The sequence below is a fragment of the Scardinius erythrophthalmus genome (assembly GCF_964197995.2).
Source record: "Scardinius erythrophthalmus genome assembly, chromosome: 14".
NCBI classification, from domain to species: domain Eukaryota; kingdom Metazoa; phylum Chordata; class Actinopteri; order Cypriniformes; family Leuciscidae; genus Scardinius; species Scardinius erythrophthalmus.
This window is the reverse complement of record NC_138234.1, coordinates 14,815,036-14,959,214: the sequence shown is the minus strand read 5'-3', so window position 1 is coordinate 14,959,214 and position 144,179 is coordinate 14,815,036. Positions and strand designations below refer to the sequence as shown.

At 37.0% G+C, this 144,179-nt stretch overlaps 4 protein-coding genes and 1 long non-coding RNA gene across 11 annotated transcripts; 3 read left to right on the top strand and 2 right to left on the bottom strand.

Moving 5' to 3' along the window:
• Window positions 1–8,628: 8,628 nt before the first annotated feature.
• LOC308702136 (uncharacterized protein) lies at window positions 8,629–15,006 on the bottom strand (the record flags this gene model as incomplete). Its single annotated transcript, XM_081384804.1, has 8 exons — window positions 14,983–15,006; window positions 14,788–14,910; window positions 11,488–11,628; window positions 11,231–11,383; window positions 9,406–9,552; window positions 9,171–9,305; window positions 8,938–9,066; window positions 8,629–8,651 (listed from the first exon to the last, which is right to left on the bottom strand). Exons 2-8 carry the CDS (start codon window positions 14,894–14,896, stop codon window positions 8,629–8,631), a joined length of 837 nt encoding a protein of 278 aa, XP_081240930.1. The 5' UTR covers window positions 14,897–14,910; window positions 14,983–15,006.
• A 9,963-nt stretch (window positions 15,007–24,969) lies between these two features.
• Window positions 24,970–88,201, bottom strand: LOC308702501 (uncharacterized protein). 2 transcript variants are annotated; one of them, XM_081385402.1, is made up of 37 exons: window positions 88,038–88,201; window positions 87,853–87,952; window positions 85,879–85,993; window positions 79,539–79,640; window positions 79,162–79,266; window positions 76,183–76,287; window positions 73,701–73,785; window positions 69,433–69,628; window positions 67,507–69,334; window positions 62,825–62,995; window positions 62,189–62,362; window positions 61,852–62,016; window positions 59,405–59,578; window positions 59,054–59,227; window positions 58,732–58,902; window positions 58,358–58,531; window positions 50,938–51,108; window positions 50,638–50,808; window positions 50,131–50,304; window positions 49,817–49,987; window positions 49,479–49,649; window positions 47,711–47,884; window positions 46,300–46,470; window positions 45,988–46,158; window positions 45,602–45,775; window positions 45,271–45,441; window positions 44,228–44,398; window positions 43,858–44,031; window positions 36,205–36,375; window positions 33,850–34,023; window positions 32,092–32,265; window positions 31,819–31,992; window positions 31,553–31,726; window positions 31,036–31,209; window positions 30,725–30,883; window positions 27,174–27,267; window positions 24,970–25,737 (listed from the first exon to the last, which is right to left on the bottom strand). In XM_081385402.1, exons 3-36 carry the CDS (start codon window positions 85,935–85,937, stop codon window positions 27,192–27,194), a joined length of 7,023 nt encoding a protein of 2,340 aa, XP_081241528.1. In that variant the 5' UTR covers window positions 85,938–85,993; window positions 87,853–87,952; window positions 88,038–88,201; the 3' UTR covers window positions 24,970–25,737; window positions 27,174–27,191. The 2 variants fall into 2 exon arrangements, with proteins under 2 accessions (XP_081241528.1, XP_081241527.1); XM_081385401.1 differs by having other exon boundaries at window positions 87,853–88,180.
• LOC308702533 lies at window positions 83,682–85,733 on the top strand. Its single transcript, XR_014031615.1, has 3 exons — window positions 83,682–84,025; window positions 84,080–84,523; window positions 84,668–85,733. It is a non-coding gene; the product is annotated as an uncharacterized lncRNA (long non-coding RNA).
• Window positions 88,202–102,832: 14,631 nt separating the features above from the next.
• On the top strand, window positions 102,833–120,224 carry LOC308702526 (uncharacterized protein). Of its 6 annotated transcripts, none has more exons than XM_081385450.1 (6): window positions 102,833–102,925; window positions 117,070–117,154; window positions 117,250–117,561; window positions 117,829–118,026; window positions 118,130–118,185; window positions 119,835–120,224. In XM_081385450.1, the coding sequence occupies exons 2-6, from the start codon at window positions 117,103–117,105 to the stop codon at window positions 119,883–119,885; spliced, it is 669 nt and encodes a 222-aa protein (XP_081241576.1). In that variant the 5' UTR covers window positions 102,833–102,925; window positions 117,070–117,102; the 3' UTR covers window positions 119,886–120,224. The 6 variants fall into 6 exon arrangements, with proteins under 6 accessions (XP_081241576.1, XP_081241581.1, XP_081241579.1 ...); XM_081385455.1 differs by having other exon boundaries at window positions 102,880–102,925; window positions 117,922–118,026; XM_081385453.1 differs by having other exon boundaries at window positions 102,880–102,925; window positions 117,838–118,026.
• A 1,770-nt stretch (window positions 120,225–121,994) lies between these two features.
• LOC308702517 (uncharacterized protein) lies at window positions 121,995–138,659 on the top strand. Its single transcript, XM_081385435.1, has 4 exons — window positions 121,995–122,231; window positions 122,754–123,062; window positions 123,750–124,064; window positions 137,539–138,659. The coding sequence occupies exons 1-4, from the start codon at window positions 122,183–122,185 to the stop codon at window positions 137,859–137,861; spliced, it is 996 nt and encodes a 331-aa protein (XP_081241561.1). The 5' UTR covers window positions 121,995–122,182; the 3' UTR covers window positions 137,862–138,659.
• Window positions 138,660–144,179: the final 5,520 nt, after the last annotated feature.

Genomic DNA, 144,179 nt, shown 5'->3' with positions numbered 1-144,179 from the left:
ACCATGTCACAAAGCTCGAATCATTTCAAATTGGTTTCTTGAACATGACAGTGAGTTCACTGTACTAAAATGACCCCCACAGTCACTAGATCTCAACCAAATATAGCATCTTTGGGATGTGGTGGAACGGGAGCTTCGTGCCCTAGATGTGTATCCCACAAATCTCCATCAACTGCAAGATGCTATCCAATCAATATGGGCCAACATTTCTAAAGAATGCTTTCAGCACCTTGTTGAATCAATGCCACGTAGAATTAAGGCAGTTCTGAAGGCGAAAGGGGGTCAAACACAGTATTAGTATGGTGTTCCTAATAATCCTTTAGGTGAGTGTATATATATATATATATAATATGTCAATAAAAAATACTTATTAGTAACATGAAAATGAAATAACATTCTTTGGGAGGGTTTGCCTTTTTTTTCTTTTTTTTTTTCTTGAAATCCTTTATTTGGTTGTTTGCTTGCATGTCATTGAGACATAGAACAATGATCTAGAAAAATACTTACAAAAAAGAAAAGGACAACTATTCACTGCGGCAGCTATAGTTGAAATTTGGACAAATGCTGCAGGCCCGAGAATTTACAATCCTTCCTAAAACACATGGCACTTTAGTTTACAAAGACGTGAAACTCACTGAGTGGTCAGGGGTGTTCACTGATATGCTCACACAAAAATCGCTGCAAAAGATGCTTTCCAACAGGTGTTATATCGTAGTTTTTGTCCAACTCCATTGACTTATATTGGATGTGCTGTGAGGTAAAACACCAGTTTTTTTAGGGAACTAAAGTTCCTGAGATATTTGTCTCCAAAGTTGTCCTTGCCTGTATTTGTTGCCTTATGTTAGTTACTGTAGCATGCTGCTTGGTAAGCATGCTATCCAAATGCCATTCTTCTAATGTGGCTCTTCAGCTAGCAGGTTGACCATAAGCTACATTTAGCATTTTAATATGGTTTGGAACAAAATCATTACATCAGTACAAAAACATCAACAAAGAACATAACATAACATAACGAGCCGTACCAGCGAGACACCACGGAGCTGCGTTGGTATGCTTTATCGCAGGGGTGTCAAACTCAGTTTCTGGAGGTCCACAGCCCTGCAGAGTTTAGCTTCAACCCTAATTAAACACACCTGACCAGCTGATCAAGTCCTTCATGTGTGAGTGTGTGAGTAGGGTTGGAATAAAACTCTGTAGGGCTGTGGCCCTCCAGGAACTGAGTTTGACACCAGGGGCCTGTTTCAGAAAGGAGGTTAAGTGAAAACTCTGAGTATGTTAACCCTGAAATGAGGGAAACTCTGAGTTTTCTGTTTCAGAATGGGAGGTATGTTAAACTTGACAAAGCAGAGTAAGTCAAGCCCGTTTCTGAAAGAGAGGTAACTTATTGCATGGTAACTTAATCTGTGAACCTAACCTGGTCGGGAGCAGGTTTTCTTCGGTAAACCCAGAGTTTCTATCGCTCTCCTCCCCTTTTTTAAAGGGGAAGCAGTGTTTAAACACCTCATTCATTCTTTCAGTAAATTTTTATTAATAAAATTAATATTTTATTAATAAATAAAATATTTTTTATTTTTACTGCAGTTTTTTTCTATTATTCTTTTTTTAATAAGATGAAGTCTATATAACTCCTTAACTGGCAACTGAAAATACAGTAGTAGATTAGAGTTACATAATGTAGTTCTAAACAAATTCTACAGAATTAAACTGTGGCATTTACTGGAAATCAATGAACTGTTCATCTGTGCTACAGAAGTTGATGGACCGTCATCCTGCTGTTCTTCCACACTCTAAGGGCGGAGAGAGATAAGAATACCCGTTTATACTTAGATTTAAACTTAGATTATCCACATCAAAATGTGAAATAATTTGAATGTGTAGATTGTTTGATGTGTAGACACATAATATTAACATTACCTCTGTAGGCCTCTCTGTGGTAGCAGAAACTATTTATCCTCATAGTCCTGTGAAGATGAGCATTTGGTCGAGTGCACTTTAAAACGCTATTTAATTTCTGGTGTATTGAGTAGGCGACTTACAACTGCCTGGGGTTCTGTTGGGACAGGAGGCTCCAAAAGACATCTGTTAGGACCAACAAAAAACCCAACCTCAAAGTAAAATAAATGGAAATATAAAAAAATAGCCTATCTAAAAATAGCACATATGTAAACCTTTTACATTTTATGAAGGCCCTTGGATCTTTGGGAGTGACTGGCTCTGAAGTCCCTCCTGGAATTCCCTCAGCCAAAAATGCTGCTGCACTGCTAGACACTGGATGCTATTTAGTTATTTAATATGTCAATTGTTTGTAAAGTCAGGTAGCCTTCACCCATGATATGCTCAAGCCTTACCTGATTGAATTATGTTTTTATATTTAATTTTCAGCTGCTGCCATGGTCTTTTAATGCCTGCAGGATTGCTCCACTTGAAAATTATTATTATTTTAAATTAAAATTAGGTTGAATAACATAGGCCTACTGTTCTTCCAGTTTCACCTCTGATATTATAACAGTTGGGTAAGTTACTCTAAAATAGTTATCAATGTAATTTTCAACAGTGTACTTAGATTAATGTAATAATTACTATTGTAGCGATCGGAGAAAATGACAGACTCACTTTATAGTCCCAAGGCTCTTTTATTAACGTGAGCACCTGTGTATCCGATGCTCTTGCCTCACATCACAACAGAACCGCGAAACCCAATCTTCCGGAACTTCCTCGTGAACAACCCCGCCCTGCATAACTGCGCAGGCTCGTTCATCAGAAGAACAGCCCTCGCCTTAAAGTCCCACAAAACCAGAACACATAACACATGAAATAAAAATACATGCATCAAGATTGCACCTGATATTGAACATAAACTGTCTTTAGACTTGCTACACTATCTTTAGAAATTATTGGTCTTATTACTATAAATCCCATCAACCTCAACCACTTGAACAATACAAGGAGATACAAGAAACTGCACTTTTAATGCTTTCAAATAAACAATATACAATTGCATGAACTATTCTTGAATTGACCAAAGTGTGTAGAGGGAGAAGGTTACATAAAAAATATACCTTTTAAAAATGTATGTTAAATCCACAATTGTTTTATACAGAATTGTTCTCTATAGTCTATGCAGTAGCCTATTAAATGTAATTACATCAGATTTTATTTTAAATTACAGAAGAATTAAGAGTTATCCCTTTAATTAAATCACAATATTTAGATTACTTGGTAATTAATTACACCCAACACTGTATAGTAATTCCTCTTTTTGTTTGGCGCTGTTGCCATGGTGACTCGTAATATCTGCGCTCCATTGACAATGGTTTTTTAGTTGTGGTGCATGCACTTAACTCCGAGTAGGTCAACTCAGAGTTGATTGAACTAACTCATTTCAGCTTTTCTGTAGGCCTAACCGAAAATTCAGAGTTTCTCATCTCAGGGTAAGTCAACTCAGATTTCAAGTTTTAACTCAGAGTTGGTTGAACCTCCTTATTGAAACAGGCCCCTGTGCTTTATCGGAACCATGATGTGATTGTCCATGCCAAATTTGGGAACAGCACCACCTACAGGTCATGAGTTCTGTAAAATGGCTATTGTTGCTGATAACTTTTGAACAGTTTGTCAGAAAATCATGTCTATCATCCTTGTGTCATGCCGAATTTTTGGATACAGACTTTCACAATATTGGATTTTGACATAAATTGTAGTCTCTTTTTTTTATTTGAATTTTTTTAAAAATGAACTATAGTTCCTAAGATATTTGTCTCAAGTTGACCTTGCCTGTATTTGTTGCCTATGTTAGTTAGCTTAGCATGCTACTTGGTAAGCATGCTATCCAAATGCCATTCTTCTAATGTGACTCTTCAGCTTTCAGGATGACCATAAGCTACATTTAGCATTTTTATATGGTTACACTCACACTGAAGGTAGTGGTGGGCAGATCGAGGCTTCGTGAAACAGTTGAAGCAAATGTGCCATATTGTGTCGAGGCTTCAAAACAATCCGACACCCCACTCAACGGTAAGCTAGCCTAGTGGTCACTTGCAGGTGTTGATCTGAAACAACCTTGACAACAAGCCATTAAAAAATGTGTTTTTTTATTGTATTTTTCTAATAGTGAAGCTTGTAACCTGTAGGCTCCTCACTGTGCATAATGTTATTTTGGTCATGAAAAATGAATATTAATAAAAGAAATCAAGACACAGTGTCTAACTTTTTTATAGATTCTCAACAATTGTTATAAATTAGCAAATTATCCAATGATCCTCTTGAGTTATCTTTTGTATAGTGTCCAGTTGGTGCCTGATGAAACTAAATTGCGTTTCTGTTTCTGATAAAGACTGCTCTAAAGCAGTCAATGGGTGATGGGATCAATGGGTTTTGGCGACTTTGCTCTCTTTTGACAGCGACATTTCTCAAATTAATAATATTTAATCTTTCTGAGGAGATCTGCTAGCTCAAAACCCATCACCCATTGATGTTCAAGTTTCTATACCTAAAGACAAAAACTGTCAGATACTAGGGTCAAAGATCCTGTCCCATATGTCCCTGAGGCGTCACACCCAGCCCCTCCCCATGCGCGTACATAGCCTACATATATCTTGTTTCACACATTGACACTAAACACGTGACACATTACTTTGCAATATGTTGAAGATCAATGGAAATCAAATTTTTCCAGTACAATCTAAAGACTGCATGTATTTATTTTTGCACTAGTCCCAGTGTATAACTAATGTGACCGATGAAGTGAAGAACACGGGCTGGATCTATGTATTCAGAGACTGAGGTGGAAAAAGTCTTAAGCAAAAAGAGGGAGTGTGAGGCCTTGTGTACAGGTGAATGGAAAAACATTAAAAAGGACGGTAACCCTCGCCCTGTCTTCATGGTCATTGTCAATCATGATAGTTTAGGGCCATCGACAAAGATGATAGACAACTAGTGGGTGCAGTTTGAGTGTAGATGGGACACGGCTGTAGGAGTGTATTGTTAAAATGTGTATTTTGAAGTGTTAATATATGCTTTATATTTTGCCAGTAAAGAGGACTTTTAACTCCATTATAAAGAGGTACATATAATACTGGAAACCTTAAATTATGCCCTCCCATTCATTTATTTTTTTAAAGAAAAAGGTTTTGGTGATCATTGCTTGACCAGCTAAAAAAAAAAAAAGACCAAAACCTCTCTAACCATCCAGAAGGCCAACCAACTTAGGATGGTTTTAGCAGTGTTTTCCCAGCAGAGCTTTTGTACTGTAAATACTGCAAAGTTGCCATTTGTATTTTTTTATGCATTATTGTTTTGGTCATCTCCGTTATTGAGTAATAATAGTTTAATTGAATTAGCAGTTTTATAGGAGTGAGACTGTGTTGATTTAGTCTGAAAAAGTACAAAAACATTTTGTGAGTAGGTTCATACAGTGAACCAGTTTCTGGACAGTGTTATGCTCGTCTCTTTTTCTGTTCTCTTCTTTCCTTCAGTGATTCTGTTTGTTAACAGGCTTATTAAAGCTGAGATGACTCCATATTTAATATACACAGACTTTGTGGCTCAGATAAGGTCCAGTTCTGGTTTATTTCTTTGCTCTTGGCTGACATGTGGCATTGCTATGGCCTGCTTGTGTCCCAGATCTGGCAAACATGAGCGATCCGCCCAAGTGCCATCATTCCACGCTGCATGTGGGCCAGGTTCGCATTCCACAAGTGCCAGATGTGGGCCGGATCTGGGCTGAAACAATGTCGCTATAAAGATATTTTATTTTAAACCCCTAGCTACTAATGTGACCTACCGTTTTATCCTTAATGATATTATTTATTTTCTATTACGAAATGCCCAAATCATCATCTCTTGTTGTTAATTTCTTTATTTTATATCCAAAAAAAATTTAATCACAAGCAAAATCTCCTTTATGTTTTCATCTTTTTCTTGTTGAATTTAACTCTTGTCACTTCCCTCATGCTTATAACAAAACTGCATTTTTATTATAATGAAATATTCAAGAAAATATTTAAGATATTCAACCTTGTAAGTTCTTTTTTTTCGTGTGTATAAAAATTCATATTATGTATGCAAACCCATGATATAATTGTTTGTTTTGTCATTATGAGTGTTTATTGTTAAAGATACAACCATGGTATCTTTCCCTGATCTTATAGAAGTTCTGCAATAAAAAAAAAAATGTTGTCGGTGCACCAGCGACAGGTGCACTAACACCTCATAACATCAGTAACTCAACAGCCCAAACAGAACTTTATTCAAACTACAATCATGTAGTTTATTCTGCCCTCGTAAAAGAGTTCCCCTTCTTCAACTAGGCAGACAGATAACTCCTTCCACAAGAAAGTTGAACTGAAGCATGGATTTATTAACACCACCACTTCAAATGCAAGTGGGACAGAGTAAAACTGAAATACAGAAAAGAGGGAAAAATAATTTTCTAAAGACAGTACATTAATAATTGTAAAAGTTTGCTTAAGGTATAACTGGACATAATATACACAAATAATAATCCAGATGCATGAAATATTGTACTGAATAGTCTCTCTTAATATAAATTTTATCCTAAAATTACTGGTACGAATTCCAAGCAAAAGATGAAAAACGTTGCTATTGAGTACTGTGTATTCCTCTGACTGTGCGAGCTGGTTGGTTGTCTCCTCTGGCCACCTTCTATTGAATTCCATTGGTTTGAAGCATCTTGTATGTATGTTTAACTGTGGGTAATGTATGTTTGATTATTTGGTTTTTCAATGTTAACTTGTTTTTATGTGGTACTGAGTCCTAATTATGTCAAGTGGTTTAGATTCTTGAAGTATTTGACAAGTATTTATGTATATTGTGTGTTTCTCATTGTTGTCTTTGTTGCAGGAGCTGGGGGTTTCTGGAGGGTGAAGGCGAAGCTGCCATTTGTGTGGTGTGTTCACACCTAGTGCTGTGTGTCTTCTGGCATTTAACCCTTCACGTGTGTGTGCGGGCATTTGTAGTGGATTATTTGGGCGGGTTTGTTTTCCAATTTGGCAGCTGGCCCGGACCTCCAGATACCTCTGCTCTTGATTGCTGAGTTTCTCTAAATCGCGTTTATTCAAAGTGTGTGTATGAGTAGATGCTAATTGATGGTGTTCATTTATTATAATGCCAATGTGAGTTTTTAACGTTGAAATATCTAGCTATTTATTATTCAACATTGACGAGCAAAATAAACTTTTCTATTTTTCTATATATGTCTCATGTCCTCACACCCACTCACTCAAAACGAACCGGCTATTTCCCTGGTTTTCTGGGGTGGCGTAGTCGATCATATATTGGCATTTCTGTTAAAAGTGTTGTAAACCTTTCTCAATTATCTTACTCTCACAACGCCAACGCTACATATGGATAGTAACCGCATGGCAACAGCTTCAGTGCGCAGCTGCAGCCTTTTTAACTTGAATTAAAATTATACATAACCTGATAGGCCTGCGTTTAGTTTAGCGAGGATGCTCTGCCATATGAATTCCCTCCTGTTGATGTCCTGGTAACTATTTAGATTCTGGAAACTCACAAACAGCGAGGATCAGTCTCTCTTCCAATGATTGTACAAGCCAATATAATCACAATGAACACATCCAAAATAAAATCTTTAACATATAACAACTGCAAAGCATCTAATTTGTAAACAAAATGATTTACGCACTAAATCCAGCATAAACTCCGGCACAATTTGCATGTTTTTAAACTCTCGAAACAGGCGTCACATCCCGAACCTCACAGCAATTGGCTGCCGACCGCGTTTTTCGCTTGAAAAAAGTCCCCTTTACTGGCAAAATATAAAGCATTTACTATTAACCCTTCAAAATACACTTTAACAATTAAATAAATTTAAAAAAAAATCCCAAAAAGTATAGCGGCCTCAGGCACATCCTAGACCTCGGCATCTGAATCACGCCCTCATGAGAGCCTATTAACAAAAATGCATTATTTAAAATATGAATACATGCAGTCAGATACAGATACATTAATAGACAAACTTAAGGTGGGGTATGTGATTCTCTTTTTTGACCATTTTTTTCAAAATCCTATTCCTAACCCACTTACAGCCACTGAGTTAGAAGCACTGAAATGAAAATTAAGCAATTTAATAATCTGTGGAACGAGCAGGACTTGAAAAATTCCAGCCAATCATTTCCAAGACCACCTAGAATCATTGGACAGTAAGTGCGTCAATCAAACGGTCGTCAGTCTAGCAGGATATTGGCCATCACGGATCCACTTGTCGGCACAAAAAGGGTGGATAACATTTACCAGGTGTCACTGCATGGATACAAATATTCAGCTTTAGTCAGTGCATTCAGTGGCATTCAATTTCAGAAACACAGCACAAAACTCAAAGCAAGAACCATTTTTACTTGTTACTAGTTGTGTTCTAAGCATTATAAATCTATATTTTGTAAAGCACAAACTTTGATAAATGTTTGTCTTAACTATTTTACCATTCTCATGTCAATCCAACGTAGAAACAAGCGCAGAAATTTAACATTAGTACGCTGCCAATAAGATCGTATGAATGATCATGTGTTGATAAATGTGGCAGCTGAAAACAATTGTCATTTGAAAATCACGGCCCTAAAATTCATGGTTTTAAAGCCTCATCTCTAGAGTTTACGCCACAGATAAAATGTAACCTGTTCAAGAAGAGGAAGTTATGTTGAAAGAGAAATTGGTCTTACTGCAAAAAAACATTTAACTTAATATGTATATTAAATACAGGTAAATAAAACTAAACATTTAACAACAAATACTTTAGCCTAGGTCATTTACCCATCATTTCACAAATCCTTTAAATTCAGTGGTATTCAAAACAAGAAAAATAAGAAGCTAATAATTATATATTGAACTAGGCTATATAACAAATTATGCTATGGTGGCATTCATAAAAAAATAAATAAATAAATAAATAAAATAATATACCACATTGTTGTCCACATCTAGTGCTGCAGCATTTCTCATCGTTCGGACAGTCACGGTCATAGGAACATGACTTGGTACACACTCCTGGTTTGATGATTTTGCTTGGACACACTCCTGGCTTTGGTTTATCTGTGTTTGCATAACATTATCAATGAATGCCTCACTTCATAACATTATCAATGAATGCCTCACTGCATTTAAAAGAAAACGCTGACCCACACACTAACTCATACCTATGTATGGAGCCCTACACTGACGTCCACATCCATTGCTGCAACATTTCTCAGTGTTCGGACAGTCACTGTCATCGACGCATGAATCCTTACACACACCTCCAAGGGTTTTGACTGGACACACTCCTGGCTTTGCTATAAAAAAATAAATAAAAAAAAAAGCCAGATCACTGATTGCTGAATGTCTCATTCAATGCATGTTCTACTGATGCCTGGGTCAGTTTTCCCCCATTACCTTTATATGGAGCTGTACACCGATGTCCACACCCAGTGCTGCAGCATTTCTCATCTTTCCGACAATCACTGTCATCGGAACACGCCTCAATACATGGTCTTACAACTCCAGGGTTTTTGTTGGGACACACTCCGGGCTTTGGTTTCGCTGTCATATCAGTGAAAGCTGAATTACACACTGCACATACATATGGGCTTCAGAGGCATAATAATTTGCATTCTCTCGCAATTTGTTGCGAGTTCGGGCAAACAGGGTTTCAGACAGCTCTATAACATTGAAGGGTTCCATTGACCTTCAACCCAATTTCTCAAAACGAGCCTTATAAATATCTCTGCGAAGTGACAGAGACAAGTCCGAAAGGACCGTCTTTTGCACTTTGTAGACGGTCCCTTCAAATCTCAGGTGCCTGCTCATAGAGATCAACTGATTATAAAGCTGGTATAAAGGAAATTAGTTTGCAGAACGTTTTTCTATGTTACTATTGGAACGAGGAGACATTTCAGTTAACGTTTAGCTCATGAGTTATTGATCTGGGAAGTTCGGATCTGTGTTTTTTTTTTTTTTTTTTTTTTTTTTTTAAACCACCATGTCCCTTTAGGGGCTCTGTATAAAGCTGATCCACAAACTATACAATATAAATACCTTTATATGGAGCCCTACACTGATGTCCACATCCATTGCTGCAGCATTTCTTATCATTAAGACAGTCACTGTCATGGGAACATGACTCGACACACACTCCTACCACTCCTAAGGTTTTATTTGGACACACTCCTGGTTTTAGTTTCTCTATCATGTGTATGCATAACAGCATATCACTAAATGATAATAATGAAAAAAAAAAAAAAAAAAAACCTGACCCACACACTAATATAGCTAATAATAGTGCTGTCAAATTAATGTTCTCTTTGAAAAGACAATTAACCAAAGACGGGCTCAAAAACGCGTTTAAAATAATAAAAAAAATAGCTGGTGTTTGATGTCACAGGCTACCTTGTAACCAATTACGTCAACGTGCCGGCAGGATAGCAAGAGGTAGACGACTGCGCGACTGGGTTAGGCCTATAGGTTGCCAGGTTGAGGTGACAAATGGATTAAAATTGTATGGTGTGTGTATTGTGTGAATATAATGCATTTAATACAAGATCTGGCAACTGGTCAACATTAGACAAACCTATTGGTCCTATTATTCATAAAGGAGTTTGGGCCATGCAAATTACGGGAGTTTCCCGGGAGAAATAATCCGGGAGGGGTCCGGGAGATGGGCCTAAAAAAAACCCGAGAGAAACCCGGGGAAAACGGGAGTGTTGACACGTATGACTAGGACAGCGCTACAACCAACCAGAGCGTTTTCCCAATAGCGGAGCTAGTTGATGATAGATTTAACTTCTGCTGCCGCTAGGGTGCGTGATTTCTTGGCTAGCTTTACCCTAAAGTTGGGTGAGAGGATCTGAGGCGGAGTGGTGTGAGCAAGAGCCATATGGAAATGTATGGCTCTGGTGTGAGCAAATGGAGGCGACTCAGGCGAGGCTAATTCGCATATTCATAGATAAGTATGTTGTCCGTTATTAATGGTAATCAAACAAAGCTAACAGAAATGACAATTATAGGTTTATATCATGATTGTTTAAAGCTCACCTAAATTGAAGTTATATTTTTGTAGCCCAATACATGTTCAACTGAATAATTTTCAATTATATTGTTGAATTGCTATCTATAATTAATGTTTAACCCTTTCATACGCAATTTTCTAAATATTCTATCTGACACCCCAGCGCGAGTTGAAAAAAAAAAAAAAAACCTGATCCACACACTACTATAATACCTTTATATGGAGCCGAACACTGATGTCCACATCCATTACTGCAGCATTTCTCATCGTTCGGACAGTCAATGTCATGGGAACACGACTCAACACACACTCCTGCCACTGCTACTTCAAGGGTTGCATTTGGACAAACTCCAGGCTTTGGTTTCCCTGTGATGCATTTAAATAAAAGCATCAGTGAATGTTGAATGACTTAATGCATTTTAATTAAAAAAAAAAAAAAGCTGATCCACACTATAATACAATATAATTACCTTTATATGGAGCTGTACAGTCATGTCCACATCCATTACTGCAGCATTTCTCATCCCCCGGACAGTCATCGTCACCGGAACAAAATTCAGCACAATGTCCTAGCATTCCGTCTTCCGTGCTTGGACACACTCCTGGCTTTACTGTTATTCAAACACATGACAGAAACCATAATTACTGAACGCTCAATGTCTCCTCCACCATCAAATTTTCTTTACCATGAAACAAATTCAGTCCGTCTCCTTCAAAGTTTCACATTTAATTTAATTTAATTTAATTTAATTTAATTTAATTTAATTTAATGTGTCACTTGCATTTTCTTGTGAAAATCAACAGCAAAATGTTTTTCAGTGTTTTTTTTTTTTTTGGAGGACCTCTGACATCCACTATTTATTGAAACTTGTTGAATGCAGGGAGAACACAAACAAATCAGTTCCACAATCAGATCGTTGCATTCGTGTCCTTTAGAGCAGTCTTTATCTGAAACATTCTCGTCGGGACGCAATTCATTTTCACCAGGCACCAACCGGCTAATACAGAAGATGATTCAAGAGGATCATCAGAAAGGCCGAGAGTGCTGAAATAGCTTTTTCCACTTGTAAGACGGGGGTTTTGCAATGTGTGTATCAAACTGAAGTACAACAGCCACACATTTATCTGTATCAAGTCAAATTAGTTTAGAAATCTACCATTTATCCCTGTTTATCCCTTATTGTTACAAAGTGCCATTACAACACAGAAACAGTGCATTAAATGCTAATATAAAACATGTACGGCGGATAATATTTTGTGGCATAATTATGTTGAACTGAGTTGCATTAAGCATTTTAATACACAAAAAAAGAAAATGGTAACATTTGTAGCAGAACAGACAGAACCCATTAAACTCATGCAATCAGACTTCTTTTTTTTTACAAAAGTGTCTTGTAAGGCAATACTTCAATAAATAATTAAGTTATAATTATTAATTATAATTATTAGTTATAATATTTATAATTATATAAAAATGACACTGTTTACCATACAGTTGACGCTGACTCACCAAACTGCAGAGGAGAGCCTTCAGTGTGAGACTGAGGACTCAAAATAATTACTTTGCATGTTAACCATATTAACATGCTAAACTAATACTGATGTAGCTTGTGGTCAACCTGATAGCTGAAGAGCCACATTAGAGAATAGCATTTGGGTAGCATGCTAAGCTAACTAACATAAGGCAACAAATACAGGCATGGTTAACTTTGGAGACAAATATCTCAGGAACTTTATTTCATATCAAAAATCCGTTCAAAGATCAAAGCCAATTTTGGACAAAATTAGCCTAAATTTGAAGGAGGAGTAATGAAAACGGTTATTAATTGACTTCAATATGGCGGACAGTCACATTTAGGGAAAATGACAAATGATATGTTGTCCGAATCGGCATAAGCCAGGAAACAAAACGACTAGTTTTAAGTTTGAAGCATTTTTGCAAGAAAAGTACATCTCTGGAACACCAGGTGGCACTGTGTTCAAGCTTCTCAGGTACTTTCAGGACATGCTGTCGATGATTCCTACCAAATTTTGTGAAGATGTTAAATTGTAAAAAAATTATAAATAAATAAAAAGGATATTGCAATTTATGTCAAAATTCAATATGGTAGACACGTGGTTCATTTTTTGACAACAGCAACATTTTTTTCAGTGTTTCTTTTGGAGGACCTCTGAAATCCACTATTGTAACTTGTTGAATGCAGGGAGAACACACAATCAAATCGTTGCATTCGTGTCCTTTAGAGCAGTCTTTATCTGAAACATCCTCGTCGGGAAGCAACTCAGTTTCACCAAGCACCAACCGGCCAATATACAGAAGATGATTCAAGAGGATCATTGGGGAGACCGGGAGTGCTGAAATAGCTTTTTCCACTTGTAGTTGGGGGCTTTGCAATGTGTTTATCAAACTGAAGTACAACAGCCACACATTTATCTGCATCAAGTCAAATTAGTTTAGAAATCTACCATTTATCCCGGTTTATCCCTTATTGTTAGTGCCATTACAACACAGAAACAAACACTACTAGTGCATTGTAATGATAATATAAAACATGGACGGCGATTCATATTTTGTGGCATAATTATGTTTAACAGTTACATTAAGCATTTTAATACACAAAAAAAGAAAATAGTAACACATTTTTAGCAAAACAGACAGAACTCATTAAACTCATGCAATCAGACATTTTTCTTTTACCAAAAGTGGCTTGTAAGGTAATACTTCAATAAATAAGTTATATTTACCTCCCATGCTTAATGGTGCATCATTGTTAAAGGGACAAAGTACAAAAGTACAAAACCACAATAGCTGCAAGCAGCGATTTCAGGGCCATGCCGCTGAAAAAACAGCAACAGCAATAAGCTAAACTCTGCAGGGCTGTGGCCCTCCATGACCTGAGTTTGACACCTCTGCGATAAAGCATACCAATTTTTGTTTAGATTGATCAAAGTTTGGCCGAGATACAGCCTCAGAACCAATTTTGGGTCGACATTGTTTAGTTTCTGACATCATAACTTTTGAACAAAGATGAAGGATAATAATAATAATAATAATAATAATCTGTTCAGTCATTTCTGTGCATCCCAGTCCAAAGATCATCTGAGGCAATTTTTGAAGCAATTAAAATCTGAGCAAAATCTGAAGTGGCAAAAAATCAGAATACTGTACTTTTCAAAATGACCACTACTGTAATTTGCGGAGTCTTAATATAATGTTGAATGTGAGAAGCATGCAAGCATTTAATTTTTCTAGATCAAAAGGTTCAAAAGTTATAACCATTTGAAAAGTTAATCTTTAAACTGGTGGTGGCACTATAGAGAAGATCCTAGAGACTCAAACGAAAGTGTTCCAAATACCATAATTTTCCTATGTTCCATTTATAGGCCTGCCTTGGACTCCGATTCGGGAGGAATAATAATAAAGTAAACTAACAATTATAGGGGCTATCCTACAAATAAAGTAGGCAGTGAGCATACATATCTGGTTACAACAGTGTAACCAAAATAATGGATCTGTTCACAAAAAAAATAAATAATAATAATCATCATCATTGTGTTTTTCCGTGTACAATGGGGAAAAAAAGCATGTCACACATAAGACTTAAACTTAACTATTTAGACCTATAGCATACAAAGTTTAACTATTACTGGACGTCTGTTACCGTATAGGCTAGGCCTACTTATAATGTTCTGAGATATGCCTAAAGTCATATTTTGTTTAGGTTGTTTACATATTTTCTTCACGCTGTAATGAAGTTAAAAGAGCTCACCCGTGAATCGATCTTCTGGGTTTCTTACACTCCAGCAAACAGAGGAACACAATAAAACAGCGACCAACGAGCAGTAAAGTCGAGCTGTCATCCTGAGGCCTGTGATCATGGACTCTGTCTCTGCTGGAAATGCACTGAATTAGGGTTTTAACGCGCTTTTATATACAACTTTGGAGTTTTAGGTGCGTCACCAACCTGTCTGTAGCTTTAGTGGTGTAATCTTAAAGACCCTGATTAACTCGTTCAGGTGTGTCTGAGTGCTACTTAAGGGCATGTAATAATAATTACCGTAATTAGGAGATTACAATAGGAGGCTTCGCCTTCGGTGTGTCACAACTGTTTTAAAACGTTTGCCACTAGTGGACGATCGATCACTATCTGTGCACCCTATGATCACACCCATTAACCAAAGTCTATATGTTTTTACATGATCTCGGATCAGTTTGATAAGTTCAGACATTTTATTAACACATTATAATAGGCCTAGGTTACAAATGAAGAGTAGTAGATTTGTCTCTGATTATACAACCACAAAAAAAAAAAAAAAACCTGCAAAACACACTGTACAAATTAATAAACTAACATCAATTCTACAAAACCTTTATGCTTCATTCTGAAGACTTTTCAGTTCTGTAACAGTATTGGGATGGTTTACACTGTTCTGATTGGTTGTCTCTGCTGTGGTGGGCGTGGCTGCTGTTGTGATGTCACGATCAGTCAGTCACTGATGAATCAGACATTCTCACATAAGGGCTCTAGGCGATGATGATGATGATGATGAGGAATTTTGTACAGAAAACATTTGTGAAATAATTGTATTAATTCTGTAGCCAATATCCACCCTAGAATATGCTATGAGAGTGTATCACACACACCAAAGTAGCCCTATATCAATTTCATTTATAAAATATATTTGCTACCCTGCTGACAAATCCAGTAGGCTATGGTGTTTTTTAGTCATTTTAGTTCTGCTGATGTTGTTTGTGGTTTTGGAAGCTGGGAGATCAGTTTATATCAGTTCCAAATAAGACCAGCATACAGGATGTTTTTTCTACTGAAACAGACACTGTCAAAATGCTCTAGGATGTTGCTTCTGAGGGAAATGAGAAGTGAGAAAATAAGGGGAGTGCATGTTTTGCACTCAAAACATGCAGCGTTGCAAGATCCCATGTTCATATTTTTAGAAGATTGCTTATTTATAATGACAACAGTAATTTTGGTGAAAACTATGCTAAGAGGTTTATAACATTACATTGTTTATTCAGCCAACATAAATGTTGTTTTCTTTGACTGTATCATGTAACTAGCCTATAGTCAGAGTGTGAAGCGTGTTCCCGTACACAGACGCACTCATGAACTGCATATGTTTATTCTTCCTGACTGAAGAGTTTCTTTCTAAACCTCAGATTATCTACTGATATTTTTCAGATCGTAGAGTGATTTCAGGATCTGTGACATCAGAACCACAGACTCTGGACTTTATCAACTAAGAACCATTATTGGAGATAAGGAGTTTATCAAGAGATTCAGTGTTACTGTTGATGGTGAGCATAATTACACGCTTTCTTCTGTCATCGTCATCAAAATAGCCTATACATAATTATTGTCATAACCCACAATGATATTTGAAGATTATTTATTAGAAATCTTGAAGATACATTTCAGATGCAGTTTTTTTTAACCTTATTCTTACATTTACAGTATATGTATCAAACAAAATAATTAAAATCCCCAAACATCATCCCTCCAGTGCATGAAAAACATCCAGGTCCACATTATATTTCCTCCCACACAAGGGGCAAAATGAACACACATATTATAGAACCGAAATAGTTTATTATTAAATAAACTTCTTCCAAGTGTCTTTCAATTAAAAATATAATAAAACAAAAGACTTTTTGGAGATATGAAGGATGCAATATTACTCTATAGGTACTCAAGATTAACAGGAGATTGAGTGAAAATGAGCATTTCACCCCCCCTTTAAATGCATAGTTAACTTTAATGAACTAAACCTAACAAAGATGAAGTAACACTACTCATAAGAAAAAACAATCAAAGGCACTCGAGTAATTAGTTTTTAGAAAAATATAAAAAGCCTTCATTCTTTCATGGCTTAGATTTTAAAAACAGGCGTCACGCAACGTCACACCTATGAGGTCAATAAGTCTTCATCAGGGTGTGAAGTAATGAAGTAAAGCTAGGTGGGTCAACTCAACCAGGTAATTTGTTTTCTGGTGAAAGAAATATATAAATGTAGAATAACGCCAAAATATGAAATATCATTAATGTATTTTTACTGAGCAACTTACAGCTTTGTAGAGAAGGGTCAAAATGATCATTTTCACCTGAGATTTGGAGAAAAATTACAGGGAGTATAGATGACTTCAGAAAGATGGCAGAATCATTATTTTATACACACAGGTAAGTCTATTAGTAAAATCTGTTGACTTTAGCAATCTTTGTTTCATTAAAGGTATATGCCAACAGCGACAGTTCAAAAATGGGGGGAACAAAACACTTATTTTGTTTTGCCCCAAGTTTGCATGCCCGTAACTCAAGAATTATTAAAAAATACCTTAATATCCTTTTATATTTAGATTTTTAACAAACATTTATTTTGGTATTTTTATTTTAAAGGCCCTCAATGGTTCAGTCCCAGAAATAAGGAGATCTAAACGTGGATCCATGAGTTCAATTACACATTTTTAGTGGTCAGAAATCAATTGTGGGTCTCTTTGCATTCAGTTGATAATTTTTACACCTAGGCCCTATTACATTTAATAGTTTGGCTTTCATCACTATTTATGTGTCTGTTTTTAGAAAAAAATGTTTAGAAAAAAAGGGAAAGTTTCTGAAATATGGTTGATTTGACACGGAATGACCAGGCCAATGTTTTAAGTCCTCTTTAATGCACCTTAATAATGGCACAATGTTTAGATGATATACATCTGTCAGGAAGGGTGTAATATGAATATAAGATCCTTTAGGAGAGAGAATAGATGGTGCTTAAGAACCTTGGCAAACAAGACCCATTGTATTCAGATTTTGTATATTTTGGTCATTTAGATTATTTCAAATCTGAATTCATTGTTATGAGAGAAGTGAGGGCTGTGAGTATAAGCTCTGATCTCAGTGTGTGATGAGACTGACTAACACTGACATTAAAGCAGACTTCTCACTGTTGATATATTCTCATCTCTGTGCTTCTCTAACATCTTCCAGCTAAGCCGACCACTCCACAAAGTCCTTCATCAACTGGAAGTGAGAATGCAGAGGGTAATGAAGCTGATATTCACATCAACAGCACAATTATGAGTGTGATTTTTTTTATACAACAGTTCAATAAACAAGTTAATATTGAGTTTTGCAATGTTTTAATATGGCAAATTGTTTTTCTTTTTTCTTTGCTGAAGAAAATATAGATAATAACAACACAGGTAAGCTCTTTACACTTTTTGACAAACACATTTAAGCCATAAACATGTTAAAGGAGACTTGTGCTGGTCAGACTAGTATCAGAGAGTCAGTGAACAGACTGTGTGCGTCTGAGACTAAGGTCAGACTGACAGATTGTCTCTCTTTATCTTTCCAGAATCTGAGCAGCAATCTCCCTCTCCTCCTCCAGTCTCAGTGTCTCTGATAGTGCCGATCTCTTCTGCTGTTGCTGGATCTCTGATGATTGTTGCTGCTGTTGGGATCTTCTGGATCTGCAAGAAACACAGAAAAACAGACCAACAGGGCAAACGTTTCACACTGCTGTTACATCTGAAGAAATAGTTACAGTTTTGCTGTTTTAACACGCCTGTCATTATTATTCAAACAGTTCAGACCCGTGATGAAGAGATCACTTATCCAATGTTCTACAAAAGAAATGCACAAAAAGCGGTAAGACAATTCATGTTACAGTTTACACTGTACAATCTGAGCATTCATTACATAATTGAGGGGGAGTTTATATAATGCACATTTTCCATATTTCTACATATGGTTGCAAATTCATGTAAATAAAAAGGTGAACAGGGAAATTAAAAGAAAATGTGATGAGTCTGTTCTAAACCCAGTGAGCTGCTTTACTGTCTACACAGACAGCTGCCTTATAAGGCAACATCCTAAAAGAAATGGACTTTTTGAAATGCCTTTTGAAATATAATATTTAGCTGTAGCTATCATGACATTATCTACAATTTTACAGCATTCTGGTAGATCCTTTTATTCACAAATTTAACCCTTTCACAGTTATGTTTAAAATATTCTAGATCATCCCCCCAGACCCGTGAGTTTTTTAAGGTGACCGTTATTTTACAATGTTCCCGTTATTACCTGTTTCCATGGCGACGCTTCATGGTTGTCGTGACACACCGCAACCACAACAGTTCTGTATGACAGATGTATTGCTTTTATTTCCTTTTTCCTTTTTTATTCGAAATATTCAGAAACTTGCTAACCATGTCGTCAATCTGATATTCCGATTCTCAAATACGTGTAGGGCCGAAGTCAGAGTGTTTTGTCATTTAAAATCATTTAATGATCTTGATCTACAACACGACATGGGCACCGCCATCTTAGTTTGGACCACAGTTGCGCCTATCTGTCCGATTTACAACACGTAAATTCATTAGTTTCTCCCGAAATGCATGACAGTTAGTTGACGGTGAACTGTATAGTTACCTAAACAATGTGTATCTGATATGAATAAAACCGTTATATTTGAAAATAGCCTTTTAGATTAAATCGTATGTTAATGGATTATCATTGCCGCTTCCATAGAGACCAGTGTGTATTGTACTTACTATAAATGTATTGTTTTTTTTCTAGTGCTTATGTGTATTTAAATGTCTGGAACCTAATGGAAAATGATGTGGTTGAAAACACTGTATAGTTGTGATGTATGACAGCGCTGAGCGTGTCCGTCTCTGGCTCAGCTCCAGCCAAAGCACGAAAGCACAGTTTGAATCTGGCAGTTATGCGACGTCACTGTAGGCTTGTCATAATTCCTGTCTTGTGTTCCCCTTGTCTTGTGTGGACTTTTAGCATTAGGCTATGTCCTATGCCATGTTTTGTAGTCCTTTGTAGTTTTTCTAAATTTCCTGTTTGCTGATTTGCATCGAAAAGGAGAAGAAAAATAGATTAGGAGGAAATGGTTGGGGAGACCCAGGGAGTAGGATGTGTTCTGCAAAGAAAGAAATGTTTGTTTTGTTTCTGTTTTATATAATTGTAAATATATCTATTAAAGTACTGATATTTCGGTCTTTAACTCCTCCCCGAACATTCCGCTGCCCTGTATCTTGCTCTCTCATTGGCTGTAGATCATTGCCAATGTAGTTTTCAGTCAGAACACATTCACACAGCAGGATTGTGAATCGCCAACAGGATCAGATATTTAGCATGCCAAATATGGGCGTCAGCGTCTTGTCAGTGATTGTCTCAGATCGCGTCTTTGATAATTCACACTGTGTGATTGTCACTCGCATGAACGAGCACCGATTTGCCTATGATTTCAGGCATTTGTCGGTGATCTCCCAAAACCTATCGGCGAGTGAAAATCGGGCTTAAAATCGGTCAGTTTGAACTCGTCATTACTTGTGAGCATCACCAAGCCACAGCTGTGGTTGGTCTGGCTGTGTGTCACTCAGAAAACAACAGGCCAATCAGAAGAGAGGCTCATGAATATTAATAAGACAGGCCAAAATCGACATGTTCTTAGCAGAGCTCCTGAAAAAGGAGCTGTAAAAATATATTAAAATGGTTTTTGGTACTTATATCGCAAATATAAATTCTTAAGGACATCAAAACCTAAAATAAAACTCCATAAAGGTGTACAATATGGGACCTTTAACACTGAAAAGTAAAATAAATATGCATATTCTTATCTGTTCCGCGAGAGTAAGTGTACAGCAGAACTAGTGTAGCCTCTATAGCCTATGTATAGATGTTTTTAAAACTGAAAACTCCAAAAAGCAATGATATTGTCAGACATCCATGAGTGCATGTTCACAGAGGAAAACAATACTGAGATTATATCACATCATTCAGTGTGAGAAACACTGACTCATAACCCGTAATATCTAGCGATTAATTTGCAGCAAATTTCTGTCATTTATTCACTTTGAGCTCTAGAAAGTTTTTGCATCTGAAACATCAGGTTTGTTTTTCTCCTTTGACCTTTTGTGTTTGTGTTTCTTACAGAATTCTGAAATGACGGAGGTGGTTTGCACATGTTGAATCACAGATCAATAATCAAACTCTGTGATTCTGTTTCTTAACAAATTATATTGCTCATTGTATTGGCATTTGTGTTTTACACTGTTTTACTCTTTCAAATAAAATAAAATTTACTTTTTTTGAATTAAATGATGCTTTTTGATTCCTTTGGTGTTGAGAAGACATACACAAACGACCACATTTGGACTATAAATAACCCTTACACGGAGGTCCCACAGACGTCAACATTAGATGTGCGGTAGACGTCGAAAAAAGACGTTAAGAATTGGTGGTGTTGCATTAGAAATAGTGTCAGAAATTAAATTCTTGGGATAACTATTGATAGTAAATTAAGATGGAAAGTTCACATCAGATACATACAAGGTAAAGTATCTAAAAGTATTTCTTTAATTAATAAAGTTAAATGTCTTGGAATATAATGCACTAAAGCCTATTGTATTGTTCACTGGTTTTGCCCTATTTAACTTATTGTAACTTATTGTATAGAAATTTGCGGCAGTAATTATAAAAGTTCACTACATACCCTCTTCTTACTACTCTGCAAGGAACCAAAACAAACTAGCAAAGAGATTCGTGAACCGAAGTTTTATTGCTTTCTAATTCAAAACAGGGTGATTAAACACTGTCTGTCATGTGACGTGCTATAGGCCTAGACCTTCAATCAGTTAATCATATTCATATCAGGTTTAAAGTACAGCAATTAGTTCCAAAGTGGTATTTGTAGTAGAAACACAGTAAAAACAACACTTACCACGTTTTTACCACAGTAACATTAGTTTTACTGTGATAGGTATGGTAAAAGGACAGTAACCATAAAACTGACCATGCTTTTACCTCAGTATTGATAGTTTTAAAGTGATATTTGTTGTAAATGCATATTAACCACAACACTTACCATGCTTTTAATGCATAATAATGTAAAATCCAATATTTGCAAGGTAAATCGGTACTTTTTCCTTTAAATAATCCTATATTATACATAATGATATTTTCTTTTCTCTTTTTTCAGCTGAAAAGACCAAAAGGGCCTTTCGGACTCAGTCAGCCCATTATTGTTTGAGGAGAAGTAAACGGAGGAGACGGACAGCTGCAAAGGCAAATGGCATGGTATAAATTCGCAATGGTATGTATGTGTTGGTTTTAACCCTAAATCACCTGAAGACTAGATGAACTAATCATTTCTCTTTCCGGTAGTGACAGCATAGTCTCTATGGGACTGACAGGAAGAACGAAAGACACAGAGGACCCGGACGAGCCGAACCCGAACTCCCGAAGACTCAAACTAATCATTTCTGTTCAAGGGGGTAGTCCAGCATCCGGAAAGTGTACCTTCTACGGGGGCATCCATTGGCTAACAAGCCATATGCTGTTAGCATTCCATTGACTCCCATTCATTTGGGCATCACTTTGACAGCGAATAACTTTACATCTGAGTTGCTTCTGCTCCTAGATCATGGACAGCTCCTACTCACAGGCATGGCCGTAACCAGGGTTTGAAAATTAGTGAGGTCCGGGGTGAGGTGCAGGGCCGGATTAAGAATTCGGAGGCCCCTGGGCACAATGTTTTGTAGGCCCCCCTTAGGCAGGCCAAATGTATAGTTTGTCGAAGGATATTTGAATTTTGCATTAACAGTTTTAGTTTACTGACTTAAAAGTAACTTTGTTATACTATGCTGGAGTAAATTTCATAAATGATCGTTCTTTCCCATAGGATTTTGTAAAACTATGATGGGTGGACCTCTGTCCCTCTAGGGGGGTTCGGGGGCATGCTCCCCCGTAAGAAAATTTTGTACATTTTAAGGCTAAATGCATCAATCTGGTGCTCTTTGAGAGCTTAAAATTAAGAGCTTCAACGGGCTTCAACCCATGAACTGTGCAAAAAGAAAAAACATTGACTTGTACCTGGACATTAAAGGGGGCTCAAACTTATTTTTTAGTTATGATATAGAGTTTGTCTACATTACATTATCACTGGTGTTTTAGTATGCCAAACAATTAGTGATATATATATATATATATATATATATATATATATATATATATATATATATATATATATATATATATATATATATAATATGTATATATATATATATATACTGTATAAGAATATGACACATAGGCCTACTGATGATGAATAAAGTATAAGGCTATTAAATAGCAGTTCCAAAATAGTTTTTGTAAATACAAATAAGTTGGTATGTCAGACCACAATCATTTAGAAATATAGTGCAAAAACACAGTGAAAATAAGTGGCATTTTTGGGTTAAGGAAACAACAGTAACCATGGTAAATACACAATACTAACATGAGCTGTTAATGAACATGACCACTGATCCTGATGAATAGAATGAAAATTGAATGAACATAAACCTGCATGTAAATCATTCCAAACATGAAGTAAGTTGCGGAATTTATTGGCACTTTTTGGTAATTTCATGACTTACAAATTGACATCAACTACGATGTTGTTGCATCATGCTTGTAGTTTCTTTTGCGCTTTATTTATAATAAAGTGACATAAAGCGCTCTGCCGCATTTGCGCGTGTAATTGAAGAGGACGCGCAACGAGACTGACGGGACAGGAAAGTACGTTTTGTTTAGGTGAGAGACTTTTTATTTCGTAACAAGTTACAAATAACGTTAGAATAATGATACAGATCTGTATTATGCTATTGTTTTTGATAGTGTTGTAGCCTACATTTCTTACAGATAATCATGATCATTGCGTTTGTCTTACCGAATTTGGTATCTTCCTGTCAGCAATTACAGTTTGTCTAAGCTTCTTCTTTTTATTAATGCCACGAAAAACATTAAAAAAAAACAAAAAAATAATAATAATGAGAAAAAAAAAAAAAGCTTGTGTTTTGGAAAAGAAAATTAATATATCACTAGCCCTAACATTCAACTTTCCACTTTATTAACGTCCTAAAGTGTCACAATAAATGGGAAAAACGAGTCCAAAAGACGTATAATAGGTGGATCTGGCAACACAGAGGCTGCACATGCTCACAGGTAGTGTCTGCAAGATTTGGAAGGCGATTCAGATTTCTCTTGGCACAGCTACTAGAAAATTACAACTGTCAGACGGGTTGCTCATGTCACATCTACATCGTCAAACTCAGTTTGAGTCTGCGCAGTATGATCAGCCATCAGGAAGTGAGTGCTTCTAATTGACTTCACTTGTCTCCGTTGAAGTCTATGGGGTCGCTGTGTCCATTTCTTTTACTGTCTATGGTTTATTCTTGTGTTGAGCAATGATGCTCATTAAATATGCCCTTGTATCCGAGCTGCAACAATCACATCGAGTTATCTGATATAGGCGGGCCAGAGGCGAGCTAAACAGATGACGACAGCGCTGTGACGTCAAAGTCATAAGTACACATTGCAAGATGGCTATGGATGAACACCAGTTGTTTGAAACGGCTTTGGCCGCTACAATGAACGAGTTAAGACTTGGCTTTTTATCTAAAAGAGGAACAAAAGATGGCGCTTGAATCCTTCCTTTGCAAGAAGGACGTTTTTGCTGTTTTGCCAACCGGATATGGCAAGAGTCTAATCTACCAGTTAGCTCCCCTGGTACCTAAGCGTATGGGGTTTATTGTTGTGATTGGTCGTAGTGTTATCCAATTGCGTGCAGTGAGATTTTCAAATGCATGCTTGGTGCCGCCCCTCGAGCTGGCCGATTTTCATTAGTCGATCCCAGACCATTAATCCTTCAGATTTAGGTCTGGATTTCCAGGCTAGTTTTTTTCTGTATTTTTTATCAAATAAATGCAAACTTGATGAGCATATATATATATATATATATATATATATATATATATATATGCCCCTTTTTTACATTTGATCCCCTGCCCCTGAGCAACTAGCTGCACGTCCCTGGTCAAATGTGTGTTTTTCAACGGTTCCGCACCAACCAAAAAAAACAAAAAAAACAAAAACAAATTCTCTGTGTAATCTTTTTTTCTCCCTCTTTTTTAATTCAGCTTTCAGAAAAAAAAAAATCCATACAAAGACATTAAACATCAAACAGAAGTAAAAAGGAATGGAGGAAACAGGGAATTATTAAATGTATACAGTAACAGGACTGTTTTAAGCAACACAGCTGTATTTACAAAAAAAGACTGCTTATTCCATAAGCAGTATCAAAAATTTTCAGAAACTGCAGATACATTTTACATTCTGTTAGAAGGGTGATGTAGTTTGAGATGCAGCATTATATCAATATAAAAAAATTATATGAGATTTTATATCCTTATGCTAATGTGTTTATGACTATTAATGTTTATTTCTCAGATAGTTGTCAAGAACTTCAGCGGTGCACAAATACATGACACATGATTCAGTCAGTTCAAACTCGTACTGAAGCTGTCAAATAAATCAAAACCAAGTACAACTGACCTGAGATCAAATTTCTCTTTGCTCACATTTGACATTTTTTGCTTCATATTAAATAAATGATTAAATTATGTACAAAACCCAAAGGGCTGATTGTGAGTAAAACAGTTTTAGTCAAAGACAAATAAGGATGGCAGAGAAGATAAAAGCAGAAATCCTTTAAAAATCTATTTTTAAACAAATGTTCATCTAGGATATGGATGAGCTGTTGACTGGGACGCGGGATTAAATAATGCAAAAAGTATAAAAAGCAATTTGGTATAAACTATGGACTCAGAATTTTTTTTCCTCTGACTACTGACTCTCTTCTCTTCACTGCTGCACCTATGAATAAAACAAAATCATCATTTATATCAACAATAACCATTCAACATCACTCCTGCTGCACATGCATTTATAATATTGCTTCATTTAATTCAAAATAAAGTCTGAAGCTCTTATAACCTGTATGGATTATTACATTCATACATTAATGCATGTATGAATCCATTAAACTTAGTAATACCTGCAGTTTTGTGCAAATGTATGTATATAAGAATTATTTTATTTTTTTAATCTTAAAGCGTTAAAGGGACTGTAAGTAGGAATTTCTCCCATCTAGTGGTGAAATTATATTTTGCATTCAAACGAATAATGCTCTCCAGCGCCTCACTTTTTCAAATGCGCGTTGCATCTACGGTTGCTGTTATGTACCAAAAAGCTATGACCGGATGTCTTATAATAGCACTTCGAGTTTTTCTTCGGGTGAACAGGTTTGTTATTTAAAACAAACTGAAACTTGAAACAACGAAAAAAGAATGTTACAGTATGAATTACTGGCTGTGAAAAACATTAACTATGGTAATTAGTAGTAATGCCTTCTTTACTCGTTATATTTTTTGAAGTACGTGCATTGTTAGATATCATCATCATCAGAGCCTTCTCTAACGTTACTTTACTCAATAGCTGTTATTCATCAAAGAGCCTGTTTAACTTTTACTATAAATGTTCTTCTGTCTATATGATAAAGTACAAAACAAAGCAAAGAAAAAAAAAAACCTTGTAATTAAGACCGTAACATTGACTTACCTGTCGAGAAGAAAGCAGGAAACTTCAGCATCTCTTTTAAAAGCTTTCTCCTGCATTAGCTATCCCGACATTAACCCTTGTTTTTGTAATCTCCGGTGTCACGTTTCCTTTTATGGTCTATTTTGGACTATAAACGAGGACTCCTTATCCTGTGACTCATATGTATGTATGAATGAACGGTGTATAAATAACCGTACAGTGCAGCCTTTTAAACTTGCTGGGGCAGTGACAAGCGCCTCTCTCTGCTCCTCCGCTTCTGCTGACTTCAGTCACTTGACGCCTGGCTCTGAACAAAACGCGTTGTGGAAACGTGTTGGCCTAGTACTTTTTGTCCCTCTCTGCTATTATAGTTTTTAAAGATGGCGGAACTACACGGAAGCCTCCGTGGACCTACCCGTCCCATGTATATAAAGATAATAAATTCTTCATTTATGAGGATTAGTCTGATCATTGGCATAGGTATTTGTACATCATTGAGGGCATATTTATTAATAAAAATATTGATTTTAGATAATAAAATACCTAAAAAGTTACACACAGTCCCTTTAAAACTGTTATAAACACTGATTTGATTTTTTTGTGCTGATTTTCTCAGAGTTAATATTTCAATATTTAATAAACATTTTAGATTCTGGTTACAGACGTCACATCATCACACATATACACTACTATAGTAAGGCTCTTCTCCTCACCATTCATTTCAAAGGTTCCTATTTAAACAAGGATTTAAACCGTCCACCAGTCCGTTTTGAAGCAGCTCCCACTGAAGCCTCTTCACTGTCTATTCTGTAAGGAGGAATCAGAAGAGAAAATAAAGAATTGTAAATAAGTTATATTAATTAAATTGAAAAAAAAAAAAAACTAATTAAATGTAACATTAAACTAAGATGAAATTCACATTAGTTACTGACTTTTTGTTTGCACACACACATTTATAAAATATAAGATATAAATATATATATTTATTTATAGTTTTCTGTGCTTGAGTGCTGCATGGCTGCTTTTCATCGACTTTAGATCAGCTTTTAATACAATACGGCCAAATACACTTCTGCTGAAACTGGGTAACCTTGGACTGAGCAAGTCACTATGCAACTGGATATTGGACTGAACCGCTCTCAATGTGTGAAAGTAGGCGAGCACATTTCTAATACCATATCCATCAACACTGGTGCCCCTCAGGGTTGCGTGCTCAGTCCACTACTCTACACACTTTACACACATGACTGTTCTGCCTCCTTGCCCACCAATTACATCATTCAATTTGCTGACGACACAACCGTGCTCGGCCTCATAACAAACAATGAGACCGCATACAAGGAGGAGACTGAACTACTGGCAGAGTGGTGTAAAAAGCATAACCTGGTACTTAGCATCAAAAAGACGAAAGAAATCATTGTTGACTTTCGTAAATCAAACCACCCTGGTCACTCACCCCTTAACATTAATGGGGAGGCAGGTGAGAGGGTGAACAACTTAAAATTTCTGGGTCTCACTGTGTCGGAGGATCTGTCCTGGGGCAATAACATAACTTCAGCTGTAGGGAAGGCCTAACAGCTGGCTGTTTTACCTGAGGAAGCTGAAAAGAGCAAAACTCCCCAAGAGGCTCATGATACATTTTTACAACAGTGCAATTCAAAGTGTGCTGACTTATGGGCTGTCAGTGTGGTTTTCTAGCTGCACTATAGCTGAACAGCAGTTGATTCAGAGGGTGGTGAAAACTGTAGGCAAAATCATTGGGACTGTCCTCCCGGAGATCTCATCTGTGTACACCTCCCGCTGTATGCGTAGGACACACAGCATCATGAGAGACCAGTCCCATCCAGCACACTGCTTGTTCCGCCTGCTACCATCGGGCAGGAGGTACAGCTCTCTTCGAGCCAGAACCACCAGAATGGCCAACAGCCTCTACCCCCAGGCAGTTAGACTGCTGAATAAGCACCATTCCCTTCTCCACCCTCCACTCACTTAATCTACTCACTTAATATTATCCAATGACTGTGAACTGGACTTTGCATTGATGCAACACACACAATTATACAAATTTCCCTGGTTACTAGAGACTCTCCACCTCATATACCCTTTTTTATTGTTTGTTATATGTTTCTATGCCCTGTTTACAAAATGTGCTATTGTAGATCTCACTTAATCCATCTATTATGCATACTATTCAACAATTGCAATAACTGTGTACTGGACTTTGCATTGCTGCAGCACACACAACTATACACCAATATACACTAGTGAGTCCTTGCCTCGTATTTTTCTTGTTGTGAATTGCTTTGCCCTGTTTACAAATACGCTATTGTTGATCTCTTGCACTTCATGAAATTGCACTGTCTCTTGATGCTCTAATGTAATCTCGTTTTATCATTGCAATGACAATAAATAAAATATTATTGTGCTCTGCAGCGCCCCTTTTCACCTACAGTAACCAAACTTTATACAGTTATAGATCTCATAGGGACCGTGGATTGTTTTAAGCAAGCTCTCATTTTTTAACTGCTGCTCCAAAAGCCATAATAGAATTCACACCAACCTTTTTCAACATAATGATGTCAAGACAATAAGGATGCTAAATTGCGAGCAGATTTTTGATATCTCTAACATTTTGGCCATGGCGAGGCAACGTATTTGTGGAAGAAAAATGGAAACAGGAAGTGTGTTATAACTTCTGCAAACATTGACTGATTTTCATGAAACTTTAGCAGACTGTTTGTTGTAGGAGGGTGATACCATTGATGTGACTGTGAGTCAAAGTTATAGTGCCACCAACTGGCAGAAGGAAGTGTCACTATTTTTATTTTCACTTCAAACTTCGTCAGAATACTGTCAAGACACGGCAGATGTAGACCTGCAAAAGGATTCTTGATATCTTAAATACTGTTAAACGCATAAAACTTTAATGTTCTTTTAGGGTGTACATAAGGCACTTGGCATGCTTCAAATTGCATTAAAATTTTATATACATGTCATATAGTTGTCGGCCAGTAGACACAGGCCAAAACTTAGAAAAAGGTGTGGAGGAGGGGCAACTTTTGACGAAAGTCTACAGTCACCAAACTCGGTTCATATATTGTTCTCTTCAAGGTGGCTAACTTTCTTGTCCGTAAATGTGGATTTTTTTTTTAAATCAGGCTCTGTATTTTAATTACTTCTCGTGGGGAATTCTTACGATTAGCACCAATCTTTCCAAACATGATGCCAAGATATTGATGATGCAACACTGAGAACAGATATTGGATATCTCGAATGATGCTGCCATGGTGAGGAATTAAATTAATGACCAAAACGAGAAACAGGAAGAGTCTCATATCTCGACATAATCCTTTTCCATTCACCCAGTTTAAATGCATATTGCCAGTCGTGCACAGTCTTCCTAAAGCCTTCGTGGTGGCGGTGGCAACAGGGCTTAGACCCGTCATCGCTGCTTGCAGCTGTATTTTGTGTTGGACTAAGTAAATAAGTGAAAGTAAAGTAGGCTAACTATAAAGTAATATGACATGTTGCTTGTCGAAGTGAAAAAAAGGTTTTGAACTTCACTTTTTTCTGTCAAAACTCTGTCAATAAAGCTTAAAGGATTAGATCACTTTAAAATGAAAATTACCCCATGATTTACTCACTCTCAAGCCATACTAGGTGTTTATGACTTTCTTCTTTCTGATAAACACAGTCTGAGTAGTATAAGTATTAATAAACATCCTCATGCTTCCCAGCTTTATAATGATACTGCCATTGGGGCACACCATTTTGAAGCTAAAAAAAGTGCATCCATCCATCATTAACGGACTCCACATGTATCTGGGGGGTTAATAAAGGCCTTCTGAAGCGAGACGATGCTTTTGTGTAAGACAAATATCCATATTTAGCACAATATTAAGTAAAGAATCTAGCTTCCGCCAGCCAGCTTTCCTTTTTCAACTTACGAAAAAAAACGTAACTGACTTATGACGTTGGAGGTAGCATAAGCATTTTGAACTGCGAAAGGAGTAACACTTTCTTCGTAAGTTGAATATGGAAGGCGGTCTGGCGGAAGCTAGATATGTTACTTTATAACATTTTTAAAATAGATCATTTTCTCACAAAAAAACATGAATTTGCTTCGGAAGGCCTGTATTATCCTTTTTCCGTTTATTTTAAAGTGAACTAATGCTTTAATGAGAATTTCTTTTCCACATTTAGTTGTGAATGTATCAAAGGTAAATGAAGCTCTCTTTAATACCAAAAAGTGAAATTTACTCACCTCAGTGTACAGTTTGAGTTACGTATCACATCTCTGAGCTGCTTTGAGCCTCTTATAGTATTGTTTTTCAGATCAAGTTCATGTAAAAACTGCAGTGCTTTTTTGTTTGTCAAAGACTGAGTTAAAGAAGAAACATCGGTAATGCCACAGCTTTTTAGACTAGAAAGAGACAAACAAGAAGACAGAATCACAAAACAAATCATAATGAATAATTGTAAAAAAAAAAAAATAATAATAATAATAATAATAATAATATATAGTATGAAATTGGACCGATTTAAACTGTGATAAAGCATTATGATGTTACTGACCTCAATCTCTCCAGTTTACAGTGTGAATCCTTCAGTACATCACATAAGTGATTCACTCCTGTGTTTCTAATTTGATTCCCACTGAGATCCAGTTCTCTCAGGTGTGATGGGTTTAATTTCAGAGCTGAAGCAAGACTGATACACTGTTTCTCTGTAATACTGCATTCAAACAGACTGAAGGCAGAAAGTTAAATGCATCATGTTACATTATTTTTTGGACTTGTCACTTCTATCTCGTTTTACACCAAAAGTGTCAGATTTCAGCATATGAAACCATGCTATTTAGTTATTTTATAGCCACCAAGTTTCAAATGCTTTTAATGTTCTTTATACTGATACACATGCTGAACAATTAGCCAATAGCTAATTTGCTAACAGGATATTTCAATCCTTCTTTTACTGAGGAAATGCCACCAGAAGCGCAATAAATTATGTAATTTGAGTCTGTTGTCTTAAAATAAACTAAAGAGTAAACTTAAATCAAACAGTATCGCCTTAACAGTATAATGATACTAACTGTAGTTTCTCCAGCTTGCACTGTGTGTTCATCAGTAGATCACTGAGGTTTTTCACTCCAGAGTCTCCTAGTTCATTCTCACTAAGGTTCAGCTCTCTCAGGTGTGATGGGTTTGATTTCAGTGCTGAAGTCACAGCAGAACAACCTTCATCTGTCATTCTACAGCCTCTTAACCTACATTTAGAGAAACAAGAAAAAGCATCCGTTTCATTCTGTTTCATTTAAATAACAAAACTTTTTTCTTCTTCTATGTGAATGTCACTGACCTCAAACCCTCCAATCTACAGTGTGAATCCTTCAGTGCGTGACATAAGTGATTCACTCCTGTGTTTGTTATTTCATTGCTATTGAGGTCCAGCTCTTTAAGGTAAGATGGGTTTGATTTTAGAGCTGAAGTCAGACTGAGACACTGAGTCTCTGTGATACTGCATTCATACAGACTGAAGACAAAAAGAGAAAAGATAATAGTTCAGATCCATGTTAAGATCAAGTGTGAGTAAATACACACTGAATCTGCTCTACAGTATAATGTTACTAACTGTAGTTTCTCCAGCTTGCATTGTGGGTTCATCAGTAGATCACTGAGGTTTTTCACTCCAGAGTCTCCTAGTTTATTCCCGCTCAGGTCCAGTTCTCTCAGGTGTGATGGGTTTGATTTCAGAGCTGAAGTCACAGCAGAACAACCTTCATCTGTCATATCACAGCAGCTCAATCTAAAAGGAAACAGAGCAAAAGAGCATTAGAAAGAGAGCATAAAATAAGACAGAAGAAAACTATTCATTTAAAGTCACAAAAATTATTTTAGTTTAAAATCAAGTCAAATCACCTTTATTTCTATGGTGCTTTTTATAATAAAGATTGTGTCAAAACAGCTTACTGATAAACAAGAAAATAATAGAATCAATTATGGAATCTCAACTATGGAGACAATTCAGATTCTGCTTTAAAGCAGATCTAAAACACAATAGTGACATTATTTAGAGCACGATTCAATGCACTTATGTAACATTAATGTTTCAGGATGTGACTCAGAAGACAACATTATCGTCATCCAGCCTAATATCATATACATTAGATAACATTACGGAAAGTTAAATGAGGTTTAGTGATTGGTTTGTATTTATAGATGTAATTCTAGTGGAACAGATGTCAGACATTTTCAAACTCTGGTTACAGCCCTGGATCACAGTTGCGTTTTTTTTTTTATGGGTAAAATAAGCCATTTGCTCTAATTTTGAGTAAAATCTTGAATTTGTCATGATTCACCAATCTTGATAGAAACACAAAGAAGCTTTAATCTCAAACAATCTTGTGTAAAATGTGTTAAAACCTGCAAACAGAACTTTCAATAAGTGACTAAATTGATACCTTTCAATCTCATCCTTTCCAATCCACCTAATACCTGTCCACTTGAACCTATACCCACTTATCTCCTTCAAGCCATTTCTTCTTCAGTTGTACCCACACTCATTCACATCATCACACCTCTCTTCACACTGGTACCTTTCCCAAAGCATTTGAACAGACTCGGATATCACCACTTCCATTCATTGCTAAGACACTTGAACAAGTCGTGTTCAACCAAGTCTCTATCTTTATTACACAGAACAACCTCATGGACAACAACCAGTCTTTTTTCAAAGGTGGACACTCAACAGAGACTGCCCTGCTCTCGGTTACTGAGGCTCTGAGACTGGCAAGAGCAGCTTCCAAATGAGTATTCGTCTTACTGGATCTGTCTGCTGCTTTTGACACAGTTAACCACCAGTTCCTCCTGTCAACCCTCATGATGAAGGGCATCTCAGGAACCGCACTCCAATGGTTCAGGTCTTACGTCTCAGGTAGGTCTTTCAGGAGGGGTGAGGTGTAGTCGCAACATCTAGCTAGTGTGGTGCCTCAGGGCTCAGTACTTGGACCACTTCTCTTCTCCATCTACATATCATCACTAGAATCATTCAGAAACAAGGTTTTTCCTATCACTGCTATGCTGATGACACAAAACTCTGCCTCTCATTCCAACCAGATGATCTGACTGTAGCTGCTCGCACCTCGATCCGCCTGAGAGACATTTCTTGCTGGATGAAGGACCCCCAAGTCAAATAAGTAATAAATTAATGAATCTTTTTCCATTTTAAGGATAAAAACAAGAAATCAAATGATTTAAAAGTACAAGGACAGAATAGAGACATCATCTTTTTCCACCAGACCACAAAATATTATTGCAAACTCCTCATGAAATATTGAGTGTTTTTCTTTTTGAAAAATCATTTTAAATCTTGTATGTGAATGCTACTGACCTCAATCTCTCCAGTGTACAGTGTGAATCCTTAAGTGTGTCACATAAGTGTTTCACTCCTGTGTTTTTAATTTGATTCCCACTGAGGTCCACCCCTTTCAGGTGCGATGGGTTTGATTTCAGAGCTGAAGTCAGGATGAGACACTGTTTCTCTGTTATACTACAATTCCACAGACTGAAGACAAAAAGAGAAAGAAAATAGGTCAGACCACTTAAGGTTTTGGAAAATTAGTTTGTCATGTCTGACAGTAATTTGTCATTCTAAAGGTATTACAAAGGTATTCACTTTTCCACAAAAACTGATAGAGATCTTCACAAAGATGAAAGAGATGAACCATGAATTGCTAAAACTTTAATCACTATATGAATGCTAAAATGTGAAAAAGATGGAGTTATGTTGATAGAAACCTGACCAGTTAAATAGCACACCCATCTAACCAAGCTGTATTCATGCTACCGTAACTCTTCCACAGTTTTCACAGTCAAAAGAATGCGAATTGCTTCTGACAGTAGACAATATGTGCTTTTTTGACAATGTTTTGCTTATTACAATAATTTCTTGCTTTCCATCACCAAATGACGTCTGCTTTCCAGGAGAGCGGGAAGGAAGGAGTTGAATGGAAATATATGGAGTGCAGCACTTTAGGGAGTTTTGGATTGCATAAAAAAAGAAACAAACAAACACATGGCGAAGGAGGAGTAACACAGCAGAAGAGGCGATTGGGGTGATTTTTGATGAGACTCTTTGGCAAGTGGTGTGTGCATGTGTGCATATATGAAAAAAAAAGTCTCCTGAATGAAAACGGTGCAACCCAGCGTCACAAAAAACACGTACATTTGTATTATAGCTTAAGTTTAAAGCGTTAGATTCTTTCATTCATGATTTTTATTTTATTTTCTTCAAAATATAATCAGAAAATGTATTCCTGTATTTTGTCTATTTAATTTTTTTTTATTTTTTTTTACAAATTCACCACAAAAACTATGGAAAGCCAAGGCTGACTAAATAATAATAAATGAATACATAAATAAATATAAGAAGAAATGTAAAAAACAAAAATAAATGAGAATTTATACTTTTATTACCTAATTTATGTGTAATTGCATAATTAATTGATTTCCATATTTATTTATGCATATATGCATTTATTTATATATATTTTTTTTTACATTTATTTATTGCTAAATTGCTTCCTCTTTGTGCTAATGAAAGGGTGTGTAGCAAATAAATGTAGAAATAAATAAATATATACATACATAAGAGGAAATAAATAAAAGTGAATATAAATAAATGTTGAAAAAATACAATTATATTTATATTATATTATATATTATATAAATAAGGAAATAAAAGTATAAAGTGTAAATAAATACTCATTTATTTATTTACTTTTTAACATTTCTTCATATATTTATTGTTTGTATTTAGTTTTTATTATTGAGTCAGCTTTGGCTTTCCCTAAAATACTAATGGTCCATGACTGTAATTTATTGAAAGCCATTTGTTTTCGGAAAAAAAATTACACCTTGCACTACAAGATAGCACACTGTTAGAATGTTACAGTAAAAAAAAAAAAAAAAAAAAAAAAAACCTGTATTTGCACATAAACTAAATTTAACAGTAATGTATTTTACCAGCTGAAAGTTTTTTTTTGTTTGACTCAGTGTTTACAGTTCTAAGCCCGTCTATTGGTCCAATAAGGGTTTCCAATAATATGGGGAAGGTTTCTCTGCGTATTACTTGTCTTTCCTTTTCCGCAACACAACAAGATTAAATAAAATAAATTTTCTTACATGTATTGACTCGTTATTTCCATCCGACTCCATAAATGAAAAAGATTTAATGATGTCTGGGTATCATTAAAAGTGAACGAATATTTGATTATTCTTTTTTAACTCTTTAATTATATTTTACCGGCCTAGATCAGGAAGCTATATCACTTTGAGGTCCTTGAATCTCTCTCGCAAGGTCTCACGATACAATTTCGTCAGTTCGAGTCATCAAAACAGAGGTAATTGGTGAAATATCTGAGATTTGCCGCATTCACACGTACACAATCAAAGATACTTTAATAACCCCTTGGAATGCCTCCTCTTGAACTTAATTCAATCGTTTTACTTCAGTAGAGGTTTTGGCCACCATTAAAAGACGTTAGTCGATCAACTTCTTGTATAGTTACTTCTTGTACATACTTAACATTGTAACATAGTAACATACTTAACTTTTTCCTTTTTTAACCTGTAATTGAAAAACTAAAAATGAATGGTTGTTGTATTTTTAAAATGTTGCTTGGGGTCTAACTACTGTACCATTACTAGTAGTCATGTAACCTGTTAAATTATGTAAGATACTCACTTGAATGTGTTGAGTTGACAATGTTTATCCTGCAGCAGAGCAGCGATCTGATTCACTCTTGTGTCTCCTAGTTTATTTAAACTCAGATTCAGCTCTCTCAGGAGTAACGGGTTTTTACCCTCAATTTCTCTCACATACTGGCAGGCTTCATTTGCAGCAGGACCTAAAAACCTGCGGAAGGGAATTTAAAGCAGGATCCAATTCAGTGTGCATTGCATTACAAAACATGTTAAGATTGTTTGTAATAACACATTCTAGTTACTTTTAACAGTTTTACGTTAAATATAAAAATAAGTAATTTTTTGAAAACAGTCACAATTAAATCAAAGAAAATAAGCATTAAACTACAAAAAAGGAACCAGAGACGCCCCACAAAGCAAAGACACAAGTTCACTAGATCATGATTCTCAAAAATGGACAGTGAAATTAGTGTCTCAAGATCTTTCTAGCTTTTAAGCAGGAGATGAGAAATTTAGCATAGGGACTTGCTTGTGACAGCTAAGCATTCATAGTGACTTCACTAATTGATCTTTTGAAGCTGGCTCTTCCTATCGTTATGGAGCAAAATTCACCAAGCGCTGGATTGGTCATCCACTAATAGGGAACATGATCTGTGTTTAGTTTTACTTTACTGATGTCTGTGTTGATACAACAGTAATCCTATATGAAAGGAAGTTTACTATAGTAACCCTCATTCCCTGAAGGGGGGGGCAAAGACTTGGGAGACTTGGTCTCACTTGGGAGCCCCAATCACCTCTGAGTAGTAAAGAAAAGGCCAATGAGAATTGTCCAGTGGAATTTGCATGGCCTGCCACTCCTTCATACATACAGGCAGGCATTTAAGGTTTATGCTGAGGAGCCGAGACAGTGTCCTGGCATTCAGCGAGCAGTTCAAGGTTGTGAAGCACAAGGCTTAATCCCCAGAGATGTTCTCAGTGGTAATGAAGATCAGCTGTTTGCACAAAGATCTGTTTTGGGTTTCATCAAACACAACCACTACAAAAACTAAATTGCTGTGATTAATAGGATTACAATGAAACAAGTTCTACCAGCTGGTGAACCATCTCACAAACTCAAGTCTGAAGTCTACTTTGTATGCAAGGACATGGTTGAGGAGATAATCACTCCAGCAGAGATAGTAAAAGTTTTTCAGCCAGACTTTGTTTAAAGGAATAATGAGGAATTCCCGACCTTACAACACCTGAGGTTTTGGTAAAGTTAAACGGAGGCATTAAGCAATTACAAGATGAGCACTATCAGATGCCATTGCTCTTTAAGGGTGAAAGACCAGACTTGCCAAAAAACAAACCTTGTGCAGAACACTGACTCAAATCCCTAGCATCGTCTTTGCCCTGCAAGATTTCAGAATACTTCTCTGAATGAGCATCTACTGATTGGGCCTGATCTCACAAATACCCTTGTGTCATTTCAGAAAAGGACAGGTATTCATTAGGTGTGATGTGGAGAGTATGTTCCACCAGTTTTATATTTCCCTAAAGGATCGAGAAAACCTCAGGTTCCTATGGTAGGAAGTAGGTAACATGGAAGCCCCACTATCAGTTTATGAAAATAAAAAATTCCACTTTTTCAGAGCAGCTTCCTCGACTGGATTTGAGAACTTCAGGCTCAAATACCTTGGATCCACAAGGTGATGGTAAGTCTAATCAAGGCACAGTGAAGATCATACAACCTAATTTTGATGTTGACGATGGCTTGGCAAGTGTGAACAGAGGCAACCCAGCTTGTAAAGGAAGCCAGGGATCTCAGCAGTACTGGGAAGATTAGCACAAATTCATCACCAACAGCAAGAAGGTGATCACCACAATTCCAAAGGAGGAATGTACTGAAGGTGCGACTGACTTGATCTGTTATTTAGGTGAACCTAAAGTAAACCTAAGTGCTAGTTACTAGTAAAGGAAAATTACTAAAATCACTAAAAGTGAAAAGATCTGTCTACAATTGATTCCACTTTTGATCCTCTTGGATTTGTCACTCCATTCTATTTGAAAAAAATAAATAAATAAATAAACTACAAAGAATGTGTCACAATCAGATGCACTGTAAAAAAATTCTAACCCTCCCAAATCAAAAATTTCAAGTGACCAATAACATCTAAATTTTTCAATTGGCCCAAGTGAAATTCTGTAAATTATAAAATTAAATTTACAGCTTTTCACTTGGGCCAGTTGAAATTTACAGAATTTCACTGATGCCACTGTGTCAGGTTATGGAGTATGTCCATACCTCAGGACAGTGACCTGGGGCCTCATTTATAAACGTTGCGTACGCACAAAAGAAGGCGTACGCAGCTCTCTACGTAATAATTGGTATTTATAAAAAGCAAACTTGACGGGAAAATGTGCGGTCCTTCTCGCATACTCTGACCCAGGCGTACGCACAAAAACGGGTGAAATGAGAAATGGCGACACCGTCGGCAGATGAAGAAACATGTGAAAGTGTGTGAAACTGTAGACCGTTGTGTAAAAGAAATGTCAATTCTGCCTCTCATAAATAACACGAAGACTTCACAAAGCAAGTCTTACAATTAACAGCCACGAACACCCGTTTGATCGATCTGCAGTCTAAAACAAACAAAATCAAACGAAAATTACAGCAGAAATGCAAATTAACACATATTTGCAAAAAGAAAAGTGAAATATGTTCTGCAATAATATTGGCATGTTATGCAATTCATCCTCGTAGCTTGTCAGACGCAATCAAATGGATGGTAATAAAACGCTCCCGTATCCCTTTTCCTCCACCCGTGGCAGACACACTCTGGCGATGGAGCGCTAGACTCTTTTTTTTTTTGTCCGACGACTTTGATGTCCGACCATTTCTTTTTTATTTCGGCCACGGTCCGAGGTTGTGAGGCTGCAGCATTATCGGCGTCTGCAACCTTTTGCCACTCAAGTGCCTTTTTGGCATTAGTAATGCCCACACTGTGCCCTCCAAACAACATTTTACTTCTCTTTTCCACCTCGCCAACGATAATTTCTACTTCACATTGAGTGAAGTTATGTTTCTTGGTTTTCCTCTCTGTGTTTGCCATGATTTCGCAATCGATCACGCACATAGTTGCCCATAAATAGTCCGTGAAACGCCCAAAAGTTAATATTCATCGTCGATTAATATTAACTTTTGGGCGTTTCACGGACTATTTATGGGCAACTATGGGCGTGACATAAAGCCGCAAAAGCTGCGCTATATTTAGAATTGATTGTGATTTATTAAGGGAAAACTGCGTAGGATGTGCGTGCGCACGGTTTTATAAATCCGAATATTTCTGTGCGTTCGCACGTCCTATGTTTCATCCGTACGCCACTTCTGACGCAAATCCTACGCAAAGTTTTATAAATGAGGCCCCAGGTCTGGAGAAGTCTACTACAATCTTGTTATGGGTAAAGCTAGGGTTGCCCCAACAGAGGTAACTGCAATCCCCCACCTGGAGCTATCCGCTGCAGTGGTCAGTACAATAACTGGTGATTTACTCAAAATATTACTAGAATTAGATGCCATTCATGAATACTACTGGACAAACTCCAAGGTTTAGTTATATTAACAATGATGCAAGATGGTAACATGCATTTGTAGTCAATCGAATGCAGCAGATCAGAACAAGCACTGAACCTAGTCAATGGACATACTGTATGTTGCATTATATCAAAACCATGCTGACCATGCCTCTTGTAGGCTCACTGTAAAGGAACTCATGGGATCGAACTGATTTACTGGTCCAAGATTCTTATGGCAAAGAGAACCCTCCCTATGGAGGACTTTAAAGGCCTGTTCACACCGGGACGAATTTCGTGCGCGATATTCGGCGACGTCTAACGCCTCGTGACTAAACAAAGGGCGCCAATGTGAGTGTGCACACCGACGCGAAAAACGCCACGCGTAAAAGCGTCATTTTTTTAAAAAAGCCTCGGGTTAGTTTTTTGGTTTGACGCGCCGCGTCAAAAACTATCCAACCAATGAGATTGGCGCTTTTGCTTACGTGTCTGGAGCTTCTGAAGTTACAGTAAAACACAACTTGGGGGCGCTCAAACACAAAACGGTCTTGCCGAGCACACATACGTACGGCGAAGAAGATATACGCCAAGTACATAGACAGTATATAAACAGAAGTGTCTACACTGCCGGGAAGAAATAAGACGAGGAAGATGCAAGGCAAGGTGAATGTAGAGCTGCTGGTCTCGTTGGTGTCGGAACATAAAGAACTATATGACAAACGCGACAGCGACTACAAAACCGGGGTATTTCTGTTTTACATTAAGCACCATCTAATGTCAGTGAATGAATGTGCATGTTCACTCGGCTCATCGTCAGCGAAAATCGATTGGGTGTGAACACAAAAAACGCGTTGAAAAACGCTAGCGAATAACGTGCACCGATATTCGTCCCGGTGTGTACGGCCCTTAAAGGAGAACTCCGGTCAATTTTAACATTGAGCTCATTTTATTGTACATTTGGAGTGCTGTCAATACAGAGAACAACTACAAAAATCGGTGTTGCCTACACCGAGTTATTCTATTTTTAAAATTTGCACCCTGTTGACTTCAATAGGGCAAGTACTAAACCTGCTTTTAGCCTCTTAACATCCTTGATGTGTCATTACAAGTGCACAGAAAATGTGAGTGATTCCTTCTGAGTGAACACGAGTGGATCTGACTGCAGTAGATGTAAAAGATATGTATAAAAATTATGTTATTTCAGCCAGCGCAAATACCTGTTTACATCCTGTTTTTCGGTTGAAGTCCAAAGTAGTTGATTGCCGAGTTCACGCGCGTGATCATAGGTTACTAAACCTAAGCGCGTGAACTAGGCAATCGACTACTTTGGACTTCAACCGAAAAACAGGATGTAAACAGGTATTTGCGCTGGCTGAAATAACAATTTTTATACATATCTTTTACATCTACTGCAGTCAGATCCACTCGTGTTCACTCAGAAGGAATCACTCACATTTTCTGTGCACTTGTAATGACACATCAAGGATGTTAAGAGGCTAAAAGCAGGTTTAGTACTTGCCCTATTGAAGTCAACAGGGTGCAAATTTTAAAAATAGAATAACTCGGTGTAGGCAACACCGATTTTTGTCGTTGTTCTCTATTGACAGCACTCCAAATGTACAAAAAAATGAGCTCAATGTTAAAATTGACCGGAGTTCTCCTTTAAGAAAGGCGAGATTAATGATGGAGACCTCGAGCTCAAAAGGGTACAAGTTCTTACAACCAAGGCAAAGGAAGAGAGATCTCAGTTCGCCTGCCAAAGTTTTCGGAATGGAATAGGGCAGTGAAAGCCATAGCAAGACTCAAACGTTGTGCAAGAAAGTGCTGGTTAGGTAGAAATATCCAACTAATCCACAATGCCTTTAATCCGTACAGTCCAAGAAGAAGTGTTCAGTGATAAAATCAAGTCTCTGAGACAAGGGAAGTTAATTCTAATCAGTTCAACAAGCTGTACAAGTTAAGACAATTTATCAAGGACCATGGTATGGGAGGAAAATTAAGACAGGCAGAGCTTCACCCTCATGTCAAGCATCTGGCCATTCTTCCAAAAGGGTATCATGTATCTCATCTATCCCGTGAAAAGGTGCAAAATAAAGGTTGTGGCATGACCATCAATGAAATCCGCTCCAATGGTATTGGGATTTTGGGATGTAGTAGTGAAGTGTCATCTTTTATCTACAAATGCATTAAGTTAAGGAAGCTAAGGAAATCCAATCAGGAGCAGAGGACAGCTGACCTGCCACCAGAAAGGATGGAAGCTACCCTTCCACTTTCTTATACTGGTGTGGACTGCTTTGGACTGTTAAAATGTGTATGTATGAAGTAAAGGCGATCGTAAATAGTCAACCATTGACCTCAGAACACATCAATGATCTTGAGGGTCCAGAACCATTGATTCCAAATAATAAACAAGTCCACTATCAATGCACCACCTACTGGCGAGTTTGTAAGGGAGGATCTCTGTCTTAAGAAAAGATGGAAGAGAGTTCAGTTTCTGGCAAATGAGTTTTGGACCAGGTGGAGTAAGGCAGCTACCTAGAAAGACCCATACACAAAACAGTGTTACTACTTAAAGCTGATTGAAGAGTTACGTTTTATAAGAGTGTTTTAACTGCACATGCTTAACATGTACAAAATACTTACCCCTTGAATTTTAATAAGATTATGCTGAGTTACTTGAGTATTCCCTCAAAGCTTTCTGTCTATAATGTTTATTTCCACTAGATCAGTAGTTCTCAACCTTTTTTGGACCAGCGACCATTCATTATCCAGGACCCTTTGATTTGACTGAACAGTGGAAATATTATCATAGTTTCCCAGAAAGCAATTAAAGTCATCTGAAGTACCATTTAGCCTATATATCAGTGTACATCAGTCTTAACGAAATGCAACGGTTACAATGCAACAGCAATGGTAATTTTGTGGCTTATCACAAATAGCAGCCAATCAGCCAGGAGCAGCAAAAAAATGCAACGGTTACATGTTCGACATTCAAAATTTAATTAACAGCAGCCAAAAATGTAAAAGTTTTACCTTTTAAATAGAATATAGTTTAATTAATTTTAAAATTTGTCGCCAGAATGAATAGGAACATGATTTATTGAAAATATTTGAAAATATAAGTGGTTCTTAAGTCAATACTTTTTCCATTCCTCTGCTGCATGTATTAAAATATTTGTCGAGAATAACTTTAAGTTGTTTTGAGAAAGCCAGAACAGATAGTTTGAAGGAGTGATTCTAGCCACCAACGGATTGTTGTCAGCGTGAAACACATTTTTGAGCACGTGAATGCTGATTCTTGTCAGCGCTGGATTCTAGTCAGTGCTTGAGCGCTGGTCTATAACTGGAAAAATAATCGTTGCAAAAGAAAAGATACATATAGCTTACATGTCACATTAAACTGGCAGATTTTAGAATGTTGTAGGCAATTATTATAAAAAAAAAAAATAATATAATAAATGTATAATTGTGTGAAATGTATTATGAAAATTGGCTAGCAATTTCGACAAACAAATACCAAGAAATAGGTTGCATCAGTTTATCTTTCGACTACACTTGCAAAATCTGCGATGGGACTGAGCTCGAATAGCTTCAGCATCAGCGACTTTTTATTTTATGAAATCACTGTCAATCAAAAGGAGATGCAATCTTTCGACAGACCCACCAATCATCACGCAGAAGCCCGGAGTTCAGGCCAGCCCACTCCTCATTCACCTCCAGAGACGCAGAGCGTCCGTGGGCAGGACATAATCGCAGCATTTATCCAATGACCGTCTTGTTCAAAGCAGCCCCATTGAAGTCAATGGACGCTGGGCTTCAACAGGGAAATGCACTGTCACGCTACGTGATTGTAAGAGATGGAAATTGAGTCAGCCGACCGGCTATATGTAACTGATTGTGAACGAACTCGTCTTTGAGATGAACGTTTTCTAACGCATTTTTAGTCAATAAAATGTTTACACAATAGTACATATTTGACCATTAATTTTTTTAAATTATAGGGGAAGCCAAACTTCCCTTGCAGTCTTAAAGAAATCCCCACTGGTTGAAAAAAACCTCAGCCTTCACGTTGTGACAAAGGGCAACATAAAATAATTCACATGCATTTTTTTTTTTTTTGTATTATTTCATCATGTCCCACCTCAGTGTCTTCAGATGACAGTTTCGATCCTGTAGCAAATCATCGAGCTCCTTCACTCCTGATTGTCCAGGATCATTTCCTGTGAGATACAGCTCTATCAGGTGTGAAGGGTTTGATCTCAGAGCTGAAGCCAGAGCTTTATAACCTTCTTCTGTGATACTGCAGTATGAAAGTCTACAGCAAAGATTTTTGGGAAAAAACAAATCTATTATAAAATGAATATAGGTGAACGTGTTTTACATCGTAAAACCTTAAATTACACTATTTATTTTCTCTTCTGGTCAGAGAAGGTCTGGTCTGGTCAGTCATTTTACCTTTGGATAAAAGTGAACAATATTATTAAAACCAAACAATGGTTCATTAAACTCACCTGAGTCTCTCCAGTGTGCAGTTTGTATTTTCTAATGCGATCTGGAGTTTCTTCACTCCTGAATCCTGCAGATTATTGTTGCTCATGTCAAGCTCTTTCAGACTGGAGTTTGATCTCAGGACTGTAGCGAGAGATGAACAGCTTTCCTCTGTTAGACCACAATTACGCAGCCTAAAATGATGAACATGAGAGGGAGAAATTATACATACAATGTACTTTAAAATTGATTCTTGAACTAACTTTTAATGAATGTGAACTAAATAAAGCTAAGAAAATGCACCAGCGGATGTACTTCCTTAGGAACTATATAATTTTAGATTAGACAGACACATTCTTGTAATGTTTTATAAAAGTCTCCTCCAGAGTGTTCTGTCCTTTGGCCTTATCTGTGTGTGTGGTAACATGCATGTTAAGGACCAAAAGAGACTGCAGTGCATGATCAAGATGGCCAGTAAGATCATCGGACTTGACCAGGTGTCGGCAGCTCAGATGTATAATGATCTTAGCTTAAAAAAGACTGACCAAATCCTCAATGACCCCACTCACCCTCTCCATCATAAATTTATGAGAAGTAATAGGTCAACTGGTAGAATTTTACAACAGAGAATGAGAACAGAAAGGTGCAATAAATCAGTTGTACCAACAGTGATCAGATCGTATAATGATCAAGCACACCAGTAAACATATATAAAAATAAATAACAATGACAGTGTGGCGAGCACGACGAGAGTTGGAGAGAGCAGCACGAGGCTGGTGGCGTGATTACTGATGAGAGACATCTGTGTGACGCACCGGTCTCGTACTTCTACTGTCGTCGCTCCCCCTTTAGGCTTCCGCTCCTCCGTGAGAGATACGAGACCGGTGCGTCACGCAGGTGTTGCTCGTCATCAGTAATCACGCCACCGGCCTCGTGCCGCTCTCTCCAACCCTCGTCGTGCTCGCCACACTGTCATTGTTATTTCTTTTTATATATGTTTACTGGTTTGACTGTGGTGTCTATGTATAATAATAATAATAATAATAATAATGAAAAAAATACTCACTGGAGTGTGTTGAGTTTACAGTGTTTATCCAACAGTAGAGCAGCGATCTGATTCACTTGTGTGTCTCCTAGTTCATGTTCACTCAGATTCAGCTCTCTCAGGAGTAACGGGTTTTTACCCACAATTCCTCTCACATACTGACATGCTTCATCTGCATCAGGACCCAAAAACCTGGAGAAAGAGGAAATACATTTACATTACCTGCCATACATTTTATTTTCACAAACTTGTGAAAGGGCTGTTAATAAGCGCAAAGCTTTTATAAACATATTTGACAGTTTCAGCTAAAATTGGTTTAAGACAATTGAACAATATTTAAAAAAACACTCACCTCAGTGTCTTCAGGTGACAGTTTGGATCCTGTAGTAAATCATTGAGCTCCTTCACTCCTGATTGTCCAGGATCATTTCCTGTGAGATCCAGCTCTATCAGGTGTGAAGGGTTTGATCTCAGAGCTGAAGCCAGAACTTTATATCCTTCCTCTGTGATACTGCAGTATGAAAGTCTACAGAAAAAAGTTTTTAAATAACAAAATCTCTTATAATATTTATATTAGTGACCGTGTTTTATTTCGTAAAACCTTAAATACACTTTATTTTCTCTTCTGGTCAGAGAAGGTCTGATCTGGTGACAAAAACATGTCTTTTCATTTTCTTTAGTTTACTACAGTAATTTTAACTTTGAACACAAGAGAACAATATTATTAAGACCACTCACCTGAGTTTCTCCAGTGTGCAGTTTGTATTTTCTAATGCAATCTGGAGTTTCTTCACTCCTGAATCCCGCAGATTATTGTTGCTCATGTCAAGCTCTTTCAGACTGGAGTTTGATCTCAGGACTGTAGCGAGAGCTGAACAGCTTTCCTCTGTTAGACCACAATCACGCAGCCTAAAATGAACAACAGGAGGAGAATTTACAAACATAAAATACTTGATGCCACTATTAGGTGATTCCTGAGAACTGATCTGGGTCATCTGATTCATTTAAGATATTTAAATGTTTAATAAAAACAAAACTAAAAATACTCACTGAAGTAAGTTGAGTTGACAGTGTTTATCCTGCAGAAAAGCAGAGATCTGATTCACTCCTGTGTCTCCTAGTTCACGTTCACTCAGATTCAGCTCTCTCAGGAGTAACGGGTTTTTACCCACAATTCCTCTCACATACTGACAGGCTTCATCTGAAGCAGGACCCAAAAACCTGGAGACAGTGGAAATACATTGATATATTTTATTTTCACAAGCTTGTGAAACAGCTTGTAATCATTTTTAAACTTTTATAAGAGTATTTTTTTGACAGTTTATTTATATTTCATCTAAAACGGGCTTAAAGGTCCCGTATTATGCCCCTTTTCACAAGATGTAAAATGAGTCTCTGATGTCCCCAGAGTGTGTATGTGAAGTTTTAGCTCAAAATATCCAACACATAATTTTTTACAGAATGTTTAAATTGTCATTTTTTGGGGTTCAGAAAAACGCGCTGTTTTAGTGTGTGCCCTTTACATGCAAATAAGCTGCTGCTGCACGGCACAGGGGGCGAAGCCTCACGAGCTCGCGCTCAGTCTCTCATGACAATTTCATCTCACGGAAATGATGATAATATCAGAAACTCTCAGTAAGGTGTTCATTTCGAGTCGGACAATAATGCCTACAGAGTCAGAGTGCTGTAGATGGAACAGGTATAGTTTAGTAGTTTAATTACGGTTATAACGTATTTGTCATCTGCTTGTATGTATCCATTATTAATAGCCTACAAGTCTGCTGTTTCGGATCAGGTCCGAATGATGATCAAACATACTGATGAGTTTAATAAAGTTTTTTGTACATCACACAAAAGATGAAGCGTCAGTTTTACTTCAGAAAATCACCGTAAGAGCTGAGTAAACACATTAAGTTATAAGAAGTGCGCAAGTACATAAACGAATTTCGGTAGAGTTGAGGGAGCATTTTCTTTAAAAACAAAATAATTCCTGCCTCAGATTTCGGGAGTAAATAGAGAGAGAGCTATGTGGATTTATACATCCAGCCACACAACACCTACAACGAGGAGACATTCTCATCTATGGCTGTGAACTCGATTAGGGCGGGTCAAAACAAAGGTGATTTGACTCGGGATGAAAATAACAGCGTCTCGACGACATGGCGACAAACGTGTATTCCTTTTTTGTGTATTCCTGTGGGCGGAGGTTAGTCAAGAAACGGTTCTAGTGACGTCATTAAAGAAGGAAGTAGAGGGATGTAGTCCAAATCAACCGTTCACTGTAGGCGTCTTCTGTTAAATAAAATATCTCGCTTGGCATTGAACTTTGAGCTTTATAATTTTACAGATATTATTTATACTCTAACAACAACATTACACACTAACTAAAGCTTGAAACATGGGATCACGAAGAACGGGACCTTTAAGACTACTGAACATTATTTACTTCAATAACACTCACCTCAGTTTCTTCAGTTGACAGTTTGGATCCTGTAGTAAATCAATGAGCTCCTTCACTCCTGACTGTCCAGGATCATTTCCTGTGAGATCCAGCTCTATCAGGTGTGAAGGGTTTGATCTCAGAGCTGAAGCCAGGCCTTTATAACCTTCTTCTGTGATACTGCAGTTGGAAAGTCTATAGAAAAGAGGTTTTGAAAAGAGGTAAATCTATCATAAAAATAATATTAGTGAACACTGTTATAAAACCTCAAATTTCACTTAAAGGGATACTTCACCTCTGGGAAGATGAATGTGTATTTAAAATAGGTCATTTAAGTAGAAGAAATGTGGAGAAATTTTTGAATTTGGAGCTTTCTAGACTGAGAAAAGCCAGAAAATGTATTTTTGGCTTATGTGGATGAAAGACAACAACTCCCAGAATGCACTTGCTTCGCTGCCTTAGGAGGCCACGCCTACCGGTTAGAGAGCACAGTTGAAAACAACAAGGCTAGCCTAAGTAAGTGATGAGTTTGCCAGGGATTTAGAGACCCAAAATGTCCGGGATTCGGCTTTTGCGTTCTACAGTCGCCATTCATCATGTTTACTGTGGCGAGCAGGACGAGGCTGACGGCCGCGGGAGAACGGCGCGAGGCCGGTGGCTTCATTACTGAGACGCGCCGGGTCTCGCATCTCTCACGGAGGAGCGGGAATTTTCTTAGCAATGTTAAAACGCACATCAACCGATCACTTTTTTAGCGTTCATGTAAACACTACAGTCAGATTCACCGATCGGAATTAATTCAGTTAGATTGAAACGAGAGGTGAGCATGTAAACAATGAATGGCGACCGCAGAACGCAAAAGCCGAATCCCGGACATTTTTAACAGTCTCGCCCGCCGGACAAGTCAGGGAAAAGGAGGATGGTAACCCCTACTTACTCAGCTTTCTCCTATTATTCAGCTTTCTCCACAGAACAAGAGCATGCTAGCTTAGCTTCCAAAGAAAGACGGCTGATACTGTGTACATTCTGTGAGTGAGATCCCACCCTGTATGGGCGGGTTGAAAACATGCGGAACAACGCCATCTACTGGCTGTAGTCTTTAGCCTCTGGACAGAAAATCCTCCGATGACGCAAAATGACGATTTTTGCGTCATCGGAGGATTTTTTCCAGACAAAAAATACATAAATCTCTCGTCTCAGGGGGATATGAGGGGGGAAAGCATGGTAATTCGAAAATACTACAGGTTTTCTACTAATACAAAGCTTAATGCTAAATCCTGAAGTAACCCTTTAATTTACTCTCTCTTCTGTTGTTTACTCTCTCTTCTGATCAGAGACGTTCTGGTCTGGTGACAGGCGGGTTTCGTTACGTCACCCAGTTTCATTACGTCACTTTGTGTTGTTGCTGCCGCACGGTTTGAGTATGGAGCTCTGACAATTTGATTCTTAATCCTCGATTTCTTCTTTATACCAGTTTTATAAAGTAATGATTTTCTGCTTTTACAGCGGGTGAACATAGAGAGAACTGTGAGTTTGTATATGTACATTTCTGAAATATTTAGACAATAAGCTCCGATATCAGAAAACTCTAAATTGTAATATGGACTCATGCAATTTCTGTAAAGCTGCTTTGAAATGATGTGTATTGAGAAAAGCGCTATACAAATAAATGTGAATTGAACAGAATAATTTCTTTTCATTTTCCTTAGTGCACAGTTCTACAGTTATTTTAAATTTGAACAAAAGAGAACAATATTACTAAAATTAAACAATGGTTCATTAAACTCACATGAGTTTCTCCAGTGTGCAGTTTGTATTTTCTAATCCTTTCTGGAGTTTCTTCACTCCTGAATCCTGCAGATTATTGTTACTCATGTCAAGCTCTTTCAGACTGGAGTTTGATCTCAGGACTGTAGCGAGAGCTGAACAGCTTTCCTCTGTTAGACCACAAATACGCAGCCTAAAATGATGAACATGAGAAGGAGAACTTACAAACACAAAGTACTTGATACCAATATTCAGTGATGACTAAAGAATATTGTGTTTTGGTCACTTGAGTTATTTAAGATACTTTAAATGTATAATAATAATAATAATAATAATAATAATAATGAACAAAACACTCACTGGAGTGTGTTGAGTTTACAGTGTTTATCCAACAGTAGAGCAGCGATCTGATTCACTCCTGTGTCTCCTAGTTCATGTTCACTCAGATTCAGCTCTCTCAGGAGTAACGGGTTTTTACCCACAATTCCTCTCACATACTGACAGGCTTCATCTGCATCAGGACCCATAAACCTGGAGAGAGAATAAGTACATTAACATTACCTGCTATACGACTTTTTTTCACAAGTTTGTCAAAGACTTATTGGCAATTTTCAACTTCAGTTTCAACTAAAAATGTTTTAAAACCATTGAACTTTAATTTTAAGAAAACTCACCTCAGTGTCTTCAGTTGACAGTTCTGATCCTGTAGTAAATCAATGAGCTCCTTCACTCCTGATTGTCCAGGATCATTTCCTGTGAGATCCAGCTCTATCAGGTGTGAAGGGTTTGATCTCAGAGCTGAAGCCAGATCTTTATATCCTTCTTCTGTGATACTGCAGTATGAAAGTCTAGAAAAAGGATTTTAAAAAATATATAAAAAAATGATCCAATTAATATAAATTAAAATTGGTTTTAAATTGTAAAGATGTCAAATGCATTTTAATATTTATAATGTTAACAAAAGAGGATTTTATGGTATTAAAATCAAACAATTGTTTCTCTTCTGTTCAGAGGGGTGGTGGTGACGGGGTGTTGACAGAAACATGTATTTTCATTTTTTGTTTTGTTTACTACAGTCATTCTAACTTTGAACAAAAGAGAACAATATTATTCTCAAACAATAATATTGTTTGATAATATTTTGATAATATTATTATCAAACAATGGTTCATTGAACTCACCTGAGTTTCTCCAGTGTGCAGTTTGTATTTTCTAATCCGCCCTCGAGTTTCTTCACTCCTGAATCCTGCAGATTATTGTTGCTCATGTCAAGCTCTTTCAGACTGGAGTTTGATCTCAGGACTGTAGCGAGAGCTGAACAGCTTTCCTCTGTTAGACCACAATTACGCAGCCTAAAATGATGAACATGAGGGAGAAACTGTAAACACAATGCGCTTGTTGCCAATATTAAGTGATAACAGAGGGTTAATATATGTTGGTCACTTAAGTAATGTAAAATAAGAAATGAACAAAATAGTCACATCAGTTTGTTGAGTTTACAGTGTTTATCCTGAAGTAGAGCAGAGATCTGATTCACTTGTGAGTCTCCTAGTTTATGGTCGCTCAGATTCAGCTCTCTCAGGAATAATGGGTTTTTACCCTCAATTCCAATCACATACTGACAGGCTTCATCTGCAGCAGGACCCAAAAACCTGGAGAAAGAGGAAATACATTGACATTACAGATGGTGGACAACCAGAATGCCTATTACCGCCGCGCCAGCCGCCGCGGCGAAATTACCGCGGCGAAAATAAACCAGCCGCATTTCAAAGTCGTTCCCGAAATGACCGCCAGGTGGCGCAAAGGGACATTGTGCAAAACAGCAGCAATTGCCGTATTTTTTAAAATGTAAGTGGGTTAAATATAAAACCCTAAGCCTAATAGGCATATTTTTCATATATATAAATAGGCCTATTAGGCTACAACAGAATAGAACCAAAGATAGAATCAATTTTAGAACTGAAAAAATAGAATCAAAAGTTAAAAAATAGAGACGATATTAGGAGCAATGACGCTGAATATTTTTACTATTCTATTGAGGAATTAGATAAATGAAGAGCTCTCGTGAGCGATACAATTGCATAGTAATTTATAGTGATTTCAAAAGCAGTCCTTAAAAAAAAATACATGGAGTAGTGTGGCATAATTTTTGAGAGATTACGCGGAACGCGTTTTAGTTAAGATCCTGGTTTCAATGCCCATATAGGCTAGGCTACTGCTTTAAAAAATGTCACAACGCGTTTTGAGATTGTTTTGAATTAAACATTGAAGTTTAAAATGTAGTGTTTTGGCACAACAGGCCGAGTGGCGTTACGCATTGTTCAAAAATCAGGTTTTATTCTGGCATGTTGAATTGGCGTTAGAATTTTTTTTTTAGATTTATTAGATTTAGATTTTAGATTTCATTAGATTTATTTTTCTCATAACAGCTAAAATAACTTAATATATGCCTTGTCTTAATATGACCTACTTAATATAGGCAATAGGCATATAATAGCCTATATAATAAATTAGCAAAACTTGGCCACTAAATATTTAATTTTCAATTATTTTAATTATCACAAAGTTTTAATTTTATTAAATTGAACAAGCGCAACAATCAGCATTTAATCAAATATTCTAAAAGATGTATTATTAATAATAATGTTATTTCAACATAATATTTCGTTTTTTCGACATATGTGTGCGTGCAACAAGCAAGATGTGCATTTGTAAATCCGGTGATGCGTGCATTGATTTTTATCAATAAACCAGTGTTTTCTGACAGTGTCGACTGCAAAGATCAAGTTGACGATCGTCATATTTGTAGTGAACGCACCTAGAGAGAAATGCACATAAAGACATAATCAGAGAGTAGCCTTTTTCTTTTCGTTTTGAATTTTTTCGTTTGAAGACATTTCAAGCTTTGTGTATTTGATGTATTTATCATGTCTGTGTGAGGCATACGCTGAGTTTCGTTAAGTTAGGAGGATGAGATGCGCTCCAGCTGACGTGCAATGCAAGTGACCGCGCGGGCACCTCCATGATTAGTGTCTGTTATATTTGCTTCTCTTACTTATTAAATCCAGGCAATTATTTGATGAAAAATTGATTAAAATTAAGATACAATTTATAGAAAACGAAATTCACTTTAAAGAAAGGTTTTCTACTAAACGAAACTTAATGAAGTGGTCAAAATCATGTCTGACCCACTCCATATCCATCTCTCGATATAATGCATCCTATCTTACTCGTGCTGTTCACTTTTCATATTCAACATAGATGGAAAAAAATAACATTATAATATTTTAACAAATATGCTACTAAATGAGATTATTTAATGGCTACAACAGTATAGTAGGCCTAGACTCTATTTGTACAAATTGCTGCACATTAATTTAATTAAATGAAACCTTGTAACGAATTCACACTGTAGGGTAGACTGTGTACAGTTGAGACACCTTAAATAACTTGCGTTCGCAGCAAGCACAAGTTGTTATTTTTGCTGTGCACTTGCATATTAGTGTCAGCTGGGAAGGAAATATAGAGACCAGACCTCTTGGAACTTTAATTGAATACATTGCGTTGGTAAAGCATACTGAAATTACATCCCTACAAATTTATTAGGCCCTACTGAAAATAAATGTATCGAATTTAAGCAAAGTAGCCTAAATGTTAAGACTGTAAGCCCTTTGCTTTTTTACGTAGCCTATAAAGGACTCTTATAGCCGACTTTGTGTTAATTTAATTTGTAGAGGATTTTTTTAACTCAAACACTGAAATAAATTAAACTAAATTATTGTAATTTTTTTGGCACACCACGACGAGTGGCGCTATGCATTGTTCTAAAGCCAGGTTTTATTCTGGCATGTTGAATAGTGTTCGACAAACGCGGCGGCGCGTTCATTTGAATGAAGAGCGCTTCTCGCTCGTGTGAGCGAACACACACTGGAACGTTAGGCCATGTCACAACGTGTGAATCGTGGCCGAGTGGTTGAACTTACGTTACGATCATTTAGATGACACGGGTTCGAATCCCGAACTAACTTGGACTACTGATATTTTTATATTAGCCTATTAATGCATTTTATAGTCTATTGTTGATGCAGAGAGATTTGTCTAGTTCTAAAACATAGTTTTTTTTTGCTTATAGCCTATTTACAAAATAAAATCACCATGCATTTCCATTTTACACTAAGGAACAAATAGTATACAATGACTTTACTTCTGTAGCCTATAATAATTCCAATCGTAATTTCAAAAGCAGTTCTGTTAAAAAAATTATATATATATATATATATATATATATATATATATATATATATATATATATATATATATATATATATATATATATATATATATATAGTTCTGTTAAAAAAATTATATATATATATATATATATATATATATATATATATATATATATATATATATATATATATATATATATATATATATATAATTTTTTTAACAGAACTGCTTTTGAAATTACGATTGGAATTATTATAGGCTACAGAAGTAAAGTCATAACGTAAGTTCAACCACTCGGCCACGATTCACACGTTGCGACATGGCCTAACGTTCCAGTGTGTGTTCGCTATATATATATATATTTAAACGACAAACAATAAAATCAGAACCAGTATTCTGTTGCGTTCATGGTTCCCTAATCCATCCACGGCTTTTCAAAATGTCACAAAGCGATTGTTTTGAATGAAATATTGAAATTTATATTTAACCCTCTGGGGTCTGGGCTGTTTTTGGGGCCCTTGAGATGTTCTGACATGCCCTGACATTTGTGCTTTTTTCAGTTGCTTATAAACATATTAATGGCAAAGGTGTAAATTCACTCTATAAAGCACAAACAGGGCTACCATAATATGTGAGCCATGTGTATGTACATGTTTTCATTTTTGAGAGAATAATGTTTATGCGTGGTTATTGAAAAAAATAAAAAATAAAAATTCTGAAATAAGGCCACAAAACACATAGTAAATATGTGTCAATAAGACTTTTGACAAATGGATGTCCTCGCCTAGTGTTTTTTCTTCAAAATTATGTGAAAATAGTCTTGCTTTATCGTTCACATAAAACCATACATTGATTTAAATTGATGTAAAACAGGTTTTGCTTGGAAAGCCAATATGCGAGGGGGAGGAGTAGTTTACACCTTAGATTACAGTGTCCCACCCACTTTGCATAATGATGAGCCATTCACTCAGGTGTGAAACTGACTGAGCCACAATACAAGAACAACAGATATATTTAGAAGACTTATATTGACCATTTAAGATTTTGCTTACATCTATCTTGTAAATATGTTTTGCTATTTTATTAAAAAGGTTACAATTACAACAATAATTACAATTTCAACAATATTTCAAGTGTACTCTTTCTTTGTAAAAAAAAAAAAAGATTATAGGCCTACATTTTATCTATGTATTCATATTTCAGTCGATTTTTACTCATCTCAGTAGCAATTCAGTTTGCTAAAACATCATCATTCATTCACACACGCGATTTAAATTTAACTTCTGGCAAAGATGAAGTTGACGATAGGCTATTGACTCGCGATCTTCGCAGTAGGCTAGTGTTTTGGATGGTTTGTTTAGAACCAGCTTTCTGTAAATATATTTCACATTTTTTAGACATGTGAGGCGAGTATAGGCTACGGTCTGGTTCATGATGATCTCCAGTTCAAGCACCTTATGTTGTGATTGCTAGCCTATATTTACTTTAAATCCAGGAAATTTGTTAATGAAAAAATTATTAAAATTAAGATACAATTGATACAAAACGAAATTCGTTTTAAAGAAAGGATTTGTACTTTCTGTTTTGAGGTCTCTGTGAAAGTTTGAAAGTCTTTTAGTGCTTTTTTTAGAGCGCTCGCGTCCATAATGGAGAACTGTCACGTAATATTGTTTTTTCCTCATAAATGCGAACACGAAAAATAAAAGACAAAAGACTTTTAAATAAAACTTACTCTGAAATTGTGTTCTCGGCGGAATTCGCTCTTCAAAATGCTGTCGTTCGTCCTCTGAGGAAAAGGTGCATTCTTCCTCGCTGTCCAGAATCATCTGAAGGGAGTCTTTATTACTGGAGAAGCCTGTCATACTCAAAACGCGATGAACTATCAGTCTGAAGTCTGATGAACAAACTGTGTTTTTATGGCATTGATCGGGGGGCGTATGCGATGCATACTAGATCAGGTAAACTATTTACATGTGAATCGCGCCGGGGGCGGGGCGGCTGCAGCTCATTTAGAGATAATGAAGGGAGAAGGAAAAACGGTACCTCTCCTTGCTTTCAAAGGGATTACATGAGTTAAAAACATTTGTTTTTTATATAAATTACTTCATTTAAAAGAGGAGATTTCAAGCTTCATAAAGACATATCTCACGTGCCTGTGTGAGAAGTATTCGCTGAGTTATGATTCATTTTCGGACGCGTTTCAGAATGGACTACACGGACAGAGAGAAGGCAGAACTCGCTTCGTGATTATTTTTCTTTATTTGGCAAAAAGCACAACATTTTGTTTTTATTGTGAGTATACACAAAAATAATACACATTTAACAGAATCGATTGATGTATGAAACTTGTTTTATAAAATCAAAGTCAAAAGAGTATTTGGGGTCTCAATTCAACTCATAAGGAAAAAAGCGAGCAGATCACGCCGGCGTGATCTCCGACCTCTGAGGGTTAAGTGTTTTGGCACACCACGACGAGTGGCAAACTCTTTGTTTTGCAAACTCAGCTAGCCTGTGGGGGGTTTGGAGAAGGCAATAGTTTTATCTGCTTTAAATGCTTTATTGTGGGGGTGCAGGACAGAGGTGTTAATGTTCAGTCTTTCATATGGAGAGTGTCGGAGCCAGCCTGATGAGCAGGCATAGGCAAAATTATTTTAAGGATTAATCTCAAAATCTCCAAAAGTCCATAGCCTATGTACAGTAGGCCCTATAACTTATTAAATTATATATTGTAGTTTTATTGATTGTATTTAAAGGTTTTCCACACACAATTTCAATTTAGCAGATACAGAGCTCTTTAATTCGCGACCCACCTCGTTTTACAAGGTGAATTCAGCAAGGCATGTAGTATCTTTGAAGGAACAAAAGCTATTTGTTACAGTTTTTTTCTTTCGTGATTTGTGTGGATGACACACAGCGACATATACAGTATTATCAGCTGTATGGTGTTTTTTTTTACGCTGAAATGCTTAATTTCGAGAAAGAACCGCCGCGCGCAGTGAGGGAGACCAAACTTACTAAAAAAATATCCAGCGCGAGAGAGGCAAAGAAAAACGCCTGTTCTTAATTTATGTTGCTTTTAACTTTTTTCGTTTTGTACCGTTTTAATTTTTTAATTTAACTGCAATTTCTTTGACAATAGAAATTTAAAATGTTGCAAGAATAAGATTCTGTGTTTCTTATTTTGCATCACAAAGGGAATAAACTCTATCGATGCAACCCTGTTTAAATAAATAAACTGTCCCGACACTTTATTCATACCTTGAAATGTGCGATGGGTTTTCAAACTTAATTAATTTTCTTTTTCTTTTACATTTTCATTGTTTATTTTTTACTTGAAAGCAATACTGTATTGAAAGTATTTTTCTGATTTGTTCGATCTATTTTGAAAAATGTCTTCCGTTGCTATGGCCGGGTATCACTGTCACTCATCTCAATCTCGTGAATGATTCACACACACAAAAAAAATAATTTAGCAGATTAAAGACGAGCTTCATCATCTTCATTTTCTGGTGCAATCGGCTGACAGTCTTCCTTCATGCAGATGTGTCGTCTTTGCAGCGGCTCAACTGGAATGTAGCAAATTCATGTTGTAATGTACAATTGATAATTAAACAAGATGATTGACTTTAATAAACAGATGCATATTTAAGCATCAAGAACGGAAAAACAAACACTGTCGGCTACACTGAGATTCGATCTCAGATCGTTTGAAGCTCTGCGAGGCTGTTGTTAATGCATTGACCACAGAGCTATCGTCTGAGTAGCCTAGGTCTACTATTTTCTCATTTTTGTTCAAATAATGAAAAAAGTTTTTTTTTTTTTGTTTTTTTTTACAATATCTTGCGCCATGTTTTTTTTTTTAATTTTTTTTTAAATAAACAGATAGGAAACTTACCTTTTAAAATGCCGCAGTTGCTGCTGTTTTGCCCTGTCACTTGCGCCACCCGGTATAGTAGGCTAGTCATTTCGCGAACGACTTTGAAATTCGACTGGTTTATTTTTGCTGCGGCAGTAATAGGCATTGTGGTTGATTATTTATTAAAGAATTCAATTTATAATCATAACAACATGTAAGCCTATTTAATTCTGAATATAACAAAGAATGCTTAAACCGACTAACATCGGTTAGTAACTGCAAGTCCTGAAAATGTTTTAATTTTACGGTAAATTATTTTAATTTATTTCACTGTTATGTTTCAGTTAATAAATCTACAAACACATTAAAATAACACGAAGTAAATGACAAGTAACCTATTGACATAGCCTTTCTAAATTATAGAAAAACTGGGCACACAATGTTAACGTGTGTCTACTTTGTTTAAATTTAATGAATTTGAATTCGTTTAACCACAATATTTATCTTGAATTTATCTGTGACCTCAACTCAGATTACTGCCGCGGCAGATTACGTCATAAAGAGAATAAACTGACATTTTTCAAAGTCTGTGATTACAGCGCCACTCAGCGGTAAAAGGCAGCAAATACACATCCCAATTTTGCCGCCGTAAAAGTCTCATTCTGGTTGTCCACCATCTGTATATGCCATAAAAAATGTGTTCATACGCTTGTGAAAGGGGTTGTAATAAATGCAAATCTTTTCTAACCATCTTTGACGGTTTCAGCTAAAATTGGTTTATGACAATTGAACATTGTTTTAAAAACACTCACCTCAGTGTCTTCAGTTGACAGTTTGGATCCTGTAGTAAATCATTGAGCTCCTTCAATCCTGATTGTCCAGGATCATTTCCTGTGAGATCCAGCTCCATCAGGTGTGAAGGGTTTGATCTCAGAGCTGAAGCCAGAGTTTTATATCCTTCTTCAGTAATACTGCAGTTTGAAAGTCTACAAAGAATAAAACCAAGAATTTAAATTAACATTGTGGTCCAAATTCATTCTGCACAATTACAAAATATTATACTATCAATCTATTGAATACTGTAATAAAGTTCAAGACTCAGAGAAGGAGCTGTCTCATAGGCGACTGCTGCATAAGCATAGCTCACATTCATTGTTCAATTTAGCTGATGGTGAGGTGTACTCACTTCAATATCTTCAGCTCACACACAGGATTCTTCAGTCCCTCACAGATCTCTTTGACTCCTGAGTCCAGCAGACGGCTATTGTTCAGGTTCACCTCTTTCAGGATGGTTTTGGAGGAGAGAACAGTAGCTAGAACTGAACAGTTTTTCTCTGTCAGCACACAATTATTCAGCCTAAATACAAAACCAGTAATAAATAATAATATTTATTATACAGCACATATTCAACACACATCAGACCAACAAGTATTCATATCTGCTCACAAATGTGACTGACAGTCATTTATAATTGAATAAGTGGAACATGTAACTCATGTTCACTCACTTCATTTTCTCCAGTTTGCTATGAGGGTCCATCAAAAGAGCAGATAGTTTCTTCCCATCTAGGTCTCCTAGTTTATCTTCACTCAGATCCAGTTCTGTCAGAAGTAATGGACTTTTACCCAGAACTTTTGTGAGATAGTCACACGCTTCCTGAGCAGCAGGGCTTTTTAGAAACCTACAGGAAGTGTATAAGATCATTTGTATTTTAAAATATTTTTCTCAAAAATTCAGTTGTGTTCCAGTTCATGTCATTCACATATTCCATACTAGTCCATTTGACCCCTCTATCTATTTTCATACAGCTGATTTTCACATGACTAATTCAGTTTTAAATATTTCAAGGTTTTATCACCTGATGGTCTTTAATTTATAGCGCTCATCCTGTAGTAAATCATTGAGCTCCTTCACTCCTGATTGTCCAGGATCATTTCCTGTGAGATCCAGCTCTATCAGGTGTGAAGGGTTTGATTTCAGAGCTGAAGCCAGAGCTTTATAACCTTCTTCTGTGATACTGCAGTCTGAAAGTCTAAAAAAAAAAAAAAAAAAAAAAAAAAATATATATATATATATAACATGTTCTATGCTGAAAAAAAGCTGCACTACGGGACTTTGACCTTTTCACATTACCAGGGTTCTCAAAAGCAAAAGCCGTCATTATTGGGTAAAGTTCAATAGTGGTGAATGGAACAAAAACAAATGTATTTTTTGTGTTTTCATTTGCCCCCAAAATAGCAACAGAGGCTTACCAATTTAAATCAATCAGCAGCTATATGACTAATTCAATTTCTAAGTAGCTATTGTTAAAACAAGACGCAAACACTCCAGCAACCTCAGTATGCACACAAAATATATACAGTCTGAGACGTAACCACGCACAAACGAATAACTTCAAATTGAAATTCAAATGTATCATTATTATAGGATTACTTAGGTAAGGCAAGAGGACAGTTTAGATCTGACATACTTGTTGACATACTTACATCCTCACTCAATAACTGATTTTTGTTATTTTTTTATACAAAAAAAATCCATAGTGCACCTTTAACCCCCTGGGGTCGGCTATCGCGTCGGCGCGATAGGCTCATTTTTTTCCATATGAGTGCAAAAAAAAAAAAAATGAAAAAAAAAAATTAATTTTTATCTTATATGCTTGTGTTATACATCAATCGATCCTGTTTAGTGTGTATTTTTTTTGTGTGTGCTCATAATAAAAACAAAGTGTTGTGCTTTTCGCTAAATAAAGAAAAATAAACATGATGCGAGTTCTGCCTACTCACCGTCAGTGAAGTCAATTCTGAAACGCGTCCGAAAATGAACTGTAACTCAGCGAATACTCAGTCAAACAGGCATACAAACACACAGGCATGAAGCTTGAATTCTCTTCTTTTAAATGAAGTAATTTTTATAAAAAACAAATATTCACAGTTTATATAATATGTATGTAAAGAGAGAGATGTCAGTCGTTCTCATCTCAGCTAATTAAGTTTTAATGTGACTCCGCCTACGGAGACCGCGCTATTCAAACGCAAATGTGAGGCGATCCATACAAACCTGTGAAACGCCCACATCCGCTGGATAAGGCCAGTGAAACACTGGATGCGTGGCGTAAGAGTCTCAGCTGCGTGGCGTGTCCGTTTTTATTTCGGCTCCCATGTTAACAGTTTAGAGTTTGCACACTGCCTGTGGAAGACACGCGTCTCAGGCGCGGCACGAGCCGCGTGGAAAACGCGTGCATTCTAGAAATAGAACCAACGCCTATTTTTCACGCGACATGCAAGCGTCTTGGAAGCGTTTCCATGCAAAATTGAATAGGAAAATCTGTTTATTTGTCATTTTGACACGAATACATATTAATAAATGTCCTTTTGATGTTTAAAAGTGTCTAGGTTTTGACATAAATGCAAATATAAATGTAATTTTACAAAATATGATCAATTTTCAAATACTGCTGTATTGAATGAACAGCTTTTAGCAAACTCTATTGCTATACTGAGATGAGGAATATATACTGTATGTGTTTTGTCAAAAATAAAGTCATCAACTAACTAATGAATCCTTTACTTTGAAATACGTATGATAAAATGTATACTTTAGTTCTGAAAGACGTTGACTAGTTTTGAAAAGATTATAAAGTATGTATGTGCATGCATATATATATGTGTGTGTATATATGAAGAGTTCAGATGCAAAAGCCTCTAAATGCCATCTGAAATTTTCTCCTAGAATGATCATTTTTATGAAGCTTGTATATTTAAGTTAGCTATAGGTGACACACCTGAATGAATGGCTCATTAAGTATGCAGGGACGTAGTCTCACCAGGTGTGAACTACTAAATATGCATGATGCTGTTGGAGCGTTTACGCCCCATCCGCATATTGGCTTTCCAAACTAAAAGTGTTTCACAAAACTAAAATCAATGTATCGTTTTATGTGAATGATTAGGCAGTATGATTTTCACATCATTTTGAAGAAAAAAATCTAGGCGATGACATCCATTAGTCAAAAGTCTTATTGCCACATATTTAGTATGTGTTTTGTGGCCTTATTTCAGAAACTTTAATTTTTAGTTTTTTTCGATAACCATGCATAAACATTATTCTCTCAAAAATGAAAACATGTACATACATGTGGCTCACATATTATGGAAGTCCTGTTTGTGCTATATAGAGTGAATTTACACCTTTGCCATTGATATGTTTATAAGCAACTGAAAAAAGCACAAATGTCAGGGCATGTCAGAACATCTCAAGGACCCCAAAAACACCCCAGACCCCAGAGGGTTAAAGTCAAATACTCACATCAGATTGTTAAGTGTACAGTGTTTATCCTGCAGTAGAGGAACAAGCTGTTTCATGTTCCCTATATTACGTCCAGTCAGATTCAGCTCTCTCAGGAATAGCGGGTTTTTACCCACAACTCTATTCACATACTGACAGGCTTCATCTGCAGCAGGACCCAAAAACCTGCAGAAGAGAAGATGAAGCAGAACTCAATTTAGTTCTTAGCCAAACTTGGTGAAAACAGCATTTGATTCTGAAACTGTTAAGGTGATTGTCTTTATTATTTACTTTAATGCAACAGTGAAATAACATGTCTATAAATAATTCACCTGCATATTATTTAACCATATCTCACCTCAGTGTCTTCAGTTGGCAGTTTGGATCCTGTAGTAAATCATTTAGCAGCTTTACTCCTGATTGTCCAGGATCATTTCCTGTGAGATCCAGCTCTATCAGGTGTGAAGGGTTTGATCTCAGAGCTGAAGCCATAGCTTTATACCCTTCTTCACTGATACTACAGTTTGAAAGTCTACAACAGAAATGAAACATTCAACGGATTAATCAGCTATTCTTGGAATTACATCAATATTATTTTTAATGTGGAATATATTTTGTTCTTTGTACAATAAATTGCAAAATAAACTCAAAAAGTGAACACAAAAGGCACAGAGACAACTCACCAGAGAAACTCCAGTTTACAGTCACTTATAGGGTTTCAAGTATGTAAAACTCTACAGGTGTGAAAGTCTTATCGGACTTTCAACCTTAAAATTGTTGAATAACAAGAAAGTGAAAGTACTGAAATGCCCTAATTAAATCCACACTTAAAACCCAATGAAATGCTGTTGGACCTGGAATGTACTTTTAATGCAGGAATTAAAGCCTACAATTTTCATTGAGCTGAAGCAGGTTCTGTGGCAGATTAACCAACTCCAAGTTAACAGATGGATCTGCATTTTGACTCAACACTAGGGATTGTCACATAACTTACTTCAGTATCTCCAATTTGCAATTGACACTCTTCAGTCCATTGCAGAGCAGATTCACTCCTGAATCCTGCAGCTTATTATGGCTTATGTTCAGCTCTTTCAGATTTGTATCTGATCCAAGAACTACAGACAGAGCTGGACAGCTTTTGTCTGTTAAGTGACAATCATTTAGCCTACAAGGGAAAATAAATCATATCACAGAACTAGATACATGTTATGTATTTAATAAATACAAAGATTACATTTATACCAATTATTTTAATATGAACAGTAAATGTGATGCGATCAGGGAAAATCCTGGGATGTCGAGCTGGTATGTTTTCAGTAAGGTCTAAAAATAGATCGAATGTCAGTTTTTTGTCAAAATTATTCTATAACATCCTGTCTATCATCTCTGAATATATCTTAGCAAAATTCACTAGTTTAGTGCAGAAAAAAAGTGATTTATAGTGGCAAGCTGAAAAGACTGTGTCTTCTCTTTAAGAACATACACGGCGGAGGTTAACCCTCGTGTTATGTTGGAATTCTGTGCACTCCCCTTATGGTCCGGGTCAAATTGACCCGCATTGGATTCAATACAATTCCTCAAAAATCACACTATGAAAAACAACAAAGATTCAGGTTCAAACTGTAAACTTTTAATATCAGCATTTGTCAAATATTCCAAAAAATATATATCTGAAGATATGATTTAATGAAAATGTTTTTTAACAATTTTTTAAAACTATTTAAAATTTGAATATACGTTATATTTATATATATTTGCATATACATTTTTTCAACTTTTTTTTTTTTTTTTTTTTGCTTAGAACATCATAACTGAACAATTAATCAATTAATCTGAGCTCATTTTTCCTGCTATCTATGTCGAAGTCTCAAGATATTTCAGATATCTTGAATATATAAATGAGAGCTTATTTTACTATTTGTGTCTGTCAAAGATTTTCATTTGTAATTTGCAATTAATTCTGAACACCATGGTTTAGCTTTTTCAAGTGTGTTTGGTTTGGGTTAGAGCACTTTTAGATACACTTACACTTTAGAACTGGAGTTAATGCCCTGACATACATAAAATAAATGTTTTTATTTTGTGTCTGTACAGTTGCTTTTGAATAGCTGCCTATGATGGACATCACAGACGTAATAGTAATTTTGTTTGTATTTGTCAAAAAAAACCCACCAGTATGTTGAAACTTTGCATGCATGTTCATGATGATAAATGAGAAAAAGTCACAAAATATCAAGAAAAAAAAATGTTTAATATTATTTCAGGTGGCTGGAAAAAATAAATGATAGGTAATTTTTACCATCTGTGGCTGACAAAATATTTTTCTGCATTGAAATAAGTGTGGAAAACCTATTTTTTTAGCTTCATAATGTAGTAAAAAAAATAAAATAACAAAATATAACCAAGAAATGTTATTATTTTGGGTCCGTACATTTGCCTTAGAGCGATAAAATATGCGGGTCAAATTGACCCGCGAACATCACGAAAGGAACATTTATTTTGTTTGTATATGTCAAAAAACACCAGCATGTTGAAACTTTGCATGCATGTTCATGATGATAAATGAGAAAAAGTCACAAAATATCAAGAAAAAAATAAAAGGTTTAATGTTATTTCAGGTAGCTTGAAAAAATAAATGATAGGTAATTTTTACCATCTGTGGCTGACAAAATATTTTTCTGCATTGAAATAAGTGTGGAAAACAAATTTTTTTAGCTTCATAAGGTAGTAAAAAAATAAAATAACAAAATATAACCAAGAAATGTTATTATTTTGGGTCCGTACAGTTGCCTTAGAGCGTTAAAATATGCGGGTCAAATTGACCCGCGAACATCACGAAAGGAACAGTAATTTTGTTTGTATATGTCAAAAAACACCAGCATGTTGAAACTTTGCATGCATGTTCATGATGATAAATGAGAAAAAGTCACAAAATATCAAGAAAAAAAACATAGGTTAACCAGTATTTCCAACAACTAGAAAATCTAAACGGGTCAAATTGACCCGCAACATAACACAAGGGTTAAAAAAAAAAAAAATATATATATATATATATATATATATATATATATATATATATATATATATTCGCCCATAGCTCTCCTTCTCTTAACACTACAAAGACAGTTCACCTATTAAAATAAACCACATAACATAATAAAGATACTGTATATCAATGTGCATTTTGTGTAAACTACACCGGCACGCAAGTTTTTATTTATTTTATCCAACATTATCGTGAGATGCGGAGCACAAGAGAACAACAGAGTCTGAAGAAGATGCTCGCTTGAAAGATCTTGCTCGCCTCTCAATCGTCCAATTTCAAAATGGTTTACACAGGATGAATTTTGAGTTTGTAAGCTTTCAAATGATAACTAATCTATGATGATTACTACAATTTGTGATATATTGTGAAGAGCGCCAATCGTCCAGCTAGCAGGACGTGACAGTTAATTATACCTGTTTTTTTACAAAATTCCGTTCCTGAAAATCATAGTGATCAGCCGACTTCATATAACCATAACTTTTGTTACAGACAAACGATGAAAGAAATAAAAAAAACAGATTTAGAAAGGGCTTGGAGCCAGCTTTAATATGGTAACGTGTCAAATATCAAAACCTGTAAAATGTAAAATTTCACCATGTGGTGGGTTTTCCCAGATCGCATCACAAATATTCAGTAGTGTGAGCTGCAATAACTTAACTTTTCAACATTTTTTTTTTTACATTTTAGTGTCACGACCACCAGCTGGAGTGCCCTGGATATCAACCAGAGCCCACCCTAGTCCATTGCTATTCTATAATGAACTGTCTAATTGTTTTCAGCTATTGCTCATTACCTTAAGCCCAGCCTATATAAACCACAGAATCCTTCCAGGGCACTGACACATGTGCTCCGTAAAGTCCTACAATGCACTGTGAAAACCAAAGAGTGTTGATGCTCACTATGTTCCCCTAACATATGTTCTGGTTCCTATGGTGGGTAGTCCAGTGCTCGTAGCACTTTCCAGTCCAGTGGTCCCAAGATCAGAGCCTCCAGTCGTCATGGCTGACACCCCAGAGCCTCCAGCTGTCATGCCCACAACGCCAAAGCCTTCAGCTGTCATGGCCTCCACGAAATAACCTTCAGCCATCATGACTGGCGTGCCAGAGTCTTCAGCTATCATGGACGCCATGCCAGAGTCTCCAGTCATCATGGATGCCACACCAGAGTTTCCAGCCATCATGAACATTGCACCTGAAGCTACCAAGTCAGTCCCTAGGTGTTTGAGACCAGCTCCCTCTTTGGTGGACACACTGCTGATGTCTGTAACTGAGCAACTGACATCTCTGTGGTGGCATCTAAGCTACCAAGTCAGTCCCTAGGTGTTTGAGACCAGCTCCCTCTTTGGTGGACACACTGCTGATGTCTGTAACTGAGCAACTGACATCTCTGTGGTGGCATCTAGTCTAGAAGTCCCAGACGTTCTTCCACCATCAATTGTACTCCCTGGTTACAGTGATGGCCATCCTGTATATCTGTGCTGCATACATTTCTCCAGAGGCTGCAGCACCTGATCTAGTGTTGCCTGAGGCGGCAGTGTCTGCTCATGAACTCTCTGTTTTCCCTGATACAACCACAGCGGTCGCTTCAGTCTTGTCTGCCCTGTTGTGTTGGTCTTCTGCTTCTCCTTGGGGTCTCCAGTCATGTCTGCCTGACTGTGGTGTTCATCTGCTCTGCCATGGTGGTCTTCAGCTCCAGTGAGATTATATTCTCTCTCATCAGCTACAACCTGGCCACCTGCCCAGCCTGCTCCGCCCTGACCACTTGCCGAGCTGGCTCTGCCCTGGTCATCTACTCTGCCTGCTCCGCCCTGGCTCCCCGATCTGCCTCAGTCTCCAGTACTGCTTCCACTCCACAGTCTTGGCCCTCTGTCCAACCTCCTGTTCTGCCTCCGCTCCACCTCCCTTCAGGATTTTTGCTTATTTAAAACCTGTGTATCTACTTACTTTTTGTGAAGACTTGTATGTATTTACTCTGAACATTACACTCTTCTGGTTTCCTGTTCCATGGTTGTGACTATTTGCCTGCTTTCTGGATTAGCCTGTTTGCCTGAGTTTCCTGTTATTAAATGCTGCATTTGGACCCCTAACATTATGTCTCAGAGCAATTTGTAACAATTAGAATTCTACTGATTCAGTGACACATTTCCTAGATAAAAAGACACTAGCATTCTTGAATAAAATTTAAGGTTGAAAAGTGCTGCTCTATTATCATGATGAGTGTCTTAATGTGGAGAATTAATGTTTTGAGCATTTGAGTTTAAGTAAGAGTATATGTCCTTCATAGCAGAAGGAACAATAAGTTTTATGATAACATTATGTGCTTCTTCCGCAGCTAACTGTGAAGCTTGTTTTGCTCTAAACAGAAATATCTACATAAAACATACATGTAAATATAATACAATATTAGGATTACACTACTTCTAATGGACTGCATTATTTAAACAAAAAGATAAATAAAATATGTAATAATTTAACCATAAAGGAGTTATACACTTATTGGTATGGTTATATCACTATAGATTAGAGGTTTCAAGACACACTTAAGATCAAAGACAAAAAAAAAGAAAGAAAAAAGAAAAATTTAAATAATGCATTTGAAAAAAAAACATGAAAAAAAATGAAATTACTTACAGAGCTCTTTTGGAGGTTTTGATCAGTGCTGATAATCTAATGAGACACTCATCTGATTTCTTGAATTTCTGAAGATCAAACTCCTCCATCTCCTCCTCTGATGTCAACAACACAAAGGCCAAAGCAGACCACTGGGCAGGTGAAAGGTCAGCAGATGAGAGACTTCCTTCTCTAAGGTGAGTCTGAATCTCTTTCACCAGACTTTGATCATTCAGTTCATTTAGACAGTAGAACAGATTGATGGATCTCTCTGGAGATAGATTATCCTCTAATTTCTGCTTAATGTACTGAACTACTGCTTTTTTGCTCTGGTCAATGCCATTTTCCTTTTTCAACAGACCTCGTAAGAGTAGTCGATTGGACTGGAGTGACAGACCGAGAAGGAAGCGAAGGAAAAGGTCCAGGTGTCCATTATCACTCTTGAGTGCCTTGTCCACTGCAGTCTTGAGCAAATCAATCATGGTTTCATTTTTGTTTTCCTGTTCTGGAGACTCATGAACAAACACACTTTTATTGTTGGTGTCTAGAAACAGATGTGCATAAAGAGCTGCAATAAACTCTTGAATGCTCAAGTGAACAAAGCAGTACATGGTACCAAAAATGATCCCTTTTTCCTCCTTAAAGATCTGGGTACACATTCCTGAGTACACTGATGCCCTATAGATGTCAATACCACAAGCTTCTAGGTCTGAATCATAGAAGATCAGGTTGTTTCTTTCCAGCTCATGAAATGCTAGTTTTCCAAGTGAAAGGATGGCATCTTTATCCCAGGAAACATCTGGTGTGTATTCTCCATCATACTTTCGTCTGCTCTGCTGGATCTGAAAGCGGAGAAAGTGTGTGTACATCTGTGTCAGTGTCTTGGGAGTGTCTTCAGTATTTGATTGCTGCAGTGTTTTGGAGGCACCATCAACCTGATTGTTTTTCATTTCATTTATTTTCTCCTCAAAAATATTCTGGAGAACAGTGGCTGATATCCAGCAGAAGACTGGGATATGGCACATGATAAAGAGACTCTTTGATTTTTTTATGTGATCAATGATTTCTTTGGCCTGATTCTTATCTGTGAATCTTTTATTGAAATACTCTTCCTTTTGTGCATCATTGAATCCTCTGACTTCTGTCACCCGGTCGATACATTCAGGAAGAATCTTACTGGCAGCTGCTGGTCTGGTGGTGATCCAGATGAGAGCAGAAGGAAGCAGATTTCCCTTGATGAGGTTTGTCAGAAGAACATCCAGAGAGGTTGGTGACGATACATCACGCCACGTCTCATTACCCTCAAAGTTAAGAGGAAGGCGACATTCATCCAATCCATCAAGGATGAACAGGACTTTGAATTTATTCCTTCTTGTAAGGTTCAGTCTTTTTGTCTCTGGGAAAAACTGACTTATAAGCTCTGTCAAGCTTCGTGTTTCTTTCTCCTTTAAGTTTAACTCTCTGAATGGAAGAGGAAATATGCAGTTGATATCTAGATTTTCTTTTCCTTCAGCCCAGTCCAGAATAAACTTTTGCACAGAGATGGATTTTCCGATACCAGCAACACCCTTTGTCATTACAGTTCTGATCTCCTTGTCTTGTTTGGGTGCTTCAAACAATTTTTTGCATTCAACCTGTATCTCTTGTGATTCTTGATGCCTGGAAGCAGCTTCAATCTGTCTTACCTCATGTTCAGTATTGATCTGTTCACTACAACCCTGAGTGATATAAAGATCTGTGTATATGCTGTTTAGAAGAGTGGAGTCACCATGCTTTGCAATTCCTTCAAACACACATTGATACTTCTTCTTTAGGCTATATTTTAGTGGATGAATGAATACCAGCTCATCTAAACACCAGAAAAAAAAATACTTATATATTTTTATCTGAATTTTTTCCAGTACATTTTATAAATGAAAATATGAAAGATGGTTATAAGTCTCTTACCTTCTAGAGCATCAGCAGCTTCATCTTGCTTCATCTCTTTCAGGAAGTAGAGTGCCAGATCAAGAGCTGCTTCCTTGATACTCCATCTATCCTCATTATAGTCCTTCACTAAGTATTGTGTCTTTTCCTTTTGTAAAATTTTCTCAAACTTTTTCAGTTCATTTTGTAGAAATGTTATTATTTTGCCCTCAAGTTCCTACAAAGCAAGAAAAAGGAGAAGCAATTAGTCAGTGGAGACATCGGTAGCGCTCTTTGTTTCCTGCTTTCTATTTTCTACTTTTATTATAATTATATAATAATTATACAATATAATTATAATTATAATAATAACTATTGACTATAAGGAAGCTTTTTATTTGTTTTGCTCCTTACTGCACTTAAGTGGCAAATTGTCCCGCAGTAGTTTCGATTTCAGTCATTTGTGTGTTATAGGCTTTTGGTGTGGTAATCGTTAAGGCGTTCACAGCTGTAAAAGTTGATAAGCTGTATATTTATTTGGTATCCATTCCACTCCAGTGGAAACCCTCATGTTCAGCCTCCTTATGTGAAGACCAACTCAGCTAAGGACCTGAGAGTTTACATGCGCAAGTCCACCTAGTAAGGACACAGACAAGGCACTAAAGAGTCTCTCTTTTCCATTTCTGCTCTCATATATTTCCACCCTTTCTTTTCCCACATTTAAAATGTGCTTACAGTACATTAATGTTGTCTCTCAACAACACAAGCAGAAGGCAACTTAATCATGATAACCTGCAAACTATCAGCACCTCTTAAAGTGCACCTGTCTCTATTCGTTAGGATCTCTGGAATTGTCAGTCAGCTGTCAATAAAGCTCAAGTTCATTCCGGCCTTTGCTACTCAGTCAACTCTTAGTATCTTAGACTTGACTGAAACCTGGATTCATCCAGAGGATAAAGCAACCTCTGCTACTCTCTCTAACAACTTTTCCTTCTCTTACAACCCCAGTCAGTTTGGGAAGGGTTGGGAGTACCAGTAATTTATTTTCTAATAACGTCTAGGTTACGTATGTAACCCCTATAACCTGTTACGTACAAAGTGATCTGACGAATTGAGATCTTGCCGGAGAGAGCAATGAACTTCAAGTGTAACTAAATGAGCCAATGTGCAAGATTTGAATTGCATACTTCACCATGCAGCGCGGGTATAAATACGGAAGCGCGTGCAACGTTTCTGACGTAACGTTCGATGTTACGTCAGAAGGAATCTAAAGAATGGCAGCCTGTATGGCACCCCACTATTGCTGCCCCTTCCAGCGCTCCGTGTAAGCCACCTGATCCCCACTAGGGTGGAAGATGGGACAGGGATTATGCAGAGAATGTACATTACTGCTGTTCTGTTTGACCCATACATTAAGACTATGGATAAAACTGGAACCCTGCAGCTCCACATACAATATATTGCCATTCGTCTTCTGAGGCTTTCCACAAGGTTTAGGAGAGTCTTTTTTGGAATTTTTGACCATTCTTCAAGAAGCACATTTGTGAGGTTAGGCACTGATGTTGGATGAGAAGGCCTGGCTTGCAGTCTCTAATTCATACCAAAGGTGTTCTATTGGGTTGAGGTCAGGACTCAAGTTCCTTCCCACCAATCTCACTCATCCATGTCTTTATGGACCTTACTTTGTGCACTGGTGCAGTCACGTTGGAAAAGGAAAGGCCATCCCCAAACTGTTCCCACAAAGTTGAGAGCATGGAATTGTTCAAAATGTATTGGTATGCTGAAGCATTAAGAGTTACTTTCACTGGAACTAAGGGATCAAGCCCAACCCTTGAAAAACAACCCCACACCATAATCCCCCCTCCACCAAACTTTACACTTGACACAAGGCAGTCCGGCAAGTACCATTCTCCTGGCAACCGCCAAACCTAGACTCGTCCATCAGATTGCCAGACAGAGAAGCGTGGTTTGTCACTCTAGAGAACATGTCTCCAATGCTCTAGAGTCAAGTGATGGCGTGCTTTACACCACTGCTTTGCATTGCACTTGGTGATGTAAGAATTGGATGCAGCTGCACCACCTGGATTAGATCACCTAGGTTCTCCGTACACCATCTAGAGACCAGAGGTGGAGATTCCAGAAGTCTGGAGAAAGCAGGTGCTTCCTCAGAGAAATGCACCAGGGAGGGGCTGTCATGATGAGCATCATGCCAATAGGGCATAGGGCCGAACCGCTGATTCGGAATAAAATATTCGTAAAGGTTTTGAAGCTTCATGAAGCAGTGCTTCAACAAAGTATTGAGCAAAGGTAGTGAATACTGATGTACATGTGATTTTTTTCATTTTTTATTTTTTAATAAATTTGCAAAGATTTCAAACAAACTTTTTTCACATTGTCATTATGGGTTATTGTTTGTAGAATTTTGATGAAAATAATGAATTTAATCAATTTTGGAATAAGGCTGTAACATAACAAAATGTGGAAAATTGAAGTGCTGTGAATACTTTCCGGATGCACTGTATATAGCCACTCTGGAGAAACCAGTGATGTCAACTTCCAGCTCAGTTCAGGTCTCATATAATGCCGTCAATGCAGGCAGATCAATAATATTGTTGAAAAAGGTGGTAAAGTTGACAGTGGCAAGGAACCAAAACTCCATCAGGTGACAGAATGGAGAAAAAAACCTTGGGAGAAACCAGGCTCAGTCAGGGGCCAGTTCTCCTCTGTGTACACTGCGAACAGTGTATGATTATGATTCAGGCAGCATTACAGGTCAGAAGTCAGATTGCATCAGAACATTCAGAATATTCATCTAGTTCCATCTGGTTGAAGATCGGAGTCATCACAACGGTATGGAGACGGGTTTGTTGAGGATCAGTGCCCATGGCTCTTGTGTCAATGAGGCTTTCACAGGGGAGAGTCTAGTTGACATAATCTCTGCTGACACTTCAGGGATGCATTGTGGTCATGTCTAGGCGAAGGTCCTTCGTCTGATCTGGATATGGCAGTGCTACTGCAACATGCATCACCGCAGATGAGTACGTGTAGTATATCTTTAGCAAGTCAATGTTCAAACTGCCTCAAATGATACTGAGGGTAAGTTGCAGACGCTCAAAACACAATCATCTTCATTAACAGTAATGAGACTAAATGCACTTAGTGCTAATGCCGGTCTCTTTCCTATTGCGGTCTTTGATCTTGAAATTATCTGATGATACAGGTCTAAAATGCAGGTCTTATCTGATGCTTTTGTTGACATGAAATGTGAAATTTGCATATGGCGCAGGAAGATTAGATTTATATTCATTTTGCAGACACACATTTATGCGGCCAAGTGTAAATGTAAACGTTTTACCAAAGAAATCAGGTACATATCTGATCAGAGAAAACGCATGAACTAACCAGATGTAAAGCTGTGCTGAAGGCACGCCAGTTGCTACTGCTGGTGATGGAGTTAAAGAATGTCTAAAATATAAAAGAAGGAGAAGACTAAAATAGGCCCAATGCTGGCCCATGTGTGAGCTATGGCTTGGAAATTGGCCCAAAGCCCGACCCTAGGAGCATAAATAAGTTAGGGCCCATCAGGCTCAGACTGAAATGCAGGGCTCTAATACTGAGGACAAATAGCTCTATTTTTAATTTCCACATGATGATCCAATGGTACCTGCCCAAATCTTAAGACTGTCTGGTGGACATCTCGGCATGGATGAAAGAACATCACCTGCAGCTCAACCTGGCAAAGACAGAGTTTCTCATCTTCCCAGCCACTCCAACTGTACAGCAAAATTTCACCATCCAGCAAGGTTCATCAACAGTCATAAAATCTATTTTTACCAGAAATCTTGGGAGTAATCTTTGATGACCAGCTGACCTTCAAAGAGCAAAATGCAAAGACAGCTTGATCATGCAGCTTTGCACAGCACATCAGGAAGATCAGATACATATTCTCTGTTCTTTCACTTTTCCTTAATCCCTCCCTGTTCTAGTTTGAACATTTCTGAACAATGCCTGAAACTGTGCTTTATGGGCACTTCTCTTTTTGATGAATCGCTTGTATTCCTCATTTGGAAAAACAGTGTCTGCTAAATGAATAAATGTAAATGTAAAAAAAAAAGAGAGAGACAACAACATAAAATAACCAAATCTTAAATCCATTTGGTCAAAACTATTTAATCAGTTTATTAGCTTTCATTCCTTCATTCAAATTCTAATGGGCTCTTAAAAGGAAAATAAATTGAAAGTAACTGAATTGAAAAACTTGTTATAATATACATTTTAATTAGACATGTATGAAAATGTGTTTTTCCTACCTGGAAGATCTGCAGAAGATTGTCTTTGAAATTAATTTTGTTCCTTTCAGTCTGACGGTCTGAATCGTATGTTCCATACTGTATCCTGTTAACAAATAAAATACAGAATTTCCAGGCAAAATATTAGAGAAATATCCTGCATTCGCTATACATTGTTTAAGTATATAATCTGGGTACTTCTTTTTTTTCTTTAGCTCATGGCAATGATTGTGGTACTGACTAGTATTGGCTTGGTGCAATTATCATTGACCAATATCATTTTTTCGATACCGACACTAATTTTTGGAACTTGCTGACACCGCTACCTGTATTTTCACTGCATTTGTAATTTTTAAATGTACTGGGTAGAGAAACCAAAATAATATGAATCATGTTAGTTGGCTTAATTTGTTCAGCAAATTTACATTTCCTTCAGTTATTTTGATAGTTAAAAAGCCTGCTAAAATGTATTGTATGAGCTTTTTTTAATATCATATTTTATCTTTCAAAATATAAGACAGCACATTTTTAGAGTTACTCCAGCAGGACTCAAATGTTTAGACACCAGTGAAATATCACAATTCTCTTTTACAATTTAGATCAAATAAAAACTACTAGCCTAATTAAACAAGTAAGCAGTCAGTAATAAAATATGAACATATAATCAAATTACAAATAAATAAATACGATAGAACAAAGTAATCAAATGTGAAATATCACTGCATATTCATCACTGTATAAATTAAATATAAATGGATCTTTATTAAGTTACAAAATGTATTTAGTCAAGAGCAGTGAGTGATTTCTTTACAGATTTATTAGACTGCTGTCCCTTTAAGACCGAATGCACGGGTCCAATATGAATATACTGTCTACGTTCACTTGAAATAAAACTGACTATATTTATTAGGATACTCGCCAAAACTGATTTTTTATGTATAAATTTGTTTGAATTCGTCCGTAAAAGCGCAAGACATGAAAGATAATTAAATTCAGCATTCTTGAGCTGTCTCAGACACAGTTTTTTGGGCTGCGCTTTGGATGTTTGCATTCATGAAACTTCTTGGCCTGCAAACGTCTTGTAATAATATAGGCAACACACTACATGCCTCGTTATATTTTCTTTGCCATTGACATCCGACTTCTCACTGATGTCTGTAAAAAAAAAAGGACCCCCTCGACAAGCTTGTGCATCTGTGCCGCTGTGAGCTCAATCCACTGCGTGTTTTTTATCTGATCAGCTTGTGCACCACAGCTTTATAGGCGTTACTATGTTCTGTTTAATATTCCACTAATTAGATACATTTACTTTCCAGTGCATCCCTAAATTATCAATCTGCAAAAGGCTGTGATTTAATTAAATTACTACAAAGTCTGATGCACTACATGTTTCAGAGTTAAACGGAGCACTGTTTTAATTTACATGTGTGCAGCTTATCAGTGGCGTTGCTAGGACTAATTATTCGGGGCTCGAGCCCGAAAAGGTAATCAAAACTTTTTTTTTTTTTTTGTGACCAAAAATGTGAAAAATACCTCTAAATGATCGTCCATGACATTAACTACCTGTATAAGCGAACCCAATTTGTCTAGATCTGTAGTATTATTTCCTTTGTATAATGAGCTTGTCTTAATGTTTTAAATTATATAGATTATATTGTATTTTTGTTGCGAGTGTGAACTGCTCATGTGTTTGTATATTTCTCCAGTATCAGCCCTGGGACTTTTCACTGTTTGTATCACTCCGCTTGTCTGTGTTTGTGTGACTTGCATCATTAAGCCAGTTGGTGGTGACAACTGACTGTCTGAGTGAACAATTGAACATTAATTGAACTTATTAGTCTAAAAACATTGACTAACTTAGGAAAGAAACAAGTAGCTGAAACCAATCTTTAATGCTAATATAAATTGCTTTTGCCTTTGGACACAAAAATATTGCACTGGCGTTTGATTGAAATGTAACATCTATATAAATAAATCCTTGAAAGATTTCTCATTTAAGGGCATTCCTGTTTGGAATATGTGATTGCAGATTATTTATGCTTATTGTTGCAATGCATTTCCATTTTTTAGTGTGGATCATTAAATCGCAACATTTATCCTCATTCTCATTTTTAAGAATCTGTTATCTGCTTGACAAATAATGTATGCTACTGCCCACTGACATGCTTTTAAAACTATTGTTATCCAAACACCTTGAAATGCACATATGTATGTCTGAGAAATCCAAATTTTCAGGGGAGAGCATGCCCCCCAATCCCCCCAACTACCTGCCATTTGAATGCGTGTCTCTGTGTGGTAATGTGGGCTGGTGTGACAGAAAAAAAATGCTCCCTAGTGGCTGCATGTGTAACTACGTTATTGGACAGAAACTCCAGACTGAATTCAATAAAGAGTAAAGAAGCTTACAACACATCATGTTCTGTAATTTACTACATTTCTATCAAATACAACACAATGGAGAATTTTGCTAACACAGCAATGTAAAGTAAAACACATAAAATACCCTTTAGTAGCTGGTGTTGTTCCATCACTTAATCTAGGTGGATGTTCCATTGAGCGGTCGCTCTTCACAGACACACAGCTGAGTACACCAGAGTCTGATCTTTCACTAATGACACAAAGAACAGAGAAAAGAAAACCATCAGTCTCATTTGAAGAGATTGAAAGCAATTAAATACAGTATAGCTATTAGGGGTGTAACGGTACACGTATTCGTAACGAACTGTTTTGGTACAGGACTTCCGGTACTGTGCACATGTGTACCAAATAGTTAACAGTAGGCTTGTTTTATCTGCGGACGATACTTCGAAATTCAAGTTCCCACACCAACATATTAAGTATTATGTACATTTCATCCCGAAATTCGAACAATAAATGTGCTTTTGACGCTCTTTAATGTGGCATGAGCGGCGTGACAGATCACTGTATATGCGACGCAGTTCAAGCTGTGATCATCTCTTAAAGTTCCTCTTAAATAGTTACTTATAGAATAAACAAATGAACATCTGAATGTATGTTGAAGGATACATTATAACTTACTGAATCATCTTATATAGTGTAATCGCTAAATCAGTGTTTCAATGGCAGAAAGACATTGGTAAAATAGCTTAACAATATGTCATGTAGCATTACATTTACCTCAGGAAAGTTATTCAGTGTCCACAGCTTGTTAGTTCGCTAGAGAAATTAATTATTTTGCTAAATATATGCATTATATTAGCCTATACAATCATTATATTTACTTACCAGTTAGTGATGTCTTGATTATTTAATAGCCTATATGTTTAAATAAGTCTCTCATGAAAATTACATCCAATGTGTATAAAAGATTGTATTTCAACAACGAATTGGAGAAAACATAATTTTATAATTAGATTTAAAAGTTTTAAATTCAAAAACTTCCTTATGTGCAGTTTGCATGTTTGCATACAATGTGTTATTAAAATGGTGATTATTATATCTAAAAATAAATATTTGTGTATACTTTTTTTTTTTACTAAACAGTAAAAAAACTTTAAAAAATACAATATATATATATAAATAGCATCTGAATTTGTTGGCTAATAGTTTGGGCTCTGTTGTTAACCTTTAATATTATAGTAATGTGCAAGTAAGGGCTCCCCATAGTTTACAGCATTAGTAGAGCTATTTTTATATCCTTAAGAAACTTTTAGTTGTAACTGAATTCATTCCACAATTTGAAATCAGACACAATTTGTTCAGTAAACCACTGTTTAATAAAAAAAGAAGCAATTTTATGTTTAGTTTTCTCCCCCCTGCTGTACCGAACCCGTACCGAACCGTGACTTCAAAAAGGTATGTACCGAACCGTCGGTTTTGTGTAATGTTACACCCCTAATAGGTATGCATTCGTCTGTACTAAATTCTGTATATTTCCAAGTTTGAATCTGATTTTGATTTTGTATATAATATTGAAATACATATTTTTTTCCTTTATCTACACAACTTTGTCGATAATGTTGGAGAAACACATCTTCTGGTACTGTAGATGCAGTTCTTCACTATATTGAAGCTACTAATCCAGTACCACAAACACAATAAACACAAACTACAGTTCAATTTGACAGAAAAAATGCTTCTCCTCATGAGCCCTCTAGTGGCTGCATGTGTAAATATGTTATCAGAAAGAAGCTCCAGGCTGAGTTCAATACAGAGTAAAGCAGCTTACAATACAGCCAATGGCCAAAAGTTTTGAGAATGACACAAATATGAATTTTCACAAAGTCAGCTGCCTCAGTTTTTATGACGGCAATTTGCATATACTCCAGAATGTTATAAAGAGTGATCAGATGAATTGCAATTAATTTCAAAGTCCCTCTTTGCTATGAAAATTAACTTAATACCCTCCGAAGTTCCACTGCATTTCAGCCCTGCCACAAAAGGAATGATATTCGAATGACCGTGCTTCCCTCCCTCATGTCCCCCTGAGACGAGAGATTTCTGTATTTTTTGTCTGGAAAAAAATCCTCAGATGACGCAAAAATCGTCATTTTGTGTCATCGGAGGCTTTTCTGGCCAGAGGCTAGAGACCAGAGGTCGACCGATAGTCGGTTTTACCGATACCGATATTTAGGTTTGACCGTACATGCTGGTAACCGATTATTCAACCGATATTTTTTAAAATGGATACTAGATTAAAAACAAACATAACACTCCAAGAAAAACAGTGCTGAACTGAAATGTGCTAAATTAAATAAATATATAAATATGAATATATTCAAATGAGAAGGTCTAGGCCTACAGAACAAACTCTACAGAAAATAATTTAAACAATATTTTAAAATATTACAGGTCAAATGTGTGTTTCTTTAGCTATAACCTAGAAACATATGTACATTTCATAGGTAACACTTTGCAAATCCTATTTGTTAAAAATGATGTTTTATAGCTTTCATGAACTATATGCATTTTCAATATACAATATACATTTTTACTGCATGTATTCATATTTGAGCAATACATTTGTCCCTCGAACACTCATGTTAGTTCATAGTACTTTAAGGTAATAACAGATCAAATTAAAACTCAATTTAAAATGTATTACTAAATGTTGAAATTAACAAACTAACAGTGAATAATACTTCTACAACACTTATTAACCTTAGTTAATGCTAAAAATGGAATCTTACTGTAAAGTGTTACTATTTCATATAAATCCAATTGCCTTTAATAAATAATAATTTGTGCTATGCATTTTAGGAATATATTTTTTGGTATGTTGTCTTCTTTAATTATTTTTCTGTCTTTTCACCCTGTTTGATGTATGCTTGTTTTATGATGTTTTGTAAAGCACGTTGGTCAGCCTCGGCTGTATAAATGGTGCTATATAAATAAAAATAAACTTTGACATTTGACATTCTCAAAACTTCTGGCCACGGCTGTACATGTTCTGTAATTTAATCACATACACCACAATGGAGAAAGTAGCTAACAGCAATGTAATGTAAAACACATGAGATACCTTTTGGTAGCTGATGTTGTTTTCTCACTTAATTCTGGTGGTTGTCCAATTGATTGGTCACTCTTCACTGACACAGAGCTGAAAACATCAGAGTCTGATATTTCACTAATGACACAAAGAACAGAGAAAATTATTAAATACAGTATAGCTATGCAGTTTTCTTTCTCTCTACAATAGATGGTTGTATTTATGTTTGGCTGCCTGTCTCTTTCACTGGTGAATTTATGCACCCTAGTGGCTTCCTGTGTAATAGTATTACTCCAGACTAATCTCACAAAAGAGTAAATCAACTTACCAGACATCTCATTCTGTGATTTATTGTTTTATTCAGTCAAGTTATCACATAAAACTTAGCAAAAGTAATGTGCATTAAATACCTGAAAGGTGATGATGTTTTTTTCTCACTGAAGTTTGGTACTTCACCTATTGAACGGTCACTCTTCATAGACACAGAGCTGGACACTGAGTCTGATCTTTCTCTAATGACACAAATAACAGAGAAAAAAAACTTTACTGATGAACTGAACTGAGACTTCGTCCTAAAAAACTGATCAGGTCAGCTACATTGGAATCTAAACTGGTAAAGTCAAGTGATGCGCTGGTTCCTCACCCTTAACAATATTCACTTCACTAAAAACACATGTGGATCTACACTGTACGTGTTTTATTATGTGTAGTGTTTATTTAATATGTGTAGTTTTTACTGCGCCATTGTGTGCAATTAGGAAGCCCTGTTTGCCATGTATATTTCTATATGTTTACATGTTATTAAAGTTTCCACATTATTTACATTTACTATGCACTACATCCAGCTGGTTGTTATCGCAGAATAAACCCCAATGTGAATTGGAGAACACAAAAGATTGACACAAGTCAATGACAATGTTTATTTACATAATATATATAATATAAATATAAATAATAACATGAAATACTATTTTGAATACATCAAAACTTTAAAAATCTGACCTGTTTATTATGTTATTATCCTTTACAATGTACAAAACAATCATGAACATGAACACCACAACATTAATTTACGTTTCGTTTGTATGAAACAAGATAGTGCGAGTCCTCGCTGTAGCACCAGAGACATGAATAAGCACTGTTAAATATGTAATATATGATCAGCATGATGTAACAGACCATGAATGGTTGCATTGAGAGAATCATGTGTATGTGACGTCTTTGAGATGGTCAAGCAAGTGAGGTAAATGGAAAGCTCTATCTGTCCAAATTTTGTACACACTTGTCAGACAGCTGCGACACATTAAGACAGCTGACAGGTTTGGGAGTGTACTGATGTACAGGAAGAATCATTCAATAAATTGAAACAAATTATTGCCACAGCACATGTTTTGAAGTGCTACAATCCAGAAGAAGACCTAGTTCTTCAGTGCGACTCCTCTGAAACAGGATTGGATGGAGCACTTCTACTGGCAGGACATCAAGTTGCTTTTTGTAGCAGAGCACTTATGCCTGCGGGTATGCTAAAATAGCAAAAGAATGCCTGGAAATCCTGTTTGGGGTGGAGAAACAACACCAGGACACTGTGGTTCATTCTGACCACAAACCCCTAGAAACAATAAGAAAGCACTTCTTGATGCACCAAAGAGAATGTTTTTGAGACATCAGCGATATGACAACAATGTTGTCTAAGTTCCGGGTTGACTAATGCATCTAGCAGACACCCTCAGCAGAGCGTATTTACAAGAGTATTATGAAGGTAAAAGGATGCCATAAAGAACTGCATGCGCAGGGTATAATTTGTGAAAGTGTACATAAGATTGCAAGTGTAAATTAAATTTGCATGCGCAAGAGAAGATTTGTAAAGGTGTAAATCGCCTTTCAAGTGTAAGAATTCTTTTTTTTGCAGCATTTTACTGTTATTCGTAAGTGTAATTCAAGTATTGTGAAACTGGAGCTTCATGCTAACGCAAAATAAATAGGATCTGTATTCTTCTGACTTCCATTTTTCCACGCTTACACTTTTGGCATGTTTTTTTTTTTCGCACAAATACGGCCAAAAGTATCACAGGCCTGTGAACAGCAATTTGCAACTGAAAGCAACAGAGTCAGGAACTGCAAAACAGATTAATTGCGTAAAATCAAACTTTGTGTAAAAAATAAGCTGTTTCAAATGTCTAAATGACTTGTGTGCATGGGACAAAAAAGTTCCCGAAATAACCCGATTTGTACAGTCACGTCTTTCTTTTACTTGTGCTTCCAGTTTTGGCACGATTCTCCCACTTACTGAGTTTTGCAAGCGTGAAGAGGAGGGTGGGTCCACCTTCTTCATGTAGCCAATCAAATGAACTTCTCGATGACTCTCATCTGATTGGTTCAATAAACAAGCCAGTCACCAGAACACATCTTATTCTTCATTTGGCTCAGAAACGTTCTCATGCCGAAATGATACTTTTAATGCACACATACATGTTAAATAAATAAATAAATAAACAAATAAACATAAATCATGATTGCTTAATAAGCAGTTTTTAGGCTAATTAAGGCTGACTGACATTCATACTGAATTTCAAGCTGGTTAACATTATTGGATTGAAATTTTATACATTATATAATCTGTTACACCATTGAGCTGATGTTAAACTTTACAATCAAAACATTTAATACCCATTCTTTATGTAATAATACCATTCTAGTAGTAATTATGACACACCTTGTGTCAAAAATGATTGATGGCTTTGACCTTTGACCTTTTGACAGGTTGAACTTCCGGGGTCAGGGATTAACCTTTGCCCTTCCTAGCCCTAAATCATGTGGTTTTGACAGTTAGTTTGACCTATTGACTCTCTCTATTATATGTCATAGTTTTGACAGTTAGTTTGACCTTTTTAACCCGGCTAGCCCTCAATCATGTATTTTTGACGGATGGTTTTGATGAATGTTTGAAGCCGGTTTCAAGAAGGGTTATATGGGGTGTGTGTCTGTGTGCGCGCCCTCCCACCCTCCGCATCGGGTACTGTGTTTAAACAACGTCACACAAAAACATTCTATCCTTTAAAATAAATATCTGGCTAATTAAACTAAAGTTGAAAAACATTCTGTTCTTTAAAAGTGTATAAATGAAATGGTTATATTTCATATAGGGTGGGAGGGGGCGCGCACAGACACACACCCCATATAACCCTTCTTGACACCGGCTTCAAACATTCATCAAAACCATCCGTCAAAAATACATGATTGAGGGCTAGCCGGGTTAAAAAGGTCAAACTAACTGTCAAAACTATGACATATAATAGGGAGAGTCAATAGGTCAAACTAACTGTCAAAACCACATGATTTAGGGCTAGGAAGGGCAAAGGTTAATCCCTGACCCCGGAAGTTCAACCCGTCAAATGGTCAAAACCATCAATCATTTTTGACACAAGGTGGGTCATAATTACTACTACTCATTCTGATGCAGTGTTTTTCAAGTCATGTGACATGAAACATGATTTCATGGTATTTAACACTCAATTATATATTTTGGAATACTGTCTTGGTCGCACTGTCAATATTGATTCTGATTAGTGATAACTTTCATGTGAGTGATTATGCTATTATATGTAACTAGTATGAATAACAAAATGCTTTCTCTGTGTCCAGATTCAACTGTAATGAAAAACTGATACTAAATCAACATAAACTCAACTTTGACAAAAAAGTAACTAATTATGTCTGGAAAAAAAAACTAGCACACAGAGAATACACAGCATCTATTATGCTTATATAGGGCTATACAGACATCTAGTGGTTACGCGATGTCATTGCAGGTGATAAATGGTGTTTTAGGAGCATCTCATAATTTAGAGATGATCTTAAAATACACATTAAAGGGAAAAAATATTATTGCAATTCATAGTACAATAATAATAATAATAATTCTGGAATCCTCCCGGTCAGTAGACAGGTGAAATTATGCATGCAGTAGTGCAGATACTAGGCCTACATTCAGCAGCATCAAGATTACACACTGATATGGCCTGATGAGAAGGATACATGCACTCAGTGAATACACAGAAATGTTCTTTCTTCACACACAAGCTCGAAATTCAGTATGGATTCATATAGTCAACCTAATGGTGCACAGCTTATTAAGCAATCATGATTTATTTGTTTATTTATTTATTTAGCATGTAGGCCTATGTGTGCATTAAAAGTATAATTTCGGCAACGAGAACGTTTCTGAGCCAAATGAAGAATAAGATGTGTCCTGGTGACTGGCGTGTTTATTGAACCAATCAGATACGAGAAAATTGAGAGTCATTGAGAAGCTCGTCTGATTGGCTACAAGAAGGTAGACCCGCCCTCCTCTTCACGCTTGCAAAACTCAGTGAGTGAGAGAATCGTGCCAAAACTGGAGGCGCAAGTAAAAGAAAGACGCAACTGTACAAATCGGGTTATTTTGGGAACTTTTTTACCCCATGAAAAAAATGGAAGTCAGAAGAATACAGATCCCATTTATTTTGCCTTAGCATGAAGCTGCAGTTTCACAATACATGAATTACACTTACGAATAACAGTAAAATGCAGCAAATATTTTTTTCTTACATTTGAATGGCAAGACTGGCAGTCCAAATTCGATTTTTGTGCATATCCGATTGAAATCCGATTTATCAAGTGTGAACAAAGTGTGAATGTAATTTTTACAAACCATAGGCCTATGTGGCACATTTCTGGAAATCTGTTTCAGTCTGACCGCTCTGATCGGATATTGTGTGGTTTAAGTGACTTTCTCACGGCACGTATAACATAAACATCAGACGTTGTTATAGGAAACATGCTGAAAGTTGCCATAGAAACCAATGCAGACTATGGTCAAAAGTGGGAACTGATTTGTTTTCATTAAACAACAGATCATGTCTCACCACAGTTGACTATTTTTCCAACTTATGGGAAGTAGACTGTCTCACAGACACCAGGTCAAGCACAGTGATATAAAAGTTAAAGGCCCATGGGATTCCAGATAACAGGCCAGGTAGAGCTTACAAGAATTCAAACAGTTCAGCACAGCTTGGGAATTCAGGCATGTAACATGATAAAATCATCTCCAGCATATCTGAAAAACAAAGGCAAAGCTGAGCATGCAGTATTCAAGTACCAGATTCAAAACTCATGAGCTCGATCAGCCCAAAACCGGCATCCGACCAGCGCGGAAGGTCTTTACGTGTTACTGTCCTTTTCTCGAGGCAAAGTATTTTTTGATTAAATGCAATACATTTGAATATGTATTTTTTCTCATTATTTCATCGGACTCCATAAATGAAAAGGTTTTAATGATATCTGAGCATCATTAAATGTGAGCGAATGTTTGACTCTTTAATGAAAATAAAGTCAAAGTCAGTTAGAATAATCAAATGTAACAATTTATTATGTCAGGTAAATGTATCATGCCAATTTCATAATCAATTCAGAGATAATCAATACAAAACATCAAAAGCTCTGGATTAAAAAGAAGAGATGCGAACCTGATATTAAAATACATGATGCTGAATTCTTTGAGGTGAAAGAGATGTAGATTAGAATGACTCTCAGGTGAGACTTTCGTCTCAATAGTGCACGAGGGGGAGTTCAAATGTTAATTTCCAGAGAGGTCCTTTGTCCTCTCAGGGTCTGGTCGCTCTTCAACCAGACTGTCCGGCATCTCCTAATTTCTCAATTCTTACAGTTAGCAGAAGAACTCAAGCATCACTGCAGACACAAGAAGACTGTCTCACAGACACCCGGTCAAGCACAGTGATATAAAAGTTAATGGCCCATGGGATTCCAGACACAGTGATCTCTGATAACAGGCCACAGTAGAGCTAACAAGAATTCAAACAGTTCAGCACAACTTGGGAATTCAGGCATGTAACATGATAAAATCATCTCCAGCATATCTGAAAAACAATGGCAAAGCTGAGCATGCAGTATTCAAGAGCCAGATTCAATGCCAGTCCTGTACAAAGACTCAAGCATCACTGCAGACACAAGACAGTCTCCTGCAGCCAGGTATGATAAACAAGGAACTTGCAGTTAAGGACAACCAATGCAAACAGGCCTACTACTACAATAGAGAAGCAAAAGGTCTTTAGGAAGGAGAAAAAGTAAGAGTTCAGTTGGACACGAAACACTGAACAGTCCAGACACCAGCAAACGTGATGTTGTTCACAAAGTTTTTTTGCATACAGTGACTATAGGTGTGTTTAAAAAAAGGAGGATGTTACAATATGGTCAGCAGGATGTTATATACAGATATGGTTGAATTGAGAGTCCTGTAAATGTGACGTCATTGAGATGCACAACCATGTGAAGTAAAGTGCTGAGAAGCAAGCATCCTTTATTGTTTGAAACCAGAGACAGAGTGAACCTAGGATATAACAAGCACCAGCTTGAAATAGCTGGATGAGCGGTCGGTTATACTCCATTGCTATTGATGAAGGAAATAGCATTTTAAGAAAATTTCAGACTTAGGAAAGGATCAAGTATTCCAGAGGGCCACATGATAAACATATTTATCTGTGATAAATGTTCCTGTATATTAAATATTAGACCAGTGTCAAGCTGTTTTTAACCTGCAATAATCTAAAAACATTTATAGGATGTTCTAAATTGAAGTTTTGCACAGCATTTATCATGACAATCATTCTTTGAGCCAACAAAAGTTCGTTACACACACAAAACAAATTTTAAGCAGTGTTTAAAATGATTTTCTAAAAACAGACGGAGTCTTACCTCTGTTCCTCTGGAAGACTCATCTCAGAGGAACAGTCTTTTCCCGGGTCCGCTGACATAATGCAGCTAAACTGCCAGTGCAAACAGATCAGCACAATCCGCCATCCAGTATGACCTGGAGATGACAATATGTAACTGAGATGAATAACATGATAGTTCAGAGTGATAAATGATGAAAAACTGAGACAAAACTATTCATTTAAAACAAAATGTGACAACCCCAATACAACAAAAACTTTGCAAATTTACAATGTATTTCAATCATTATTTTTCAACTGTAGCAAATTAGCTCTAAAGAAATATTAATAATCAATCATAACTTGTTATAATTGATTATGAATATTTGGGTCAGTTAATAGAATTAACTTAATGTAGTAAAATTAATAGCAGGGAAACTCCTCTGTTGTTGATTTATGGATCTTTGTTTTAAGCGTGCTCAGGTTACATTGACCGTTGGTTCTATCATAAAATACACAGTATCAAAAAATAATAGAATTAAAAGACAGTACAAGACAGTAAATCATTCACACAATGTTCTGGGAAACATGTTCTGTTATAGATCAGTTTGCCTAAATGAATGCAGGAAATGTCTGTTTTAAGATCTGATTCTGTCTCCCCTATGGCCTCCGTCTTAATCACATGACCACATTTATTTATATATATATATATACAGTGTTTATATCCAGTTGCATATATATATATATATATATATTTATATTGCATATATATATATATATATATATATATATATATATATATATATATATATATATATATATATATATATATATATATATATATATGCAACCGGATATAAACACTGTGTTCAAGACTTTTTTTTGACTATTTTTTATTTATTATTTACTTTCAATATTGCAGTTTTCATATACAATTTACACACATATTTGCTCAACTTCTCATTACCTTGTTGAATTTGAACTCTTTTTCACTTGTCATTACTCATGGTTACATTCATATCCACAATATATACAGTATTATATATATATATATATATATATATATATATATATATATATATATATATATATATATATATATATATATATATATATATATTCAGTTAATTAACTTGCTTTCATCTCTGCACAACACATGGCTCTAAACATTTAGCAATGCAGGGAATAAACATTACAAAGACTGAACCCATATGTAGCCTATTACTTTATTGAATTTGACATGATTTACACTCATATTTGCTCAACCTTTAATTACCTGGATACATTAGAGTCCTTTGTCATGACGTTATTTGTTCATTACTTTAAGTAACAATTTATTCATTACTTTAAGCACAATCTATTTTATTATTTTCGAATGCTCCTAAAATAATTGATTAAATGTGAATTGTCATGGTCATATAACACTTTTCAATCAGGTAAATTTGTCAACATTATTTAATGTATAACTAACATTAAACCTTGATCAACACATTTGTTACTGTATTTGTTAATCTTTGTTTACGTTAGATAGCCTGTTTGTTCTTGTTACAGCGCATTAACAAATACAACTCTTGATTTTAATAATGTAGGCTATTAGTAAATGTTAAAATTAACTAAGACTAATATGCCGTAGAAGTGTTCATTATTAGTTCATGTTAACAAATGTAGTTAATAAATTAACATTATTGTAAAGTGTTACCGAATATATAATTAATCAGGCTACTATGTGAACCAAACTATTTAGTCACCAAACATAAAACTTTGGTTTGCCTAACGGTCTGGTTTAAATAGCCATGCTCGATTGCGCAGTCGAAAATGAAAGAACAAATGGGGGTTGGTGGACATTCAGAAACGCATTATTCGTTTTCAGTAACACTTTTCAACTAATGTTTAAATAGGCTATATCCGTGTCTTGCAAAAGATAACTAGACCTCCGGAATAAAAACAGCCCTAGTCTAATTCGAATTTAAATCACGCTTACACCATATAACTGTAATCGATTAGTATTAAAACTTACGTGCAGTCTTGTGCAATAAGAAGAGATTTGAAACACTTTCGGTGCTTGTTCTGTCTTTTGCGCTTGTAGCTTGTCACATGGCACTTTTCCAAAACAGTCTCTGTGAAAAGATTCTGCGTCATCGACAACTGCGCGTGTATTTCTAGACTTTGGGAACGATTAACAGCAATGGCAGCCAATCTTACGTCTTCATTTTCCAGAGAAGGTCAGTGGTTAATCGGTTCTGAACGCGCGTTGCTAAAACACATGCTTGTCCACTGCAGCGACTGAAATCCGCTCAATACTGCTGCTCAAAACGCCATATCCTGGGATGTGTCTGTGAGTGTATGGATGTGTTCAGGCTAGACATGGCCAATAACATCACACGATTACATTTGGAAGGATGCCAGCTTTATTTTCGACATAAGTAAAGTATACTCTGTCAATTTAACACTTTACCCAGTCTATTGTGACCGTGAACGCGTCTATACTTCATTTAAAACCGAATAAAAGCCTATTATGTAAACAAAATGGTTGCCATTTGGTGTTTATCACCTGTCTTTTACATAGAGTTGAGCATTTCTCAAATGTTGGATGATCTATCCCTTTGGCTATTATTCCTTCACCAAACATCAATGTTTATTAGCTATTTTTATTATTAATGTTTATCAATAGGCTATTGTTATTGTAATTAAAAGTCATATTAATCTGCTTGGGATTGGCAGAACAAGCCCCTGAGACATTATACAAAAAAGGAATTAATTAACTCCATCTCGATTAGTGTTTAAACTCATTATGTTCCCCATAAAATTTTGAAAAAGAACTCAAAGGTTTGCAAGTGAACAAAGTTTATCAGGAGAACGCAAACATTTTTGCAAACAAATGCAAAGTTTCTTGAGAGAACGCAAAAGCATTGACATATACATATGGGTCAGTCATGGCCTAATGGTTAGAAAGTCAGAACCAGGAGGCTGTAAGTTCGCTTCTCAATACCGGTAGGAAATGAGTGAGGTGCCCTTGGGCTACGAACCTATCCCTCACTCGCTCCCTGGGCACAACACCAAAAATGGCTGCCCACTGCATTTTGGAATGCAAATTCCATCACATGTAAGTTTCATATATGTTTTTTTCCTCCCATCATCATCTCCCATTAGCTTGTCTTTGTTCCAGCTGCTCTCTTTCAACTGATTGTGTGAAGTTTGTGAATTGTCGGATGGGCGGTAATCATTTCCTTTTAGTTAGGAAACAGTAATTGTTCTGGCATAAACATCCCAAACTGGTGCACATCAACAAATAAATGCTTTGAAATGTATATTGGGTCTGTGATACTGTAAATCAAGGTTAAAACATTTAATAATGTAAACATATAATAATCTACAATTTAGATCTCATTCAATCTCAGTCTCGTTTGGGGTACATTAAGATTTAGAACATGGAAAGCCCAAAAAACAATCAAGATCAAGATAAAATCAATTGCTCAGGTATAATAAAAAATATTAAATTATCTTTCATATTAAAGCAGATTGAGTAGGCAAAAAATGGACAATAAAAGTTGCTGATAAAAGTGTGTTGTGAACACAAAAAAATAAGGGAAACCGTTTTGAGATATCTCTCTCTTGATTTACAAGATAGACAATGATAAACACGTTAAAAATAAATACATGTCCCACAAGTGTTAAAGCCCTGATAAACTTCAAGTGAAACTGATGAACAAACAAGTGATGTCATTTCAAACTAAACCATTATATTAACTCCAACAAATATGTCCATATGAATTGAAATATAATTAGATTTTCTAATAACTATCCATACCAATAAAGGAATTAGATCATTAACTTGTTACTCTTTTATATGTGCAGAAACCGGCGAGGCATCCCATAAAACCCCTCAGTCATGTGTGGAGAACAGGGTGAACAAAAATAGGCATAAGTAGCCTATTATTTATTAAGCACGTAACAGCTTTAGAAATGTACAACATGGAGTTTTTATGGCTTTCAGATATTACAAAAATTATGAGACTGCTTTGTAGCAGGCAATAAAAAAATGTTTGTTAATAAAATAAATGTATAATTAATTAGTGGAACAACTACAACAAGACTAGAGTGAGAACGCAGATGAAATTTAAGACATTAAAAGGTACAATATTTAAGATTTTTGGGATAAAATATTCAAAAAACACTTTCAAAGTGTTATATATTTCATCCAGTTGTGTACTTAACTATCCCATAAGCTCCCAAGGATTTAATCCAGATAAATTCCAGTTTTAAATAATGGCTCGTCCCTTGTCATTGTCGCATATCAGTGGCGTACTATCCGCGATATCCTCGGTTTCCACTTTTAGAAATAATGCATAGATGCCTTATTAGTGGCCGTTTCAATGGGCCACTAACCTAAGCCATGAATGACTATGTATTATATATACATTATCTTGCACACCGCTGTTGTGTTGTTCAGTCATCATTGTAACTACTCGCTGGTTATTAAACAGTCCACGCTTCCGAATAGGCTACTGATGTCCATTTTTATTCATTGATCTGAGACACCATGTAAACAAGACACAAAAGAAAACAAACCATAATTTTACATACAACACAACTAAGGACACAAAACCAAAGCATAATATACAAAACAATAACAGTTTTACTGTGTGTGCCTGGCAACCAGCAGTAGAATGGTCAGGAGCACTGTATCTGGTACTGTATGTGCGGTAGGATAGCCAGAAAATGACCACATATGGACTTGTCATTCAATGTATTGTATTCCTACATGATGGAAGGTATGTATTCTTATTGGTTAACCCTGTGTAACTCTCCTCATATTCTTTCTTACTATATATTCTCAGAAAAATGCAAATAAAGTTGAGAGATAACTTTCTCCCTCAGTGCTGGGTCATTCTTCATTCAAATGCTAATTCTAAAGGACTTGAAAGAGGCACATAGGGACCACAAATCTAACACAGGCCCAATTTCAACTGTGAATTCATGATTATATTTATATTTCACATTCATAATTACTGTCAAAATAAGAGGAGTACCAAAACATTTATAGACACATCGAACAAATATTCCATGTAAATAAATGTATAAATAAATATAGATATGTAATAGTAAAGTGTAATTGTCATGATATATTACGCAGAAGCAATGATGCAAGTAACTCTTTATTGAGGGGTCAAAATGTCTGACGGTGAATCCAGTGACAGTGAACATCCAGACGAAATGAAACGAACACCACGAAGACACCAAACAGGAAACTTGAATCAGGAACAGGACTGGAGACGGCACACGATGACACACAATGAGGACACCACACAACAATCTGACAAAGAGAGGAGAGTGTGATGAGTCTTTATAGGTGAGTGGTTGGTGAATTGGCAGCAGCTGGTGCGGGGAATGAGATCAGCTGGCGCGCTGATCAGCAGGAACGAGCGGTGACACCCACTCACACACACCCACACACACATAACAACAAATACACGAGACAAGAAAACAGTGAATTCATGAACCGTGACAGTAATTTATTCCTGTGATCAAAGCTGAATTTTCAGCATAATTACTCCAGTCTTCAGTGTCACATGATCTTTCAAAAATCATTCTAATATGATGATCTGATTCTCAAGAAACATTATTGATTATTAATGATTATTATAAGCGTTTAAAACGGTTGCTGCTTCAGATTTTTGTGGAAACCGTGATACAGTTTTTCAGAATTCTTTGAATAGAATTTTCAAAAGAGCAGCATTTATTTGAAACATATGTGACTTTTGATCAAATTAATTCATCTTTTCTGTACAAACAATTTTTCAAAACAATAATTATTTAAAATGTTTATAAAACAGAACAATGACCAATTATAACCACATTAGAACACATTAAAGGGATAGTTCACCCAAAAATGTTAATTCATTAATTAACTAATTACTCTTGTCACTCCAAAGTCCATTTTTGTGCAGAACACAAATGAAGATATATTTAACAGATGCCTTGTGTGTGCAAAAACAACAAAACAATTGCAAATTTTTAAAGGTGTTCAAGATGTAAAATAAGTCTCTGATGTGTGTGTATGTGAAGTTTTAGCTCAAAATACTCAATAATTTTTTTCCCCAAGCGTTATAGGCGTTGTGTGGCTGAATGTATTAATCCACATAGCTCTCTCTATTTACTCCTGAAATCTGAGGCAGTCGCTGAAGACGAGGCGGAATTATTTCTTTTTTTGTTTTCAAAGAAAATGCTCTCTCAACTCTACCGAAATTCGTTTATGTACTTACGCACTTCTTTACTCCGCTCTTACTGTGATTTTGTGGAGTAAAACTGATCTTTTGTGTGATGTACAATAAACTTTATTAAACTCATCAGTATATTTTTGATCATCATTCGGACCTGGTCCGAAACAGCAGACTTGTAGGCTATCAACATGCAAGCAGATGATAAATACGTTAAACCGTAATTAAACTAAACTATACCTGTTCCATCTCCATACAGCACTCTAACTCTGACTGTAGGCATTATTTTCCGACTCCAGGTCGAAGTGAACACGATGAAATTGTCCTGAGAGACTGAGCGTGAGCTCATGAAGCTCCGCCCCCTGTGCCGTGCAGCAGCAGCTTATATTTGCATTTAAAGGGCACACACTAAAACAGTGCGTTTTTCTGAGCACCAAAAAGTGACAATTTAAACATGCTGTAAAAAAATATCTTTAGAGTATTTTGAGCTAAAACTCCACATACACACTTTGGGGACATCAGAGACTGTTTACATCTTGTGAAAAGGGGCATATTAGGTCCCCTTTAAATTCCATGAAGGCAGCAGGTGCAGTATGTACCCAATTTCACAAAAACTACGGTAAAAAAAAATTATCTGCATTAAAAAGGGCAAAGTCCAGTAGTTCTCTTGCACACCTTAGCTTTCAACAGCGTCAATACACTGAGGAACTACAGCCTTGTCCCATCTGCACTCAAACTGCACCCACTAGTTGTCTGTCATCTTTGCTGGTGGCCCTAAACGATCATGAATGACAATGACCCTGACGACAGAGCAAGGGCTATAGCGTCCTCTTCACCGTTTTTGCCAGTCACCTGTACACAAGGACTCTCACTCCCTCTTTTTGCTTTTAAGAATTTTTCCAACCCCGTCTCTGAATACATAAATCCAGCCCTGGTGTTCATCACTTCATCGGTCACATTAGTCAGACATCGGGACTAGAGTGCAAAAATAAATACATGGAACCTTTAGATAAATTTAGACACGCTAAATACTGAAAGTCTTTCAAAACTTGTTTAACATATACTACATTTCTCGCATCAGTGTCAACCTGCATTTCTGGTTTCATTTCTGGTTCTTTAACAAAAAAACAAAAAAAAAAGCCTTTAACTTAAGTACACTTTTGCTGCCAAGCTCCTGTAGAAAAATGGTTTACAAAAAAAAAACAAAGATAGTTTTACTAAACAGATTTATTTGGTGTAAAATAAAAGTCCTCAAGTATGGTATATAAAAAATCAATCTCAGAGGACTCTTGTCGATGGTTGGAAACCAGCACTGTTAACTGCAAGCATGGCAAAAGGTGGTTGTGCAACACTTCTCTCTGGCAGGACATTGGCCATCATTGATCCGGTTGTCGGCACAAAAAAGGTGGAAAACATTTACCAGGCGTCACTGCATGGATACAAATATTCAGCTTTAGTCAGTGAATTTAGTGTCATTCAATTTCAGAAATACAGCACAAAAATCAAAGCATGAACAGGTTTTACTTGGAGCAAGTTGTTTTCTAAGTATTATGAATCTTTATTTTGTAAAGCACAATCTTGAAATGATATGGGCTAAATTCAGGTACTTTGCACTGCACATACATATATCTTCAGAGCCCCTAGGGCAGGATTTCTCAGACTCGGTCCTGGAGGGCCACTGTCCTGCACAGTTTAGCTCCAACCCTAGCTGTGAGTTTCTAGTCATCCTGAAGACATTGATTAGTCATCCTGAAGACATTGATTAGCTTGCTCCGGTGTGTTTGACCAGGGTTGGAGCTAAACTGTGCAGGACAGTGGCCCTCCAGGATTGAGTCTGAGAAACCCTGCCCTAGGGCAAGGTGGTGAAAAAAAAAAAAAATGGGATGGCAAAAAAAACCAAAAAAAAAAAACCTTTGGCATTCTCTCAGAATTGTTGCCAGTTCGAACAAATGGGGTTTCAGACAGCTCTGTACATTACCAGTGTAAAGCCTGTTATGTTGGTCCAATCTGCCGGTTCGCCAATACACGGGGAAGGTCTCACGTGTTCTGTCCTCACTCATGCAAAGTATTGGTTGGTTAAATTTGTAATGTATTAATCATATATTTACTCGTTTATTTCATCTGACTCCATAAATGAAAGGTTTTAATAATATCTGTGCCTCACTAAAAGTGAGCGAATGTTTGACTATTCCTTTTAACCATTAAATGAACAATGTCAAAATCAGTTAGAATAATCAAATGTAACAATTTATTATGTCAGGTAAATGTATCATGCCAATTTCATAATCAATTCAAAGATAATCAATACACAACATCAAATGCTCTGGAATAGAGAGAAGATGCAAACCCAACTTTAAGAAATACGTGAGGCTAAGAGATCTCTCTCTCTCTCTCAGCCTCACGGGCCAATCTGAAGTACAGAAAAGGCCCGAACTCTCTGCTGCATCTCATTAAATAGTCAGACCTCTTTCACATGGAAACATGTGCTAACAAAATAAATTTGCATGCAGTGATCGCACCTTCATGGGGGTGGGTGACCATTTGCTTGAGAGACCACCTTCCTTTGTAAGTCAGTTATCAATAAACTCTTAAAACCTTTTTACCTTTTATTTTACCTATCTGGATATGAGATATCTGTACCACTCACTTTGAGACATTTCAAATGACACCAAAAACATAAGTCAATGATAAGCATTCACATTAAACCATATTCTTGTGTGAGTTCTTAGTAGTTTGCGGAAGTGAGGTCGTATGGGGGAGGTCAAATGGTAATTAGCCCTTTGTCTCAGACCAAGGCCTCAACCAGTATTTTCAGTCTTACACCAGTGAAGTGTTCCATTGTTTAGTAAGTTAGCAATATAAATTTACCGTTCAAACTTACAGAGCTAAACGTTAAAACATGACACCTTTTCAATCATACTAGTTACGTAGGCAACGAGCTTCAACCCAATTCCTCAAAATGAGCCTTATAAATCTCTTTGAGCAGGCGACAGAGACTAATCTGAAGGACTGTCCCTTGACTGTCAATTGATTATAAAACTCATTTAAGGAAAATTAGGTAACTCGTTTTCCTACGTTACTATGATTGGAATGAGGTGTCATTCGAGTTAACGTTTAGCTCACAAGTTATTGATCTGGGAAGTTTGAATCTGTAAATATTGCCAATTTTACTGAACAATGGAACCGCATCACTATTAACGTACAGAACTGTCTGAAAGATTGCCAGCGGGACATTAATCAGGAAGTGTTTGTCAAAACTCACAAAAGGTCTTGCAAGAGAAAAAGGTTTTGGAAAATAATTTTTACTCCATCCCATATTTTTCAAACCACCATGTCCCTTTAGGGGCTCGGTATAAAGCCGACCCACACACAAATATAATAAAATATAAATACCTATTTAAGGAGCTGTACACTGATGTCCACATCCATTGCTGCAGCATTTCTCATCATTAGGACAGTCACTGTCATGGGAACACGACTCGACACACGCTCCTACCACTTCAAGGTTTTTTTTTGGACACACTCCTGGCTTTGGTTTCTCTGTCATGTGTTTGTATAACAGCATATGAACGATTTGTTGAATTTATAATAAAAAAAATGCTAACCCACACATGAAAAATAAAATAAGCGTCGTCAAATTCATTTTCTTTAAAACTGCAGTGAACCAAAGACAGTCTAAAACATTTTTTTTTTTTAAGTCTACAATTTTTTTTATTCATTTAAAGCTTCAGTCTGTAGTTTCCTCTTTGTCGCCATCTGTTCAAAATCTGCAATTGCAGTTATTCGTGGAATTATCAACTTTACGTGCGTCGTGCCTCAGCATTGCACAGCGCCGATTAATCCAATGTTTTGAGGAGAATGTGCGGCTGTCAGTCACGGCGCCGGTGTGGATACTGTCATTTGCAATCACAAATTCTACTTTGTGGAAGCATGACCAACATAAGAATTTTCACCAGAAAATGCCGTCTGAACAAGTAACATCCACTTTTGTTCGGACCAACTAAGAAAAAAAAAAAAAGCATTGCAGTAAATCGTGCCGATTAAATCTAACGATCGCTTATCATATCACGTCAAACCGCGCAAATAATACTTTCTCAAATTGTTAATGTTAACAACATCTGTATTGCGTGACTACATTAAATGCCCTTCCGATATTTATCCTCGTTTTCGCAAATTGTTCATGTTAACAACATCTGAATTGCGTGACTACATTAAATGCCCTTCCGATATTTATCCTCGTTTTCGCAAATTGTTCATGTTAACAACATCTGTATTGCGTGACTAGCAGTAAGATAGATCAACATTAGAATAACATACAGATCATATTCTAACATTTTATCATTGTTGAACTATATAACATTGATTAGTTTTATGTAAATGTGCTCACCTGTTTAATAAAGTACATGTAGGAGCGGTCGAAGTCTCGGGTGTGGAGCTCTCGTTTATGTAACCTGGGTGAATTTGAGCAATTGAATGTAGTGTAGGTAGACTACTTACTAGGCATGTTATGTTTAATGTAATTCACGAATCTCAATATATGTTGACTGTCTTTAAAATTCAGTTTTTTATTTTTGTTTGGTTGAAATGTACTTGCTGGAAAATGTGGCTTTTACAAGCAGGTTTGGTCATTTATTTTGTTATTGGATAAGAGATCGCAGAGCCCACCTCCTAAAGAGGTATTCGTGGCGGTGATTGGTTGTTGTGAAGGGGAGACGAGAAAAAAAATGACAAGCTGAGCAGGTGAAAAGGAGAAATCCAGATCGGATTGATTTTCTATATTGTGGTTTATTTTACTAACTAACCGTTAGTAAGTGATTCGTGATTACTGTTTAAGATGAGGGTGTGAAAGACAAATGTTTTGTTGAGTTTAAAGTGACTTCAAAACGGAGACAGCATTTTTTATTTTGCCGCGATGGTCGCAAAATGTGAGAGAGAACGAGATACGATCTTCGGGGGCTAGATGGCAGTTTAACGCTGCGTTTCTGAGGTAACTCGTTGTAAAGTCATAATCGTCGTAAAAAATGATGACTAACCAGATAGCGCTCTGAAATACCGTGATGTTCAGAGTTCCTCTGGCTACGTGGGACCAAGCGGCAACCTCCCCGTCTCTCTCTTGAAACCACTTGACTGGCCGCTTGGCCTGGCTGCAGAAGTGAGTCAAATCTGTATCTCCCTCATGTTAATTACCAACTTTACAGCAGAAAAAAACATGTTTACAGCCTGGATCTCTATGTGGCTTTGGTCTATACAGCTAATTTTGCCCTTCATAACAACTGAGAGGGGGGTGAATTATTTTATAACTCGTCCGTTTAGTTGATTAATATTTAAATTTAAGGGTGTGGCCAGTGGCCACTTGAGTGACAGATGGATTGCTGCTGTCAGTGCTAGCCGTTTGTCTGCTGTAGCCGTCACTTCACCTCAGCAAATGTTAGCTGCTGAACTTGCCATCTCTGCAGTGTTTGTGCTTTTTTTCGGGATTATTTCATACAATTTAATACTGGGTACAAAGCCCATGTCTTTGGATTCCGTCGTTATCGTTCGAGAGAACAACCAGCGCTGTATTTCAGTTGTTTTCCTCCGTGAACCTGCACTAATGGATGTCTGACAATTTCGTTGCTTTTTGGGGTTTACAAATTTAAAACGTCAATAAAGGCTCGTTCGTTCTGCTCTCACGGAACAGATGGACAGGGCTCTCAAGTTTTACCAAAAGCTTGGAGTGAGATCACATGCGGTAAGGGGAGGAGCCCTAATGAAGCCACGCCCCCATATGTTCCCGCCCCCCAATTTTTCCCATTGTTCATAATTAACCAGCCCAAATTGAAATTATAACAATTGGTAAATCTGATAAATGACAGAGCAATTGATCACATCAAATATACTCTTTAATGTTATATTTCAAAATTACAAATAAGTTATACAAAAATTACAAAAATATAACAAATTGCTCCAAACAGTTTGGAAAAACAAATCTTTTTGCATTTTGAATGTCTAGTCAAAATGGTATACCGGTAATTATTTATTGTGTGGTGCATGGGACATTGTGAACAAATGACATATTAGAGTATTATTAAGGTGTGTGTGTGTGTGTGTGTGTGTGTGTGTGTGTGTGTGTGTGTGTGTGTGTGTGTGTGTGTGTGTGTACACAAGAGTACACACTCCAGCTTATGAAATGTGTTTTGTGTTTGAAAAATACAAATGCAATGGCAATGATTAATGTATGTTTTGACAGGATATAAAATATTACCCAGAGCACTCTGCTTTAATACATAGCCTTAATGTAACTAGAAAGACTATTAATACAGTATAATATAGAATTTAAAATAAAATAAACAAATTTAAATGTATTTAAAATAAAATGAAGAAATACATCTTCATTCCTTCCCATACCCACTAACATTCCCTTAGTTTAAGAAAACGTAAGCTAGCCAAACTGAGCCAAAGCTTCTGGCCTGGTTGCAGAGTAGTTGTAGAGTTTTTAACTGCATTAATAATAATGTAAACGATGGGCTATATATTAAATGTTCTAGCCTAAAAACGTTAGACGAGCTTTCTTCCAACTTACCTTCTCCATTACGACGTGTGTTCGCGCAATGTTGTTGGTTACCTAGTAACGAACGTCCGGTGGCCGAGAATGTTCCGTCAACTTCCGTGTGTTCGCGCATCTGTGTTGCCTTGTAACGAACGCAATACGTGCTGAGATACGTGCTGGCGGCAGGAAACTTCACTTTGTGTGCCTGCGCCTCGTATACAACGTTATATATAAAGCTCGCAGTACAACTTGGTTGGCATTGCCTTTTCAGCGTGAGAAATACACGGTGTGGCGTGTGAGCGTGTGAACTGGTTGAATTGCGTGTGTCTCACGCCCAATGCGTGAGACTTGAGAGCCCTGGATGGATTATAATATGCTTATGTACCGTCAGATGAAATCATGCAGGCTTCGGCGCTTTCTCCTTCCATGTAATAAATGCACATGAATGAGCGTGGATTTTCGAGCGCATTTACTTGCACTTCAAAGGCAATATATCTATGGTTTAACCCATTTGAGAGACGGCCAACATCAGAATTTAAAATGGACTGAATAAGCTCTCTACGAACTTGAGCAATGCCGCGCTGACGGACCATGAAAGAGTGACGGACATGTATGCACATAAATCACTGTCACACACAAACACTCTCGAAGTAATACACAGTCTCACTTGTTATAGCCATGTCTTTTAACTATTATAATATTTCGAAGGGCAAAAATAGGAACGTTTAATTGGCTTTACATCATCAGCTAACTCGATCACGTCGAGCTAGGTGATTTCAGATAGCCAGGCCAGGCTCCTCAGCTCCACTCACGCCCCGCCTGTTTGCCTATTTTCTGTTATCCGGGAGTGACGCAAGGCCAAGATGGCGACGGCCGGCTCCGCCCACTTTAAGCTTCAAAAATGCTCTTCAGAAACCTACGGGTGACGTCACAGACACTACGTCCATATTTTTTTAGTCTATGCGTGGGACACGCGAAGCCACTGACTACTTCGAGAGAGCAGCTAAGAGATCGAAACACTCGTTTGCCAAGCCGAACGGACAGCTTCGGGACTTGCAGGTATTATTAAATTTTATTTTGTGCTCTTTGGAGTGAAGGGGCCAATTCTCAGTTTGCTTTAAAGGCCACAACGCACACAAGCAACGCTACAGGCCTGCAACGCGAGGAAAAGCGCGCACGTGATACTGTGTGTGAGAGAGAGTGTTAGTGTGTGTGTGTGGGCCCACGATTGTTTTATTATAACTTTGGTTCATCTGAGTAAGAGGATCCTTTTTTCATTTGTTGATTTAAAGGGTTAATTTATGTAGTTAAAAACCAAACTACATATGCAATTTGTCATTTGAACTATTCAAGTGATTTATTTGTGTTGTATTGAGTGACATTTCCTCAGTTATAAGTAGGGAGTGTTTTGAAACCCTAGGGAAATTGTAAGTCTTCTTATTGGCATTTGTTTTATTTATTTTTTTTCATATTCAAATAACTTTGTTTTCAATAAAATTTGTAGGCCTACTTGTTTATTGTTTACAGATTTATTTCCTTAATTTGCTTTGTATTTTACATAGTGGTAGTGGTGTTGTTAAATACTCATTTTGAGTATTTTATTTTCTGTGTTCCATATCAGTAAGAGGTTAGCATAGTGCGAGTTGAGCTGTAAAAGGAGTTCCCAAAATTCGTCGAGAGACACAAAATAAAAGAACCCGTGTGATCACTCTAAATATCTCTGGAAAGAAGAACCTTCTGTCTGAGTAGGGTGTTACATTTATATACTGTCTATGGGAGCTCTAGGCATCTCGAAAACACCGCGCTGAATTGATTCTCGTTTTAGTTCTCCTTTTTTATCCAAAGTCTGCTTGCCATGGTCCATAATGTTTGAACGAAACAGCAACAGCGTGCAAATAGACATTGCGAACTACAAAGTTGTCCGCATCTGTCGCTTTGGTTACTATCAGAGGGCTCTGCTCATAGCTCTGGTTGCTATGGCAACCAGAAATGACGCCATTGACGGCGACAAAACGGAAATAAAGAAACGGGACGTTTCTCGAATTAAATTACAAATTTCTCCTGGTTTGAAAGTTGTTGGAAACAGTCGGGATAATGCAAGTACACAACTGAAAAATATATATAACATAGATATAGTGATTTTTCTATTTTTAAAGCAAAAAAAGTTACATATTGTGCCTTTAACAGCAAACTATCAGAGTCTGGAGAAGCCAGGTTTTCCAGGAATTGTTATAATAATAATAAAAAAGTTAATCAATCATTAATTTGGAAACTGTGAAATTACTACATAATATATTAAAAACTTCTGTTACTTTTAATCATGAAAAAAAAAAACATTAGTTGACAGCACTAAATAATCAAATAAAATAAAAAATACCTGCATATGGAGCCATACACTGATGTCCACATCCAATGCTGCAGCATTTCTTATCGTTCGGACAGTCACTGTCATTCACACATGACTCGACACACACTCCTACCACTCCTATATCAATGTTTTTGCTTGGACACACTCCAGGCTTTGGTTTCTCTGTCATGTGTTTGCATAACAGCATATCAGTGAATGTTGAATGAGTAAAAAAAAAAAAAAAAAACTTGATCCACACACCAATATAAATACCTGTATATGGAGCTGAACACTGATGTCCACATCCATTGCTGCAGCATTTCTCATCATTTGCACAGTCACTGTCATGGGAACATGACTCGACACATGCTCCTACCACTCCCACTTCAAGGGTTTTATTTGGACACACTCCAGGCTTTGGTTCCACTGTGTTTGGTTCATGCGTTTCAGTAACAATGAATGCAGAATGACTCCCTGTATGTTGATTTAAAACAAAAAGCTGATCCACACACTTATATAATAAAATATAAATACCTGTATATGGAGCTGTACACTGAGGTCCACATCCACTGCTGCAGCACTTCTTATCCTCTGGTTCATTTCTAAGCCAACTAACATAAGGCAATAAATACAGACAAGGTCAACTTTGGAGACAAATATTTCAGGAACTGTAGTAAATATCAAAAGTGCATTCAGACATTTATGTGCAGCTCAGTCCAAAGAACATCGGAGACAATTTTGGACAATTACATTTGCACATTTAAGGAAAATGACACTGTCTGAATCAGCCAGGGAACAAAACGACTAGTTATAAGATTTTTTGCAACAACAAAAAAAGTATATCTCTGGAAAACTAGGTGGCTCTGATCCAACTTTTCAGGTACCTTCTTCAGGGCATGCTGTCGATGATCCCTTCCAAATTGTGACGAGGTGTTAAATTGTTTAAAAGGTATTGGAATTTATGTCAAAAGTCTAAGTGGCAGACATGTGGTTCTTCTAATCCTTTGAAACTCTGTATCCACGGCATGATACAATGAATCCAAACACATTTTCTGACAAACTGTTCAAAAGTTATTGCAACAATAGCCATTTTCCAGATCTCATGACCTTTAGGTGGCACTGCTCTCAAATTTGGCATGGACCATCACACCATGGTTCCAATAAAGCGCACAAATTTCCATATAGATTTATTAAAGTTTGGCCGAGACACAGCCACAGATACAGAGGTCGACCTTGTTTAGTTTCTGACATCATAACCTTTGAAAAAAGATGAATAAAAAAAATCTGTTCATTAATTTCTGTGCAGCTCAGTCCATAGATCATCTGAGGCAGTTTGTGAAGCAATCAAAATCTGATTAAAATTTGAAGGAGTGGCAAAATATCTAAATACTGTTCTTTTCATAATGGCCACAGGGACACGATGAAACAAAAACACAAAGTTTAACTTTCACTTTAACTTTCAGATAGACGACATAAAACAATGTTCCAAGAGCAAGAGGTGCCTTAAGTAAAATTTTGATATAGGTATCTTCACATATTTTCTAATAATGTTAAAAGATCTCACCCTCTGACTAGAGCAGAGTCTCCAAAACTCCAACACACAGAGCCCAATAAAACAGCAACCAACGAGAAATACAGTCTAGCTGTCATCCTGAGACCTGCAATGTCACAATGGACTCTGCTGGATAATGCACTGAGGTAGAAGGTAGGCTAAGTGCTTTTTTTTTTTTTTTTTTTTTTTTTTTTACGCGTTTTTATAGATACAACTTACTAGGTTTGGCACAACTCTAACAAGCTGCAGCTTTTGTAATCTAATCTTAAAGACCCTGATTAGCTCAGGTGTGTTTGATTAAGGACGCTGCGTTCACACCACGTCATAATAGCCTAATTACCGTAATAACGAGATGACATTTAGGTTTGTTTAAAATGCGCCTCGCCTGAAATGTAGTCGAGACGAGAGGCGGCTGCAGTGAAAGAAGGAGTGAATAAAGTAAAGGCAAGACAACCAGTTTTCGCTTCTCTCAGTGGTATAATTATTTTATTTATAATTGTCATGCTTAAAGGGTTACTTCAGGATTTAGCATTAAGCTTTGTATTAGTAGAAAACCTGTAGTATTTTCGAATTACCATGCTTTCCCCCCTCATATCCCCCTGAGACAAGAGATTTATGTATTTTTTGTCTGGAAAAAATCCTCCGATGACGCAAAAATCGTCATTTTGCGTCATCGGAGGATTTTCTGTCCAGAGGCTAAAGACTACAGCCAGTAGATGGCGTTGTTCCGCATGTTTTCAACCCGCCCATAGAGGGAGGGATCTCACTCACAGAATGTACACAGCACTCGCGTAGCTACGGATGGGCCTGGGTGGGCCTGGGCCCACCCACCTGTCAGTCAGGCCCATCTAGTCACTCAGTGGCCTCACAAGGTAGCCTAGGAAATTATGTTGCGATTATAACAATTTTGACCTATAAAAATAAATCTTAATGTTTCTTGATTCTTGTTTGGTTGTCATGGTGATGACGAAATGCCCGCGTAGCGCATTTCGGAGTCAGACTCAGATGATTGCGAACAGCCCATTCCCCCTTCACAACGACGAGCACATTTCACAGAGGGACACTGAAGTTTAGCTAAGTAACGTTATGTTAAACTAAAATGAAAACAGAGCAACAAGTTTGTGTCAAAAAGACCACGGCCACCACAGGAGGAAGATAATGCAGATGTTCAGGAGAATTGACTGCATTGTTGGACAATAACGAAATCATTGCAGTGTTCAACTCTTAGGGGCCGCTCACATATCGCGTCTTTTGCGCGCGCAAGTTCGTTATTTCAAATGTAGCCGCGCGGTATGCGCGCTCATAATGGAAGCGACGCGGTCGCGGTGCGACGCGCTCGTTTTTTCCAAGCGCGTCCGCGCCGCATCGAGATAAAAACATCTCAACTTTTCAGAATGCCGCAAGCGCACCGCAGGTCACGTGACAAGAACCAAGCTTAGCAACGACAGACGCCTCCGGAGCGCAACCACCCGAGCGCTTTGGAAAAAAGGAGAACGCGGCGCGCCTAGCGTTTTCAACGCGTTTTTAGGCGCGATATGTGAGCGGCCCCTTAAGGGGGTCGCACACTGGACGCGCAGCGCCGCGTCTAGGACAACTCTCACCTGAAAATCCGATAATGTCAGCAATTTTCATTCAAGCAGCTGATTTCTGTGCATGAATATAAAACTAAACGTATATTGCAGCCCAGGGTGAAGTCAGATTCATTAACTACGATTTGAGACAAATAAATGTAAATTTAATATAAAACTATGTAAATAGCGCTCTGTGGCGCGGCAGGATTTTGAACAAGGTCCTGAGCCGTTGCTGGGCGCAGCGGACAGACCAAGCTTAGCAACGACAGACGCCTCCGGAGCGCAACCACCCGAGCGCTTTGGAAAAAAGGAGAACGCGGCGCGCCTAGCGTTTTCAACGCGTTTTTAGGCGCGATATGTGAGCGGCCCCTTAAGGGGGTCGCACACTGGACGCGCAGCGCCGCGTCTAGGACAACTCTCACCTGAAAATCCGATAATGTCAGCAATTTTCATTCAAGCAGCTGATTTCTGTGCATGAATATAAAACTAAACGTATATTGCAGCCCAGGGTGAAGTCAGATTCATTAACTACGATTTGAGACAAATAAATGTAAATTTAATATAAAACTATGTAAATAGCGCTCTGTGGCGCGGCAGGATTTTGAACAAGGTCCTGAGCCGTTGCTGGGCGCAGCGGACAGACGCCGCCGGTGTGTGTAGTGTACACTACACTCAGAGAATAATGTGTTCGAATTTAAAACTGTGTGCGACCCCCAGCCCCGTCGTCTCCTGTTATAAGCTAGTCATCAAAAGTAAGCAAATCTACGTTTATGTAGTTGCCTAGTCAATGTTGTTTATATAACGTGGTTTATGTGGCCGCTGAGCCAGACTATGACCAAGCATTGTTTTTGGTTTTTACACACTGTCCACTACTGTCCTGCTGATTTGATGATGTTGTTTCGCATCTGTCAGATGCGCGTGTGTGTGTGGTGTGGCCTGGCCGCGCGCAGTGGAAATGCTGTTCTTATCGTTATGTTCTTTATTAACACTGCTTATGATGACATACATGCTTGTGCTCTGATTAAACTGTGGTGTATTCAAGCAGGTGTAGTTGTGTTGGCCTATTTTGATAACAGATGCATTTTAGGCTGTGCCCACCTGATTTTCTCTGGGCCCACCCACATTGTGATTCCTGGCTACGCTACTGGTACACAGTGTCAGCCAACTTTCTTTGGAAGCTAAGCTAGCATGCTCTTGTTCTGTGGAGAAAGCTGAATAATAGGAGAAAGCTGAGTAAGTAGGGGTTACCATCTTCCTTTTCCCGGACTTGTCCGGCGGGCGAGACTGTTAAAAATGTCCGGGATTCGGCTTTTGCGTTCTGCGGTCGCCATTCATTGTTTCCATGCACACCTCTCGTTTCAATCTAACGTTAACTGAATTAATTCCGATCGGTGAATCTGACTGTAGTGTTTACATGAACGCTAAACAAGTAATCGGTTGATGTGCGTTTTAACATTGCTAAGAAAATTCCCGCTCCTCCGTGAGAGATGCGAGACCCGGCGCGTCTCAGTATGAAGCCACCGGCCTCGCGCCGTTCTCCCGCGGCCGTCAGCCTCGTCCTGCTCGCCACAGTAAACATGATGAATGGCGACTGTAGAACGCTAAAGCCGGATCCCGGACATTTTGGGTCTCTAAATCCCTGGCAAACTCATCACTTACTTAGGCTAGCCTTGTTGTTTTCAACTGTGCTCTCTAACCGGTAGGCGTGGCCTCCTAAGGCAGCGAAGCAAGTGCATTCTGGGAGTTGTTGTCTTTCATCCACATAAGCCAAAAATACATTTTCTGGCTTTTCTCTGTCTAGAAAGCTCCAAATTCAAAAATTTCTCCACATTTCTTCTACTTAAATGACCTATTTTAAATACACATTCATCTTCCCAGAGGTGAAGTATCCCTTTAAATGAAAATATTCTGACAGTGACACTTGATAACCACAGGCTACTCACTCCCACTGTATAAAAAATGCCTGAACACAAGTTAAAAACTATACGCACCTTTACAAAGAAACAGATATAATTTCATAACAAACATTAATTATATATTCCTCTACCCACCTGTAAGAATTGATAAAATAGGAAATTCCAAATTCCAGTCTGTTTTGGGGGTGACCAGGCCCTGAGAGGACAAAAGGACCTCTCTGGAGATTAGCATTTGAACTGGCTCTCATGCACCATCGAGACGAAAGTCTCACCTCCGAGTCATCTAATCTACATCTCTTTCCCTCTCCCCTCACCCCTGTCTCTCATGCTCAAATGAACAGCTGAAATCACCCAAGAAAATGTATAGTTTAATGTGAATGATTATCACAGAGTATTTTCATGTTTGGTATCATTTAAAATGTCACAGTGCGACTGGTACAGATATCTCATATCCAGATAGATAAAACAAAAGGTAATAAGGTTTTTAAGAGCTTATGGATAACTGATTTACAAAGGAAGGTGGTCTCTAAGCAAATGGTCCCACACCCCACGAAGATGTGACCACTGCATGCAAATTTCTATTGTTACGTGTTTCCAGGTAAAAGGTTTGTCTATTTAAGGAATTGCAGCAGGGAGATCGGGGCCTTTTTCTGTACTTCAGATGGCCCGTGAGGCTGAGAGACCGAGATCTCTCAGCCTCATGTATTTCTTAAAGTTGGGTTTGCATCTTTTCTTTATTCCGGAGAATTTGATGTTTTGTATCGATTATCTTTGAATTGATTATGAAATTGGCATGATACATTTACCTGACATAATAAATTGTTACGTGATTATTCCAACTGATTTTGACATTGTTCATTTAATGGTTAAAAGGAATAGTCATTCACTCATGATTAATGATCCACAGATATCATTAAAACCTTTTCATTTATGGAGTCAGATGAAATAAACGAGTAAATATGTGATTAATATATATTGCATTTAACCAACCAATACTTCGCATGAGTGAGGACAGAGCACGTGAGACCTTCCCTGTGTTATTGGAAAACCTCCATTGGACCAATTTCACGGGCCTTACAAATGTAATGCAATATAAATCACTATATTTACTATTATACTGTATAATATTATAGTAATATATATATATATATATATATATTTATATAGATATATATAAACGTCTATATGGACGTTTCCTGTCAGAAGTCAAGGTTTAGAAGTCACGTTTAGAAGATGTCTTCAAGATGTAATGATTTAAAATGTATGTAACAGTTTTTCTCGATTGTTTACCCCTCGTGTTATGTTGGAATTCTGTGCACTCCCCTTATGGTCCGGGTCAAATTGACCCGCATTGGATTCAATACAATTCCTCAAAAATCACACTATGAAAAACAACAAAGATTCAGGTTCAAACTGTAAACTTTTAATATCAGCATTTGTCAAATATTCCAAAAAATATATATCTGAAGATATGATTTAATGAAAATGTTTTTTAACCATTTTTTAAAACTATTTAAAATTTGAATATACGTTATATTTATATATATATATATATATATATGCATATACATTTTTTTTACTTTTTTTTTTTTTTTTTTTTTTGCTTAGAACATCATAACTGAACAATTAATCAATTAATCTGAGCTCATTTTTCCTGCTGTCTATGTCGAAGTCTCAATATATTTCAGATATCTTGAATATATAAATGAGAGCTTATTTTACTATCTGTGTCCGTCAAAAAAAATCATTTGTAATTTGCAATTAATTCTGAACACCATGATTTAGCTTTTTCAAGTGTGTTTGGTTTGGGTTAGAGCACTTTTAGATACACTTACACTTTAGAACTGGAGTTGATGCCCTGCCATACATAAAATAAATGTTTTTATTTTTTGTCTGTACAGTTGCTTTTGAATAGCTGCCTTTGATGCACATCACAAACGTAATAGTAATTTTGTTTGTATTTGTCAAAAAAAAAAAAAAAAAACACCATGTTGAAACTTTGCATGCATGTTCATGATGATAAATGAGAAAAAGTCACAAAATATCAAGAAAAAAAACATAACTTAACCAGTATTTCCAACAACTAGAAAATCTAAAAGGGGCAAATTGACCCGCAACATAACACAAGGGTTTCACACATTTTCTGAAAGCATGCCTCATATTCTCAGAACTCTACACTCAAATCCAAAAAACACACACACAATGGGCACAACCCCTCAATTCTCCTGCAAAATTAAACTTTACATTCAAAACAATGTTATTTCTTCTCAAAATGGTATTTTGTTTTCAAATGACACACACAAACCATCACATGAATAGACATTTATAAGAACCAGTTGAACACTAATGTGCTCAATGTAAAACACTATGATGAATGGAAAACACTTCTTCTCCATTCATCATAATGACTTATGCCTTTTTTTGTTCAGTGTTACACTTACTACAGACAGTACATACATAAGTGTGTTGTAAAATATTTGAGAATATTGTTTTTATACTCAGAACACACAAATACAAATACAATACACTTACAGGAAAAAAAAATCCAATGTTGGCATCCATTGCTCCATTGAAGAGATCACCTGTTGCCCTTTTATGCTAAAGCTCTGATTGCTAATTGTAAAACTGTGTGACGGGTGTTTGCCCATGTGATGAGTCAGTGTGCATATTTGAATGGCAGTGTGTTCCTTGTGAAAACGAGATTTTCTGCATGAAAATTGTGTCAAAAGCAGAGAATTGTGTGTAGTGTTTTGAAAAAAGTGTGTTTTAGAAATGCAATTTGAGTGTAAAGCAGGAATTGTGCTTGTAGTTTAGCAGAATTGGTTCAGGGGGTTGGTGAATGAGTTACATGTTGTGGTCATTGTGTCTCAAGTACCAGAAAATGGGTGTAAACAATTGAGAAAAACTGTATACTCAGAACACACAAATACACGGTAACAAATACATTTTATTTTTCCCACAAAAACAATGTACACAGTGTACATCCCAACCAGCACAAAGTTGTACAGTATACTAAATACAAAACAACAGAAGAATTGACAGTATACAGTTACAGTAAAAAAAAAAAACAAAAAAACCATGTTGACATCCATTGCTCCATTGAAGAGCTCACATGTTGCTCTCACAGTTGTAAAACTGTGTGACGGGTGTTAGCCAATGTGATGAGTCAGTGTGCATATTTGAATGGCAGTGTGTTCTTTGTGAAAACAAGAGATTTTCTGCATGAAAATTGTGCCAAAAGCAGAGAATTGTGCAGTGTTTTGAAAAAAGTGTGTTTTAGAACTGCAATTTGAGTGTAAAGCAGGAATTGTGCTTGTAGTTTAGCAGAATTGGTTCGGGGGGTTGGTGAATGAGTTCTATGTTGTGGTCATTGTGTCTCAAGTACCAGTATTTGTGTGTAAATAATTGAGAAAAACTGTAATTCAACTTAAACAGTAACCTACACAGCATAGAGGATAATAAAATACTTGGAATATTAATAAAGCATTTTGGGCATAAACAGGTAAGATTGACATTGAAAAATGACATGGAATGATTAAAATATTAAATCCAAATAAATAAATGTTTGTGGTTCGTCCTATTGTACTGAATTTTGGTTGTAGTTCCACCAGAGTTCCACTGGGGGCGATCGCCCATGAGTGCAAAATGAATGGGAGTCTATGAAGCTAGACGGCTAAATTTGTCTCTTTCACCCGATTGCCGTTGAGAAATCTCAGATTTGATTATAGGTTTTGCAAGTTTCAACATGGGTTATAGGTCGAAAGTTGAATGAACGAGTACTTATGTCCTTTCGATTTCTTACAGGTTGAGTTGTTGTTGCCCATAACACGCTAGCATTCTGCTAATGAACGCTGATTGGTCAGTGAAGGACTGATTACGACCCGAGATACCGCTTGATGGCATCGTGGACTCTAAAAAATCGAACACCCAGCAATATGTAATTTCTTTGCATCTTTCGAATACAACATTCAAATTACTAGACAAAAAGTTATATCCTGAGAAAAATGGATTTTGAGGGGTATAGTTCCATAGACCTCCATTCATTCTGCACTTGTCCTATGAGCGCCCTCATATGGAACCAGAGTGGAACTGCAACCAGTTCAGAAGCCTAAAGTTCCACTATTGAGAGTGGTGCAGTCGTGGAGAGCAAATGCAGAATCCAACACGTGCGCCTTGCGATCGTGAGAGTTTTTTTTTACATGATTTTCACTGCATATACTCTTTGAAATATTTGGCATTTATTTCATAATGTGATTTTTCCCGCCACTTTCCATTATTTTACTTCAATGAAAGGTTAGATTTTTGCTAATTTTTTTTAAATAAAATATCAAAAGGATTAATAATGCAGATATATTTTTTACAGCCATCTTTAATCATATTTACCAAGGGGGCAAATAATTCTGTATATGTATAATGTGTTATACGTCGTGTCGTTAGCTATGTTTGATATTCTGCAGACAATGATTTGGCAGAGGTCAAATGATTTGCAAAACAAGCCAATAGCGTTTAAGAAGCTTTTTTTTTTACTATGTTTCCGTTTTACCTTGAGGGTCTTTAAGTTTGTTGGTAGCATAAACTCCTGTGGTGAAGGCAGCAGTAAAATTCCATAGTTTACAGAAGCACTTCTAATCTGGGATATGCACACAAGCATGAAAACATATTAAATGTAGGCTACTTACAAAATTTGTATTATCTTAATGGGCCATGATGAATGTGATAAACAAATATAATGTGTGTGTAATATAACCTTGATTCTTTTCTAAACAAGATGACTTGTGCCAAAAATATCCCTGTACACCAGACAAAGCAGACACTTATATTTTTCACTTTGTTTTGAACATGACAGTGTATTACAGTTTTAATAATACAGGGTTTGTTGTACCACAACTTGACCAATTTAATAGCTCCATAGATATCACCACATGTGTTAAACTGAATCCCGATCTTTGGGGGAAAAAATGTTGGGAATGTTGTTTGATACTAGGAAAAAAATAACTTGACTTTAGGATTTAATAAAGACACCTTTGTTTACCAACTGAGCAAGCAATGTAAAAAATAACAGAACAATCATAGCAGTGTGTATACCTCAAATTTCCATATTGTTAACAATAATCCTCATACTTTTGCCAATTATGTCTTCTCCATAGACATGTGTAAATACCCCCCCTAAATTGATCAAGCCTTGTGATCAAGCCTTGTGGTTGATCAATTTAACCACTTATAATTCTTTTAATATTTTAATTGTTGTGGTAAGCTTGTAGAATTGAATTAAAACCTTATGAAAGTGCTGCACGGTTGCTAATTCCACCATGAAAAATATAGTTCATAAAATGTCAAAAGTGTGGCTCACCCTGTGCCATCTGGCAGCCTTGCAGAGGGCATGGCCACCAGTTTGAGAAATATTTGACTAAAACTTGTCTATTTGTAGCTGTTTGTGTGAACTTTAACTTTGACATTTTTTGGTTGGCACCAGCTTGAGGTGCATTTCCGCCACTTACTGCATGGGATGGAGTATGAAGCCTCGAGTCAAGTCAAGTCAAGTCAACTTTATTTATATAGCGCTTTTCACAATACAGATTGTATCAAAGCAGCTTCACAGTATTAAATAAAATAGTACATCAGTGTATGTTTCTGGTGTAAAACATCCACGTTTGGTAATGCAGATCAATAGCACTGTTGAATCGATTAATCAAATTAAGTATCCCCAACTGAGCAAGCCAAAGGCAACAGTGGCAAGGAACCGAAAAACTCCATTAGGTGACCTAATGGAGAAAAAAAAACCTTGGGAGAACCCAGGCTCAGTCGGGGGCCAGTTCTCCTCTGGCGTTTATGAAGTAGAGACCGGATTTAACTGTAAGATTAAAATATTATATGAATGCCTGGCTGAAGAGATGCGTCTTTAATCTAGTTTTAAACTGGGAGAGCGAATCTGAGCAACGAACAGTATCAGGAAGGCTATTCCAGAGTTTTGGTGCTAAATGTGAAAATGCTCTCCCTCCTTTGGTGGATCTGGATATCCTAGGTATGACCAGAAGCCTCGAATTTAGTGACCTTAAAGAGCGCGATGGATTATAGGGCGATAGAAGATCCGTTAAATAAACTGGAGCTAAGCCGTTTAGGGCTTTATAAGTCAGTAGCAATACCTTGTAATTAATACGGAACTTTATAGGTAACCAATGTAGTGATGATAAAATTGGTGTTATATGGTCAAACTTTCTTGATCTAGTAAGAACTCTAGCGGCGGCATTTTGGACTAACTGTAGCTTGTTTATTGAGGATGCAGGACAACCAGCTAATAAAGCATTACAGTAATCTAGTCTCGAGGTCATGAATGCATGAACTAGCTTTTCTGCATCAGAAACAGATAGCATGTTACGTAATTTAGCAATATTTCTAAGGTGAAAAAAGGCTGTTTTTGTAACATATGAAATATGATTTTCAAAAGACAAGTTACAATCTAATATAACACCCAGGTCTTTTACTGTAGAGGATAAAGTAACAGGACACCCTACTATGTTAAAGTTGTATTGAAGGAGGTTTTGTGGGCGGTTTTTTGAACCGATAAGTATTACCTCTGTCTTATCTGGATTTAATAAAAGAAAATTGTGCGTCATCCAATCTTTTATATCTTTAACACACTCTGTCAATTTGGATAATTTAGCGTTTTCATCCGGCCGTGATGAAATATATAGTTGAGTGTCATCAGCATAACAATGGAAACTAATTCCATGTTTCCTTATAATATTTCCAAGTGGCAGCATATATATTGAGAATAATAGAGGGCCTAACACAGATCCTTGCGGCACTCCATAGTTTACTGGAGTTATGATCGATTTTTCTCCGTTTAAATAGACAAAATGGTAGCGGTCAGATAGGTATGATCTGAACCAGCTTAATGCTTGTCCTTGAACACCGGTATAGTTTTGTAGCCGATCTAAGAGTATTGTGTGATCTATAGTATCGAACGCAGCACTAAGATCAAGTAAAACTAGTATTGAGATACAGCCTTGGTCAGAAGCTAAGAGTAAATCATTTGTGATTTTAACGAGCGCAGTTTCAGTGCTATGATGCGGCCTGAACCCAGACTGAAACTTTTCATAGGTGTCATTTTCTTGCAAGAAAGAGCCCAGTTGGGCAGACACAACTTTTTCTAATATTTTGGACATAAAAGGAAGATTTGAAATGGGTCTATAATTTGCTAGGTTATTTGGGTCTAATTGTGGTTTCTTAATTAGTGGTTTTATAACTGCCAATTTAAATGTTCTTGGAACATGACCTAAAGATAAAGACGAGTTAATAATATTGAGGAGAGGCTCTTCCACTATAGGTAACACTTCTTTCAATAGTTTAGTTGGTATGGGATCTAATAAACATGTTGTTGTTTTAGAGGAAATGATAAATTTATTTAACTCTTTTTGTTCTATAGTTGTAAAGCACTGTAATTGTTCTTGCGGGGTGATAATCGAGGCTGAATTATAAGGCGCGATTGAAGATTGAACGTTTACAATTGTGGATCTGATGTTTTCTATTTTCTCAGTGAAAAAATTCATGAAATCATTACTACTAAACTGTAACGGAATATTTTGTTCAGGTGACGCTTGTTTATTTGTTAGTCTAGCCACGGTGTTAAATAAGAACCTAGGATTGTTTTGGTTATTTTCTATTAGTTTGCGGAGATGCTCAGCCCTGGCCGCTTTTAGGGCCTTTTTATAGCGTGACGTACTGTCTTTCCAAGCGATTCTAAAAACCTCTAAATTAGTTTGTTTCCATTTACGCTCTAAATTACGGGTTTCTCTCTTTAGAACACGAGTAGTATTGTTGTACCATGGTGCTTTAATTTTCTCTCTGACCTTTTTTAGTCTCATAGGTGCAACAATATCCCATTTTCCAGAGAGAACGGTGCTCATAGTGCTGGTTAGTTCGTCTAGTTCATCTGTTTGTTTAGGTTCAGGCAGCAGCTGAGACAGATCCGATAAGCAATTTGAAAAATTATCTATGGTGGATGGAAGGATTGTTCTGCCTAATCGATAACGCGCCGCAGCATGATATATTACCGGGGTACGTAATATGCAAGTTACCATGTAATGGTCAGTTACATCATCACTTTGCGGAATGATATCTATATCGGTTGGATCGGTTCCATGTGATATAATTAAATCGAGTGTATGATTAAAACGATGAGTCGGTCCGGTAACGTTTTGCTTAACCCCAAAGGAGTTTAATAAGTCTATAAACGCAGCCCCTAACGTATCATTTTGATTATCTACGTGTATGTTAAAATCTCCAACAATTAATATTTTATCGACATTGACCAATAGATCTGAGAGAAAATTTGCAAATTCTTTTAGGAAATCAGCGTAAGGCCCTGGTGGTCTATATACGGTAGCCAAGGCTAAAGATAATAGGGATGTTTTTCTATCATCTAAGAGCGTAACATTTAGTACAAGTACTTCAAATGAAATAAACTTATAACCCGTTTTCTGAGTAACATTGAGAATATCTCTATAGATAGTTGCAATACCGCCGCCACGACCAATCAGACGGGGCTCGTGCTTATAGGAGTATCCTGATGGAGTAGACTCATTTAGACCGAAATAATCATTTGGTTTAAGCCAGGTTTCAGTAAGGCAAAGTACATCTATGCTATTATCTGTGACTATTTCATTTACAATAACTGCCTTAGGTGTGAGTGATCTAATGTTTAAAAGACCTAGCTTTAGAAATTGTTTTTGTTTACTAATAGCAACATTTTCTGTTTTAATAACAATTAGATTTTTCCTAGATCCTGCAGTAGATTTATTATTTGATCGCACTAAACGAGGAATAGACACAGTTTCTATGCAATGTTCTACACTAGTATTTATACCAGTTAATTTGGTGCAGCAGAGACTATGATTTGGACTTTTGGTTACTAGTCAAAAGGTATTTAACGTTTTGGAGTTTTCGTTCGATGAACGAAAGGAATAATTAAATGAGAAAAAAAACTATATCCCTCTAATTAAATCTGTAGGCTATCTCTTAAATATTTTATATCATATACCCTTAACTGTTTCTGTGCATTCTGAAATATATTCTGAACTCTTAATTAGCCTATTCAACAAACTGATTTCTTTCTTTTATGTGCCAGTGATATAGAATACAATATAGATGTTATATATCTGTATGTCTACATACTAGCGTTAAGCTAATCAGTTTTTAGAGATAAAACTCTTTACATTCGATTATCATGAAAACACATCCCAAAGAACGATCGACTCGGTAACCATGTGTTAATTACCCCTAGGTTCATTTTGTGCCGGAACTGTCCTTTAATGGATGAATTTCTTCCTCCCACTGCATAGCCAATAGAATAAACGATGCTTCGGTACATCACAAATGTTTTGAAACAGTTGCCACTAGGGGGCGATCACATGCAGTGAACCCATCAATGTTTTTACCTGATCTTGGATCAGTTTTATAAGTTTGGACATTTTATTAACACATTTACAAATGAAGAGTAGTAGATTTGTTACAAATTAACAAACTAACACAAATTATACAAAATCTTTATGCTTCATTCTGAAGGGTTGGTGTTTTGTAGATTGCATATTGAAACCTGTTTGAAAGATTTTGAAAATTTTTTCACTGTTCTGATTGGTTGTCTCTGCTGTAGTGGGCGTGGCTGCTGTTGTGAGGTCACTTTCAGTCCGTCACTGATGAATCAGATATTCTCACATCAGGACACTAGGGGGCGATGATGATGAAGATGATGATCCCTTTTAAAGGTGCTCTAAGTGATGTTGGGTGACGTCACTTCTTGTTGACGTTTGGAGTATTGTCAAACAAAACGAAGGCTAGCTCGACCCTCCCTCCTCTTCATCCGCGCACTAACCCCCCAAACCCCACCCCCAAAGCATTCTTGTCAGTTATTGGCTGGAACAGTTTGTTATGTTTCGTGGTGCGGGTGAGCCTAGTTTGTTTTTGTTGCTGTTTGTGGAGCCTGTGGTGTCTGGAGAGACCGCGTTTTTTTACAGTGTGGTCAGGGGACAGGCAGCTAGCGGATGGTGAGGAGCTGTTTTCTGTATGTGACAAAAAATATTTTGGCCTAAAAAACGTGTGACATCACTTAGAGCACCTTTAACAAGCCTCAGAGGATTTTTGTACAGAAAACTTAGCATTGTGAAATAATTTTATTATTTTTTAGGCCTATATTCCCCTATCAGCAGAAGAGCACAGTATGTAAAGCATATACATACACTCCAAAGTATATCAATTTCATTGAACACCTGTATAAAATACATTTGCCATACCCTTCTAACAAATCCAGCCTGTGTTTTTTAGTCTTTTTAGTTCTGCTGTGTTGTTTATGGTTTTGGAAGCTGGGAGATCAGTTTATATCAGCTCCAAATAAGACAATCATATGCAGGCTGTTTTCTACTGAGACACTGTCAAAATGCTCTACAGGGCGTTGCCTCTGAGGGAAATGAGAAGTGAGAAAAAAAAAACTGAGGATGTCTAACATTCAATAGACTATTGCAGAAAATACAATATATGCACCATGCCATCTGATTCCATCACTATACTGTAATATTAAAATATCTTTAAAAAATAATTATGATGAGGTTGTTTCTGTTGAAAATGATAGTCAAACATTTCTAGTTGTGGCATTGACCCTTAAAGTGACCAATGTTTATTCAGTGTGAAATGACACTAATAAAAATAGATGAAACAGCGCTTCACTCAATCACCAACAAATGTGTCAATTTTAGTCATGTGATTCATAAACATGGTGACTATATTTTATATGCCACACTACAGATATTGTTCCCAAAATAAAACTGGTAAAACCTCAGACGTTATCCCATGTTCATATTTTTAAAAGATTGCTTATTTATAATGACAACAGTAACTGTATTTTGGTGGAAACTATATGCTAAGGGGTTTATTACATTACATTGTTTATTCGGCCAACATAAATGTTAGTTTTCTTTGACTGTATCATGTGACCAGCCTATAGTCAGAGTGTGAAGCGCGTTCACGTACACAGACACACTCATGAACTGTGTTTATTCTTCCTGACTGAAGAGTTTATAACCTCAAATTATCTACTGATGTTTTTCAGATCATAGAGTGATTTTATCTCAGGCTTTTGGAGATGACGTTGCTCACACTTATTTTGTTCTCTTTGAGTGTGTGTTGTCTATCTGGTGAGTTATACACATGTTTTTATACTTCTAGTGATAATGTACAGTTAAAATTGTTCAGAGCATTTAAATTAGCTGTTAATTATATTGTGTTTCAGGAGTGTTTGGTGACACAGATGCAGTGAAGTCAGTGTCAGTGATGGAGGGAGATTCTGTCACTCTAAACCCTGATCTCACAGACATACAGAGAGATGAAGAGATCGTGTGGAGGTTTGGAAACATTCGCATCGCTAAGATCATGAACATTCCTAGATATGATAATGATGAGAGGTTCAGAGACAGACTGAAACTGGATCAGACTGGATCTCTGACCATCAGTGACATCAGAACCACAGACTCTGGACTTTATCAACTAAGCACCATTATTGGAGATAAAGAGTTTATCAAGAGATTCAATGTTACTGTTAATGGTGAGTAGAGAATTACACTGTACTTTTACTGTCTTATTCATATTCTTGTACATGTAATCAGGGTACATGTAAAACAGCTTTAGGCCAAAGTTTTGATAGAAAATAAAAAATGTCTGACCAATCTCATCAGACACCAGACCGAACATCTCAACATTACTGAACTCTGACAGATATGTTCAAGTACATCAATAGTCATAATTAGCATTTAAAGTTTTTATAAAGTTGTATTTTTTTGTCGATCACACTGGCACTAATGACTCTCTTTAGCCGTTACAGTTCCAGACATACATCCTACATCCCAGTCTCCTCCTCCTCCTCCTCCTCCTCCTCCTCCTCCTCCTCCTCCTCCTCCTCCTCCAGTCTCAGTGTCTCTGATAGTGCTGATGTCTTCTTCTGCTGCTGGATCTCTGATGATCGTGGCTGTTCTCATGATCTTCTGTATGTGCAGGAAACACAAAGACACAGGTACTGTAGATGCACATACAGCTTATACATCTGTAAACAATAATGTGGAGCAACAATATTAGAGGAAAATACATATCTTGATTGAACATGTCTGTCATTAAAGTTGCAGACGAGACTCACGCTGATGCAACACTCTACACACACACTGGACAAATAATGGTGAGTGTTTAGTGACATTTACATTTATTCATTTAGCCTTTTTTTTTGTAATGAGCAATGCAATATAATATTACCACTGTTTCAAACACTGCACATTAAATATTGGCAAATATGTTTAACAAGTTTGTGAAATAGTATATGCTGTTATTCCATTATAAATAAATCATGCTCCCTGTGCTAAATGTCTGTCTGACTTGTTTGCATATATTTAGCCCTGTATTCGCTCTTGTCCTGGTATCTGATGTTGAACATGTTTTATTTCCACAGTCCACTTGCTTTTATTTTTTTGCTACTGTTATGAAAGCTGCTATTGTTTTCCAAAATTTCATAATAAAAGTCCAAAGAATATAAAAAGACAGAGATTATTACACACAAACACAAGACCATCATTCAGTGTGAGAAACATTGACTCATACCCACTGATCTATATAGAATGACTGGATAGCTCATGACGTCATAAACAGTGAAGTCACTGCGCCGCCATATTGGTATTCCCTAGTGAGCTCACGCGTTCTATTGAATCAATAGGAAATTTTATGATTTGACTGAGAAAACATTGCCTAACGAGACACAGTTTTTAAATCTAAAGTCTCCCTGTATATTCTCACAACGCAAACATCCTAAGCATTTAAATGGGTATTTGTTTAAAGTCGGGAAATTTTTCCTGCTTAAAAAACGGCAATTTCTTTGCAAAAGGAATAAAAAGCTGTACGAGAACACTAGTCGGCCTTCACTGAAGAGCTATCTTCACAGGTAAGAAAAACAGTTTGATAATATTAATTAAATAGTGAATGCTACAGACCTATATTTTTGTGAATTGGTGAATATTCAGGTGAATATTTTTTCGTGGCCACGAATTAATAATACCTCAGCTTGTTATCTTGTGGCCACGTTGTAATTCGTTAAATCAAAATGAGGGAGGGAATTAGTTCAACCTGTCCACGATTTATTAAAACGAGGGAACAAATAAGTCGTCGTAACAACGAATTATTTAGATCAGTGGACAGGGCGCATTGCGCAGGGCGTATGGGTTAAATGTAACGGTAAACGGACTCTGCACGAAGCTCTTTTGAAGCTGTCAAATGGTGTCGCTATTGGACACTTACCGTAATTGTGATTATTGCTGCCCTGATGTTTCTTATAGGCTACTGTTGACTGTTTTATCGTTTTTTTTTTTCTGAAGAAGCAGCAGCATTACTCTTGCCTCGGAGAAAACAACACGGGCATAGCGACAATTTTGCATATAAATTATTACTTAAAGGGCTTGAATTACAACCTTTGGGCAGTTTTTCTACATCCTTTTGTAAACGTCGTTTTACACTTGTTTACTGCACAGCGGGTCATCTTAAAAGTGCCGTCGGAGCTACCATTAACCAATCTCTGTATAACGGGCGTTGGAGCCCTCTGCTGGTAGGGAATCGTAAGATGGCCGCTCGAACACTTCCGGTGGCTTCACTGCCTAGTGGCAGTTTAGAACGTCATGAGCTATCCAGTCATTATATAGATCAGTGCTCATACCCCGTAATATCTATCGATGAATTTTCAGCATATTTCTGTCATTTATTAATTTTGAGCTCTTGCCGTTTTTGCATCTGAAATATCAGGTTTGTTTTTCTCCTTTGACCTTTTGTGTTTGTCTTTTCCTACAGAAATCTGAAATGACGGAGGTGGTTTACACATGTTTAATCACAGATAAATGATCAAACTCTCTGATTCTGTTTCTTTACAAATGATGTGTTGATCATCGTATTGACATTTGTGTTTTATACTGTATTACTCTTTCAAATAAAATAAAATGTATATTTGTTGAATTAAATCATGCTTTTGGATTCCTTTAGAGTGATATTGATATTCACATATGATTATCATCACAATCAAATATTTTGGGCCAGATTTACTAAAAAAAAAGGCAAATTAGCGTGAGACCGCAATCCCACAAAACCACTGTGGAAAGTTCAGCCAGCAACAATGTCACCCTGTAGCCCAAGATCGGTTGCCCACTGAAGCTAAGCAGGGTTGAGTCTGTTAGTACCTGGATGAGAGACGGAAAACTAGGTTGCTGGACGAGGTGTTAGTGAGGCCAGTAGGGGGCGCTAACGCCCCAGTATAGTGACGGGGACACTATACTGTCAAAGAGCACCGTCTCTTTCAGATGAGGTCCTGACTCTCTCATTAAAAATCCCAGGATGTCCTTCAGAAAAAGAGTAGGGGTGTATGTAACCTCAGCATCCTGGCCAAATTTGCCCTTTGGCCCCAATTCATCATGGCCTCCTGATAATGCATATATACTGATTGGCTTCATCACTGTCTTCTCTCCATAAGCTGGTGTGTGTTGGGCGTTCTGGCACAATATGGCTGTCGTCGCATCATCCATTTGTTGCTGCACATTGGTGGTGTTTGAGGAGATTTTCTCCCTTCAAATGTGAAGCGCTTTGAGGGAAAAAAAAAAAGTTTTTTGAGTTTGAAAACTGCATTTAAAAAATAACAAAAACGTTTGAAAAAATGTTAATATTCACATGTTAAACTGATATTATTATATTTAGTTTACTGGCTTTTATAAACTAGATATTTTCTCAAAGGGAACAAGGGTGTCAAACCCTGATCCTGAAAGGCAATCGTCCTGCAGTTTAAATCAAACACAACAAAACCTGCTAAAAGTCTTCAGATTTACTTGGAAATCTGACCAGCCCTATAAGGCTGTAGATGAGAAAAACATTAGACATTTTTTATGCCTACATTTTAGGCCAGATTTACTAATAGCCTGTGCCAGCGCAAACCCTCGTTTGGCATAAAAAAACTGAGACATTTATAATAAAAAAAAAGAAAGAAAAAAGATTAGTAAAAAACTGAGAAATTAGCAATGAAGAGGCGTGTACACCGTTATTTTTGATCTTTCTGATCTTATTGCATTAACACATTTGTAAAAAAAAAGAGTAGTAGAGTAGTAGTATTGGCCTGATTAATACCTCCTTAAAACACCCAAAACACCCTCTACAAATTAATAAACTATAATAAAAGATAATTTATACAAATACGTCACATTGTATCTGATGGTTTTTAGATTTGATTAATAGATTACACACTCAAGCAAACATTTGTAACTGGTTTGTAAAAGGTATTTTTATGCATGTTTGGGTTGAGATTTCGTTGCATTTACGCCATTTTGATCAGCAGATGTCGCCAGCGAGCAACATGAGGGTGAGTATGATGACAGACTCTTTGAGGCATATCTCCATGTGGTCCTGTTTGGTATTGCAGCTTGACTTGTAGTTATTTATATATTTTAAAGGCTCTAAACAAAATGTAACATTATTTTTTTCCCTCACAGTCTTTGCTAAATTGTGAATTAGTATTTTTAATTCACCTCGACAAAGGCTTGCACAAACTGTTGCATGAGCAGTCGCGCAACATGTGGAGTGGACTTACGGATTTTGATAGGGAGAAGGATGACCACTACCAACGCTACAATCATTTTCATCTGGGGACAGAATATATATATTAAAAAAAAATATATAGGACCCCATAGTGTGTGATTTCTGAAAAAAATAAATAATAATAACAGAACATTTAGTGAGCAACACATTTTGGAAAACTCATGAATATTAATGTATGCTCCGCCCAATAAAATCGAAGTCTCGAAACAGTACACCAAACTGAGTTTGCAGAACGGCCACAATCATTCTCGCTGGCCCCGGGCCATAGGGCAGTCCTTCCAGCCCAGGCCTGACTGGTTTGAACTGGATAAATATCACAAACTGACTCGTCACAAACACACACACACACACACACACACACACACACACACACACACACACACAGAGAGAGAGAGAGAGAGAGAGAGAGAGAAAGAGAGAGAGAGAGAGAGAGCATCCCGTTAACCTAGATAAATAAGTTTCTAGGAGATCCGTCTAGTTTTAATGTCATACATTCATTGTTTATTTCAGATTTCAGGCATTTTTTTTTTTAAACAACAAGTCTATAGATCTGATCAACTGAAATGCCTCACACACTACTTTCATTATTTGTGTGCCTTTGGCATTTAATTGGTAAGTCGATTTTTTGTTTATCGACAATTTGAATCATATTTACTACTTTTTAAATCTGCATTGTTTCCAGAAAAATATTTTGTCAATTCTTACTATAGCCTAATGCTAGATGTTTTTTTATTCAGGTCTCTGATCACTATAGTTTTGATAGATATATTTCTCATCTGGAAAATAGTGTGATTAGATGCTTTTATTTCAGTGAAGCACAACTAAACATGTCTTATTTATAGGCCTGTCAGTTTCTCCAGTTATTTTGCCACTAAAGCTTTTCATTTGACCAAAACATTTGCTGTAATGTACTTTTTTTCTTTCTATACTTTAGCAAGATTCTATTTGCAATGATTTTAAGAGAGTGTGAGAGAGAGAGAGAGAGAGAGAGAGAGAGAGAGAGAGAGAGAGAGAGAGAGAGAGAGAGAGAGAATGTTTAGAGCACTTTGGTTAAAAAAAATAAAACTTTTAAATTTAAAATGAAACCAAGAGCCTTCATCTGTGTCTGATGAACTGTTCCTCTTGGTTCTCCAGGAGTGTTTGGTGATACAGTGAAGTCAGTGTCAGTGATGGAGGGAGATTCTGTCACTCTAAACCCTGATCTTACAGACATACAGAGAGATGAAGAGATCGAGTGGAGGTTTGGAAACATTCACATCGCTAGAGTGATCATGAACAATCCTAGATATGATAATGATGAGAGATTCAGAGACAGACTGAAACTGGATCAGACTGGATCTCTGACCATCAGTGACATCAGAACCACACACTCTGGACTTTATCAACTAAGTACCATTATTAGGAATAAGGAGTTTATCAAGAGATTCAATGTAACTGTTAATGGTGAGCATAATTACAGTGTAATTTATTCAGTCCTCTTTATATTAAAAATGTAAACAGTACTTAATCACTGGCATCATCCTTAACCTTTTTATCAACACTTGAATATGGGTAAGTTACATAAAATCTGAGAAATGGTGTTTTTGTCAAAAACTAAGTCTGGATCGGATTCAGAACGATGATCAAAACACAGATGGAGTAGATCGAGTCCATCAACGCCCTTAATGCTTCACAGTCCTAGAGCTCGTCCTCGGTCGACTTTTCATTCAGTAACATTAGACAGTTTTGTTTTATCTGCTGTTTAATACTGATGATTGCATTATTTTATGTATCTGCTTACATAAGATATTGTTTTGTTTCTGTTTCTTTTTCCCCTGTGTTTTGATCATGAGATCCAGTTCTGGTCCCTCATCTAAACCATGTTTTCAAGACTTTATTAATAAATCAGTTTATTTCCTGGTAGTGACGTCAAAACGTAATCATTCCCATTTACATGACATAACCGGCATAATCGGCCAAAGAACGTGCATGTAAACAAGCTCAGTATGCAAACAGTGACACTGATCATATACCATATACTTTTTTAAATGTTATAAGTTATTTCATGATTTAAAAAAAATAAATAAAAATAAGACAAAAATGCAAGCTGCCACAAATAATGCTGAATCTGGACTTGATTTTATTCTCCAGGAGTGTTTGGTGACACAGATGCAGTGAAGTCAGTGTCAGTGATGGAGGGAGATTCTGTCACTCTAAACCCTGATCTTACAGACACACAGAGAGATGAAGAGATCGAGTGGAGTTTTGGAGACATTCGCATCGCTAGAGTGATCATGAATATTACCACATATGATGATGATGAGAGATTCAGAGACAGACTGAAACTGGATCAGACTGGATCTCTGACCATCAGTGACATCAGAACCACAGACTCTGGACTTTATCAACTAAGAACCGTTATTGGAGATAAGGAGTTTATCAAGAGATTCAATGTTACTGTTAATGGTGAGTAGAAAATTACACTGTAGGCTACTTTTACTGACTTTTACGCAGTCGCGCATCATGTGGAGTGGACTTACTGATTTTGATAGGGAGAAGGATGACCACTATCAACGCTACAATCATTTTCATCTGGGGACAGAATATATATATACATACATATATATATATATATATATATATATATATATATATATATATATATATATATATATATATATATATATATATATATATATGTGATTGTAGCGTTGATGGTGGTCATCCTTCTCCCTATCAAATGAAACCGAAAGTCTCGAAACAGCCACAATCGTTCTCGCTGGCCCCGGGCCATCGGGCAGTCCTTCCTGTCCAGCCCAGGCCTGACTGGTTTGAACTGGATAAATCTCACAAACTGACTCGTACCAAACACACACACAGACACACACACACACACACACACAGAGAGAGAGAGAGAGAGAGAGAGAGAGAGAGAGAGAGAGAGAGAGAGAGAGTTTTTTACAACACCTTTATTCTACATAAAAATGTAGATACACATTATTCCTTCACATTCACATTAAACACACATTTTTTTACCAACCAAGAACCATGTTCTTAACACATTCAATTATAAATCACCCATTAAAAAAAATTCAATACCAATTAAAACCCAACCCCCCATACTCATTCACTGAAACCAGTGCTTCCTTAACACACCATCTCCATTTAAAGAAAATAACATTATTAACATGCTTATAATATGTATGTTCTATAACCACTCGTGCATCCACTAAGGATTTGAACAAGGCCACCAAATGTCTCTTCCTGCATTCTTTTCCTGATGAGATTTCAAAATTGCTAATTTAGCTTGACCAATGACAAATTTAGTAACATTAGACAGTTTTGTTTTATCTGCTGTTTAATACTGATGATTGCATTATTTTATGTATCTGCTTACATAAGATATTGTTTTGTTTCTGTTTCTTTTTCCCCTGTGTTTTGATCATGAGATCCAGTTCTGGTCCCTCATCTAAACCATGTTTTCAAGACTTTATTAATAAATCAGTTTATTTCCTGGTAGTGACGTCAAAACGTAATCATTCCCATTTACATGACATAACCGGCATAATCGGCCAAAGAACGTGCATGTAAACAAGCTCAGTATGCAAACAGTGACACTGATCATATCAGTGGCCACCAAATGTCTCTTCCTGCATTCTTTTCCTGATGAGATTTCAAAATTGCTAATTTAGCTTGACCAATGACAAATTTAGCAAGTACACATTGTTCTCGTAAAGATTTCTTATAATAACAGCCCAATATAAATAAGCTATTGGTATACAGAAACCCTAATTTTGAAAAATATGAATATGAAAAATAGTATCAAGAAGAGCATCACAAAATGGGCAATTCGATGTAACATTTTCATTCATCCTGGCAACAAATTGATTTGTAGCTAGGATACAATGGATCAATCTCCAATTAAGATCACCACATCTCATAGAAAGTGGAGGTTTATACAAAACTCTCCAAGATGGAAAAGTATCTTCAGATATAGAGAGTTGAGCTCTCCATTTAGTATTGACTTTTCCTTTCAATTGACCCAAATGTAAAGTTTTAACGCATATGTGATACAATATTTTTTTCCCTATACAATCAAAAACCATTTTTCCATAGCCTTTCAATAAGGAAACAGAACCAGAGTCATCAATGCCACATTCTTTAGGAAACACCTTTAACTGAGGAAAGTTCAGCCATACTACACCATCTTCCAAAACATGATTAACAAAATGATCAAATGATAGAGGAATGGAGGATTTAAAACCCCTAACAAATCCTTCTATAATTCTAAGAGAATTCAAGCCAACTTGATCAGCAAGTGACTGTGAAGTTCTCCATTGTCCTCTACTTAAATCAATCAAATCAATAACTTTAGTGAAACCAGTATTCAAAAATCTATTGATTAAAGACTGAGATATATTTGATTGAAGCTCAATAAGAGGATTAAAAAAAATAGGTTCCTCCACACCATAATGCTCCTCAACAGTTCTTGATATTTCAAACAAGTCCCATGATTTGAGCACTGAGACATACAACCTAAAAGACAGATCAGAAAACTTTTTGACAAAAGTTTTCTTCATTAGGAATAATTGTTTGTCAATACCTATTCCACCAATCTCTTTAAGTATAGATCTCCCGAAACACACCCAAGGCACATCATTTGAACTATACAATAGTTTCTGCAATGTTTGCATCCTCATTGCCAAGATCTTTGACTCCAGATGTATAAGCCCTTGACCTCCCTCTGCCACTGGAAGGTAAAGGACTCCTGGAGGAAGCCAATGACATCCATCCCAGAAAAATGTAACTAATCCTTTTTGAACACATTTAAGCAAGTCTTTTGGAGGGTCTAGAACAGTAAACTTATGCCACAACATTGAGGCTATTATGTTATTAATGACCAAGCATCTTCCTCTAAAAGAAAGTTGCGAAAGTAGCCATCTCCATCTCTGAAGCCTACCATTGACACGATCAATTAATCCCTCCCAATTCTTCTTTTCATATTGTTCATTCCCAAAATAAACTCCAAGCATTTTGAATCCATCCCTGCCCCATTTACACTGTTTTGGCAATTTTGGAGGTTCAAAAATTTGCCAATCACCCAGCAAAAAAGATGTACATTTTTCCCAATTAATGCAAGCAGATGATGCTTTTTGAAAATTATTTAAACAAGAAGTTAACCTGTTAATATCCTCAGAGTGTTTTATAACTATCGTTACATCATCCGCATAAGCAGTAAGTTTAATGGGAGCAATTTCAGGGGAATCAGGAAGAGAAACACCACATAACTGTTTCCTCAGCATAATTAAAAGCGGTTCTATAGACATCGCATACAGAAGGCCTGATAGAGGACAACCTTGCCTTTTGCCTCTGATCACTGAAAAAGATCTAGTCAAAGATCCATTAATATTAAGCATACTATAAATATCACTATACAGCAGCTTAATACAAGATACAAAGTATGGACCAAATCCAAAAGCTTCCAGAGTCTTAAACATGTAGTGGTGGTCTACTCGGTCAAAAGCCTTCTCCTGGTCCAAAGAAAGTAAAACTTTTTGCAACAGTAATGATGTCTCTCACCAAAAATAAATAGTCAAAAAGTGTCTGCTTAGGGATGCAAAAAGTTTGATCCACGTGGATTATGGTTGCCATATGTTGTTTAAGTCTGTTAGTCAATGTTTTTGACAAGATTTTAAAATCAACACAAAACAGTGAAACTGGTCTCCAGTTTTTTAGGCATCCAAGGTCTCCTTTTTTGGGGATCAATGTCAACATTGCTCTCCGGCAACTTAACGGTAGAGTCCCTCCATTAATGCATCCTAAATGGACATCATACAAATCTTGGCCCATTAGTTTCCAAAAGGATTTGTAAAATTCCACTGAAAGTCCATCCAACCCAGGTGACTTCCCGAGGCTCAACTCCTGAACAGCCTGTGAAACCTCAGAGAAGGTTAAAGTATTGTCAAGCTTTAACCTTTCATCCTCTGAAATGTTTGGCAAATCCTGTAAAAATTGGTCTGTTGTTGAGTCATCACACTGGTCAGAACAATACAAGTCCTCATAAAAAGAAATTGCACAAGACTGAATCTCTTGTTGATTAGTTGTCACTCGGCCATTTGGAAGTTTCAATTGATGAAATTGTTTTTGCTCCCTTGGCTTTTTTTCAAGTCCAAAAAAAAAACTAAAAGTGGTGGGACTGTCCATTTCATTAAGTTGGGAAAATCTAGTTCTTAAAAAAGCAAACGTTCCTCTTTCCTCCAACAGATTTTTCAACAGAAGCTTATTCTCTGTGATGTGATCAGAGCCGCCTTAACCTAATGTTAGGCCCCGGGGCTGAGAGGTTTTGTAGGCCCCCCATCCCCTCGATTTATAGAGTCTCATTTTAAAAAAGTGTAATATCTAGGTAATCTACATCACATAATGCATTAGTTTCTTTCGAGGCTTACAACAGTGAGTTTTTTTTAATATTGTTTTCAATTTTAATATTGTTATTAACATATCACTGAGCACAAAAACACAAGACACTTTATTTAACAACCACACACAGCAACTAAATTTCAACTTTATGCAAATGAGAAGCGATTTTCGCGAGCGACAACCAATAGGAAAGAAGCCTTTAAGTGGAGATCAGCTCCCGTCACCGTCTCGAGTGCAGGAGACACAGAAGAGTTCAAGGGCGATTTCACTGTTTTATATGATTTGACAGTAACTAACCACAAACATGGATATAATAAAATGATGCACGGAAAAGAAACTGTCGACAGTCTCAGTGAGTTTATTCTGGATTTAGTGCGTAAATCATTTTGTTTACAAATGAGATGCTTTGCAGTTGTTATGCCAACATGTTAAAGATTTTATTTTGGATGTGTTCATTGTGATTATATTGGCTGGGTTTTTAAAAGTTTATAAAATTGAAAGGATCATTGCTTGGTGCATTTGGAAACAAAGCTTGTCTATTTCTAAATGTAATCGCGTGCATATCGCTGATGATTATAGGCTAGCCTACTGTCCGTGTGTTGAAAAAAACGTCGATTAAACACACTCGCAACAGACACCCCAAAGCGGAGACGTTAGTGGCACTGAGCGGACACGAACCGTAACGCCTCATTCGCGCCGCGGGACCTCTAGACGCGCGTAAACTTGTCTTTGCATAGACTTAACATTGAAATCACTCGCGCCAGACGCTCTTTTCGCGTTTGGTGTGAACGCATAACAATAACATTAGAGCGACAGCACTACCAACGTCCACAAGCGACTAGCGACATACAGCGACAAAATCTGACAAGTTAAAACAATATGACCTTTTCAGCTCATCATGAACCTGAACATATGGGAGGCCCCTGAACTTGGGAGGCCCCTGAACTTGGGAGGCCCCTGGGCTTCAGCCCAGGTAAGCCCGTGCATTAAGGCGGCCTTGGATGTGATCAACAGAAGTTAGGTCATCACGAACATTCCTGACGCTTTGTTCAAGGATGCTTTGTTCGAGAATCTTCATTTCTTCTTTTAGGCTTGCGATACTTTGTGCAGTCAGAGCCGATCCTGACCTCCCTGGGGCCCTAAGCAAAAAAAAAATTAAGGGGCCCTCCTACCTGACCCAGACTAAAGAAACAATAAGTAAAATTTACTTTTTTTTATTTCACATGCATATTTTTTAAGTTAATTTCACATATAGAATTAAGTATACGTTACTTAACTAAGTTAGGTGAAAGTATTTTAACTTGGCTAGTAAAAGGTTGGGTAGTAGGCTATCCATTTAGTTGAAATTTCCTTTGCATTACATTTCACTCAAACAATATAATATTAAATTATACCACACATTTATGGTATGTGCTTTACTTGGGAAATCCATGTACTTTATACTATAGATATTTTGTGAGACACCATATCTACATGTCAGATGTTAAGCATAATGTGAATGCAGAGACCTCAATACTTGTAGACAATACACAATGCCAATAACATTTGATAGAAAATAAACTCCAAATGTCACAAAATGCCAAGTTACTAATCCTGACAACAAAAGCAATGATAAAACTGTATATACAGCTGGAAAACAGTGAAGAATTAACCTTCTTAATTAATCAGCAGTGCATGATTGGAACCCCAATATCAGAATTTGTATTTTATTACGTAGATATTTACGCTTTTGTTTACTTTCTGAGTAATAATATTATAAAGGTAATAAAGGTAATATAATAAAGGTAATTCCTGATATCAGAAATAGACAGTGTTACTAGTAAAATATTAAGTATTCACACTTCAAATAGAACAAATTGAATTCTTGAAATCACAAATGCATCCTGTGCTGTGAATGAATAAAACTAGCTAAAATTGCCACAGCATGTCACTGTGTTTTAAATGATAACAGCAATACTTAATACTTGAAGGTTATTATTTACTGAGGGGTGTGCATCCATATTGACCAGTATGTCCAGTCAATCAACATCTTAATTGCAATATAGACTATAAAGCCAATACATTTTTTTTCCATCTGGCATTATTGCAGAGTTGTAACTTAACCTTGACTTGGAGAGTAGATGATCATTGTCTTGTTTTAAAAGTATGTGTGCCTACGTCTATAATGAGGATTGTCATCCCGCTATTGTAGGATGTTTATTTTGGAAAGTGCGCGTTTCATTTCGTGCACGCGCATATGAACGCATGTTAACGTGCGACGCGGTTATCTTTTCCCAGCTGCAGTTTATAAACAAGCAAACTCGGTCTACCTGATTGCTGTTCCCACAATTCACTCGCATAGTGTTTTTTCCTCTTTCTTCGTGACCAGAAGGATATAGTTCCGCTTCATTTTCTCATTTCTCAACGATGTTGTAAACTTTGATTGACGCGCTTTGACACGAGGGGGAAGCGGGGCCTTGAGTAATTTGCGGGGCCCTACGCAGCTTGCGTAGTGTGCGTATAGGGCGGATCGGCTCTGTGTGCAGTATATTGTTGGCAAAATATATTTATATGGACTTTGCCAATATCCCACAATTGACTTAGTGACTGAAATATATTTCTCTCTTCTCTCCAAGATTCCCAGAAAATATTGAAAGATTGTAGAAAATTGTGATCTTGTAAAAGTCCATTATTGAAATGCCACTGTGATTTATAGATTTTAGAAGATACAACAGAGACAGACATTGAAAAATAATGGTGATGATCAGAGAGAAAAGAGGGAGAAATACAACTATTAAAAACCTATCTCTGTGTCTTTTTCTAACATAGAACCGATCCAATCAGGCTCCAGACAATCTATTTGAATTTCTCTTTAACCAAGTATTGTCTCATCCCAGGAAAAGCCTCCCTCCATAAATCTACAAAGTCATGGAAATCAATCAGATTTTTCAAAATTCCAGCAGATAATGGATGGGGTTCATCATGATTCCGATCTAAAGATGGATTTATTGTACAATTAACAGTTTAGGTCTTCGCTGATTAAATGTAGCATCAAGGAAATTATTAATCTGCTGAACAGAATAAAGAGGCTTCAGTTTAAAACTGGAGGCTTTCCCTTCAGAATTTCCTTGAGAATTTAATTCAGTCACACCCGTTTCATCTGATGTATCACTGTCAACACTATCATAGTCAATCAACTGAGATTCACCTTGTTCTAGCTCTAGTGGTGAGTCTATTATATTCTGTGACAAATTTTCAACCAGCATTTGAGTCTCCCCCGCAAACTTAATCTGTTCATTAGAATCATCCACTTCATTTTTTTCCGCAGTAACTAAGAGTCATTTTCAACTCCATCATTCAAAAGTGCATCTGAATCAACAGAATGTTCATTTGCACTCACATTGCTTGGTGATTCAAGTACAATTTGATGTGCTCTATCACCAAACAGAGTCATCGTCTGAACTTGTTCTTCATTTTTCTCACCTGCACTATGGTTTTCTGTAGCTGGAATTACTTGCTGTACATTAGCAGGTTCATCCTCATTTTCCACTACACTCACAGCCTCAACATTTAATGGGCATGTCTGCTTTATACTGTATGTCCATATCGGCCACAATTAAAACATTTCATCGACTCTGTGCTAATAAATATTGTGTAATCCTTGCCTTGTAAAGTCATCTTTGCAGAGACATTTAAAGACAATCTGCATTCAACACTGTTAATGGTGAGCATAATTACAGTGTAATTTATTCAGTCCTCTTCATATTAAAAATGTAAAGAGTAATCACTGGCATCATCCTTAACACTTTTCTCGCCAGCTTTTTTAAATTGTTTTTTAAAGCAATATTTATCATTTTCACAAAAGTTTCTTGGCCCGCAGAATATTTTGTTGTATTGTTGTATCTTCCTGTTAAAGACGTGAGTTGATACTTCCTGTTGTCGAATGCGCATGCGTCGCGTCTGAACGCGTTGTTGTCTTTGGAGCTCTATCGATTTGATTTATAATTCTTGATTTTACTCTTTAAACTTACTTACAACAAACATTTTCTACTTTTCCTCACTGAGAAGCACTACTGCTCAAACCTCATAGTTACAACGCGGACTGTTGAGCAGACGTGTCTCAAGCCTGTTAGTGATTCTACGCTGGATACTCTTATAGGTTACTCCCGGGGATCACGGCTGAACGCGTCTTCTCAACACTCACTTACAAACATTTTTCACCTATCGTGCGTCTACTCTACACCCGTACCACTTAAAAGACGGATTATATCTAAGACGCTTGTCAGAAATTAGTATTAATTGATAGCATCACTGGTAGTGTCGTTGCTAACTTACTGTCCATCTGTTAAAATGGCGAATATATCAGATGCAAGTAGTCTACCTTTTGGTGCAGGTGAGGACACATTTGAGCTGCACGCGGTACAGTCTGAGCTGGAAGCTGTTGAGAAACAGATCCACGACCTTTTAGTGAGACAGGCCGAGCTGAGAGACCGGCGTTTAGCTCTTGAAACATCACGCGCTGATGCTCACAAATCAGAGATTAATGTTACTAACCGGCTGACTCCGACCTCGTCTACTCCGTGCGTTACTCGGCATCGGTTCCGAGCGCCAAGGTCGCGATCAGCCATGGTCTCGTTCACTCCGGCTCCAACACGCCACCACGAAGCCTGGATATTTCCGCAGCGGAAGACGCGAGTCAGGTCTAGACCAAGACCCTCTCCGACCCTCCCGGTTTTCGAGTTATCCACAGAAAACCGCTTCTCCGCTCTTCGCGAAACAGAACGCGATGCTTTGATCATCGGTGATTCCATTGTTCGGCACGTCCATGCTACATCAGGTAAAAATAAGGTGCACAGTCACTGCTTTCCTGGTGCTCGTGTTTCTGAAATCGCTGCTCGCGTTCCCGAGATTCTGAACGATAACGAGCGCGTCGGAACTTTGGTATTGCACGCGGGAGTGAACGACATCAGGCTGCGCCAGACGGAAGTTCTGAAGAAAGACTTCAGGAATCTGATCGATACGGTACGCAGCACATCGCCTGATATAACGATCATTGTGTCAGGACCGCTTCCCACGTACCGTCTAGGACATGACAAGTTTAGTAGATTATTCGCGCTAAATGAATGGTTAACGTCATGGTGCAATGAGCAGAAACTGCTCTTTGTAAATAATTGGAATCTGTTTTGGGAGCGTCCTAGGCTATACCGTGCTGATGGCTTACACCCAAACAGATTCGGATCGGATCTTCTGTCAGATAACATCTCCAAAACGTTAAATACCTTTTGACTAGTAACCAAAAGTCCAAATCATAGTCTCTGCTGCACCAAATTAACTGATATAAATACTAGTGTAGAACATTGCATAGAAACTGTGTCTATTCCTCGTTTAGTGCGATCAAATAATAAATCTACTGCAGGATCTAGGAAAAATCTAATTGTTATTAAAACAGAAAATGTTGCTATTAGTAAACAAAAACAATTTCTAAAGCTAGGTCTTTTAAACATTAGATCACTCACACCTAAGGCAGTTATTGTAAATGAAATAGTCACAGATAATAGCTTCGATGTACTTTGCCTTACTGAAACCTGGCTTAAACCAAATGATTATTTCGTCTAAATGAGTCTACTCCATCAGGATACTCCTATAAGCACGAGCCCCGTCTGATTGGCCGTGGCGGCGGTATTGCAACTATCTATAGAGATATTCTCAATGTTACTCAGAAAACGGGTTATAAGTTTATTTCATTTGAAGTACTTGTACTAAATGTTACGCTCTTAGATGATAGAAAAACATCCCTATTATCTTTAGCCTTGGCTACCGTATATAGACCACCAGGGCCTTACGCTGATTTCCTAAAAGAATTTGCAAATTTTCTCTCAGATCTATTGGTCAATGTCGATAAAATATTAATTGTTGGAGATTTTAACATACACGTAGATAATCAAAATGATACGTTAGGGGCTGCGTTTATAGACTTATTAAACTCCTTTGGGGTTAAGCAAAACGTTACCGGACCGACTCATCGTTTTAATCATACACTCGATTTAATTATATCACATGGAACCGATCCAACCGATATAGATATCATTCCGCAAAGTGATGATGTAACTGACCATTACATGGTAACTTGCATATTACGTACCCCGGTAATATATCATGCTGCGCCGCGTTATCGATTAGGCAGAACAATCCTTCCATCCACCATAGATAATTTTTCAAATTGCTTATCGGATCTGTCTCAGCTGCTGCCTGAACCTAAACAAACAGATGAACTAGACGAACTAACCAGCACTATGAGCACCGTTCTCTCTGGAAAATGGGATATTGTTGCACCTATGAGACTAAAAAAAGGTCAGAGAGAAAATTAAAGCACCATGGTACAACAATACTACTCGTGTTCTAAAGAGAGAAACCCGTAATTTAGAGCGTAAATGGAAACAAACTAATTTAGAGGTTTTTAGAATCGCTTGGAAAGACAGTACGTCACGCTATAAAAAGGCCCTAAAAGCGGCCAGGGCTGAGCATCTCCGCAAACTAATAGAAAATAACCAAAACAATCCTAGGTTCTTATTTAACACCGTGGCTAGACTAACAAATAAACAAGCGTCACCTGAACAAAATATTCCGTTACAGTTTAGTAGTAATGATTTCATGAATTTTTTCACTGAGAAAATAGAAAACATCAGATCCACAATTGTAAACGTTCAATCTTCAATCGCGCCTTATAATTCAGCCTCGATTATCACCCCGCAAGAACAATTACAGTGCTTTACAACTATAGAACAAAAAGAGTTAAATAAATTTATCATTTCCTCTAAAACAACAACATGTTTATTAGATCCCATACCAACTAAACTATTGAAAGAAGTGTTACCTATAGTGGAAGAGCCTCTCCTCAATATTATTAACTCGTCTTTATCTTTAGGTCATGTTCCAAGAACATTTAAATTGGCAGTTATAAAACCACTAATTAAGAAACCACAATTAGACCCAAATAACCTAGCAAATTATAGACCCATTTCAAATCTTCCTTTTATGTCCAAAATATTAGAAAAAGTTGTGTCTGCCCAACTGGGCTCTTTCTTGCAAGAAAATGACACCTATGAAAAGTTTCAGTCTGGATTCAGGCCGCATCATAGCACTGAAACTGCGCTCGTTAAAATCACAAATGATTTACTCTTAGCTTCTGACCAAGGCTGTATCTCAATACTAGTTTTACTTGATCTTAGTGCTGCGTTCGATACTATAGATCACACAATACTCTTAGATCGGCTACAAAACTATACCGGTGTTCAAGGACAAGCATTAAGCTGGTTCAGATCATACCTATCTGACCGCTACCATTTTGTCTATTTAAACGGAGAAAAATCGATCATAACTCCAGTAAACTATGGAGTGCCGCAAGGATCTGTGTTAGGCCCTCTATTATTCTCAATATATATGCTGCCACTTGGAAATATTATAAGGAAACATGGAATTAGTTTCCATTGTTATGCTGATGACACTCAACTATATATTTCATCACGGCCGGATGAAAACGCTAAATTATCCAAATTGACAGAGTGTGTTAAAGATATAAAAGATTGGATGACGCACAATTTTCTTTTATTAAATCCAGATAAGACAGAGGTAATACTTATCGGTTCAAAAAACCGCCCACAAAACCTCCTTCAATACAACTTTAACATAGTAGGGTGTCCTGTTACTTTATCCTCTACAGTAAAAGACCTGGGTGTTATATTAGATTGTAACTTGTCTTTTGAAAATCATATTTCATATGTTACAAAAACAGCCTTTTTTCACCTTAGAAATATTGCTAAATTACGTAACATGCTATCTGTTTCTGATGCAGAAAAGCTAGTTCATGCATTCATGACCTCGAGACTAGATTACTGTAATGCTTTATTAGCTGGTTGTCCTGCATCCTCAATAAACAAGCTACAGTTAGTCCAAAATGCCGCCGCTAGAGTTCTTACTAGATCAAGAAAGTTTGACCATATAACACCAATTTTATCATCACTACATTGGTTACCTATAAAGTTCCGTATTAATTACAAGGTATTGCTACTGACTTATAAAGCCCTAAACGGCTTAGCTCCAGTTTATTTAACGGATCTTCTATCGCCCTATAATCCATCGCGCTCTTTAAGATCACTAAATTCGAGGCTTCTGGTCATACCTAGGATATCCAGATCCACCAAAGGAGGGAGAGCATTTTCACATTTAGCACCAAAATTCTGGAATAGCCTTCCTGATACTGTTCGTTGCTCAGACTCGCTCTCCCAGTTTAAAACTAGATTAAAGACGCATCTCTTCAGCCAGGCATTCATATAATATTTTAATCTTACAGTTAAATCCGGTCTCTACTTCATAAACGCCAGAGGAGAACTGGCCCCCGACTGAGCCTGGGTTCTCCCAAGGTTTTTTTTTCTCCATTAGGTCACCTAATGGAGTTTTTCGGTTCCTTGCCACTGTTGCCTTTGGCTTGCTCAGTTGGGGATACTTAATTTGATTAATCGATTCAACAGTGCTATTGATCTGCATTACCAAACGTGGATGTTTTACACCAGAAACATACACTGATGTACTATTTTATTTAATACTGTGAAGCTGCTTTGATACAATCTGTATTGTGAAAAGCGCTATATAAATAAATAAAGTTGACTATTGATATCGGAATATGCAATATATCAAAAGAACGAACAGACCCTCTGTTTTTAAACAAAACAAACAAACAAAAAGTATTCTAGCATCATACATTCATTTTTTATCAACACTTGAATATGGGTAAGTTTCATAAAATCTGAGAAATGGTGTTTTTGTCAAAAACTAAGTCTGGATCGGATTCAGAACGATGATCAAAACACAGATGGAGTAGATCGAGTCCATCAACACCCTTAATGCTTCACAGTCCTAGAGCTCGTCCTCGGTCGACTCTTCATTCAGTAACATTTGACAGTTTTGTTTAATCTGCTGTTTAATTCTGATGATTGCAGTATTTTATGCATCTGCTTATAAGATATCGTTTTGTTTCTGTTTCTTTTTCCCCTGTGTTTTGATCATGAGATCCAGTTCTCTTTCAGAAGATGTCATAGTGCCTCCTGCCCTAGTCTAGATAACAGTAAAAACACAGAAAGCCGGAAATCTCCATCATTGGCGGGGAGAGAGTTAGTTAGTCCAACCAGGATTTCACCAGGACTTTTTTTCTGAATTTGCTGCATTTTGTTGTTGTTTTGCTGTGAATTACTAAAATTGTAATTCTGGTCCCTCATCTAAACCATGTTTTCAAGACTTTATTAATAAATCAGTTTATTTCCCAGTAGTGACGTCAAAACGTAATCATTCCCATTCACGTGACATAACCGGCATAATCGGCCAAAGAACGTGCATGTAAACGAGCTCAGTATGCAAACAGTGACACTGATCATATACCATATACTTTTTTAAATGTTATAAATTTAATGATTAAAAAAAAAGTAAAAATAAGACATAAATACAAGCTGCCACAAATAATGCTGAATCTGGACTTGACTTTATTCTCCAGGAGTGTTTGGTGACACAGATGCAGTGAAGTCAGTGACAGTGATGGAGGGAGATTCTGTCACTCTAAACCCTGATCTCACAGACATACAGAGAGATGAAGAGATCGTGTGGAGGTTTGGAGACATTCGCATCGCTAGAGTGATCATGAACATTACTAGATATGATAATGATGAGAGATTCAGAGACAGACTGAAACTGGATCAGACTGGATCTCTGACCATCAGTGACATCAGAACCACAGACTCTGGACTTTATCAACTAAGAACTGTTATTAGGAATAAGGAGTTTATCAAGAGATTCAATGTTACTGTTAATGGTGAGTAGAGAATCACAGTATAATTTCTTCTGTCCTCTTCATATTCAAAATGTATACAGTAGTCCAGTCCAACCAGGATTTCACTCGACTTTTTTCTATTCATACCCATACAGAAAAAATATATATTGAAATATATTTTAAAGTGTCAAAAATATATGTGGCATATATTCCAAATACATTGAAATATATTTGCATTGTTGTTCACTTATGTTTATCATTTTGAAATATATTCTGAAATATAAAAAAAATATATGATGTTAAGTGTGTAATATATTTACATTTATAACATGTAATGTAAAATATATGACAAAATAAAATGTTTAGCTTGCTAAAGAAGGGTCGAAAATATATTTTGATCATAGTAATTCCTCTACCTTTCCCCCTATACACAACAGTAGGCTTCCATATTTCACTACTGTATTATGACACACAGCTATAATAAATACTGTACTTACATTTAAATGACTGCAATGTAAAATGACAGATAGTTGCTTTCCTAGGACTATTAGGCCATATAAGGGTGGCACGTACCTAACACTAAGTGCAATTATTAGATTTATTGTTGTGTTTTATTGACATCTTTCCTGAAGTCATTTAAATATTGAAAATATGCACAATATTTATGATGCAAGTATAACAGTGACACTCCAACAGTGAAGTGCACTTAAACAATAGATAGAACTCAGTGTCTAACACTGCATACACACACTATTAAATAACTGTATTCAATTCTGTAAAAATAGGGGGAAAAACTCTGCATTCTGTGTGTTATTTTAGGCCAATAAATGATGTTTTGTTGTTGTCTCACTAAGTGCATCATTAGGTTCAGTGCTTCTATTGGTTTTTGATTTAACTATTGTCGTAGGAGAAATCACACCTCAGGACTGTGCATCAAAACTTCATTAGCACAATTTCATCAGATGTCAAATTTGATCACAATCAGCTGTCAGTGAACATGTCTAACTTGTGAAAAGACTTCAGATTTTTGTCTATAGGATCAGAGGAATCTTTTAGGGTTCACAAAATTTGTCTCAGACGGCCAAATCGTGCCTAAAATCCTCTGAACCTGCCTTTAAACTATACAGTACTGAACTGTTTTACAACACTCTCTACAATTAATTGTAGTAAATGTAGTAGCAATAATCTTTCGTTATTCTTTCGAGCAAAGAACATTTGTGGTTTCAAGTGTTGACTGAAAGTTTTTACACAGTCAAGAAGTCAGTTCAGTTCTTTTATTTATAAAGCACATTGAAAACAGCCACAAGACTGACCAAAGTGCTGTACAAGCTCAAATAACTATAAGGATCGAAAAGAGAACAACTAAGAAACTACATAGGCTTCTGATTTGAAAACAGAAAACAAGGAAGTCAAATAAACAAAATCATAAAACATTCAGAGGAGAGACATTAACAAAGATTTAAAAGATAAGTTGTACTGACAAGCTGTTCCACAATCTAAGCCCACCACCGAAAAGGCTCTGTCTCCTCTGCGTTTGAGCCTATAGCAAGGGACAGCGAGTAGATTTAGATTACCAGATCTTAGGTCTCGGGACGGGCTATAGGAGTGTAGTTGTTCAGACAGATAACTTGGAGATAATGCAAACATTTGTACACAAATAGGAGAATTTTATAGTCAGTCCTAAATTGGACTGCATTGGAGCCAATGGAGAGCTCGCAAAATGGCCGTGGCATGAGCGAATTTACGTCTTTTCTTAAGAATTTTTTTTTAAGAAATTTGGCCGCAGCATTTTGAACCTATTGAAGACAAATGATCTGGGACTTTGAAAAGCCACAGTACAGAGAATTACAATAATCCAAGCGTGATGTTATAAAAGCATGAATAGCTGTCCCAAGGGATTTTTCGGGCACAAAATGTTTAATTTTAGCAAGAAGTCAGAGTTGAAAAAAGCTTTAGAGCGAACGGTTAGATTTTGAAGCCCTAAAAAGGTCATTCCATCCATCATAAAAATAATACATATGGCTCCAGGAGGTTAATAAAGGCCTTCTGAAGCAAAGCGATACGTTTTTGTAAGAAAAAATATCCGTATAACTTTCTAAACTACATACAATGCACTGGTCTGCGTTTGCGTGGCTGTTTCTCAATTCGTAAAGAACCAAAAGAACAGACTTGCGTTCTCGTGGAAACCGTTCTTTGTAGGTTTAGGTTATCTTAAAAGAATGAACTCAGAAGGACACAGAATGCAACTTTGCGAGAAATGAGATGTGCTGTAATTGATTAAAACATTACGTATTGGACAAATATCTTTACGTCATTGTTTATATTATTTTATATCATTCTCTTTTCTGCATATAGGCTATTTGTGTAAATGTGTAGCCTATATTAAGACCTAATGTTGTAGGCTACATTTGAATATGCCAATATAAAGTACTGCAGGCCTTCTCCAGGTCTTTATCATTAGATTACAGTTATGTGTGGGGCTCCTAATAACATTCCCTGTAATGCTATTGTTGAGAGAGAGAGATATTTTTATTGTTCACTTGGATAGTTCTTATGTATTCTAAATTCATGATGGGGTAAATGCAGGAAATGTGTTCAAATCAATGTTGGTGCAAATGCATAAAACACTGCTTAATTTATAGAGAGTAGTGCTCAAGCAGGCATGTTGTTTTAGCGATCATCCAGGGTGTCCACGAAAGACAGGTAGTAGAAACCGAAGTGGAGTTGAAAGAGAAGAACCGTGTTTTGTAGTGTTGTGAACCAGAGTTTTTGTCTGCTGCGAATGCCCTGGTAATGTAAGCAGTGGTCAGCTATGGTCAGACACTTGCATATATATATATATATATAGCTTTGTTACCATAGCTATATAAAGCCATAATATCAACTTCGATGGCAGTCCGGAGGGTTACACCAAAAATATTACATTGGATCACCCTGACTTAAATACCAACTATTATAGATAACCAAATCCGGATTACCAGTGCTAGAAATATTAGGCTACTACATATCACAATGTAGACTACAAACTAAATAAAGAACAACACGTAAACAAAAAAAAAATCATTGATTTTACTAGGCCTACATTTTTGTATTTTACCATCATCATCATTGACATTTTTTTTTTAAGTAAAAGTAGTAGAGAGAGGGGGAGAGTATAGTGATTCTCAAAACGTATTTATTATTAGTACACAATTTGCTTTGTGTTAAACCAGCATGCTCGACATGATCGAAATCATGGCTGATTAAATATGTAGGCTACATTAAAATAACATTGCAGAAAGTGTGTTTTCATGTTCAGTCACTAGGAGGCGCTGCAGGATCTTCTTCTGCTCTAGAAGATCAGTGCACAATCTGAGCTCTGAAGACAAACAACAAGACACTCTGATCCTGCTTTGTTCAAACTAGTATTTTAAACTGTGAAGCAAGGGCAAAACTATTGAAACCTGTTTGAAAGATTTTGAACAGTTCTGTAACAGTATTGGGATGTTTTTCACTGTTCTGATTGGCTGATCACTGATGTATCAAATATTCTCATATTAGTACACTAGGGGGCGATGATGATGATGATGATGATGATGATGATGATGCCTTTTAACCAGTAGCGTAGCCAGGAATCACAATGTGGGTGGGCCCAGAGAAAATCAGGTGGGCACAGCCTAAAATGCATCTGTTATCAAAATAGGCCAACACAACTACACCTGCTTGAATACACCACAGTTTAATCAGAGCACAAGCATGTATGTCATCATAAGCAGTGTTAATAAAGAACATAACGATAAGAACAGCATTTCCACTGCGCGCGGCCAGGCCACACCACACACACACGCGCATCTGACAGATGCGAAACAACATCATCAAATCAGCAGGACAGTAGTGGACAGTGTGTAAAAACCAAAAACAATGCTTGGTCATAGTCTGGCTCAGCGGCCACATAAACCACGTTATATAAACAACATTGACTAGGCAACTACATAAACGTAGATTTGCTTACTTTTGATGACTAGCTTATAACAGGAGACGACGGGGCTGGGGGTCGCACACAGTTTTAAATTCGAACACATTATTCTCTGAGTGTAGTGTACACTACACACACCGGCGGCGTCTGTCCGCTGCGCCCAGCAACGGCTCAGGACCTTGTTCAAAATCCTGCCGCGCCACAGAGCGCTATTTACATAGTTTTATATTAAATTTACATTTATTTGTCTCAAATCGTAGTTAATGAATCTGACTTCACCCTGGGCTGCAATATACGTTTAGTTTTATATTCATGCACAGAAATCAGCTGCTTGAATGAAAATTGCTGACATTATCGGATTTTCAGGTGAGAGTTGTCCTAGACGCGGCGCTGCGCGTCCAGTGTGCGACCCCCTTAAGGGGCCGCTCACATATCGCGCCTAAAAACGCGTTGAAAACGCTAGGCGCGCCGCGTTCTCCTTTTTTCCAAAGCGCTCGGGTGGTTGCGCTCCGGAGGCGTCTGTCGTTGCTAAGCTTGGTTCTTGTCACGTGACCTGCGGTGCGCTTGCGGCATTCTGAAAAGTTGAGATGTTTTTATCTCGATGCGGCGCGGACGCGCTTGGAAAAAACGAGCGCGTCGCACCGCGACCGCGTCGCTTCCATTATGAGCGCGCATACCGCGCGGCTACATTTGAAATAACGAACTTGCGCGCGCAAAAGACGCGATATGTGAGCGGCCCCTAAGAGTTGAACACTGCAATGATTTCGTTATTGTCCAACAATGCAGTCAATTCTCCTGAACATCTGCATTATCTTCCTCCTGTGGTGGCCGTGGTCTTTTTGACACAAACTTGTTGCTCTGTTTTCATTTTAGTTTAACATAACGTTACTTAGCTAAACTTCAGTGTCCCTCTGTGAAATGTGCTCGTCGTTGTGAAGGGGGAATGGGCTGTTCGCAATCATCTGAGTCTGACTCCGAAATGCGCTACGCGGGCATTTCGTCATCACCATGACAACCAAACAAGAATCAAGAAACATTAAGATTTATTTTTATAGGTCAAAATTGTTATAATCGCAACATAATTTCCTAGGCTACCTTGTGAGGCCACTGAGTGACTAGATGGGCCTGACTGACAGGTGGGTGGGCCCAGGCCCACCCAGGCCCATCCGTAGCTACGCGAGTGCTTTTAACAAGCCTCCGAGGATTTTTCTACGGAAAATTTGTGCAATAAATTGATTATTTTTGTAGCCTATTCACCTCCACCCTAGAAGATTATCTGAGAGCACAGTATGTAAAGCATATACATAAACTCCAAAGTTTATAAATTTGATCAAAACACATTTATAAAATATATTACCCTGCTGGTGTTGTTTGTGGTTTTGGAAGCTGGGAGATCAGTTTATATCAGCTCCAAATAAGCCCAGCATAAACAGGCTGTTTTCTACGGAAATAGACACTGTCAAAATGCTCTACAGGATGTTGCTTCAGAGAGAAATGAGAAGTGAGAGAAAAAAAAAAAGAGAACATTCAATAGGCTATTGCAGAAAATACTGCACTGGTATTGCCAGGTAAATGCCATAGTAGACTATATATCACTACACCATGCTATCGGATTCCATCGCTGTACGCTGAGTCATTTTAAAATTACTTTAAAAAATATGTATAATGAGGTTGTTTCTGCTGGAAATGATAGTCAAACATTTCTGTAGGAAGTTGAGACATTGACCCTTAAAGTGTCAAATGTTTATTCAGTGTGAAATGACACACTTCAGAAAATGAATAGATGAAACAGTGCTTCACTCGATCACACCAACAAATAGTGAATTTTAGTGCTTCATAAACATGCTGACCATATTTTATATGCTACAGATATTGTTCCTAAAATAAAACTCGTACAACTTCAGGACGTTGCATTGAGCAACTAGGCCAAATGAAAAAAGAAAAAAAAATCTTATGGTTACAAGAACCAATTTATTGTGCTTTAGAAGATTATTTATTTATAATGACAATAGTAACTATCATGAAACTGCTCCAAGACACAAAGGGTTGAGGATCCAAAGGGTAACCCACAATCAAAGATCAAAAATCAAACCAAAAGCAGGCAAAGGTCGAAACACAAACAGTCCAACAGTCATGAGGCACAGGAACACAGGCAAGAGCAGAAGACCATGACCATGCACACTTCTAAATGCAGTGTAGACACATACAAGAGTTTGCAATGAATGGCTGAGTGAACAGGGTTTATATATGCTGGGCTAAACAATGTAATGAGAAACAGACAAACATGGATGATGAGACCAGGCAATGAGTTATTGGTAATGTTGTCTTTGATGGAAATACAGTAGTCTGTGGTGGAGTGCCCTCTGGTGGCTATCAAGGGCACTCCAGCTGGTGATCATGACACCGGTATATT

What these genes read in the sequence shown, in the direction of transcription:
- LOC308702526 (XM_081385450.1), top strand. Translation starts at nt 117,103, where the DNA reads ATGACGTTGCTCACACTTATTTTGTTCTCTTTGAGTGTGTGTTGTCTA. An exon ending in ATTCAATGTTACTGTTAATG is followed by an intron (nt 117,562 to 117,828) that starts GTGAGTAGAGAA and finishes GACTCTCTTTAG; the next exon opens with CCGTTACAGTTCCAGACATA. An exon ending in CAGGAAACACAAAGACACAG is followed by an intron (nt 118,027 to 118,129) that starts GTACTGTAGATG and finishes CTGTCATTAAAG; the next exon opens with TTGCAGACGAGACTCACGCT.
- LOC308702517 (XM_081385435.1), top strand. Translation starts at nt 122,183, where the DNA reads ATGCCTCACACACTACTTTCATTATTTGTGTGCCTTTGGCATTTAATT. An exon ending in ATTCAATGTAACTGTTAATG is followed by an intron (nt 123,063 to 123,749) that starts GTGAGCATAATT and finishes TTTATTCTCCAG; the next exon opens with GAGTGTTTGGTGACACAGAT. An exon ending in ATTCAATGTTACTGTTAATG is followed by an intron (nt 124,065 to 137,538) that starts GTGAGTAGAAAA and finishes TTTATTCTCCAG; the next exon opens with GAGTGTTTGGTGACACAGAT.
- LOC308702501 (XM_081385402.1), bottom strand. Translation starts at nt 85,937, where the DNA reads ATGTCAGCGGACCCGGGAAAAGACTGTTCCTCTGAGATGAGTCTTCCA. An exon ending in TGCAAGCTGGAGAAACTACA is followed by an intron (nt 31,210 to 31,552) that starts GTTAGTATCATT and finishes TTCTGCCTTCAG; the next exon opens with TCTGTTTGAATGCAGTATTA. An exon ending in TGTAAACTGGAGAGATTGAG is followed by an intron (nt 30,884 to 31,035) that starts GTCAGTAACATC and finishes GTCTCTTTCTAG; the next exon opens with TCTAAAAAGCTGTGGCATTA.